The 144,179-nt window shown below is 36.6% G+C and overlaps 2 protein-coding genes across 3 annotated transcripts; one reads left to right on the top strand and one right to left on the bottom strand.

The window, feature by feature from the left end:
• Window positions 1–41,326: 41,326 nt before the first annotated feature.
• LOC115994174 (eEF1A lysine and N-terminal methyltransferase) lies at window positions 41,327–65,342 on the top strand. 2 transcript variants are annotated; one of them, XR_004093137.1, is made up of 15 exons: window positions 41,327–41,843; window positions 41,928–42,096; window positions 42,276–42,463; window positions 42,732–42,992; window positions 44,037–44,120; window positions 44,241–44,288; window positions 44,450–44,514; window positions 45,193–45,241; window positions 52,263–52,509; window positions 54,849–54,970; window positions 56,983–57,063; window positions 57,165–57,239; window positions 63,378–63,583; window positions 63,744–63,868; window positions 64,924–65,012. XR_004093137.1 is itself a non-coding variant. In XM_031118234.1 (15 exons), the coding sequence occupies exons 1-15, from the start codon at window positions 41,478–41,480 to the stop codon at window positions 65,119–65,121; spliced, it is 2,310 nt and encodes a 769-aa protein (XP_030974094.1). In that variant the 5' UTR covers window positions 41,328–41,477; the 3' UTR covers window positions 65,122–65,342. The 2 variants fall into 2 exon arrangements, 1 of the variants encoding a protein (XP_030974094.1); XM_031118234.1 differs by having other exon boundaries at window positions 41,328–41,843; window positions 63,718–63,868; window positions 64,924–65,342.
• Window positions 65,343–68,288: 2,946 nt separating this feature from the next.
• LOC115995046 (beta-galactosidase 9) lies at window positions 68,289–129,662 on the bottom strand. The gene is made up of 19 exons (XM_031119456.1): window positions 129,321–129,662; window positions 128,756–128,851; window positions 128,501–128,613; window positions 121,280–121,346; window positions 116,505–116,597; window positions 115,235–115,378; window positions 114,971–115,059; window positions 101,072–101,177; window positions 100,468–100,555; window positions 100,179–100,300; window positions 98,870–99,073; window positions 97,138–97,370; window positions 90,352–90,467; window positions 89,498–89,595; window positions 88,501–88,611; window positions 87,531–87,641; window positions 85,064–85,272; window positions 70,444–70,789; window positions 68,289–68,715 (listed from the first exon to the last, which is right to left on the bottom strand). Exons 1-19 carry the CDS (start codon window positions 129,519–129,521, stop codon window positions 68,572–68,574), a joined length of 2,691 nt encoding a protein of 896 aa, XP_030975316.1. The 5' UTR covers window positions 129,522–129,662; the 3' UTR covers window positions 68,289–68,571.
• Between the last annotated feature and the right edge of the window lie 14,517 nt (window positions 129,663–144,179).

The raw sequence follows: 144,179 nt of genomic DNA, 5'->3' as shown, positions 1-144,179 counted from the left end.
CCACCCCTGTTTTGTAAAAACCTGACGTTTCACATTCCTCTCCACTCCAGTATAAATACCCCTATTACCCACAATTGAAAGAGAGCTTCCAGAGAGAATTTTGAGAGAGAAACCCTAGAGAAAAACTAGATTGATTCACACACAATCTATACCTTAGAGACTCTTCAAATTCCTCAACTCTCTTCCTCTCCATTTTCAAATCCTTGAGAGGCATTATACCAAACCAGGTTCTCACCGTCATCATCATTGTGAGACTGCTGTTTGGATTTCTGGGGAGCAGTTAGGAAGGAACCAATCTTCATTGGTTGATGCTACGGTCTAGTAGCGGAATCCGGGAAGCTAGAAAAGAAAAAGGTTCGGCGCAACCTCGTTGGAGCAAGAAGCTTGGAGGGCTTAGGTGCACTGGGTAGATTAGGCTTGGAGGGTCTATTGCTGTCCTTGTATCCCAACTATATTTTCTAGTGGATTGATTACCGCTTGGATGGCGGCGGAGAGGTTTTTCGCCGAGGGCTTCGGTTTCCTCTTTGATAACACATTGCGTGTTGTCTTTGTGTTTGCATCTTCCTTCCTCTCTATCTTTGCCTTTTTATTTATCTGCTGTGGATATTAATCTGTTATGGCTTAGATAGTATTTAATCAATTTCGTGTGATAGCATATGTTAAGTTTCCGCACACTAGTTGTTTGACATATTGCTTGAATTGATTAAGTTGTAATTTGGGGGTCTAAACGTTCAAAGGTGTTTTTGTACACGTTTTTGAACTTTCAATTGGTATCAGAGCGAACTCTGTTTGTCAAAAATGATGAAGATTATCTCCTTGTGGCACAAGTCTATGTTGATGACATAGTGTTTGGGGCAACCATCGAAGATCGTGCTACTGAATTTTCTGAAGAGATGAAGAAGGAGTTTGAGATGAGTATGGTGGGGGAGCTCACATTTTTCTTGGGTCTTCAAGTCAAACAACAGAAGGAGGGTATTTTTGTATCTCAAGAAAAGTATGCCAGAAACATTGTCAAGAAGTTTGGACTAGACTCCAAAAAACACGCCTCCACCCCCATGAGCTCTTCCACTAAACTGAATGTGGATTCGTCGGGAGTTGAAGTAAGTCCTACATTGTATAGGAGCATCATAGGAAGTTTGCTCTACCTTACAGCCAGTAGACCGGACATTGCTTTCAGTGTGGGCGTATGTGCCAGGTACCAAGCTAATCTGAAAGAATCTCATCTGACTGCTGCTAAGAGAATCATTCGATATGTGAATGGTACTGCAAACTATGGTCTGTGGTATTCAAAAGACTCAAATGATTGTTTTGCTGGGTATTCAGATGCTGATTGGGCTGGCAGTGTAGACGATCGGAAAAGCACTTCAGGCGGCTGTTTTTATCTTGGTAACAACCTTGTCTCGTGGATGAGCAAGAAGCAGAATTCAGTGTCTCTATCTACTGCAGAAGCAGAATACATCGCTGCTGGAAGTTGCTGCACTCAGCTTCTTTGGATGAAGAAATTACTTCATGACTATGGAATTCCTCAAGAAACGATGTATGTCTTCTGTGACAACACCAGTGCCATCAATCTTTCCAAGAATCCTGTCCAGCATTCAAAGTCTAAACACATAGAGATACGCTATCATTTCATTCGGGATTTGGTAGAGGAAAGAGTTGTGTGTCTTGAGTTCATACACACCGACAATCAAAAGGCGGACATCTTCACCAAGCCTCTCGATGGTCCACGGTTTGAATCACTCCGTAAGACCATTGGTGTCGGTACAATTCCTTGATCCTCTTGTGTGTTGTGTGCTTCACATATTTATAATTTGATATGTTTGCTTGTGATGTGGCACACACTTCTTTGTTAACCCTTTGTGCAACATGTTTATTGTTTGTTTGTCCTTCTGATTAATTCTGTTGATTCTTTCTTTGATTGTTAAATCATTTTTCTTATTTTATGTCAAAAATCCAAAAATCACATAAAAATAGAAAATCAAAAAGCTTGATTGACTTTGTTGAGCTTTTGTCTCAAAAACTTGTTTTGCCTTGTACCTTTGTGCTAATGGCTTTGTGCATTTTCGAGCATTGCTTGTTTTCATGCACTTATATCACTGTGGGAAAAATCTTGAAATCTTTGTGATTGTTGTAAATAGATCTTCAAACTTGTCATGAATGATTAGTGAATGGTTTTGTTGATCTTGAGACTTGCATAGACTTGTGTCTATATATCTTCCCACTCTTTATTTTTGTTTTGCTAAAAAGAGCTCACCAAATGTAAATCTCCAAATGAAAAGAGATATTGAGCTGCAAAAGCCTGTCGCACATTCTAGTATTTGACTAGGAAAAAGGGTAAGCGACCTTATATTGAAATGAATGTTCATTCAAAAAGCCAAAGGCTTATTCATTAAAGTGAAATATCATATATCACTCTCACAATGAGAGGTGATTGACTCAAAAGATCAAAAAAATCAATTGTTATGTTTGAAAGTGGAGTCAAATGTAAAGCTCCAAATCATGTTATCAAGTTTTGTGGGAGGTCATATATTCATACTTCTATAATTGAGATGGGTCACATGATCTAGTGCTAATTGTGTATGCCTTGGTTGAATTGATCATTGAAGCTTCACATTAGATGAAGGACTATCTCATTGTTGATATCCACACACAACACACAAGTTTATGTTCAATAAATGTCATATTCATTTGTGTGATTGTACTTGATAAAATGTGTTTTCACATGCTCAATCTTTGTTAATTCAAGCACAAAAAGATTTTTGAGTGTTTTAGGTGATTTTGGAAAGTATTTTGTTTGAAAAATCTGAAAATTTCAAAAATCTAGTTTTGCCCTGTTTTGGCGGCTCAATCGCGGGTATGTCAAGTCGCGAGCCTCAGTCGCATCTTCGCTGGTCATTTTTGGCGACTTGTTCGCGAGAGGAAGGTCCAGTCGCGAGGTTCACTCAGAGATTTTCGCGGCTCAGCTCGCGACTTACTCGCGGGTAGACCTTCCAGTCGCGAAAAACACTTAGAAAAATTTTCAAATTTTCGTCCTAGGGTGTTTTGGCGGCTTGATCTGGCGGCTTTTTGGCGACTCGTCTCAGTCGCGAAAATCGCGTGTTTTAGACATACAGGGGCAGTTTTTAAACTTTTTGTTTTTCCCTCGATCTTTTTGTGACTGTTCATTGTCTTTCTCATTTGCTCTTACCCTTTCTCACCGTGCCTCCATTTTCGATCTCCATTGTTTGCCTCTTGTCAGCTCAAAATCGTCGACTAACAGGTATGTTTGTTCTGTCTTGAACTCTATTTTACTTGGTGATATAGTTTTCCCTCTGGATTTTTCACATTTGATTGTGATTTTGTGATGGGTTTTAGCTCAACTATTACTCTTTGTCCATGTTTAGCCTTTGGTAGCTTGTGTTTCTGTTTTTGAGCTAGTTTATTTTGGGTGATTTGTTCTTCATCATGTGCTTAGCTAGGGTTAGCTAATTTTTTGTCTGATCTGCTGTTGATGACGTGTTTCACTATGATCTTGTGTGGTATCCTGTTGATGTGTTGTTGAATGTGGGTCCTTTTTCAGCTGATTATGTGGTTCTCTTTGGACTCCTTCTTCTGTGTAGTTCAATTTGAGCCATTTGTGTCCCTCATTACTATTTTCTGTCCATTTTCATCCAGCTATTAGGGTTTCTACATTGTCCCTATATTTCCACTAACCCACTGCTAATAAAGTTTGTTGGATTATGTTCTGTCGTTTCCCCTGTTCATAATGTAGACTGGTCATGTCACCATTCAAAAAGGCTGCTGTAAAAGGAGGTAGTTCCAAAGGGAAGGAACCAGTAATAGATGTTGATGATTTCTCACCTCAACCAAAAGGGACTCACTCTTCATCAAAGAGATTCGATCCCGACAGGTTCAGATCATATGCAGCCTATCAGACTTATGAGAATTTCTTTCTTCATGCCAAACCACTACTAGAAAGAGCTTTGGATCAGCCATCACTTCATGACACTGACATTCCGAAATGGTTTGCTCACAAGGATTGGAATTACCTTCTCTCTGATCCGGATGACGCGTATGAAGAGTTGGTAAAAGAATTTTATGCCAACGCCATTGTGGAAGGAGATGAACTTAAGTGCTGGGTTCGGAAAAAGAGCTTTTCTGTCTCTCCTGCATATCTGGCAGAAATTCTTCACATCAACAGACCCATTTTCCGACATTCGCCGGTTTACGATGATCTCTGTCCTGATGAGGAGCTTCTTAAAGAAAGTCTTGGTCAAGACTTGGAGTTCTCGCCAAATGGCAAATCCATCAGTGTTTCCTCTCTCTCTCCAAAGCTGAGAGTGCTTACAATTATAATGTTTCACAATTTGTACCCTTTGTCAAGCACTGGGTATATGAACCTTGGACGGGCTTTATTTCTTCATGATCTAATCTCTGATGTGGAAATAGACATCTGTGCTCATATCTTTCATGTTCTACGCAAAACGGTTCTTCGAACTGAGTCTCGGATATGCGTTCCTTTCTGCAGTCTCATTTCCCGGATCTTGAAGCTCAAGGGAATTTATCCAATGGCTGATGAATCCCCTATGCCCAAACCAAGTCCAATCAACATGCGTACATTCAATGCCAGCATTGGACATAGTCGGAAGAGAGCCAAACCAGAAACTTCTGCATCTCACAATGACTCTCAGTTTGGCACTCTCTCCCTGGATGAGAAACTTGATCGCGTTGTCTCCTCTGTCCACGAGTTGAATACAAAGATGTCTGGACTCACTGCTTCTCTTCACCATCAACACACTCGGTGGGATATGAAGTTTACTTCTCTTCAAACTCAACTGGATCAAATTCAAAGAAAGCTGGAAGAGGATGACTAGCCTATTCCATGACAAAAAGGGGGAGAGATAGGCATGATCAAAGGGGGAGTGTCTTTATCTAAGGGGGAGTGTCTTTACATTCTTCTTCTCTTTAAGTTGATGTTTTGTGTTTTGTACCCGTAAACTGTTATTCAGGATGTTTGTGTTTTGTACCCATGTGCTTGTGTAAGCTTTTAGGGTTTATGTTTTATGCATAGTTTGTAGGCATTATGGTATGTACCTTGCCTAGTGCAGCCTTTATGCTATGTTGAAATCAGTACTTCAATCTAAATGGTATACATTTTGGTTTATGTACTGTCACTCTTGTGCCCTTGTAGGATTGTTCCTAGATGCATATGCCTTGTGTGATATGCATTGGTTGAGTGTTGAGCATACAAGTGTCTTGCCTTGTGCTTGTTAACTTGTATGTCCTTGTGTTCATTCCAAGTGTGAATGAGCACTGTGATCACTACCTTGTGGTGTTCACTTGGTTGATCAAGCCATGATTTGTTTCATAACTCCATCTTTGCTTGATCACATATTGCCTGTTTCATATGCATTTTATAATTTTCTGCTTACAATGATCATGGTGTATTGTTGTGTTTCAGGAGTATTATGTTCATATGATTCAAGTGCTTCACAGCTTCTAGAGTTAGGTGTGAGTGAGTTTTGTTCAACTGTTCCCAACTCACATGTTAAGTCTAGAGTCTGTTTTAGGGTTTTGTCACGGAACAGCCAAAGGGGGAGATTGTAAGGTTGAATTTATTCAACCATCTAATTGGCTTTATTCCGTGCCAAATTTGCTTGTAATTCAGCATTTAGTAACCCTGTATTTAGGTGAGTTTGATGTAAGGGTAGTGAGTGAGATAGAGTGAAGTTTGCTCAAGAGTGTGCAAGAAAACAGAGTGTCGCGGCTGGGACTCGCAGGTGACTCGCGGCTGCAAGCCGCCAGAAGCAGCACACGTGCCAAGCATGCTGGAAGATGAACAGTCATGCTAGCTAGAGCACTACAGGACAAAATAGGACAACTGGCCATACGGTTATCTCGCGACTGGATCTCGCGACTTAGTCAAGCCGCGAGGTCAAGCCGCGAGCCACCCTTGTTTTGTAAAAACCTGACGTTTCACATTCCTCTCCACTCCAGTATAAATACCCCTATTACCCACGATTGAAAGAGAGCTTTCAGAGAGAATTTTGAGAGAGAAACCCTAGAGAAAAACTAGATTGATTCACACACAATCTATACCTTAGAGACTCTTCAAATTCCTCAACTCTCTTCCTCTCCATTGTCAAATCCTTGAGAGGCATTATACCAAACCAGGTTCTCACCGTCATCATCATTGTGAGACTGCTGTTTGGATTTCTGGGAAGCAGTTAGGAAGGAACCAATCTTCATTGGTTGATGCTACGGTTTAGTAGCGGAATCCGGGAAGTTAGAAAAGAAAAAGGTTCGGCGCAACCTCGTTGGAGCAAGAAGCTTGGAGGGCTTAGGTGCTCTGGGTAGATTAGGCTTGGAGGGTCTATTGCTGTCCTTGTATCCCAACTATATTTTCTAGTGGATTGATTACCGCTTGGAGGGCGACGGAGAGGTTTTTCGCCGAGGGCTTCGGTTTCCTCTTCGATAACACATCGCGTGTTGTCTTTGTGTTTGCATCTTCCTTCCTCTCTATCTTTGCCTTTTTATTTATCTGCTGTGGATATTAATCTGTTATGGCTTAGATAGTATTTAATCAATTTCGTGTGATAGCATATGTTAAGTTTCCGCACACTAGTTGTTTGACATATTGCTTGAATTGATTAAGTTGTAATTTGGGGGTCTAAACGTTCAAAGGTGTTTTTGTACACGTTTTTGAACTTTCAGTAAGGAAGGGTGAGGGGATCGGTGAGGGTGAGGGTGAGGAAGGGTGAGGAAATGTGATTTGAAGAAGAAAGAGAGAGAGAACACGGGTTGGAGAGACAAATCTATGAGAAGAGAGAGAAAAAGTTGAATAAAATATTGAGAGGAGAGAGAAAAAGTTGAATAAAAAAAAATTTAGCACATTTGTCCGTACCATTCCAAAGATGGAACGGTACTGTTCACGTGTTTCAAAATTTATAGGATTTAGAACACCTCATGAGAAGGGTTTTTTGGTGTTTGGTGTGTCAAATGCCAAATATTTGGTATTTGGCACACCTATTGGTAATGCTCTAAGGCCATGTGCCTAACTTGTACTTGGTGTTATCATCATCTCAAAAGATGATAAGTGGCAGGTGGCATGAGATTTTGAGATGACAATGGTGGCAGGTGGTTAAAAAAAAAAAAAAAAAAAAAAAAAAAAAAAAAACGTGTACCTGAAAATGAGTCCACCTGTTGCTCTTCTTTTACAAGTGACTTTTACTCTTTATGCATTCTATATGCCACTTATTAGTGGCATATGGTGAATAAGTGTATTTTTGCTTTGAGATAATAGTGGAAAATTATGAGATATTTTTAATAGTCTCTCTTCTGGCCAAGTATCGTTATAAGTTTTTTTAAAAAAATTATTTGATTATTGAGTAAATGGTGCTTTTAAATTGTTTAGGTTATATCTAAAGATTTTAGAGAAAGTATTAGGGAGAAGTTCTTTTGTGGTGAGCTAGCTGAGGTAAGTAACTTTATCCTATTTAGTTTTCTTTTGCTTATAATACTATATTTAACTACAGAAATTTGTTTATAATTGTTACAATTTTATTTAATTGTTTTAGCTTCATTGATTTAGAGTAAAGAATAAAGATTTATCACAAATATATTTGATTACTAAATATATGATTTTATATATGTATTGGAATGAAATATATTTTTGTTTGAACTATAATTTGATATATATGATTTTATATAATCTAACTATGTTTTGACTCTGATACCCAGCCAATGGGGATCATTCACTGGTACTAAAACTAGTTCTATCTGGACCAAGCTAATGAGGGATATACATTAGCACGGAACTAGTTTCATCGGAATCTGATGCCCAGACATGGGGATATAGCGTGATCATAGTCGTAAAGATTGTTAAGAATATAAATTATGTTTAAATATTTGTTTTAAGTTCTTGAAACTGCTTGTGTTTTTAGAACCTATTGTAAATTACAACTTTTGATATATGGAAAACTGATTATTTTCTAATCCACCTATGATATATTTGTAAAATTTAAAATATTTGATCTCTATACAATTTATTATTTTCCAGATCTATTTGCTTGATAGAACTTATTAGGACTTTGGTTACTTATTGAGTTGTCAACTCACCCCCCCTTCCTTTCTCCTTTCTGATTCTGATCAGGAAGAGTAGCATGTTTTTGGGCTTCCGCTGAGATGTGCGTATGAGTGAAGTTTAGGAATCATTGGAATAAGATTTGGACTTTTAGGTTTAATATTGTCTTTTGTTCAAACTTTAGTCTCAAAGATTTAGTTTATTTCCTTTATGATGCTGGAAGATTATTATTTTGGAGATCCTTTGAGAATTGCACTATTGAAGATATTTTTGGATTTATTGATGAAATTTTCTTTGAGGATAATTCTTTAGTTGTTAAGAAGGCCTTTCACACTTGTAAGGTGTAAACTTTATAAGTGTATGGCTATTGTCACATTCCTAGCTCTTACTTGGGTTTGGGGCGTGACAAGGATCCTCTTTCCGATGGCTACCTCGAGATCAATTTCGATGGGGCAACTTTCAAAGACATTAGGAAGGCAGGTTTAGGGTTAGTAATACACAAAAGTTATGGTCAAGCCATTGCATCCCTCTCGGAACAAGCCCCACTACCTTATTCATTTGATATTGTAGAGGCAATGGCAGCAGCAAAAGCCATTTCCTTTGCTCATGAACTCAGCTTCACATCTTACATCATAGAAGGTGACTCAGAAACTAGGATCAAAGCTCTCCAAGCTGATGACATTTCTCTTTCTCCCTTTGGTCATATCCTAGCTTTCGCCAAATCCACAATAGATGCCAATGATAATATTTCTTACTCTCATGTTCGTAGACTTGGTAATTCTGTTACTCACAACCTAGCTAAACATGCTAGACATGTTAGGGGTTTCTAGATGTGGATGAAGGATGTTTCTCCACACTTGTTTTCTATTCTTTTCGCCAATCATAGCTGATTTTCTTGATGAAATTCAAATTCTTGTTTCTCAAAAAAAAAAAAAAAGTTTGATAAGTTGCAAAATGCGAAGACAGAAGCTTAGTGTAATTGTCTGCTCTGCTTTATGGGGAGAATTAAGGTTCGTTTAATTGAGAAAATGGAAAAGTAAGAGGATAGAAAATGGGGAGGAGATAGAAAAGTGAAGAGATGGAAAAGATTTTAGTTTTCCTCATTTGTGATTGGTTGGAGGGTGGAAAAGTGGAGGGATAGATTCTGTTAGCCAAACTAGGCTGAGACAGGCCAAAAAAGAGAAAATAAAATCGTTTTAGGTACTGTTTCTGCCTAACCCGGGCTAAAGCATTCCTAAAAAAATTCAAAAAAATAGTAAAGAAATTCAAAAAATAAAAATAAATAAAAATAAAAATAAAAAAACGTCATTTTCGCTTCATTTCTAGCCAAATTGGGTTGGGACATGACGAAAAAGAGAATAAAAATTTTTTCCAAGTACCTTTTTTTCCCAACCCGGGCTAGAACATTCCCAAAAAATTCCAAATAAAATAGTAAAAAATTTATAAAAAAAAATGACATTTTGGCTTTAATTATAGCTAAACCATACCGAGATAGTCGCAAAAAAAAAAAAAATGTTCCGGGTACCATTTCTGCCCAACCAGGGCTGGAGCATTCCCAAAAAAAAAGTAAAAAAAATAAAAAGCGTCTATTTGGCAGTTCTGGCAAAACCAAGCCGGAACAAACCGAAAAAGAGAAAGAAAAAAAGAATTTGTTTCGGGTACTTTTTTTGCCTAACCTGGGTTAGAGCATTTTCAAAAAAATTTAACACAAATAGTAAAAAATTAAATAAATAAAAAGTCATTTTGGCTTCATTTCAGGCCAAACCAGGCCGAAAATAATAATAATAATAATAATAATAATTTCGTTTCGAGTACCGTTTCTGCCCAACCCAAGCTGGAGCATTCCCAAAAAAATTAAAGAAAAACTGTAAAAAATCCAAAATTTTTTTTTTTTAAAAGACAAACCGAGTCGGGACAATTTCATTCTGGGTATCGTTTCTACTCGACCCGGAATAGATTATTCCCAAAAAAATTAAAAAAAATTAAAATACATCATTCTAACTTCATCTCTAACCAAACCGGGTCGGGACAAGCTAAAAAAAAATTCATTATGGGTATCGTTTCTGCCCAACCCAGGATGGAGCATCCCCAAAAAAATAGTAAAAAAATTCAAAAACGTCATTCTGGCTTCATTTCTAGCCAAACTGTGCCAGGACAAGCTAAAAAAACAAAAAAAATCGTTACAGATACCATTTCTACCCAACCCAGGTTGGAGCATTCCCAAAAAAGAAAATACAAAAATAGTAAAAAAATTCACAAATTTTTTTTAAAAAAAACATCATTCTGGCTTCATTTCAAGCCAAACTGGGCTAGGATGGCCATTAAAGAGAAAAAAAAGATTTCGTTCCAGGTGTCATTTCTGCCCAACCCAAACTAGAGCATTCCATAAAAAATTCAAAAAAATAGTAAACAAATTCAAAATTTTGAAAATACATCATTCTAGCTTCATTTCTATCCAAACCGGGCCAGGACAGGGCAAAAAAGAAAAAAAAAATTTCATTCCGGGTATCGTTTCTACCCGACCTGAGCTAGAGATTTCCCAAAAAAATTCAAAAAATTAAAAAACGTCATTCTAGCTTCATTTATTGCCAAACTAGACCGGGATAGGCTATAAAAGAGAAAAAAACAATTTCTTTCCGGGCTAACCCAGGCTGGAGCATTCCCAAAAAAATTCATAAAAAATAGTAAAAAAAAAAAAAAACATCATTCTGACTTCATTTCTAGCCAAATCGGGCTACAACAGGCTGAAAAAGAGAAAAAAAAAAAAAAAAATTCATTTCAAGTACCATTTCTGCTCGAACTTGGCTAGAGCATTTCCAAAACAAATTCAAAAAAAAAAATAGTACAAAAATTTTAAAAAATTAAAAAACGTCATTATAGCTTCATTTCTAGTGAAACCAGGTTGGGATAGGTTAAACAAGAGAAGAAAAAAAATTGTTCTGGGTACCATTTCTACCCAACTTGGGCTAGAGCATTCCCAAAAAATTAAAAAAAAAATAGTAAAAAAAAAAAAAAAGTCATTTCGGCTTCGTTTCTAGCCAAACTAGGCCAGGAGAAATTCAAAAAGAGAAAAAGAAAAAATTCATTCCGGGTACCTTTTTGACTAACCCAAGCTGGAGCAATCTCAAAATAATTCAAAAAAAATTGTAAAAAATTCAAAAAATTTTTTTTTTTTTAAAAGTCATTCTGACTTAATTTCTATCCAAACCGGACTGGGATAGGCTGAAAAAGAGGGATTTTTTTTTTTTTTCAATTTGGGTACCGTTTCTACTTGACCCAGGGTGGAGCATTCCCAAAAAAAAAAAATTTAAAAATAAAAAAATTAAAAAAACATCATTTTGGCTTCATTTCTAGCCAAATTGGGCCGGGACAAGCTGAAAAGAAAAATAATAAAAAAATTTTGTTCCGAGTACCATTTTTGCTTGACCTAAGCTGGAGAATTTCTAAAAAATTCAAAAATAATAGTAAAAAAAAATGCCAATCTAGTTCATTTCTAGCCAAACTAGGCAGAGACAAGTTGTAAAAAAGAAAAAAAAAATTGTCCTGGTTCATTTCACAAGCATATTGTGAACAAGAGACATATGCCTTAGTTCATCTTTCTATTCAAGAAGCTGCTGAGTTTGTACACCATAGGGTTTTGTAACTAAGGAACTTCGTGATCTTCATCGAGTTGATGAACTGAAGAATTTTACGGCCAACATCTTTCACAAGTTGGAGAGTAAGCCGCGTACTGAGATCTGCGCATCGAATTGGTTAGTCACGTACTGGGAGTCATGCATTAAAAGGAGAGATTGTTACTACAAAACAAATCCAATTGAGTATTTGGGTAAGGGTTTAACTGTAAGTTGATATATGGTACTGGAAGCTTCATGATCTTCATCAAGTTGATGAAATGAAGAATTTTGCAGTCAACATCTTTCACAAGTTGGAGAGTAAGCCGCGTACTGGGATCCGCGCATCGAATTGGTTTGTCACATATTGGGAGCCATACATTAAAAGGAGAGATTGTCACTACAGAACAAGTCTAATTGGGTATTTGGGTAAGGGTTTAACTGTAAGTTGATATACGGTACTGGGAGCTTCGTGATCTTCATCGAGTTGATGAATTGAAGAATTTTGCAGCCAACATCTTTCACAAGTTGGAGAGTAAGCCGTGTACTAGAATCTGTGCATCGAATTGGTTAGTCACATACTGGGAGCCATGCATTAAAAGGAGAGATTGTCACTACAGAACAAGTCCAATTGGGTATTTGGGTAAGGGTTTAACTGTAAGTTGATATACGGTACTGGGATTCCTTTACTTGTAACCGCTTATTATGATAATAGTGAATTCTCGGGAGTAGTGACCTTAAAATCACCCAATGAGGTTTTTGCCATATAGGTTTTCCCTATTCGTAAACAAATCATCGTGTCAATTTTTTTTTCATTGCACTTTAACTTAGTTGGTGATTTGTTTATCCTACCACACGTATTGCATGTAAATTGAATTAATTAATTAACTTAGCTAATTAATTGGTTAATTCATCACAAGAGGTTAATACATTCTTGGCCTATCAAATATAATTCTAACTTCATTTCTAGCCAAACCAGGCCGGGACAGGCAGAAAAAGAGAAGAAAAATATATATATTTCGGGTACCGTTTCTGTTCGACCCGGGCTGGAGCATTCTCAAACAAATTGTTAAAAAAATAAAAGAAACTAAAAAAAATGTCATTTTGGCTTCATTTCCAAAATGTTTCGAGTACCGTTTCTGCCCAAACTAGGCTAGAGCGTTCCCAAAAAATTCAAAAAAAAAGTCAAAAAATTAAAAAACGTTATTCTAGCTTCATTTCAAGCCAAACCAAGTTGGGAGCATTCTCAAAAAAAGTCAAAAAAAATTCAAAAAAAAAAATTTCACTCTAGCTTAATTTCTATCCAAACCGGGCCAGGACAGGCTGAAAAAGAGAAAAAAAAAATCGTTTCGGGTACCTTTTTGCCTGACCCGGGTTTGAGCATTCCCAAAAAAATTCAAAAAACTAAAAACGTCATTCTGGCCTCCTTTCTAGCTAAACTGAGCCAGGATAGGCTATAATAGAGAAAAATAAAATTCGTTATGGGTACCGTCTCTGCCTGAAATGAGCTGGAGCATTCCCAAAAAAAGTACAAAAATTCAAAAAACTAAAAAAAACGTCATTTTGGCTGCATTTCTAGCTAAATCGGGCTGCGACAGGTTGAAAAAAAAAAATTATTCTAGGTACCGTTTCTGCTCGACCTTAGCTAAAGCATTCCCAAAAAAATAGTACAAAAATTCAAAAAATTCAAAAAAGGTCATGCTGGCTTCATTTCGAGTAAAACCGGAATGGGACAGGTTGAAAAAGAGAAAAAAAAAAAAATCGTTTCGGGTACCATTTCGGCCCGACTCGGGCTAGAGCATTCCCAAAAAATTCAAAAAATAATATTCAAAAAATTAAAAAAACGTCATTCTAGCTTCATTTCTAGCTAAACCGAGCCAAGACAAGCCAAAAAAGAAGACAAAAAAATTCATTCCAAGCATCGTTTCAGCTTGACCCGAGCTAGTGCATTCCCAAAAAAATTTTAAAAAAAATAGTAACAAAATTCAAAAATTCAAAAACGTCATTCTGGTTTCATTTCTAGCCAAACCGGGCTAGGACAAGCCAAAAAAGGAAAAATAAATTTGTTCAAGGTATCGTTTCTACCAGACATGAGCTGGAGCATTCCAAATAAAATTGAAAAAAAATAGTAAAAAAATTCAAACAATTGAAAAGCATCATTCTAGCTTCATTTCTAGCCAAACTAGACCGGGTTAGGTTGAAAAAAAGAAATAAAAAATTCGGTCCGGGCACTGTTCCTGCCCCACTGGGCCGGGAGCATTCCCAAAAAATTTCAAAAAACAATAGTAAAAAAATTCAAAAAATTGAAAAACTTCATTCTAGCTTTATTTCTAACCAAACCAAGCCGGGACAAGCTGGAAAAAAAAAAAAAAAAAAAAAAAAATTCATTCCGAGCACCGTTTCTGCCCCACCCGGGTTATAGCATTTCCAAAAAAAAAAAAAAAAATTCAAAAGTAAAAAATTCAAAAACATCATTCTGGCTTCATTTCTATCCAAACTGGGCCGGGACAGACCCAAAAAGAGAAAAAATGAATTGTTCCTCATATCGTTCCTGCCTACCCAAGCTAGCCCATTTCTAAAAAAATTCAAAAAACTAGAAAACGTCATTTTGGCATCATTTCTAGCCAAACCAAGCTGTGATAGGCTGAAAAAGACAAAAATAAAAAAATTTGTTCCGGGTAGCATTTCTGCCCAACCTTGGTTGCAGCGTTCCTAAATAAATTAAAAAAAAAGTAAAAAAATTATATATAAAAAAATAAAAAAAACAAAAAAAAAAACATCATTCTGGTTTCTTTTTTAGCCAAACCAAGCTAAGATAGGCTAAAAAAAGAATAAACAATTTTCATTCCAGGTATTGTTTCTACCCAACCTAGGTTGGAGCATTCCATAAAAATTCAAAAAAAAAAATAGTAAAAAAATTCAAAAATTAAAAAACGTCATTTTGGATTCATTTCTAGTCAAACTGGGTCGCGATAGGCCGTAAAGGAGAAGAAAAAAAATTCGTTCTGGGTACCGTTTCTGCTAGACTCGGCTAGAGAAATCTCAAAAAAATACAACAAAATAGTGAAAAAATTCAAAAACATCATTCCAACATCATTTCTATCTAAACTGGGTCAGGGTAGGCTGAAAAAGAGAACAAAAAAAATTCGTTCCAAGTATCATTTTTTACCAACCCGAGCTGGAGCATTGCCCAAAAAATTCATAAAAATAGTAAAAAAAAAAAAAAAAATTGTTCCGGGTAACGTTTCTACCTACCCAAGTTGGAGCATTCCCAAAAAAGTTTTTAAAAAATTGTCAAAAAATTCGTAAAACTAAAACACGTCATTCTTGCTTTATTTCTAGCCAAACCAGGCTACGACAAGCTGAAAAAGAGAAAAATAAAATTTTTGTTCCGGGTACCATTTCTGCCCGACCATGGTTGGAGCATTCCTAAAAATATTGAAAAAAAAAATAGTGAAAAAATTCAACAAACTAAAAAACATCATTTTGCCTTCATTTCTAGCCAAACTGGGCTGAAAATAGGCTAAAAAAAAGAATAACAAAATTTTCATTCCGAATACCGTTTCTACCCATTCGGGGCTGGTGAATTCCTTAAAAAATTCAAAAAACTAAAAAACAACATTCTGGCTTTATTTCTTGCCAAACCGACCACGATAGGTTGTAAAAGACCCAAAAAAAAATTTCGTTCCGGGTACCATTTCTGCCCAACCTTGGCTGGAGCATTCCCAAAAAAATAGTACAACAATTCAAAAAATTAAAAAATATCATTCAGGCTTCATTTCTAGTCAAACCGGGCTAGGAGAGGCCGAAAAAGAAAAATATATATTTTGAACCGGGTACCATTTTTGCCCAACCCTGGTCTGAGCATTTGCAGAAAATTCAAAAAACAAATTGGAAGAAAATTCAAAAAATTAAAAAAAAAAAAAAAAAAAACGTCATTCTGGCATCATTTCTAGCCAAACCAGGCCAGGACAAGTGAAAAAAGGGAAAATAAAATTTTTGTTCCCAGTGCTATTTCTACTAAACCCAGGCTAGAGCATTCTAAAAAATTCAAAAAAAAAAAGTAAAAAAATTCAAAGAACTAAAAAAACGTCATTTTGGCTTTATTTCTAGCCAAACCTAGCCAGGACAGGCCGAAAAAGAGAAAAAAATAAAATAAAATTTCATTACCGATTTTGTTTCTGCCTGACCCAAGATGGAGCATTCCTAAAAAAAAAATAGTAAAAATAATTCAAAAAACTAAAAGGAATAAAAATATTTTCAGTCCGGGTACCGTTTCTAACCAACCGGGGCTGATGCATTCCAAAAAAACTTCAAAAAAAAAATAGTAAAAAATTCAAAAAAACTATATTAAATGTCATTTTGACTTCTGTTCAAGTCAAACCAAGCCAGGACAGGCCGTAAAAGAAAAAAAAAATCATTTTGGGTACCATTTTTGCCCGACCCAAGCTAAAGCAATCTCAAAAAAATTAAAAAACGTCATTCTGGCTGCATTTCTAACCAAACCAAGCCAAGGTAAGCCAAAAAAAGAGGAAAGAAAATTATTTTCTGGGGACCGTTTCTGCTCGACCCAGGCCGTAGCATTCCTAAAAAAATTCAAAAAAATTCAAAAAATTGAAAAACCTCATTCTGGTTACATATCTAGCCAAAACTGCGTTGGGACAGGCTGAAAATAAAAATAAAAATAATAATAATTTCAATCCAAGTACTGTTTCTGCCCAACTGAGGCTGGACCATACCCAAAAAAATTAAAAACAAATAGTGAAAAAAATAAAAATAAAAAACTAAAAAATCTCATTCTAACTTCACTTCTAGCCAAACTGTTCCAAGAGAGCTAGAAAAAGGAAAAAAAAATCCTTTCGACTACCATTTCTGCTCGACCAAGGTTGGAGCATTCCCAAAAAAATTCAAACAAAAATAGTAAAAAAATTCATAAAACTAAAAGAAAAAACATAATTCTGGCTTTATTTCTAGCCAACCCGAGCCAGGACAAGTTGAAAAAGAAAAAAAATTCGTTCCAAGTACCATTTCTACCTAACCCAGGCTAGAGCATTCCCAACTAATTCAAAACAAATAGTAAAAAAAATTAAAATTAAAAAACGTCATTCTAGCTTCATTTCTAACAAACTCAGGCTAGGACAAGCCAATAAAGAAAAAAAAAATTCGTTCCGGGTACCGTTTCTACCTAATCCAGGCTGGAAAATTCCCAAAACAATTCAAAAAAATTTTAAAATTCAAAAAACTAAAAATCATCATTTTGGCTTCATTTCAAGCCAATTCAGGCTAGGACAGGCCATAAAAGAGAAAAAAAAAAAATCATTCCGGGTACCGTTTCTACCCAACCACAATGGGAGCATTCTAAAAAAAATAGTAAAACAAAATCCAATAAATTATTAAAAAAAAAAGAAAAAGAAAAGAAAAGTCATTATGCCTTCATTTCTAGCTAAACCTGGCCAAGACAAACCGAAAACCAAAAGAAAAAAAACTTTTGTCATTCCAGGTGCCGTTTCTGCCTAATCCGGGCTAGAGCATTCCTAAAAACATTTTAAAAACAAATAGTAAAAAAATTCAAAAATTAAAAAACGTCATTCTGGCTTCATTTCTAGCCAAACCTGGCTAGGACAAGCCGAAAAAGAGAAATAAAATAAAATAAAATTTCGTTACCAGTACCGTTTCTGCCCAACCCGGGTTGGAGCATTCCAAAAAAATTCAAAAAAAAATAGTAAAAAAATTCAAAAAACTAAAAAAACATCATTCTGGCTTTATTTCTAGCCAAACCGGGCTGAGATAGGTTGAATAAAAGAAAAAAAATAACTTCATTCTGAGTGCCATTTCTACCCAACAGGGTCAAGATAGGCTGTAAAAGAAAAAAAAAATTGTTCCAGTACTGTTTCCAGTCGACCCGGGTTGGAGCAATCTCAAAAAAATAGTAAAAAAATTCAAAAACATCATTTTGGCTGCATTTCTAACCAAACCGGGCCAGGATAGGTCGAAAAAGAGAAAAGAAAATTTTCATTCCAAGTACCGTTTATGCCCGACCCGGGCCGAAGCATTCCCAAAAAAATTCAAAAAATTGAAAAACCTTATTCTAGGTTCATTTCTAGCCAAACTAGGGTGGGATAAGCTGAAAAAAGAAAAATAATAATTGGATTCGAATACTGTTTTTGCCTGACCGAGGCTGGAGCATCCCCAAAAAAATTCAAAAAAAAAAGTAAAAAATTCAAAAAACTAAAAAACACTATTTTGACTTCATTTCTAGCCAAATTGTTCTAGGATAGGCTAGAAAAGACAAAAAAAAAAAAAAAAAAAAAAAAAAAAAAAAAAAAAAAATCATTTCGGGTACCATTTCTACCTGACTGAGGCTGGAGCATTCCCAAAAAAAATTTTAAAAAAAAGTAAAAAAATTCAAAAAATTCAAAAAATTAAAAGACGTCATTCTGATTCATTTTTGGCCAAGACAGGCCGAAAAAGGGAAAAACAAATTTCGTTCCGATACCATTTATGCCTGACTCGGACTGAAGCATTACCCAAAAAAGAGTAAAAAAACTCAAAAAAAAAAAAAAAAAATCATTTTGGGTTCATTTCTAGCCAAAACGGGCCGAGAAATGCCAAAAAAGAAAAAAATAAAATAAAATTTTGTTCCAGGTACCGTTTCTGCTCAATCGGGCTGAAGCATTCCGAAAAAAAATTCAAAAACAAATAGTAAAAAAATTCAAAGAATTAAAAAAGTCATTATGGTTTCATTTCTAGCAAACTAGGCTGAGACAAGCCAAAATAGAGAAAAAAAAAATTCATTCTGGGTACCGTTTCTGCTAGACCTTGGCTGGGACATTCCTAAAAAAATTCAAAATAATAGTAGAGAAATTCAAAAAATTAAGTAACATCATTCTGGATTCATTTCTAGCCAAACCAGTCGGGGATTGGCTAAAAAAAAGAAAAAGAATTTCGTTCCGGGTACCGTATCTACTAGAAATGGGCTGGAGCATTTCCAAAAAAATTCAAGAAAAAATAGTAAAAAGAAAGTTTGGTGTGGATACATCCCCAAAACCCTTTAGTACCATTTCTCATCTGAAAGAGACTCCTCATCCTTCTGAGACTCCTAGTCGTCCGACTTTGGTTGAGTGTCCAAGAGCACCTAGTCGAGGAAAGGGTCCTTTTACTCCCCCTAAACCTCCCTTGCTCGTGAATGATGCTACCTATGCTATGGAGCAAGTTATGTCCATTATCAAGGAGGAGGACATTGATGACTGTGACGAGTATGCTCCTACAGCTATTGGGGAGTCTAGGCTGCATGACCTTGCAAAGGTATTCCTACTTCATCCTTCCTTTTTTCTTTTCTTTTTTTTAACTTTAGCTGCTCGTCCCCTTCATACTCATTCCTTACTTATTCATCTCCTCACTCATCTTCTTCTTACTCATCTATTCGTCTGTTTTTCAAGCTACGGTGAGAATGAAGACTCTTGAGTTAAGGCGTGGGGACTACGAGGACCAAATGGTCAACATTCGGAAGCGTGTGAAAAGTAATAATGAAGTCATCAAAGAGCTGGAGGGGTCTGTTACCCCCTTGATGGAAAAAGTTGCTTTTTTGGAAGGTAAAGTGAAGGAGCTCAAGGAGTGATGCTCTTCTCAGGCTGACCTCTTCGTTACTGCCGAGGAGGAAAAGATACGTCTCTCTAAGGAGTTAGAAAAACTTCGAAGGGAGTTGAGCAACGCTGAATCAAATGACATTGCCAAGTATTCTTCCTCACAAGAGTACCTTAACGATTTGGGCATTCAGTATGTACTAGGGTTTGAACACTTCCGAGCTCAAGCTTCTGTAGCCTTCAAGGACTTAGATTTTTCCAAGATTGAAATCCATGCTGAAGAGGGTTCTACTGCTACTATGATGAGTGATGGTGTTGACCAAAAAGTTGATGGTGTTGTTGAAGAGGACAAAGGAGACAGCCAAGCTGGCTAGTAGACTTAATTTATTTTCTAGCATTTTCATTTTCATACCTTCATATTGGATACCTTTATTTGAGACAATGGGTCCTTAATTTTTGGACATGTTTAACTTTATTGAATGTATGAACTTTTGTTAATTTTTCAATTCGCTTCTTCTTGTCTTTGGTAGTCTTGGTATGACTAGCATAGTTGGTGTTACTCGTCAAGCCTTGTAGGGCTTAGGAGTAGACGACTTTCCTACTTATCCCCTTTTTACTTGTTAGATCTTAGGAGTAGGCAAGTTTTCATGCTCTTGCACTTTTGTTGCTTGTTAGGTTCCATTGGGGTTTTAGGATCAAGTCTTTTTATTCGTCAGCTTTTCTAGTCGTCACCTTTTAGTGGTGACTAGGAGTAAGTCTTTTTACTCTTCAGCTTTGCTGGTCGTCACCTTTTGGTGGTGACTAAGAGCAAGTCCTTTTATTCTTTAGCTTTGCTGGTTGTCACCTTTTGGTGGTAACTAAGAGCAAGTCTTTTTACTCTTCAACTTTGCTGGTCATCACCTTTTGGTGGTGACAAAGAGCAAGTTTTTTTACTCTTCATCTTTGATAGTCGTCACCTTTTGGTGGTGACTAAGAGCAAGTCCTTTTACTCTTCAGCTTTGCTGGTCGTCATCTTTTGGTAGTGACTAAGAGCAAGTCTTTTTACTCTTCAGCTTTGCTGGTCGTCACCTTTTAGTGGTGACTAAGAGCAAGTCTCTTTACTCTTTAGCTTTGCCGATCGTCTATCCACCCATAGGCAACTTTGTGTAGATCGTCCATCAATAGGCGACTTTGATCGTCTATCCACCTATAGGCGACTTATTGTAGATCGTCCACCCGTGGGCGACTTTGGTCGTCTGTCCACCCGTAGGCAACTTAATGTAGACCGTCCACCAGTAGACGACTTTGGTCATCTGTCCACCCGTAGGCGACTTAATGTAGACTGTCCACTTGTAGGCGACTTTGGTCATCTGTCCACCCGTAGACGACTTAATGTAGACCGTCCACCAATAGGTGACTTTGGTTGTCTATCCACCCGTAGCCGACTTAATGTTGACCATCCACTCGTAGGCGACTTTGGTCGTCTGTCCACCCGTAGCCGACTTAATGTAGACCGTCCACCAGTAGGCGTCTTTGTTCGTCCACTTTCATACGTCATAATGGGTGAAAAATAATTTAATAATATTTCCTTAGATGCCTGGCATTCCATGGGTGAGGTAGCTTCCGCCCGTCCAATGTCTCCAGGTGGTAAGTGCCTCTCCTGAAGTAGTCGACGACCTTATAAGGTCCTTCCTAATTTGGGCTCAACTTTCCTTGCGTTGGGTCTCTAGTGGCAAGGGTTACTTTTCTCAGGACTAGTTTTCCTTTATTGAAGTGTCTGGGCTTTACCCTCTTGTTGTAGTGCATGGCCATGAGGTTTTGATATCAAGCCAACCTCTACTTTGCAGCTGTCCTTACTTCATCCAGCAGGTCCAGGTTGATGTGCAGTTCTTTGTTATTGCTTTCCTTGTTGTAGTGATCCACTCTGAGGCTAGTAAGCCTTACCTCTACTGGTGTCACCACGTCAATGCCAAACGCAAGCTTGAATGGGGTCTCTCCAGTAGGAGTCCGTGTTGTTATACGGTATGCCCAGAGGACACTGGGGAGTTCATCCAGCCATATTCCTTTTGCTTGCTCAAGGTGACTCTTGATTAGTTTGAGTAGGGATCGGTTCGCCACTTCTACCTATCCATTAGCTTGAGGATGTGCTGGTGAAGAGTAATGATTCTTGATCGACAGCTACTGACAAAAGTCTCGGAATGCCTCATTGTCAAACTATTTTCCATTGTCGAAGACTAGCATTCTCAATATTCCAAAGCAAAAAACAATGTTTTTCCATATGAAACTCCTAATATTCCTTTCTATGATGGTGGCTAAAGGCTCAGCTTTCACCCATTTGTAAAGTAGTCGATGCCAACTACGAGGAACTTGAGTTGCCACGCTGCTGTTGGGAATAGACCCATTATGTCTAGTCTCCACTGCACAAAGGGCCATGGAGATGTCATAGGAGTGAGCTACTCTAGCGGTAGTCGAAGGAAGCTACTGAAGCTTTGGCATCTATCACATGCTCTGACATAGGACTAGGCGTCCTTCTACATAGTAGGCCAATAGTATCCGGCTCACATGAGCTTTTGAATAAAGGAGCGGGGCCCTGCATGATTACCACAAATAGCCTCATGTACTTCTTTTACATAATTTGCTTCGTCCCGGGCTAAGCACCTCAGGTTTGGAAGAGTGAAACTTCTCTTGTAGAGTATGTCTCCTATCAAGACAAAACGAGATACTCGAATCTTCAACTTTCTTGCATTGACATGGTCATCAGGAAGTCGACCCTCTTTTAGGTAAGAGATGATGGGGACCATCCAATCGTCCCCTAGTGGAATTTCTTGCACTTCTATCTGGTCCGTGGCAGATGCATACTATACGAATGAGAGCATTCCTCCATCTAGTATCATGCCCTCAGCTGAAGCGGCCTTGGCTAGACAGTCAGCATCTGCATTTTCTTCCTTTGGGACTTGCACGAATCATATGTTTGAGTTACGACTCACGTGCTACTTCACAAGGTTCAAGTATTTCCTTATGCGCTTTCCTCTTGCCTCATAGTCTCCATTGACTTGTCTAGTGACCATTTGGGTGTCACAACGAATGACCATTAAAGATGCTCTGACAGCTCTGGCCAAGTCGAGACCAGCAAGGAATGCCTTGTACTCAGCCTCATTATTCATCGTTTGAAACTCAAGCCTCACAGGCACTATATCACATCACCCTCCGGCGACTTCAGTATGACATCGGCTCCACCGACGTGCTTGTTAAATGAGCTTTCAATACTGATAACCCATGGTGCTGCCCCCCATTTCACTCCTTCTTCGTCCTTCGTAGGTGTGAACTCTGCCAAAGCTTGTGCTTTAATGGCTGTTCTTGGCTGATATTGCACATCAAACTCGCTTAGTTCGATGGCCCAAAGGACCATTCTTCCTGCTGCGTTAAGGCTATTCAAGGCTTTCTTTAGTGGTCTGTTTGTCAGGACGATTATGGTATGAGCTTGAAAGTACGGCTTGAGCTTGCAAGCATCCGTAATTAAGGCGAGAGCCATTTTCTCAATAGAGGGATATCTCTCTTCAGCTCCCCTCAATGATTTACTGGTGTAGTACACAGGCATCTGTACCCTTTCTTCTTCTCTAATCAAGGCTGAGCTAACGGTAGTAAATGATACTGCCAAATAGAGGAAAAGCTCCACATTTGGTTTTGACAAGCTGAGTAAGGGGGGAGATGACAAGTAAGCCTTCAGCTCCTCGAAAGCCCTTTGACAGTCGTCAGTCCATTCAAAGGCTTTCTTCAACGTCTTAAAAAATAGTAGGTGCTCTTGACACAAACTTGTTGAGGGTCACTACTTTTCCATTCAAGCTTTGTACTTCCTTGATGTTTGATGAGGAATATTTTGACCAACCCCATAGCAACCCTTCAGGAAGGTGCTACTCTTCCCAAATAAGGTTGTCTTCCAAAGAGCACCTACTCACCAAAAGTGGAAGACCAAGCGCAACCAACATGTATACATGGCATTGCTAAAAGCTGACGAGTACAACCAAACACCCAACTCATGTTGCAATGCCTACATTGCTTAAGACTCTCCCACATGCACACGGCTGTGGGTAATAGGTTAAAATTTATCTCCTACAAAACAGCTGAGGATAACTCCTCACTCCTTATGGATCATCTACAGGATAGTTCCCAACTCCTACACATTAACTAGGGGATAACCCCATATCCCTACAATTCAGCTAATGTGATTATCCAAAAGCTCCTATATAAACACTGAGACACTCCAATCCCAAGGTACACAAAAAAATACTTCTCAAAAACTCCTCTCCAAGAAAGTTCATTATCAGTTTCTGACTTGACCTTCGGAGGGTCTTAGGCCGGCACCATACCGGTGCTCTTCAAAGGTGTCTTTATTTTTTGCAAGTTCATTACTCTTCACCCCTCACAGAAGACAGTGAGTTTGGATAGAAATGAAGCCAGAATGATGTTTTTATAATTTTTTGAATTTCCTTACTATTTTTTTGAATTTTTTTGGGAGTGCTACATCTTGGGTTGGACAGAAATGGTACCCAGAACAAAAAAAAAATTTCCCCTTTTTCTGCCTGCCCTGTATCAATTTGGCTAGAAATGAAGCTAGAATGACGTTATTTTAATTTTTTGAATTTCTTTTTTGAATTTTTTTAGGAATGCTCCATCTTTGGTCAAGCTGAAACGGTACCTGGAATGAATTTTTTTTTTCTCTTTTTTGGCTTGTCCTGACTCGGTTTGGCTAGAAATAAAGCTAGAATGACATTTTTTTAAATTTCTTTACTTTTCTTTTGAATTTTTTTGGGAATGCTACATCCCGGTTCGGGCTGAAACAATACTCAGAACGAAATTTTTTTCCCTTTTTTATGCTGTCCCGGCTCGGTTTGGCTAGAAATGAAGCAAGAATGATATTTTTTTTTTTTTTAATTTACTATTTTTTTTGAATTTTTTTGGGAATGCTCCAACTTGGGTCAGGAAAAAACGGTACTCGGAACAAATTTTTTTTTCTTTTTTGTCCTGTCTCGGCCTAGTTTGGCTAGAAATTAAGCCAGAATAATGTTTTATAATTTTTTGAATTTCTTTACTAATTTTTTGAATTTTTTTGGGAGTGCTACATCTCAAGTCGGACAGAAACGATACCCCGAATGAAATTTTTTTTTCCCTTTTTTTGCCTGTCCTAGCTTGGGTTGGCTAGAAATGAGGCCAAAGTGACTTTTTTTTTTTTTTAAAAAAAAAATTAACTTTGTTTTGAATTTTTTTGGGAATGCCCCTGCCCAGGTCAGGTAGAAACGATACCCGGAACGAAATTTTTTTTCTCTTTTTCGATTTGTCCTGGGCTGGTTTGGCTAGAAATGAAGGTAGAATGACGTTTTTTATTTTTTATTTTTTTTTAATATTTAAAGGAATGCTCTAGCTTGGGTTGGGTAGAAATGGTACTTGGAACGAATTTTTTTTTCTATTTTTCAACCTGTCCCGGCCCGATTTGGATAGAAATGATGCCAGAATGACATTGTTTAATTTTTTGAATTTATTTACAATTTGTTTTGAATTTTGTTGGGAATGATCTAACCCGGGTTGGGTAGAAACGATATTGGGAACAAATTTTTTTTTCTCATTTTCGACTTGTTCCAACCCGGTTTAGCTAGAAAAGAAGCCAAAATGACCTTTTTTTTTTTTTTTTTTTGAGATTTTTTGAAATTTTTTTGGGAAGGCTTCAGGCCGTGTTGTTAAAAAACAGTACTTGGAACAATTTTCTTTTCTTTTTCTGCCTGTCCCGATACAGTTTGGCTAGCAATGAATCCAAACTGCTGTTTTTTATTTTTTGATTTTTTTTACTATTTTTTTTAATTTTTTTGGGAAAGCTCTGGCCTGGGTCAGGCAAAAACGGTACCCGGGAATGAAATTTGTTTTTTTTTTTTTTTGAATTTTTTTGGGAAAGCTCCAGGCCATCTTGGGCAGAAACCGTACCCAAATTTTTTTTTTTTTTCCCCTTTTCATCCTGTCCCAACCTGGTTATGCTAGAAATGAAGCCTAAATAAATTTTTTAATTTTTTTGAATTTTTTTACTATTTTTATTGAATTTTGTTGGGAATGCTTCATCCCGGGTCAAGCAGAAACGGTGCCTGGAACAATTTTTTTTTTTTTCTCGTTTTCGGCTTGTCCTGGCCCAGTTTCGCTAGAAAAGAAGCCAGAATGATGTTTTTAATTTTTTGAAAATTTTTAGAATTTTTTTGGGACTGCTCCAACTTGGGTCAGACAAAAACTATACATGGAACGAAAATTTGTTTTTCTTCTCTTTTTCAGCTAGTCTTGGCACAATTTGGCTAGTAATCAATCCAGAATGATGTTTTTATTTTTCTGAATTTTTTTTACTATTCTTTTTGAATTTTTTTGGGAATGCTCTAGCCCAGGTCAACAGAAATGGTACCCGTAACGATTTTTTTTCCACTTTTTCGTCCTTTCCCGCTTTGGTCTGGCTAGAAATGTATCCAAAATAACGTTTTTTAAGTTTTTAAACTTTTTTACTATTTTTTGGAATTTTTTTGTGGATGTTCCAATTGGGGTTGAGTATAAATGGTACGTGGAACGAAATTGTTTTTTCTCTTTTTCAGCAAGTCCCGACCTAGTTTGTTTCAAAATAAAGGTAGAATGGCATTTTTTTAGTTTTTTTTATTATTTATTATTATTATTTTTTGTATTTTTTTGGAAATGCTCCAGCCCGGGTCGGGTAGAAACGGCATCCAAAACGAATTTGTTTTTCTCTCTTTCATCCTATCCCGATCTGATTTGGCTAGAAATGAAGCTAGAATGACATTTTTTAATTTTTGAAATTTTTTACTATTTTTTTTGGATTTTTTTGGGAATGCTCCACCCCGGGTCAAGTAGAAACAGAATGACGTTTTTGAATTTTACGAGTTTTTTTATTATCTTTTTTGAATTTTTTTAGGAATGCTCTAGCCTGGGTCAAGCAGAAACGATACCAGAATGATTTTTTTTTTTTTTTCACTTTTTCTGCCTGTCTCGACCCGATCTGGTTAGAAATGGAGTCGGAATGACTTTTTTTAGTTTTTTTTTAATACATTTTTTGCTTTTTTTTTAAGATTTTTTTGGGAATGCTCCAGCCCAGGTCAGGCAAAAACTGTACGCATAACGATTTTTTTTTTTTTTTGGGTCTTTTTTGGCCTGTCCTGGCACAGTTTGGCTAGTAATGAAGCTAGAATGACATTTTATATTTTTTGAATTTTCTTACTGTTTTTTATAACTTTTTTGGGAATTCTCTAGCCCGGGTAGGACAGAAACAGTACTGGGAACAATTTTTATTTTCTCTTTTTGGTCCTTCCCGACACAGTTTGGCTTGAAATGTAGACAGAACAATGTTTTTTAATTTTTTGAATTTTTTTACTATTTTTGTTAGGAATGCTCCATACCAAGTCAGGAAGTAAAGGTACCCAAAACGAATTTTCTTTTCTTTTTGGCCTGTCCAGTCCTGATTTGGCTAGAAATGAAGCCAGAATGAAGTTTTTTTAATTTTAATTTTATTTTTTTACTACTTTTTAGATTGTTTTGGGAATGCTCCAACTCAAGTAACGCAAAAACAGTAATCGAAACGAAATTTTTTTTTCCCGTTTTTAGCTTGTCCTGGGCTATTTTGGCTAGAAATAGAGACAAAATGATGTTTTTGGATTTTTTAAATTTTTTATAAAATTTTTTTAGGAATGCTCCAACCCGGGTCAAGTAGAAACAGTACTTGGAAAAAAAATTCTCTCTTTTTCGGCCTATCCCAGCCCGGTTTGGATAGAAATGATGCCAGATAGATGTTTTTTAATTTTTTGAATTTTTTTACCTTTTTTTTTTTTGGGAAAACTCTAGTCCGTGTCAGGCAGAAACTCTAGAATTTTTTTTTCTTTTTTTCGACCTGTCCCGGCATAGTTTGGCGAGTAATAAATCCAGAATGATTTTTTTTTTTTTGAATTTTTTGCTTTATTTGTTGAATTTTTTTGGTAATGCTCTAGCCTGGGTCAGGTAGAAATGATACAAACAATTTTTTTTCCCTACATTTCGTCCTTTCACATCCCGGTATTACGAAAAATAGTTTTTTTTTTCTTTTTTTTTTTGGCCTGTCCTAGGCCAGTTTGGCTAAAAATGAATCCGAAATGACTTTTTAAATTTTTTGAATTTTTTTAAAATTTTTTTGAGAATGCCCTAGCCCGGGTCGCGTAGAAACGGTACCCGACTTGATTTGGCTAGAAATGAAGTTAGAATGATGCTGTTTAATTTTACGAATTATTTTTACTATTTTTTAAAATTTTTTTAGGAATGCTTCAGCCCTAGTTAGGCAAATATGGTACCCAGAACGAAATTTTTTTTCCTCTTTTTCAGCCTATCCCAGCCTAATTTCGCTAGAAATGAAGCCAAAGTGATGTTTATTAATTTTTACTATTTTTTTTTCCAAATTTGAGAATGCTCTAGCCCGGGTCGCGTAGAAATGGTACCCGACTTGATTTGGCTAGAAATGAAGTTAGAATGATGCTATTTAATTTTACGAATTATTTTTACTATTTTTTAAAATTTTTTTGGGAATGCTTCAGCCCGAGTTAGGCAAATATGGTACTTGGAACGAAATTTTTTTTCCTCTTTTTCGGCCTATCCCAGCCTAATTTCGCTAGAAATGAAGCCAAAGTGATGTTTATTAATTTTTACTATTTTTTTTCCAAATTTTTTTGGGAATACTCCATCCCGGGTTGTGCAGAAATGGTACCCGGTTCGAAATATTTTTTTCTTTTCAGCCTGGCCTGGGTCGGTTTGGTTAAAAATGAAGCTAGAATGATGTTTTTTAATTTTTCAAATTTTTTTAGTATTTTTTTGAACTTTTTTGGGAATGCTCCTACTCGGGTTGGGCAAAAACGGTACTCGGAATGATTTTTTTTTTTTTTTTTTGGCCTATCCCAGGCCAGTTTGGCTAGATATGAAGCCAGAATGACATTTTATAGTTTTTTGAATTTTTTTTCTTTTTTTTTTTGAATTATTTTGGTAATGCTCTAGCCCGGGTCGTGCAGAAATGGTACCTGGGATGAAATTTTTTTTTTTTCCTCTTTTTCAGACTTTCCCAACTTAATTTGGCTAGAAATGAAGCCAAAATAATTTTATTGATTTTTTGGAATTTCTTTACTATTTTTTTTGAATTTTTTTGGGAATGCTACATCCTGGGTCAGGCGAAATGATACCTAGAACGAAATAGTTTTTCCATTTTTTGTCTTGTCCCTGCCTGGTTTGGCTAGAAATGAAGCCAAAATGACTTCTTTTTTTTTTCTTTTTTTTGAATTTTTTAGTATTTTTTTGAATTATTTTGGGAATGCTCAGCCCAGGTTGGGTAGAATCAATACCATGAACGAAATTTTTTTTTTTTTTCTCTTTTTCTCAATCAAATCTAGGACCAAAACATTGGCAAGCTGTAAAGCATATCCTCAAGTATCTACGAAGAATGAGAAATTATATGCTTGTTGACCAATGTGAGGATTTGATACCTATTGGCTATACAAATTTAGATTTTCAATCAAATCTTGATTTCAGAAAGTCTACTTTAGGTTATGTATTCACCTTGGAGGTGGAGCCATAAGTTGGAGGAGTGTTAAGCAATCTTGTATTGCTGACTCCACCATGGAAGCTGAATATGTTGTTGTTTGTGAAGCGGCAAAGGATGCTGTTTGGCTCAATAAATTCCTTTCTGATCTTGGTATTGTGAGAATGGAGCAAGTTCCTATCACATTGTTTTGCGAAAATAGCGGAGCGGTTGCACAATCCAAAAATCCAAGGAATCAAAAGAAAGGAAAGTACATTGAGAGAAAGTACCACATCATTCGAGACATTGTTGCTTGAGGAGATGTAGTAGTAGCAAAGATAGATAGTGCAAATAATCTAGCAAATCCATTTACCAAAGCCTTGCCCCAAAGGACTTTTGAGTCACATTTGGAGGGAATGGGAGTTAGATTAGTGCACAATAGTCTTTAGGGCAAGTGTGAGATTGTTAGGATTAATACCCTTAAATCCCATTGTATGATACTATGTATGATATTATGTAAGACTTAATGTTGTAATTAATAAAGTTGTTTTATTATTATCTAAAATAATGGTAACATGAATATTTGGACATTAACATATAGCCCACAACATGCATGGTATGTGATTTATTTAATTTAGTCACAGAAGATATAAATCACAAGTTCTTTGTAAACTCAGAATTTTAGTTCGAAGTCGGTGATGAATTTGGGTATTTCATCTACGAAACCTATAACATATCAACTAAGATGATTTGTCTTGATCATGGAAGTAGAGACTTCTAGTTGATATGTTGATATGTTTTAAGAGTTAAGACATATTGAATTGGACCGCTGTAAGATTTATTATTCTCCTCACAACTGTCAAATGAATAGTAAATCTCACGACTTTTATTTACATCAACTCTTAATCCTGAGAGAATAATGAACATAATCATGAAGTTTAGGTTGCTTTGATATATCAGGAGTGAGATCTAAAGTCACAATCAAAATCTCAGTATGTTGAGCAGTCACATTTAGTGTTGATGGAACATATATTCTCAAGATGAAATTCATAATCTCTTAACGGAGATATAAAATATTCCCTTGAGATAAGTTTAATGGATTTGGATATTTAGAGTGTTAGACCTAACCACTCTAATAAGAAGTTACTAAAGTATATATTTATGAAATTGGATTTCATAAATGTATGATGAATAACTTAACGGATTAAATTGGGTACTTAAGGATTAAGATGTAGTAACCTTTAAAGTGGCAGTCTATATTCATGACTTTGTATTACTACAAATATCTTATGAAGGGGTTGCATGTATAATAAAGTCTTCGGATATAATTTATTAATAAAGCCTAGAGTGCAATTATATTTATATAGTGATATTAAATATAATTAATGGTAATTTTGGACTTGTCAAGAGTTGACAGCAAAGCCCAAAACCCATTGGAGCTAGTGTCTTATTTGTTCCCTTTTGGTCCCACTCCAAGCCACATACTAAAACCCAATTGGAATGGCCCAAAAAGCTAATCCAATTAGATAATTAGTTATAAGGAGAGAAACATACAGAATTTTGTAATAGACTGATATGGTTTGTATGTGAGTGTAAGACACTCTATTATTCACCCTTGAACACATACATATAAACTGATTGAGAGACAACACTTCTTAGGCACAAGTGGAATTAGAGTGAAAATTAAAAGTGTTCCCAAGAACTTCTAATATTTGGTTTTGAATTTCACTGCACCAAGGTACACTCTTTTGTTCTTATATTCTGAAATTTACATAGTACATGTTATCAATTTTTTGGAAATTCTCTAGCCCAGGTCAAGAAGAAACCGTACCAAGAACGAAAATTTTTTTTTCTCTTTTTCCTTTTGTCCCGTCTCAATTTGGCTAGAGACGAAGCCAGAATTGCGTTTTTTTTTTATTTTTTTTGAATTTTTTTGGGAATGCTCCAGCTTGGGTTGAGCATAAACATTATCCGAAACGAAATTTTTTCTCTCTTTTTCAGCCTGCTCTGGTCCGGTTTGGCTAGAAATGAAGCCAGAGTTACGTTGTTTTATTTTTTTGAATTTTTTTGGGAATGCTCTAGCTCGAGTTGCACATAAACGTTACCCGGAACTTTTTTTTTTTTTTCTCTTTTTCAACCTATCCCAACTTGATTTGGCTAGAAATGAAGCCAAAATTATGTTTTTTAATTTTTTGAATTTCTTTACTATTTTTTTGGGATCGCCAGTAGCTCTCCTACCTTCAAAAGATTGACTTTAGTTTTTCCAAAATCAATAGGATTGATAGTAGTTCTCCTACTCTCCCTAGGATCAACATTAGTTCTCCTACCTTTAATAAATTGACTTTAGTACTCCCAGACCTTTGAAAAAATCAACCTTAATTCTCCCGATCCCTTGATTGATAAATTCCAAATTTGAATAATCTGAGTTTTCAATCCTCATAATTCTAATATAAATTTTCTCATCTATGGTAGGAAAATTTCAGACTTCAAAACACAGATTTGGCGAATAGGGTTCTTAATCATTCTAAGTCAGAATGGGCAAATAGAGCTCTCAATCACTCCAGACATAGATTGAGATAGAGAAGTATCTCAATCATCTTAGACAAAGATCGAGGTAGAAAAGCCTCTCAATTGCCCCAGGTTCCAAGGTAGAGAAACCCCTTAGTTTCCTTCCATTCAGATCGAAGTAGAGAAGCCCCTTGGTTGTCACAATTCAAGATTGAGATAGAAAAGCCTTTCAATCGCGCCAAGTTCCAAGGTAGAGAAGCCCCTTGGTTACCTTTCATTCAGATCGACGTAGAGAAGCTCCTTGGTCATCACAATTCAAGATTGAGATAGAAAAGCCTCTCAATCGCCCCAAGTTCCAATGTAAAGAAGCCCCTTGGTTATCGTCCATTTAGATCAAGGTAGAGAAACCCCTTGGTCATCATAATTCAATATTGAGATAGAGAAGCCTCTCAATCACCCTAGTCTCCAAAATAGAGAAGCCCCTTGGTTACCCTCCATTCATATCGAGGTATTGAAGCCCCTTGGTCGCCACAATTTAAGATTGAGATAGAGGAGCCTCTCAATCACCCCAGGTTCCAAGGTGGAGAAGCCCCTTGATTACCCTCCATCCAAATCGAGGTAGAGAAGTCCCTTGGTCGCCACCATTCAAGATTGAGATAGAGAAACTTCTCAATCGCCCCAATTTCCAAGGTAAAGAAGCCCCTTGGTTACCCTTCATCTAGATCGAAGTAGAGAAGCCCCTTGGTTGTCACAATTCAAGATTTAGATAGAGAAGCCTTTCAATCACCCCAGGTTCCAAGGTAGAGAAGCCCCTTGGTTACCTTTCATTTAGATCGAGGTAGAGAAGCCCCTTGGTCATCACAATTCAAGACTGAGATATAGAAGCCTCTTAATCACCCCAGTTTCCAAGGTAGAGAAGCCCTATTGTTACCCTCTATTCAAATCAAGGTAGAGAAGCCCCTTGGTCATCACAATTCAAGATTAAGATAAAGAAGCCTCTTAATTTCCCCTGGTTCTAAGGTAGAGAAGCCCCTTAATTACCCTCCATCCAGATCGAGGTAGAGAAGCCCCTTGGTCGCCACAATTCAAGATTGAGATAGAGAAGCCTCTCAATCGCCCTAGGTCTCGAGGTAGAGAAGCCCCTTGGTTACCTTCCATTTAGATCGAGGTAGAGAAGCCCCTTGGTCGTCCTCCACATGCAGATTGAGATAGAGAAGCCTCTCAATCCACCACAAATTCAGATCGAGATAGAGAAGCCTCTCAATCACCCCAGATTTCAAGATTCACCTTAGGTTTATTAGTTGTCAAGTAGGTCAAGTATTCACAGTTTTCATTTTCAAAACAACAAAACACTAGTTCTATGTCCTAAGGTTTTAGGTTTTAGGGCTAGTTAATCTTTGAAAGATCAACCTTGATTAAATCATGGCTGCTAAAATCAGTGTCTCTGTTTTACATTGACATTCACTTTCCAAGCTCTGTCAATGAGGGGCATTCTATAGACACTTGATTTTGCACCCATAATTTAATCTCGGAAGATAGTAAAAGTGACCATTCATATACCCGAAAAATCATAGTTGTATTATATGCATTAATTCATTCATTACATGTCATAAAATGATCTTGAGATTCTAATGGTTGCGATGATATGTCTGATTCCCAAATCAGACTATCGGATTGAAAGATATCATGAGATCAAGTTTTCACGGTTTGCATGCATTGTATGGGGTGAAGCCGATCACGTGTGATTAATTGAAATTAATTTTGATTGGTTAATTATTAAAATTAATTTAATGAATTTATGTCATTGGTGGAGTATTTTTCTTAAAGTGAGATTTGTTGCATGGGATTAAAACAAATAAGCTGATAATATTTAAAGATTGTAGATAATTAGGCTTTTAGGATAATTAGGCATTCAGTCCATTAGCCAAGACTTTAGAAAAAACTCTATACAAAACGTTACTCAAGCTGATCGGTCTAAGCTATGACACAAATTATGGGGTTTTCACTTTAGGAATTAAAGTAACAAAAGAATGACCAAGGGCAGCAGGTAAAGAACCTAAATTTAAATAGTACAAAATAGATTGTGTACATCATTTCCAAGTAAAGACCAATAATTTTGATAGAATAAGGGAGGCATACCATTGGGTCCAAGAGCCTTTAACGGGGCCATTTTTTTCAAAGCTATCTCCACTTCCATAGTTGTAAAATCACAAGTGAGGTTTGCATTCATCTCAGCTATTACCACTTTAGGAATAATGTCAATTACTTCCTTAAAATTTTTGGTCTGCTAGTGGTGAACAGGTCTATATAAAAGTTCACAATGGTATTATTTATCTATTGTTGATGAGTACACCAGTTGCCGAAAGCATCATAAAGTCTAGTAATCTAGTTTCTTAGTCGTCTCTAAGAAGCATTACTGTGAAAAAACTTGGTGTTTTTATCTCCATCTTTTAACCACATAACTTTTGATCTTTACTACCACATAATAGCTTCCTTATCTAGCAGCAAGTTTATTTCACCTTCCAACCATTTCATGAGACTTGAATCCCCCCCATTGATTGCTATTTTTTCTGCTTGGATCTGTTGTTTTCTTTTGTTCTCAAGTTCACACTTCACATTACCAAAATCCTGCCTACTCCAATGTGTAAGCTCTCTACCGCAGTCATCAATCTTAGTAATGATTTTTGTATCCCAAGACTCATCCACATCTTTCCTCCAAATAGCTTCTACTTTGTCGCTACAGCCTTTATTTGTCATCCACATTTGCTCAAACCGAAAAGGTTTTTGAAAACTACACTTCATACCTTCGGGCACTATCCACAAAGCTTTATGATCTAATGTTGTGACATACAAGTGATGGATTTTGTTCCTGAAAAAATTGAAAACAAATCATTAGTAGCCACGGCTCTATCAAGTCTCTCCCACATGATATAACCTGCATAGGGCTCATTTGGTACTGTTGTTTAAACAACAGTTTTCAATGTTTAAACATCACAACATGTATTTCCACAATACTTTTTAACCCACATGTATTTCCACAACACTTAACAACATTACTAGAAATTTCTTACGGCTATAATGTTTTATAAAATAAAAATGACACGTGTAAAGCTAAAAATTGCAATGAGTAGAAGGAGAAATTTTTTTCCATTTAACTTTATTATTAGAAGAATTTTGTTAGTTGACAAGCTGTGAAAGAAAGTGGAAAACTAGCATCTCAAGTTTTTAAAACTTGAGTTCAACAACAAATTGAGTTTTAAAAACTCAAGTTCCAGACTTCTGACTCAATGACGTGGATAAAAATTCCACTTGGAACTCGAGTCTCTAAGACTTGAGTTCTAGTGGGTACTAACCGTGCAAGAAGAGGAAGAGATCCATGGAGAAGAAAAAGAAGAAGAAGAAGAAGAAGAAGAAGAAGAAGACCTAAACAAAACTATCTGTAACCTTTCAAATCTCATTCAATTTCATCTCTCTTCCATAGCTTTTTCTTTCAAATCATTCACATCTTTATGAGTTGTGTGTAATTTGTTCAAATCGTTTGCTCGGTGATGGAGATAGTGAACTGTATCGTAGATCGATATTCGGGATGTGCTTGATGGAGACTGGGTTTGTGTGTGCCGTGGGTCTTCTTTGCTGTGGTTCTTCTTCTTCTTGCTTTCTTTCTGCTAGGTTTCCTTCTTTCTTCTGGGTTTGTAGTTCTTTGTTTTTATGTATTTTGAAATCGAGTGTAAAAGACTCGAGATTTATGTGGCATAAACATGTCGAACTCGGTAAGTAGCAAGCGAGTTTTTAAAACTTGAGTTTTATATGGAACTCGAGTTTCTAAAACTCGAAATGAATTTTTTTTTTCTTCTAAATAACCAAATTCCTTAAATAATTTCATTAGTCAGCAAGGTTTTGAAACTATTTAGGAATCTAACAAATCGAGTCCAAGGAACTTGATTTTGCTCTTTGAAATCGAGCGAGCGGGAGTCGATTTTCAATGATTTTCAGTTGGAAGTCGAGTGTTCTACACTTGAGTTTCATACTTAAGAGTAAAACACTTAAGTTCCATAACCCACGACCCAAACCAAAATGAAACAAAAGACGACACCAGAAAGACAGCAGCAAGCAGCAACAAACCTTTAGAGAAAACGACGATGCAAGAAAAAGAACGAAATAAACCCAGGCAACGCAGCAATGGTCCGATCTTAACCACTCTCTAAACAAACCTAGGCAGCGGTGGTGAAGCAGTGGCACAGGCTCCAACAATGGTAGTGGTCTGATCTCAACCTTTTCTCTCTAAACTTCCATGGCAAAGGTTTGGGTATGATTTGGTCTGGAGAAGGAAAAAAGAAGGAAGAAAGGGACCAGCTGGAACTCGAGTCTAAAAAAGTCAAGTTCCACAAAGATTTTATTCCAAAATCGAGTATTAGAGAATCGATTTGTTATAGTAAACTCGAGTTTATAATTATAAAAGCTAGACGAGAGTTATGTTCTGTACAAAAAACCGTGCTCTCTCTAGAGAAGAGGAAGAGGAGCTTGAACACAGCAATAAGAAGGTTAAGAATGTACGACATGCCGATTTCACGGTAGCCATGAGAGCCGCTCTCACTCTCAGGGGTGCAGCGAGGCTCCATACATCAGAGAGAGCTCGTCATTTAAAGATAAACTACTGGGTGAAATACCAGAGGCCTACAACCAAGCTTTTACTTTTGATGAAAAAGGGAAGCTGATATTGATTCTGATGAGGAGGTGGAAGAGCGAAGGGAAGGGTTTGCAGCGGTGAAACTCTCTAAAGATGTGAAACATCGTATTAGAGCGGTTTAGGCATCATCTCTCATTGTCAAAGTGTATGGGAGGTTCGTGGGGTTCAACTATATCCAAGCCAAACTCAATGCTCTTTGGAAGCCTACGGGTAGGTTGGATGTTATTGATCTAGGGAAGGAGTTTTTCCTAACACGCTTTTGCTGCAAAGAAGACCACAATAAGGTGCTCAGGAATGGACTGTGGTTCATAGGGGAGCATTTTCTATCTTATAGCCATAGGAGCCAAATTTTAAGCCCTCCACGACGAATGTCTCTTCCATCGCGGTATGGATTAGATTAAATGAGATGCCCATTGAATATTATGAAGTGGAAGCTTTAAAACAAATAGGGAATACCATAGGTAAGATCCTCAGGATTGATACTCACACCACGATTGAAGCAAGGGGTCGGTTTGCTAGGCTCTGCGTATAGGTGGATATTGACAAACCTTTGGTGACTAACATACTTATTGGGGGTCTCCATCAGCTTGTCAATTACGAAGGATTTCATAGGCTCTGTTTTTCATGTGGCCGGATTGGCCATCGGAGGAATGCTTGCCCCTACGTTCTTCGGAGTCCGGCCAAGGCAGACAAGGATGCTGAGGTGAGGGAGGACGTCCAGGTTAGCAACTCACACGCTGAGTGTGATGTGGTGGACCCCAAGCAAGGGGATGCAACTCGGTCAACTGAGCAAGAGGACAACTATGGTCTGTGGTTGGTGGTCACTAGAAAAAAAATAAGGTAACAGAGGTGCCAAATATAAGACAGAAGGTAGTGGAACGAGATATCTCAGAGTAAGTGGTGGGAATGCTTACCTACATGTGGGGCTAAGAAGCAATGACATGAGAGCAGAAAAAAGGAAGCCTGATGAGGCCCATCCAAGAAACCAAGTCCAATCCCATGAGGCTTTGTCTGCGAACCGTGGAGAGCATCACTTGGGCTTTGCTATAGGGCCTGATTTCATGGAAGCTAACCAAATGGGCTCATTTAACGTTGGAATTGCCACAGCTCAAGCCCAAAGTGTGTTGGTCAAAAGCAAGAAAGATCTTACACGTAACAGAGCACTTATTACTTTAGATAGGACTGCAGAAGGTCCCAGAAGCTCCTCAAAGCTTTCACCTTTTGTCTCTACCACCAAGCTCAGCAATGGGATCAGCACACCAAGTGATCCAAACTTCTCATTCATGGCTTCAGCTAGCAATGAATTAGGCTATGATCTTGACAAGGCCGATTCCAAGCAAAGTGCTCCAAGTGGAGAGTCTAGCGGAGAGGAGGCTAATGGAGATGGAGCTATCAGCTACAGGTGTTAGAAGCAACAGGCAGATGGTCCAGGTCTCGATGGAGATCATCCTTCTCTGTTTGAGCACCAAGGTGGTGTTGGGAATACCTGTGGTCTGGTGATTTTTAATGCCAGGGAGAGGTCAGTTGATAGTAAGGTAGAGGCAGATAGAATTGAGTTTGAAGGGGGAGGCGATATGCGATATCTCTACTGATGTGTTGTTTCTTCTTGATCATTTTTGTGTAATGAAGATAATAATATGGAACAGTAGGGGCGCTCTAAAGCCCAATTTTCAAAAACAAGTAAAGGAGCTAGTGCGTGTACACGATCCAGCTGTTTTTGTGGTAATGGAAACTCGTTTGGGTTGGGAGAGAGCTAAGAATATTATGGATTAGCTGACTTTTGATGGAGTGATTCATGTGGATACGATTGGCTATGCTGGGGGTTTATAGCTAATGTGGAATGCTGATAAGGTGGAAGTTACACATCTGGCCAAGACTAAGCAAGAAATTCACGTCACTATTAAGGTACGTGCTTCTAATCTTGTCTGGCTATTTTCAACAATATATGCTAGTCCTAGACTTGCTGAGAGGACAATTCTTTGGAATAATCTGATGCACTCTGCAGAATTGCATAGTATGCCCTAGGTGATTGCAGGGGATTTTAATGAGCCTTTCAGTAGTGCTGATAAGTTGGGAGGTAGAGAGGTGAGCATTAGTAGATCTCTTTTATTGAAAGAGTGCCTAGATAAATGTAACATGGTTGATTTGGGTTATTCGGGTTCTCGATTCACGTGGACTAACTGGAAAGACGCTCATGTTCTCATCCAATAAAGAATTGACAGGTTTTTCGTCAACACTGACTGGTGTTTGCTTTATCCTGAAGCCAGAGTGACTCATTTGACTAGATGCCACTTTGATCACAATCCGGTTTTGTTGGAAACAAATCCTACTAGTTGGGCAAGGCAGAATAGGCTCTTCAAATTTCAAAGCTTCTGGCTATCAAACCCTTCTTTTCCCCAAGTGGTCCAAAAAGCTTAGGCAAGGGCTGCTTGCCTCTAGGAAGCCATTAGTAATTTCTCCAGAGATGCATCGGATTGGAAAAAGGGGCAGTTTGGGAATATCTTTGAGAAAAAAAGAAGAATTATGGCTAGATTGGGAGGGATTCAAAAGGCTCTAGCTGATTGGCCTTCAGTGTCTCTTGTGGATTTGGAAAGGAAGCTTCAGGCAAATCATTGTTGTGTTCTCAGCCAAGAGGAAGAGTTATGGGCACTTATGTCCAGAGTTAATTAGATGCTGCTTGGAGATAGAAATACTTCTTTCTACCATATTTCTACGCTGGTCAGAAGGAAGAGAAACTCCATGACAACTATTATGTTCAGCTCTGGGGAGTGGCTGCATTTTGAAAGGGAAGTAAAGGAGGCGATCCAGTCTGGGTTTTCTGAGCTTTACACTACATCCCATAGCTATACTGCTCTTAATGTCCTAGTTGGCTCTTCTTGGCAAGCTCGTCTCTCCGATGAGGAGCAAGATAGTATTGAGGGAGGGGTTTTAGATGATGAGATTAAGGCGGGGTTGTGGTCTTTCAAGGCCTTCAAAGCCCCAGGTCTTAATGGTCTTCATGCTGGGTTCTTCCAACAGTTTTGGCTTGTTGTGGGCAAATCAATGGTGGAAGAAGTTAGAAAGATCTTTGCTACTATGGAAATACCTGAGGAGTTAAATAGGACTCACATTTCTCTCATTCCAAAAATTCCTAGGCCGGAAACTCTTAATAATTACCGGCCTATCAGCTTGTGCAATACAGTGTATAAGATTGTCTCTAAGATCTTAGTTGCTTGGCTAAGGCCTTTGCTTGGTAAGCTCATTTCACCACTTTAATCTACATTTATTCCTGGTAGAAGGGGAACGGATAATGCCATCATTGTGCAGGAACTTATTAGTAGAAAGAAGGGAAGGCATGGCTTTATGACGGTTGAAATTGACCTGGAAAAAGCGTATGATAAGCTTGAATGGGGTTTTATTAGAGAAATGTTGATCAGAATAAACCTTCCTCATAACATCACAAAGTTGATAATGATTTGTGTGTCGACGGTGTCCACTTCTATTGTGGTGAATGGGGGAGCTTTAGATCAGATTCTGCCTTCAAGGAGCCTTAGACAAGGGGATCCACTTTCCCCATATATTTTCATCCTTTGTATGGACTTCCTTGGCCAACTCATCCAAGAGAAGTATAGTATTAACAAATGGAAACCGGTTAGAGCAAACAGGAGTGGTGTAGCTTTCTCTCATCTTTTCTTTGTGGATGATTTAGTTTTGTTTGCTAAAGTTGATTTGGAGAACTGTGTTGCCATAAAGGAGGTGTTAGATCTATTCTATAGCAAATCGAGTCAATCTGTTAATGGAGCGAAGTCTAGGGTCTATTTCTTTGAATGTTGACAAGGATAGTAAGGAGGATTTTTGTACTATTCTGGGTTTCCAATCCACTCCTAATCTTGGTAAATACCTTGGTATTCCCATCAAGCATCCGGGGTCCTCTTCACAAGATTTCAATTTTGTGCTAGAGCGAATTAAGCAAAAATTGGCTGGTTGGAAGGCCAATCTGTTGTCTTTGGCGGGCCGATTTGTCCTTATGAGGCATGTCTCTTCTACCATTCCAAACTACGTGATGCAATGTGCCCATCTACCTAATAAAATTACTGAAGGCATTGATCAAGTTAATAGGAACTTCCTATGGGGTTCAACAGATTCTGTGAAGAAAATGCATTGGGTTGGTTGGGAAAAAGCCACCAAGCCAAAGGATGAAGGGGTTTGGGAATCCAATTAGCTAAGGGCAGGAATTTGGCTCTCCTATCTAAGCTTAATTGGCGATTCCATACAAAAGGGGAGTCTTTATGGGCAAAAGTTCTAAAAGGAAAATACTGTAACACTCGAAGATTGAGCTCTAGAAACAAAGATAAGCTTCCGTGCTCGAGGGTTTGGACAGCAATGAAAAAGGGTTTTGAGATCTTTCAAAAAGGAGTGAGGTGGACTTGTGGTAGAGACAGTAACCTCAATTTTTGGCTTGATGATTGGTCAAATTTTGGAGCTCTAAGGCAAAGAATATATGGTCCCATGACCATGGAGATTGCGAATTTGAGGGTTAAAGATGTGGTGTCTGCTGCGGGGTGGAATTGGTCCACCACATCCTTTGAATTTCCTGAATTTGTCAAGCAGGAGCGTCAAGCTATGCCTTTTGCCTTGGCATCCCGTGGAGAGGATAAGTTAACTTGGAAGGAATCGGAGCATGGTATCTTTAACCTTGGATCAGCTTACAAGATAGCAACATCACAGGGTAACATAGATTATTTTAGGGGTAAATGGATTTGGAAGGTTAGGACTTTGCCTGGAATCCAATCCTTTGTGTGGCTTTGCTGTCACGAGAGCATTAGGGTGAAGGAGTGCCTCAATCAAAGGGGCATGTTAGCTGATAGTCAATGCCCTCTTTGCCATGCATCTAATGAATCCATTGCCAACCCGTATTACACTAATGTGTTTGTTTCTGCTCTCATGGAGGATTGCAAGCTCTTGGCGTCCCGGATCCCTCAAGTTCATTTTAGGCATTGTTATCGCGAAGCTAATAGGTGTGCTGATGCCCTTGCTCGTATGGGAGGAAGTCAAGCCACTGATTTTGTTTTTCTTGCTTGTCCGCCTATGGACTTAGTCAAGCTTTTAGATTTTAATTTTCTTGGGTTGTATCTGACTAGGCTTTGTCCTTAGTCTTTGCGCTCTTCTTAGTTTATTAAACTCGAATGGTTAGTTTCCTAAATAATTTAAAAACATTGTTAACTAACAAAATTGTTTGAGAATAGTTGTTATTTTGGAAAAAAAATCCACTTGAGATGCTAGTTTGCAAATTCCTTTCGTACCCGCGCTAACTTACTATATTTTATCCCCTCACTCTAGCCTGCAAATATCCCCATTAGAAGGATTTGAACAGACAGATCTTCGACAATTATTAAAGGAAAAAAATTAGTTGCTAAACACGTACTCACATAACAAATCGAAAGCCCTAGAGAGAAAACCCGGAAGAAGAAGTAGGTGAAGTTGGGAGAGTGAAAAGGCCAAGATGGAAAAAAAAAAGCAAGGGGAGGAGCTTTTGCAAACTCTAGGGGACTTCACGAGCAAGGAGAACTGGGACAGGTTCTTCAGTATCCGAGGCAGCGATGACTCCTTCGAGTGGTACGCGGAGTGGGCCGAGCTCAGAGGCCCACTATTGTCCCACCTCCAACAACAACAACATCAGCCGAATATACAGATACTGGTTCCTGCTTGTGGAAACTCTCGTCTCTCCGAGCACCTGTACGATGATGCCGCCTTTAAGGCCATCACCAACATCGACTTCTCCAAGGTTGTCATTTCCGACATGTTGCGCCGCAACGTCCGTCAACGCCCTGAAATGCGGTGGCGCGTTATGGACATCACGACAATGCAGGTCTGTCTAATAATAATAATAATAAGAATTTTGATCTAAAAATTGATGTTTTTTTTTTTTTTAATATAATTTACTTACTTACAGTTCATGGATGAGACTTTTGATGCTGTTGTTGATAAAGGTGGACTCGATGCTTTGATGGAGCCACAACTTGGCCCTAAGCTCGGGATTCAATATTTATCTGAGGTTATGAGAATTCTGAAATCTGGGGGAAAATTTATTTGCCTTACCTTGGCTGAGTCTCATGTTTTAGGTACTCTTTGCTTTCTCATTTTAGTTCACATCTATTCCATTTTCCAATGTATCTGTATTGACTATTGAGGGAATCAGTCATTAATTCGTACCAAAATTTTATCACTTGCTTCTTCCTTCCTACCTATTGCCTAAAATAATATTAGATGGTGCTTGCTTTACTTATTCCATTCTTTTCAGGTTTGCTCTTCTCTAAGTTGAGATTCGGGTGGAAAATGACTATTGAGGCCATACCTCAGACTCAGAAACCATCCAGTAAGCCTAGCCTTCAAACATTTATGGTAGTTGCTGAGAAAGAGATGTCTAGTACGTTGTACGAGATAACAGCATTGTTCAATAATGATTCTATTGATTGTAATGGAGTTCAGGTACAATAACTGGCTTGCATTCTTTTCTGGACGATAATAAAACTTTTTCATTACCAATGTATGACATATGCTCAAAATTATTTTACACAATGAAACATAACAGCAGTCCAACATGTTTAGGTTTGTGTTAAGACTTTTTTAAACATCAAGTTAGTAGGGAGTAGATATTTTTGAATAAATTTCCTCTTTTAGCGTAAACTTAGTTAATCAAAATTGGGAATTCTAATTTTTTTTAAGCTTTAATTGAATCTGATTGATTGTTTTTTAGGCTTGTGGAATCAATGAAGCTCTTGAAAATGAGAACCAAATTCGAAGAGGATACTTCAATGGTTCTCATATATTGTACTCACTTGAAGACCTGCAACTTGGAGCGAAAGGGGATCTCACAAAGCTTTGCCAAGGTCGTCGGTTCCAGCTTACTTTGGGTGGACAAGGGGGCTCTCTTTTCAGTTATAGAGCCATACTTCTTGATGCTCGGCAGCATTCTGGTTCATTCATGTACCATTGTGGGGTTTTTATCGTGCCTAAGGTCTGTGTTAGCATATCTATTAGATCCAAACACTTGTGGGATAGTACAACACATAATTTTATTTTATTACTATGTTTTTGCTTTTGTCGTGCTACAGAAATTGGATAGAATCTGTTTGTCCAATTATGGTTTGATTGGAAGCTTGCATCCTCATTTATCTAAGTAAAAAGAAGCATTTCTTATAAGTTATCAAGCTCAAGGAAATTGGCTGGGGTCATTCTTATGCCTGTTGTGCCACACCCCCCCCCCCCCCCCCCCAAAACCTCCCTCTCGTCCTATAAAACTCTATGTTATTCATGCATAGAGTAGACTTTCGTATATATATCATTCTTACTTATCAAAAAAAAAAGAATTACAGGTTATAAAAAATTTAATATTTGTTAGTTCCGTTTATGCATCATGTCATAAGATGGCACATCAGAATTGGTTATGTTCATTGTTAAGTTGAACCAAATTTGTTTTACCTAATATTTTTAGTAAAAAGTGACAATATTCAGTAGAACCTAATATGAGCTCTTATTTACCTGATTTTAACTACTGACAATTTGTGGAGGCATCTGATAGTTGTGCTTCACTGGTGTTGCATGTGTAAGAGGGATAGGGAGACTATTGATCGTCTGTTTTTACATTGCCCGTGTGAAATATAATATTTTCACTTTTTGGGGTTTAGTGGGTTATGCCAAGAAGTGTTGTGTACTTCCTATCTAGCTAGTTGGGTAAGTTAAGCAAAAACAGAAATTGTGGTTATTTGGAGCATGATATCCCACTGTCTCATGTGGTATTTGGTGGGAGAGGAATGCTTAGACTTTTTAAGGGAGTGAGAGATAGATTCATGAATTGAAGACTTCATTCCTCCATACTTTGTTTGAGTGGATAAATGCTTTGGGTTTTTTCTACTTATGCTTCTTTATTGGTTGTACTTACCATGCATCATTGTCTTGACCTTTTGATTTTAGTAGACTACCCGCGTACCCTCTTGGGTTTTTTTGCACTCATTATCATTTTGTTCTTCTGCTTGAAGTGTAACGGAATGTTAGATTTCAGACCCGGGCTCGTGAATGGCTATTCTCTTCAGAAGAAGGACAATGGATGGTAGTTGAAAGCTCAAAGGCTGCTCGTCTCATAATGGTACCTTCTGCTTAGCAATTGTATTTTGGAGATCCTTTTTTTTTTTTTTTAAAGAAAAAAATAATAATAAAGATCGTTATAATTACAATGCCTAAATGAAACTTTATGTGCGAAATGAAGGTTTTATTAGACACCTGCCACAATAATGCTAGCATGGATGATATTCAGGTAATATGTTCTTTCAATTTGTAAAAAAGATGTGATTGCAAAATGAAAATTAATGTGCTATTTTCATACTTATCGAAAAATCCAAAAAGGACATGGATTATATTTGCAACATCCACTGGCTGCATTTATTTTCTAAAATCTAAGTTTTGGCATCTCTCCAGAAGGATTTATCTCCACTGGTGGAACAATTGGCACCTGGAAAAGAAGATAATGGAGCTCAAATTCCGTAGGTTTCTTACATCATTTGGTTTTAATCTTTGCCATTATATCATCTTGACACTTGTTTAATCATAGTGATACTAATTGTTTAAAGTTGATTCTAAAACTTCTAATTGGTTTTGATGTGCCAATCAATGAAATAGCTTACAGACCATTTGTTGATGCAACTTACTCATGGTAGTACTGCAACTATAGTACTTCGAAGCTTGTTATGGAAGTTCTTTGGAATTCCAACTCCTTTTGTTATTTTTGTGATATATATGCTTGCTATGACCAAGAAAATTATGGTAATGATCTTCGTTAAATATGCTTTGTGCATTGGGTACAACCTATTTGGTAACAGTTAGACTTGTTCTGATATATAGATTGTGAGGGAGAGAGCTTGAAAAGGCTTTACGACATCAATGTTATCCAAAAAGAAGTTAATACCTTGGGATTGTGCAAATACCTAACCCTAGAATGATTCTCTTATCACATGACATCATGTATACTTTCACTGCACTGTTATGCATTACATTGCAATGCTGTAAGCAATCATCTGTTTTCTCCAAGGGCATTCATGGTTCTATTTCTGGTTTGGATATGATTTATTCAGTTGCTCCATTAACTTATATATAAAAAAAAGCAGTTGCTCTATTATTTGCAGCTTTTTTCATAGATGCTGTCATTGTCTTGTTTTCTACAGGTTCATGATGGCTAGTGATGGGATCAAGCAACGGAATATCATTCACCAGGTGAAAACTCTTCCTATGATGTTGTTTTATTTACTGTCTTCACTCTTCAGCAAGCTCTGAAGATAAAGTTGATGATGTTACTTTTATATATCCTCAAGAGTTGGTTGAAATATATAACAATTATTTCTAAGGCGTTGACTAATAGGTTGAGGATGATGCTTTGGAATTATTTCCAAGTCTCATAATTCTTTTGTGAAAGGTAGGCAGATTTTTGGATTTCATCTTAATTGCTAATGAATTGTTTAGATAGTAGAGTAAAGGTAGAAAAGCAGAAGCAAGAAAGAGAGAAAAACAAGGGAGTACATGGTTCAGCCAAATGGCCTACATCCATAAAATAAAGGCTTATCAGTTACATCTTTATTGTATACTCAAGACAGCAATTATAGTGAACCCTTAACAGGGTATATATGGAGCCTAGAAACTAGGGTTAGCCCAATAAGGGCTTACAACATAATTGGGCCTCTTAGGCCATTACATCAACATAAACCCAATTCTTTAACAAGCATTGGCTGTTGACATCCCAACATAGCCACCAATTCCCCTATGCTGCTCAAAACAACCACTAGTACCAACTTTGACTTACCTAAGTTAATCTTCAATACCAACACCACCGCATACACAACCTTATCCACCACCACCTTCACACTCTCCTCCATATACACAACCCCCACTACCTCCACCTATCCATTCCATTCCACCCCCTTTACCCTTTGGTCCCTCCCGCTTTCTACCCTACCCAACACAACCACCTTTCTTTCCACATAATGTATTTTTACCAAAGCCTTTTTACTTGCCTAATCATCTTGGTCAGGTTCTCCAACGATCCCATCCTACTCCGCTTTCAATACTGCTATCCCTTCCTCCACAAAGCAAGCCTCCCCCACACAAAGCTCCACCAAACATGTCTCCCCCACAAATTAACCTAATTCCCTCTCCTCCTTCCTCTCAACCCAAGCCTAACCCTCAAACTAGGGAGATAGAGAGGAACTCTATTTTCTTTTGTATCGATTCTAAGGTTTTTTCTTTAGTTTTTGTTGGTGGTAGAATAAATTCCTATGCTATTCATGAATGTCAAGGTGAGTACCATGGCTTTATTTGGTGGGAAGGTTAGGTTTGGATTGAATCATTGCTTGTTTAGCAGAATTATCTTGTTGGAATTTTAGCATTCAAAAGAATGTGTGAGAATTCAAAAATCTTGGAGATAACTAGTTGATTAAATTTGGGTGGTTTTTTGTGTGGAAATCTCTGAGTATCACAATGGTGCAAGATGTGGTTGTCTTCGGGCTCCATCGGGAGTCAAAGAAGGGTGGTTGGGCTTCACTTCAAATGAGACTACTTGAGTTCTTCTTGGGGAAAAAAGCTTCTAGGCCGGGGAAAGAGGTGGTGGCCGGTGGTGGTGGATTTGAAAAATCCGTTAGCAATCAAAATTCTCAAGTTTGGAAAGTTTTAAAAGATCATGAGAATTTAGGATTTGATTAGTTCCCTAAAATTTCTGGCCATGTTAATCAGCATGAGAGACCTAGGGATTTGATTAGTTTACTCAAATTTTATTACTCATTTAAAATTTGGTAGACCTTTACGTCAAACCAGTGTGAAATGGACCAAGGCCCACTTTAGGTTTAAAATTTCAACTTCTTTATCGGGTGAAGGCAAGCGGACTATCGCGTGGGCTAATATTAAACAACCCACTATATTTGTTCCTCCCTTAAATATCGTGATTGGGCTTCTTAAAGCCCTCTCAATATCCTTTGTGAGTTTGGGTCCTCGGAAACATAAAAGCCAAACATAGGAAACGGTGTGTCTCTTGCGTGAAGGGTGTGTGGGTTCGATGGCTCGGCCAAACTGTTGCACGAAGCTGAAGCGAGGTTGGAGGTAGTTCTTTCGAGCTTCGGCGATGGTGTAGGTCTTATTTTCAAGGCTATTTCTGTTGGTTTATGTGACTCGGGCATCCACGAAGCAGAGAAGCAGCAAAAGTGATTTTGAGACCCAATGCTAGCGTGGGTCTAACTTTTGAGGCTAATCTGCTTGCCGACGATGTCTCTAATGGTGGTTCTGTGGTCACTCCACTAGGCGTGGGTCTTTCATCATCTTTTCCAGTCTTGGAGTTATTTGAAATTCTCTAGAGGCAACTATTGGGTTCTAATTGCTTTTGTCCTCTATTTGAGTTGGGTTTTGACTCAAATGATGCTGTTGCCCCTAGGCAGTTTTGGGAAGATCCTTTGTTGATAGAGAAGAGGTCAGGTACTTGTTCTTTGGTTGTTGCACCTTTGGCTTTGTGGGATCCTAATGGAGGTTTAGATTTTGGTACTGAGGTGAGTGTTATTGATGGATTTTCTTCGGAGGATGATTTGAAGGCGCTTCAGAATGGATGAGAGCAATGATCAAAGGTTTTGGTTCATATGTGGGGGGTTTCCTATTGCTTGTTGTGAGAGTCAGTGCATTGCTTTCTTCCAAAAACTTGAGTGTGCTTGGGAAAAACAAGAAGTTGCTTGTTGTGAGGAATTTACTTAAGGGGTGGAAATGTGATGTTGTCTGTCTTCAAGAAACCAAACTTCACAATACTAGTTCTACCATTGTCAAAAGTCTTTGGGGCAGCCCTTATGTAGACTGGATAGTTTTGGATGCCATTCACATGACTGGGGAAATTGATGGAAGAAAAAAATTGGTGAAAAGGAAAGATGTTTTAGAAAGCTAAGTTGCCTAGAGAAAAGAAAGAATGAACTAGCTCTTGGAATAATACCTCATAGGTAGATTTCTTGGATTCAAATTCAACTAGTTACAATGAAGGTAGCCTTGCTTATTTATAGTTACATAAGCAAGCTGCTGAGTTAGTTACAAGAACCCACCATGTGGTTGCCATGTGATTTGGCCAAAGCCTAACTAACTTCTCTAACTAACTAATAGGCTATTGCACTTATCACTAATAACCTATCAGATAACTAACTTTTTGTTACAAGTTATAAAGGCTATTAAAAGTAAAACAAGAAATTACTTATTATACAACAAAAGCTAGTAACAGATAGATTTAAAATTGAACTACATCAGGATTGTCCCTTTTTGGAACACACTTGTCCTCAAGTGTGGCTTGTTGTAAGCTGATCTGGGTCATGATAGGGCAGCAAGTGATGTACATTGAAACTGTTAGAAATATGTAGATGATCAAGTAGCTTGACTTGGTAGGCATTGTCATTGATCTTATGTAGTATAAGACATGGACCAATCTTCTTTTGCTGCAACTTTGTATTAGGTCCAGCAGGGTTCCTCTCCTCGGTCAGGATCACCCATATTAGGTCACCTTCCTTAAAAATCACTTGCCTTTTCTTCTTGTTAGCTTGTGCCTTGTACTTAGCATTGCTGGCCTCTATCTTCTTCTTAATATCTACATGTAGCTGTTGTATGAAATCAGCTAACTCAGTGGCTTTTAGATGCTCCTTCTTGGGTAATGGTAAGCTTGACAAGTCAAGAACACTGGTTGGTTGCATCCCACAAACAATCTCAAAGGGAGAGTGTTGAGTTGTTCTATTGGTAGATGAGTTGTAGGCAAACTCTGCTTGTAACACCCCAAACCCATATCAAGGATTTAGATGCACGACCTGTCTTATAAATAATCAACATTTATTATAATGGAACAGAGCGTAATTAAATATCCACAAATAAGAATCAAACCATCAAGTCTTTCTTATAAAATCCATCAAACTAAAACTTTAACAATAGTCTCCAAATACAATCTGAAATAGTTTCAAGAATACTAAACTCACTATCCTAAGAAAATATAATAAAACAACCCCTCACTAACATAGCTCCAAAAGAAGTCTTCAAATCTATGTCTCCAATGATCTACCACCAAAAGATATTCCATTGCTCTAATCTGAAAGGATGGAAAAAGGGGGGTGAGCTAGAAGCCCAATAAGAGACTACATAACATGAGGATGTCTTTCAAAACAAAACAATAGTATCATTGACAAAATATAATCTTTATAAAACATTTACAAATAGTTTTAACAGTTTTATAATATATTCTATAAAACTATTAGAAAGAAAACATTTACTATAACACTGTAATTAGTAAATAAAATAGTAATTATTTTAGTTAGCCAAAATACACTAAATAGATAGAAATAATATATTATAGTAATAAACAATTTTTCTACTTACAAAGGTCAATAACAATAAAATAGTAGTTTGATATGGAAAACATTAAACATTAGCTAGACAAAAACATAAACTGCTAAAAACTCGGTGGGTGATTCCTATAGGGAACAATAACACTAACCTCAAAGAGGCAACACTAGCTCCAAAGAGCAAACAATAGCACTAGCCCCGAAGAGCAAATGATAACACTGCACCACACCACAATAACACTGCATCGATCGAAGACCAACACTTAACCTTATGTTGGCAAAAGTTGCAAACTGTCTAACTGACTGTTTGAAAACATTCTTACTTTATTACAATATTGTCAATACAAATCATATATCATATAATGAATACTTTCTCAAAAATATAGTTTTTGTGTCATTCTTAACATATACAATTTCAAAGTAACATACAAGAAATATTAAAATTCAGGTATGTATAAAGTATTGACAATGGTATAAGTTTTTGAAACTTCACTTTTGCAATTATGTATATATAAATATATTTTTACCAAAAATATATATAAATATACATGTCTTGAGAGACGTCATATTCTGAAGTCCACTTACCTTTAGTTGCTAAACCAAGCTTCACTTCAATTGTCTGAAACAATGTCAACTAGAACCTAATTAAGGATTAAATAACTCAGTAAGGGCAGGTTTCGAATAACCAAAAAGTCCTCTTATAAAACTTTTCCTTAGCCGCTAAGAAGGTTTCGCAATATAAAATTTAACATATCTTTCTAATATACATCATACCTATTCTAGATTTTATATAATTGTAATGCATTCCCTAAAACTAAAATCTGTTATACCTATATATAAGTACACGTAGACCATCTGAACACCACCCTAGGACATCTACAAGTGCTTAACCTATGTAGGATGTGATGCTACTCCACGTACATATACGAGGATCTGTTTCAAAATCAAATAAAATAATGCATGTCTATAATAACACTTCCATGATAACTTCTATTCTTATGCAACTGTTAGTATAATTCTAATATTTTCAAGCAGCCTAGAGACGAAGGTTCCATAATCAAATATGTGTTCAAAGATATCAATAAGGCATGCATATATGGATGTTTACCTCAATAAAATGAATTTGCTGGCTGCCTCTAGCAATGCCACGTTCTTCTATCCTTTCAATTTTGAGAAACCCTAATTCTCTACTCTTAATCTTTTATACACTAAACACTGATTTTTTTTTTTTTTTTTTCCAAATCTTGCAGTGTCTCCCTACCTTTCACGTAACTGACTTAAAAGAACCAATATATATACCTTTAAAATAACACTCCAATTCAGTCTAGGAAGATCAATCCCACTCCAGTTAGTACTCTGAAATAACACTCCTACTTGGGCTAGAGTTTAAGACCCACTAAAACTTAAATAAGCTTCCAAGACTTTAATTCCCAATTAAACTCAAATTAAGGTTGTTTAGATAGGCTAGAACTCTAAAGATCCACATGGAACTCGAGTTTTTTCATTTACTTTCCTGCCTTGTAGCTCCTTTGTTTCTTCTCAGAGTTTCCGAAGATATTCACTTCACAACCCAAATATGAATCGAATTTTCAAAAAAAAAAAAAAAGTGAACATACAGGTGCCTTTTAATGGGTGCGATGAGTGGATGGGAATTCTTTTGTGCCTTGCTTTTGTACCCTGCGAGTGTCATCGATACCCACCTGAAATTGAAGTTTATTCAACTGAAGTCGATGGACGGCAAGAGTATTCAGTGCCACTTAGGTCTAGGATTCGGGAAAGTTATTGTAAATTTGAATCACGGGCTGATCAGTACTTCTGCTTCTTCTTCCCTTGTTCTGCATCTTCTTCCCATTTCTGGTTCTTCATCTTCATCGCCATCTTCATTCGTTCTCTTCTTTGGAACTCGAGTCTTTGCGACTCGATTTTTCCACCGAACTCAAGCCTCTAAGGCTTGAGATGTTATTTTCCTCATTTATTTATGGTTCTTGCTAACTAACTATATTGTATGGCAAACTCCTGCTATTCTGAAAATTACCTCGGATTACTTGATACATGGTTTTGATTGGTGGCCCATGTATCTAGGGTTTATTCCCTAGGGATGGGTCCAAAGGGCCTTGCCTTGGTTGGTTTCCATATCATCAAATAAAAATTGAGAAAATTTTTTGAAGAGTGTAAGTTCCTAAAAAGGAAAAAAAAAAGGAAAAAGGAGTGGTAGAGATCCTAGAATGTATTTGATTGTTCATGTTTTCTATCATTCTTGGGTCTAATTTAGAAGATTTTAAGAGCAAAGTTTCTTTGGATGCTGGAATGCATCTTTAGTGTCAGATTTTTGTAAAAAGGCATTGTTATATTGCTGGTAGCCCTCATCATACACTGACTAGAATCTTAAGTCCTCCTATAAAAAATCTCATTGGAACTTATAAAAAATTTCTTGAAGGAAGTGTTGAAATTGGAATAAATAAAGGAAATATCATGTTTTGATGGAGTTGATGCCTCATTGCTCTAATTGAGATTTTTATTCTTAAATGTCACTATTTGATTGATTGAGGGTTATTGGCGGTTTTGCTTCTACTCTTTTTGAATTTTTAAATCTATCTATCTTTAAACCTAGGTTCTTTATTTTGCTCGACTTCTTTGTGTACCGGGCTTTGCCCTCTTCACCTTTTCAATAAAACTTTTTTAACTTATAAAAAAAAAAATTTGAAATGTTTGTTGTTGAAAAGAACTATAGGGGTTTCTTAGCCTCCTCTCAGCAATTTGGCTTCCTATTCTGTCAATTGTCCTTTTTACCATTATGAACTTTGACTGTTAAGTGAATCTCACTGGAGCTATTTATTGTCTACAAAATTTCAGAAAAAGAAAACAATTTTCACAGTATCCTTAATTATCTGTCCTTCTAGGTCACATCTCCATTGAGTGGACCAGTAATTGTTGAAGATGTGATTTATGAAAATGTTGATGTTGATGTTCGCCTTTTGCCATCTGGAGATTTGATATTTCGTCGCCTTATTTTTGAAAGAACTGGAAGTCTGGTGCAGTCAGAAGCTTTGCTAGCAAAGGAAGGATCTGAGAAAATTAATCAGATTGAGAGGAAGAAAACTAGCCCATCTTCCAAATCCAAGAGAAGGGGACCTAAAAAAATAATTGGTATTGATGCCCTTGATGTGATTCTTATTAATCTAGTCACTCTTTTGCAGCATGGTTTTGCTTGAATCGTACATCTTTCCATATATATATTATTTGTTTTTTACTTGACATTGTGTGGTACATGAATTTCTTTCAGATTTATTTTTCCATTTTCAAAATAATTTGAGAAATGTTACTCCTGTGTTAAGCTACTACAACTGGTGTGCATGGATGTATTTTTTTTTGGTTCTCTCTCCCTCTCTCTGTGTCTCTCACATGCATGCGCACACAAACACGGGGGGAATATGAGAGATAGGTTATTACATGTACAATGAATAGGGACTATGGATGGAGAAGAAAGAAAGTGAAGAAAATAAGAGAGAATGATAGCCTTCTTTGTAGGTGCCGATGCAGTACCAGTGATCATCCTTTCCCTTGGAAAATAATTTGGAGTTCAGAGGCTCCTCCGAGAGTAGCCTTCTTTGTATGGATTGCAGTTTTGGGTAAAATTCTTTCAATTGACAATTTAAGGAAGAGAAAGATAAGGATTACAGATTGGTGTTATATGTGCAAATGTAATGGTGAATTTGTTGATCACCTTTTGCTACATTGCCCTATTGCTTCAGACTTATGGTCCATGATATTGGGTTTTTTTGGAGTTTATTGGGTGATGCCAAAATATGTTGTTGAGCTTTTAGTTTGCTGGCAAGGTCGGTGTGGTCGTCATTGGAATGGTCACATTTGGATGGTTATCTCCCATTGCTTGATGTGGTGCATTTGGAGGGAAAGGAATAGCAAGAGTTTTGAAGATACCGAAAGTTCTATGTCTAATCTCAAGTAGCTCTTTTATAGAACTTTGTTGGATTGGCTGTCAGCCTTGGGGAACCTTTCCTTATTTTCTATTGTTGATTTATTAGATTTATGCAATTGTTGTAACTGATTGTTTGCCGCAATATACTTCCTGTATACTTGAATGACTCTTTTTTTTCTTTTTTTTTTTCTGATTTATATATTTTTATTACTTATCAAAAAAAAAAAAAAAAAAAGAGGGAAAGATATCATAGTATTTTTCATGATTTATTTGTAATTTTTTCCCATACTGAAACTCTTGATTTATCTATATAATAATGAAATTGTTCGTCTTTTTTTTTTTTTTACTCGCGATTCTGCCATAAGCTTCTGAAAAGCTCATATTTTCCCACATTAGCATGTAGTTTGTATATATATGGTTTTTTTAATTTTCAGTGTAATAACTTATACAGAGTGCTGAATTGTTATACTTTTATGAGTTGAAATCAATTGGAACTAATGGTTCTATTGGACTAAAGCAACCCAACACAAAAAATTATAATTTTATTATGTTTAATTTCTGTAAGCAAATCCTAATTAAAGTACTTCTGATATTTTCTATAGTTTTTTTTTTTTGTTTGTTTTATATATTTATTAAAAATTATTAATTAAGTCTTTTATGTTACTTATCCCAAAAAAAAAAAAAAAAAACTTGTTAATTAAATCTATCATATATAAATATTTTCATTGACCTGTCAGGGTGCAGCCTAATGGTTGGAGACTTGGGATGAGCTGTAGACCTAGACATCCTGGGTTCAATCCCTAGTAAGAGTTCCCCTAGATTACTTGATACACTGCTCTAGTGGACGGGGTCGTGTATTTGTGGTTTACTTCCCAGGGATGGGTCCAAAGGGCCTGCCTTGGTGAGGTTCCATGCCATTAAATAAATAAATACTTTCACTGAACTTTTCCATGTGTTGCACAAGTTAGCGGGTCGTGACTAGCATAAAATTATTATGGTTCTGTTAGAACCATTATGATTCCTGGCATAAGCCAGTTGTTACTGTTTGTGCCAAAACATTGCTAATTGACATTGACATAATTTCAATGTTATCAGGAATGGCTCTGGCTACATGATGGTCTTATTAACCATGTTATTTATGAGAAAAAAATAAAATTGAAAAGTGAATTTCTGAACATAACTAAATTTTAATATTTTCATGTTAATTTTGGTTTTCTACACTAATTTTTTTAAAAATTTTGAGTTTGTAGTTCAGTGTGTTCCAATGCATAGTTTTACAGCATTTCATCCTTACTAATAAAATTCAAGTTTTTTCTTTTTGCATTAGTTTTGTGAACAAGGATGTGGCAGCCACTAGTTGCACATTTTTGCAAGCAAAATGCACGGGTGGTGAGGCTGTATGACATTTGATGTGTCTTGTTGGATGCCATCTCAACTTGAGGAAAAAACTTGTTGTGGAAAGACTTGCAAGTGCCATTCTCAGAAAAGTGCATCCTATTTTGCTGCTTGTTTCCTGTTGTGTTAATTTAATATATTCTTAATCTGACAGAACTGAGCAACCAGCTGAAGGTCTATCATAGCTATTTGGCTAGTGCTTATCATACAGGAATTATTTCTGGGTTTGTGTTGATTTCTTCTTATATGGAAAGTGTGGTGTCAACAGGAGAAACTGTAAGCACTGCTCATTTTTTGATGTTAGCCATTTCCGAAATATGCTTTACTTATTAAGAAGTGAAAGAAAAACCAGCTTGTCATGTTTGTACTCTTGAAATTTGTTTCTTTTTTGGTTTTAATTCAATAAGGAAAACTGTTCTTCTGATTATTGTTTGACCTAGTAAAATTTGTAGGTCTACTACTATTTTACACACGAGGAAGACAGCTTTGCTTGGTAATTGGCAATGCTCCCGTGTATAAGATATGAACCCATTTAATGAGATTGAACACTCTGCAGGCTTAAATGTACTTAAGAATTCTGTATGATTGGGGCCCCTGACAGTGGTCCAATTTTTTCCTTTTCTTTTCTTGATTTTATTGACTACATTTTAAACTTTAATTCTTTAGTGACCCTTAGGTACACAGAATGTTTACTTGACCATTCCTTTTTTGAAGTAGAGTTTTTATTTACGTAAAAAAGGGACCCATTTAAGTCCACCTTGGAAATTTTTAAGTATAAACATCAATCCTACATATTGTCTGTATTGATCTATATGATTTAGAAATTAGTTTGACATTGTTTATATATATGTATAGAGTTGGGTTTAAGTTACAACTGATGTAAAAGTTCCTCCTTTTATAAGCCATAATAAATCTAATGGTAGAAACACTTTGATGGCCATGCTATCAACCTTCTATAAATAAGTGATCTAATTGCTTTAATTATCTCCAACTATGTTATTAAATGTTTTGTACCCTTGTAAAAAATTTATTACGGTTGAATTTTATTTTCTTTACTCTAAATTTTCACACCACAATATTTTCATTTTCCTATAATTCATTATGCACAAAAGAATCGTATATCTCCCACCTCACCCGATCTCCATAGCAATTGGTAAGGAATTGGTAAACACCAATATTAGTCAAAAACATATATACTGGTATAGCACTCCCAAATCCTAAGCTCTCTCCTTGGTTTGTATCTTTGAATGGCTTGGCGAGCTCCCACATAGAATCTAAATTCTTAAAAAACTCAGGACAGTGGTAAGATTTTTTTTTTTTTTTTTTTCCTGAGAATCAAACAGTGGCAGGATATTATCCATTACTATCAAGGATCTCTGACCTTGATATTACCCAATACTATCAACTATCAAGGATGTTATCCAATAACATCATAGTGGTGATTGGTCACCAATTTGGGACCTTTGGGTACAAACAGCATCAAAGATGCTCAATGCCAATCAACTGGGGAAATAATCCTCACTTCCACCTTCACCAGAATCATCACTATGATTTTATTTATTTCAATAAAAACAGAAATTCAAAACATAAAATGAAAATCGATTATAGGTTTTAAAAAGAAAGAGTAAGCCACTTGATTTGCTTCTCCTCTCTCTCTCTTTGTATCTATACAAACATGGATTTTTTTTTTTTTTTTTTTTAAACAAAGGTTAAACATGGAAAATTGATTATAGGTTTTACATTTTAGATGGTATTAGTTTGATCAAATGTTCTTAATGGTCTTATCTATGAAATATTTTTCCTTTCTCATCTTTAACTTAGGCATGTCTTGTCTTATGGTTTTCTATACAGTAAGAACAAGATTTTACGTTATTTTCTTTCCTTTTATTATCACTTGGTAATCAAATCAACTTATCAAAGCAATATTCATAGGAACGAAGCGTTTGGTTATCAAAAAGATTTCCTTATTGACCCATGCTTGTAGATTTTGCAGTTTTTTTATTCTCTGTAAATTCTAAATGTTAAGATTGTTGTGAATGTAATAAATAAGAGAGAAAAAAATGGTGTTATTAATTAGGTGAGTTGGAAAGTAATAAATATTTAATGATATATGGGTGGTAGTATTTTAAAACTGTTAGATCTTTTAGAAATCTACAGTGTAAAAAAGTTACACCAGGTGTAACTTAAACCCATCTCATATGTATATTGTTCTTTTTCTCTTTTTCCATTTTCTAGATATTGAGATTGCTTTGTTTTGTTTCTGTAATTTACAAAGTCATCTTTCTCAGGTTAAAACACTTATTATAGGTCTTGGAGCTGGCTTGCTTCCTATGTTCCTTCATGAATGTATACACTTTTTACATATTGAGGTAATTTTAGCTTGCAAATATCCTCCTCCTCCTCCAAAAATAGAAGGGATATGATTTAGTTGTCACTTAGTTGGACTAATTGAAGACTATCATATTTACAGATGGTGGAGTTAGATCCTGTGATTCTCAATCTTGCAAGGGACTACTTTGGTTTTACTGAAGATAAAGGTTTAAAGGTAGTTTATTATACTCTTGTTATCTTCTTTTCATCTTTTTTATTTTGTTTATTTTTTTAGATGCAAAATATTTCCTTCTGTTTTTATTGTTCATAAAAAAAGTCCTGATGTTTGTCCCTACATACATCACTTTTTATCAAAAAAGAAAAAGTAATACAATTTCAGCTTGATGGTTAAGAAACATGTCTAAGATGATGACTAACTGGAAGAAGTTCTTCCATCTTTCATTCTTTGATTGTATATCATGATTCACAAGTATATACATTCTCCTCTCAAGTTTTTTTTTTTCCCTTTATTTGCCATATTTGATACCTTTATTGCTTTCTTGGACTCTGAATCCTTTTAATCCTTGATATAATAATCCCCTCCTTCAAAGCAGAGGGTTCTTACCCAGTTTTCAGCCAGTAACCAATTTCTCATGTTTTCAATGGGAGGAATATAAACTCTTGTTAAAAGTTTGCAGTCTTGCTTCCAACTTATTACCTATCCCTGTTTCCTTTGCCAGTTGGTGTGGCAAATATTGTGGTACGAGTGAGGAGCAAGAATCCCATCTTGTAAATTGGAATGTGATCGTTAATCCTTTTTCTTCAGGAGGTTTGGGATTAGGAAGAAGTTGGTTTTCAATTGAGTACTACCTGGGAAGTGGTTGTGATGGTATATAGGGTGTCTTGGGGTGGATGGTGTTCTTTGGAGGAAGAGAAATGATTACAAATATAGGGTGTCTTGTGGTGGATGGTGTTCTGATATCTATAGATCACAGTATATTGAGTGAGTTTGTGGATGCATATCAGGAATGGGTGGACCAAGTTCTTGAGATTTACTCAATTCAAAATAGGGTATGGATCGAGAATTAGTCAAGTAAACATTCAGTGTACCTGAGTCATGTTGGGGTGGGATGTGAGAATTAGTCAAGTAAATATCCTTGTTATGTTTAGGATCGTTGGTGTGGGGACAACTTGCTTAAGGATGTGAATCCTGAATTCTACACCATAACAGGGGACAGAGATGCGAATTGTGAAGGTAGATTATTACAATGGGCTGACCACTTTCATTGGAACCCTATTCTAGTTGCGGAATTAGAGCTTTATGACTACATGCTTAGAGTACCTTTTTGCTGTGTGCATTGATCCCTTGAAAGATGACAAGATGATTTGGTTTTCATCAATAAGTCAGGGTTTCCAAGTTAAACTTATTATAAAGCTTTGAAATGGAGGCACCAAAGCACTTGGCAAAGCATTGGGAGGGTAAAAGTTCCAGCTAGGGTGGCTTTTTTTGCATAGAAGGGGTATAAAGATTGTGGACTGATGTAGTATGTGTAAGGTGGATGGGCAATCAATGGATCATTTACTTCTGCATTGTATCTTTGCTCATGAACTATAGAGCTTGGTGTTCTGTATGTTTGGGAATAGTTGGGTGCTGCTGCATACTGCAATCGGTCTCTTGGAGTGTTGGAAAGTAAGGTTCAGTAAACATTAGGGAATTGATATTAGGAAGGCGATTCCAGTGTTTTGTGTGGTATTTAGAGCTCCTAGTGTAAAACGTATGATTCTTGAGCAGACCAGTGTCTATTTATGGGTTTACCAGTGGCTTAGATACATAAGGAAGCAGTTGGTGTAATGTTAAGACCACAGTTAAATTTTTTTTTTTTTTTTTTTGGGGTAGAATTTCTCCTAGGAACCACCTGCATGGATATGGGTGTGGGTATGAGTTCGGATACGGTATGGCGACATGGCAATTTTTGAAAAATTAAGACACTAGTATGGCAAGGATACATATATTAATTAATTAAATAATTATATACATATATATTTTCAAAGCCTACAAAATTTGTTTTATAACAAAAATATTATTTATTTTTAAAAATTACTAATATTATTAGTACTATTATATAATTGTTTTAAAATAAATATCAAATAAAGTGAGTAGATGGTTATTAAAAAACAATCATTTATGTTTTATTTTAAAAATAAAACCAACCTTTTTGGGTAATTGTAAATAAGTAAATTTCCATGAAGTTTCCTTAACTACCTTCCCATTCCCCAAACCCACCCACGTGAGAGCAATTTAGTTCTCGTCTACTCATTGTATTTCATATCTAAATTTCTCATCTCACTTCTCTCCTAAACATTCATTATTCTTTCTCACCTATACTCGTTTTCTGTACTCTCCTTCTTCTGCCTTTTTTTCCCTCTCACATGGCCGTGTCCTTCATTTTTTTTTTTTTTTTTTTATATAAAAAAAAAAAATGGCTGGGACATGCATGCAGCTGTGTCCAACGCGTGTCTTGTGTCTCCGCCATGTCGGACACGGGCACAGCAGCCCAACTGCTGTGTCCATGCTTTCCAGAATTTCTCTCATGTTCTCTTGAATACATAATAGGGGATTATCATGCTTCAAAAGATACACTTTGTAATTCTTTGGGTTTCAAAAATGGCAGTTGCTGTAAATACCAACACTGTGTTTTATCAAGCTGAATGGTTTGGTGGGGGAAGCTCTCAATGTCAAGTAGTGTGAAGCTCAAGAGATTTTTAATGCCCAGTTATGTTGATATATTTTGTGTTGGGTCTATGGATCTGTACGTTGTGATATGAGTGTGTTATTTCTTATTGGCTCCTTTTCTTAAGGGGAAAACTTAGGTATAGTTCCTTAAGGTTCGTATTTGTTTTTGAATTTAATTGTTAATGGAAAAGATAATATTGTTTGTTCTTCATTGGTCAATATAATTGTGTTTGAATTTTATTGGGGAACCTAATATACTACACCCAAGAAACTATACCTAAGTTTTTCCTTTTCTTTCAAAGAAACTAGTTAGCATTACAATTTTCATTTGGACCTTAGGGACCATGTACCTTGTTTCTTGTTTGCATTATATAGTTAGATGCACCTTGTTTCTTGTTTGCATTATATAGTTACATCTACCTAGTGTTTTTTGGCTGAATAATGACCTTTTAAAGAAGACAAACAACAATAGTACACAAAAAGCTCCAATGACCTAACTATCTCAAACTTGCTGGGTGAAAATCCAAGCTGGAAGAGATGGAGATGGACCCTAGGGCTGAGTTACAAACTGCACAAGCAGCAAGATTATGGGTAAAGGAGTTTGCCAATCTAGGGGTAGGTGAGTAAACCAAAGACCATAGAGTAAAATGAGTCATCACAAAATTAGGGCCTGTTTGGTATGCGATTTCAAACAAAATTTTCCAAAATGATGCAAAAACTGTGGTTTAAATTTTAAAAAGTGTTGTGAAAACATGTGTTTTTAAAGTACTCATTATGCAAAGTTGTGTTTGGGTCCATGTTTCTAATAACATTTTTTCATAACTGAACAAGCATAGTTGTATATTTGGTATGAGTATGTGCTTCTTGTGGGGCTTTCTTTTTGGGGTGGGGAAACCTTTTCTGTCTGTTCTTCGTCTTTTATGGATTCTTTTCTCAATGATTGGAATCGTCTCTCTCACAGAAAAAGAGGTTCCTTACGTCAACCTCACCAAAGACAATAATAGGTCAAAGTTTGCCTTTGCAGCAAAATTCCTGACTAAACAAGTGCTCAACATCGAGGCCACTGGCCAAACTTTTAAGCCTTTATGGAAGACTCGTAGGAGTTTTCAAGCTCAAGATGTCGGGAACCATGTGATCATTTTTGTTTTTGAGACAAATAATGATGCAAAACGAGTTCTAATGGATGGACCATGGAGAATTGACAAGCACCTAGTTTTGTTTCAGAGGTATGAAAGTGGAAGAGCTATCAGTGGTCTGCAGTTTACTCATGTTCCTTTCTGGTTACAAATACATGACTTACCAGTGAACAAACTGAATGAAGAGACAGCTGAAAATCTTGGGAATATTGTGGGCACTGCTATACATTCCCAGTTTAAGGAGGATTTAATGGGCTATGATTTCATGAGGATTAGAGTCAACATTGATATATCAAGACAACTCTGCAGAAGTCGTTGAGTTCTTTTGGGAGAAGATAATGAGGGCTCAGTGTCCTTTTAAGTATGAGAAAATTCTAGACTTTTGTTATTGGTGTGGATTAATTTCTCATGATGATAAAGACTGGAAAATGGATTACTGGTAAAGGCACGCCGGCCATAGATACTCAAGAGTATGGAAGATGGCTTCATGCTCCATTGTTTAAACCAGTCAAGAAGACTGGTTTCAGTCTAGGGTTTTGAAGAGGAGGAAGAAGAATTTTTCACGGTGTCCGTGGCTAAAGAGTTTCCTCTATCAACCACCTCTGGAACCACCGTTTTTGGAGGAGTTACTACAGTTGATCAAGGAATTTCAAATAATTTGACGGTTAAGGAAATTTCAGATCTGGTGGAGCATATCTCTGTAAATCCCCCCGTTTCAAATAATTTTAATCCCAATATTATGGTAACCCCAGATTCTGAAATTTTAGCTTCCCATAATTCTCAGAAATCTTTTGAAAATGTACTTCAAGAGATAGAAGAAAGTTTGACTAAATTTGACAAGGAGGATATTTCCAATAAAGGTGGGTCAACCTTGAATTCTTCTATTTGCTCTCTTCCTGAAAATAATACCATTATTATAGGAGAGGATTACTCTAATATTCCAGCTATATCTAAAGCTGAAATCTCGGCTGAATCGGTGAAATCAAGCAATTTGGATAACCCGTCTAATCTAAGATCAAGGAAACGCTTAGGTTTCGTTTGGGAGTTCATAAGAGAATTGAATGGAATGATCATAAGGGAATAGAATGGAATGAAATGTATTTAAGCAAGGGAAAGGAATGGAAAAGAATGGAATGAAATGGAATTAAGTAACCTTGATTAGATGTTTTAAAATAAATAAATGGAAAAGAATAAAATGAATGGAATGTAAGTAATCTTGTTTGGGAGTAACATAGAGGGAATGGAATGAAATTATTTTATGACAATATTACTATTAGACTCCTGTTTTAAAATAAAGGATTAAGTATATAGGGGTATTTTGGAAATTTTAGTAAAAAATTCATTAAATCTAATTCCATTCTCTCTCTTTCCTTCCAATTTCAGAGGGAATGAAAATTTGAGGTTTTAAGAGAATATAGAGGAATGAGTGTTCCCTCCTACCCATTCTATTCATTTTCACTTAAACTCCCAATTAAGAGAATGAACTTTCCATTCCCTCCATTAAAACTCCCAAACAAGGGAAAAGAAGAATATTCTAAAATTATTTTTTTCATTCCTTTCCATTCCGTTCTATTCCCTCCCAAACAAGGGCTTAGTGAGGGGAAAACATGGGGAAGAATTAATCATGCAGGTTCATAGCTCGGGTAAAAGAAGCAGTAGGTCGAGGGAGGAAGAACACTTGGATTTACCTTGCAAGAAATTGCAGGTTTCAAAAGGTGACGAAGAGACATCCAACGCAATGGTGGAGGCTGTTAAACAGCCCCGCCATGATCAATGAGTTTTTTAGTTTGGAACTGTTGTGGGCTTGGGAACCTACAGGGAAGGATCTTGGTGATTTAGTCTGAGCAAAAAAATAACTCCATTGTGTTTATAGCCGAAACATGGGTAGATGAAGTAAGGCTAAAGGAAATAAAACGAAATCTTCTCTTTGATGGCATGTTCTTAGTTCCAAGAATTCACAGAGGAGGGGGTCTTGTGATGTATTGGAAAAATTCAGTCAACATATCGATTGAAACTTCCTCCAAAAATCAGAGACTCAATTATTGGGAAGGGGATTGAGAGTGCATGGAGATTCACTGGTTTTTATGGGGAGCCTAACGCGCAGAAAAGACACAAATCTTGGGATATTCTTTGCCAACTTAGAAGTCGTTTCAATCTGCCTTAGTTGTGTGCTGGTGACTTTAATGAAATTGCTAGAAGTACGAAGAAGAAAGGAGGTAGTAACAGAGATCATGCTCAAATGCAAATCTTTAGGGTTGCTATTGATACATGTGGATTCATGGACTTGGGCTATTTAGGTTCTCAATTTACGTGGCAAAATCATTTCAGGGATAGGCATTCGATTTGGGAGAGACTAGATAGAGGTCTAGCTAACTCATGTAGAGTTTTAATAAGTATGTAGTAAAAAGTGATTGTGTATCTCTACTTTTGGCATCCTTTCTATCTTATATTCTTTTGTGTTTATACTTTATTTGTCTCTTTAAATTTTTGTTTGACATTTCAGGTGCATATTGCTGATGGGATCCAGTATGTTAGAGAGATTGCAAATTCTGTAGAAGCTAATGAAGTATCTGCTTTTCATGGAAATGGGGATACTTCCTGCACTTCAAATTACGCTCCAAATGAAAATTTTATGGCATATCATGTAGAAGGCAGAGGGACTACGAAGGTTGACATAGTGATTATTGATGTGGACTCATCAGACTCTAGGTACATGTACTAAATACATGTTGTAACTGAACGTATCATTGTTGAGAAATTGCATTTTTTATTTTATTTTATGATGTGAGGTTTAGTAATTTAATTAATTAATTATATCTATTGATTATTGTTTGTTCGTACAGCTCTGGACTGACCTGCCCTGCTGCAGATTTTGTGGAAGAGTCTTTCCTTCAGATTGTGAAAGATTCCCTTTCTGAGCAAGGTCTCTTTGTCATTAATTTGGTCTCGCGTTCCTCAGCCGTTAAAGACATGGTTGTTTCAAGGATGAAAGCGGTGAGATTGGAGAATATGTCTTATTACTCATTTAAGAAAGACTTTCACTAGGGGTAGACCCAGGATTTCAGGGCTATGGATTAGGGCTGTAAACTAGACGAGTACTAAGGTGTTGAAACTTAGTTTTATTACTTGTTAACATGTTCAAGTTGATCTTGAGCTGTAGAATGAGTTTGATTTTTATGTTCAAGCCGGGCTCATTAATCTCCCATTGAGCTCAAGCTTGTTCATGAATTTTGTTGAGTCGGTCACATAAATTCACTTAATATATTTTTACTTAAGGAACTGATATTAATATCTCTTGTAAATGCATATTAGTTGCAAAACTGTTGTAAAAGTTACTAATTGATTCATTTAGAGTGGTATTTTTTATAAAATGTGAAACAAAAAAGCATTTTTTGACATTTATTTTTAAAGTTTCCATATATTAATCATAGAAAGTGTTATATTTGTGTTAATGAATATCTCAAGGCTGAGCTTGTTTGGTTCATTCAGTCAAACTTCATACTTGAGCTCAAGCATGGGTAATTTAGTAAATGAATGTGCCCAAATGAGCATTTTGATAAGCTGAAATTGAGCTGTTTATGAGCAGCTCGACTGGTTTTACAGCCCTACTTTGAGATATGATGGGATGGGGGGCTGTAGCATGAGATATATATTATATTGGGGCCCATGGTTGATAATCTTATGACTACAATGGGATCCTTGCTTTCATAACAATCAGTTTAGAATGGAATGTTTGCACAATGGCCTGTGGAATTTTTTGTGTAAGATAATGAAGGGTTATTTATAATGAATTTGCTCTTTTGAACTGTTGTCTTGATAACTATATTTCCATGTGTACATACATTCTGTATGTTCATGCTTGCTTGCTTGAACTTTTAAATTGGCTAGAATGCATTCTGGAATTTTTATGGCAAAGTTATTTATTAGACTTTGTCTATTGTTGCCGTATTAGATTATCCATGTTATATGATGCCTGGTGGTATTTGTGTAGACTGGCCTCTGAAATATGGCATTAATTCTAATTTGTAACTTGTAATGTTTATTGTTAGGTCTTTAGCCATCTCTTTTGCCTTCAGCTTGAGGAAGAAGTCAATGAAGTTCTTTTTGCTCTTCGTTCAGAGTCCTGTATTGGGGAAGGTTGCTTCCCTGAAGCTGCTTTAAAGCTTGGGAAACTGTTGAAGTTCAAACATCCAGAGATGAGCCAAAGAATTTTAGATGGTACAAAGAAGGTCAGATATCTCAAGTGAAAGCTTCTAGAGATTCTTTCTGAGTTGAAATATATGTAAAACGTCACTGGTCCAGAAGGAAAATTTTTTGGGAATTCAGTTATAAGTTTTGACCGGGATTTGCTGTGACCGATATTTTTGTGATTGGTATTAGATGGTTTACTGCTTAACTATTAGTTGTTTCATAGTAGACTTGTGCGATTGTGAATGGTCAATGAAACTTGGTGCGTCCATATAATCAATAGTGGGTTGAAAATGTTCACCACCTAGTCAAACAAGTTAGCAAGTTGTGAAATTGAATGTACAATTGGGTGTCCCTAGAATTATTTGAGAGAATGCACAATTTAACAAAAAAATATTGCTGACCTGTCAAGAGCTGATGGGGCTTTGAAAACACAATTTTATAGTCAACTTAAAATCGTTTTTGAAAACCATGATTGTAGTTTCAGTTATTTTACGCTAAAATTATGTTCTGGAAATATTATTTTGATATAAACATATTTGCTTTGAAATTGTGTTTTGGAAACACAATTTCAGTATAAAATAACTTCAAATTTGTGCAAAACTTTGCACCTTTAATGTGCACATCCTTCAAAACTCGTTTCTTTTCTTCATAATTTTGCTTAGAGATAATGTTTCCAATACACAATTTTAGTTTATTACAGTTTTGCATTGAGCTCGTGTTCCAAAAGACAATTTGTGTAAATTTTATAATTTTGGGATTTGTTCAAAATTTAACAAACTGTACGTCTGTACCTACTCTGACGTACACTTCCACCCAAATCAGTAACTCTTGAACTCTCTCAAAAGAGTCAAAACACAATATTTATTTTCATAGATCACATGTTCCCTAAAAATATTGTTTCAAAATATAATATCAAAGTAGAACACTTCTTTGGAAGTTTTTCAACTAGAGTAGTGTTTTTTTAAACCACATTTTTAATGTAAATTTTGCAATATGTCTAATATTTATTAAATTGCGCCTACCCCCACCAAAATCAATGACTCCTGCTAAACTCCTTCAAAACATAGTTTTTATGTTCAATGTAAATTTGAAAGTTTAAAATATGTGAAAATTTGTTAAATTGCACCTATCTCCCACTCAATGCAGAATCTCTTGCTAACCATTTCAAAACACAATTTCCTCTTCTCCATTTTTTCTGTGAACTCTTTCAACAATTACCGTTTTACTCATTTCCTCCTGTCAAGTGAGCTTAAAAAATCAACTCTCTCAACAATTACCGTTTTACTTATTTCCTCCTATCAAGTGAGCTTAAAAACCAAAGGTAAAGTCCATTTAACACTTTTTTTTTTTTAGCTTGGTAGTCCATTTAACTATTTATTGACATTTAATTGGTATCATTTATTTGTTGCTTGATTGAGTTTTTGTACTTCTGTCCAGTTGAAAAATTATTAGAACCTACGGGAAGACAGCTAACTTGGTGACACCTGTTAAAAAAAAGTGAGTCAGATTTCTACCAAGGCACTAACCACACTTGCAAAGAAACCTAACTCTACACTAATCGGCTAAATCAACACCTGCTTCCTAAATTTGAAATTCAAATAAAACCCATTATCTGCCTCTTTCTTTCAATCCCTCTAACTCAATTTCCACAAAACCAAAAATGGTATGTGTAATTCAAATACATTTTAATTCTAAATTCCAAATTCATTCTCCCGCTTCTCACCTAATTTTCAAAAACCTTTTTTTTTTTTTTTTTTTTTAATCAGCTTAGTTTCTCTTATCTTCCCTTCACGCAATACACACCAATGACACCATTCTCATCGCTCTTGCTTGCCAGACTTGCTGGAAATGTTTGTCTGTATACTATTGCTAAAGTGGTTGTTGGAATTCAAACACCACCATTGCAACTAATCATGACTGATCAAGGTATGTAAGAAAGACTTATTTCACTATTTAATGTATCTTTTTCTTGCTCTGTTTTGTCTCTATCTAGTATATATAGATATGATGCCTTCTACCTATTTGATAAAAGTCCAAGATAAGAAAGTAGGAAAAGAATGAAATTTTTATGGACTTTTTCTCTTTATCTAGTTTATAAATATGGAAGCAATGAGCCCTCTAGCTATTTGATAAAAGTCCAAAATCTGGTTCTTTCTAGGCTCTCTTGCTCTTCAGTTATGACTTGTTTAACACTAATGGCTTGCAGCCATTGTCACTCATAGCAAGTAAATTTTTGGTATTTATTAAAATTATTTCTTCATCAAGCCCATCTTCGTTCAAATTTATGATTATCTATATATTTACAATCCTTCAATCTTACATACATCAAACTATCTACGACTAGCTCCATATATAAATTACTGCTTCTCCATGCTAAGACTCTTGGCTGCATTAAAGAACATCCTACAAAACTGAGTACTTAAATTGCTTAAATGAGGGAGGCATGACTTGCTTATAAACAGTTCACGCTAAAAGGATTTCATGAGCTTTTGGAACATATAATACTGTACTTGTGAACATAATTCTAGTAAACTATATTATTTACTAATGAATTTTGAACGTATAGCTTGATTCCATTATATATAAACATAACATGTTCCTTGAACTATTCTGAAGAAAAGCGTACTAATTCTATTGCATAATATAGCAAAACTATATGGAACATATAACTGTATTTTATCTTTGAAAATTGGCATCTCGTGACCTAATGGGTGCCAATCTTAAAGGAACACAATCCTCTTGTGGCCTAGATTGCCAGTCAAGATTGGCAGATCCTCTCGTGGCCTAATGGTGACCAATCTTCAAAGACCCAAAGATCCTCTTATGGCCTAATGGTTGCCAATCTTTAGAGACCTGTCGATCCCCTCCCGTGCAACTTTACTTTAAATTGATGAATCATTGTGTTTAATAACTCTATTTTGAGTTAATACATTTTGGTGTTGTGCATTTAAATTCCCCATCAGAAGTCATCTCTATCTCTCTTATAGCTTTGGTTTGATTTTTGTTTGAGTTAATACTTAATTATTTTGAGAGAGAGAATTTGAATATTTATCAAAACACATTCTTGGTTATGCATTTGAATGTGCCTATCAATTATTTGATTAAAATGTAATTTGGTTATGAATTTTGATTATCATGATAATTTCTTTTAAGAGAATGAGGAATTTGAATAAATTATTTTAAACTAAATTTTTAGTTGTACGAAAAAGAAAAAAGAAAAAGAAAAGAAAAACATAGGGGCACTATATCATAATTTCAAAGAATATGGACCATCTCAAAAAGAAATAATATCAATTAAATACACCCAAAGAATAGAATTATATATTGGTAAAGATAGAAAGATAAAAAGAAATGCTTCTTATTTTCTGTACACACAAATCATTGGATAAGGCTTGTTCTCAACATATATAGGAGCCCCAAAACAAGAGTCAGATTAATGGACATGCATATGGTTATGCCTTTTGAGATTCTTAATAACTCATTCATTGTTGCCGCTTCTAGTTACTTCAAAGCTGCAAGGCACCAACATTGTTTGATGATGACATGCATCTTGCCTCAACAGCCAAAGTCTTAACGATGCCCCGGCATGGATCACTCCCAAATGCCGTGTTTGAAATTCCAATGTAACAGCTATTTCTTCCCAAGCAAGCCTATAAATAGAAGAAACTGTTAAACGGGAGCTTTTAAATGATAATAGTAACAATAATAATAACAGCAATAACAACCAAAAGGATCAAAAGGCGCAAGAACATTACATAGTTAACAAGTACACTAGTGCAACCCACAGCTAGGCTAGATACGTAGATCAATATGTTGGAGGACCAAGGCAGCAATTATTAAAGACATAAAAAAGGTGTTCCAAAACTAATTCTAATACATATTTTGTAATAATTCAATACTTACAACAATAGGGGAGGAGAGAGGAAGAATTCGAACCATGGTTCTAATAAAGGATGCTATACTATTAAGGTATAAAGCTCTTGACCCATGCATTCATTTGGTACATGTATAATACTATCTTCTAAAATGGAAGTGATATACACTTTCAAATGAATAATTCTAGGACCATAAAATATTTTACACACCTTGCGACAACTATCCTATGTGGCAGACTATGACTGGCTACCTATCATTTTCACATGGACTTATTATTTTTTCTTCACCACTCAACGAGTCACATAGAAGAGTGGCAAAGTGTGTGGAACAAGTTGTGGTCCTAAAATTCTTAATTTCAAATTGCATGTGGATAACAGGTGAGAACACAAAAAAGCTTGATCATGATTTTTATGAAAGATTCCATGCTTTTTAACTCATAGGTCATGTCCCTCTCAAGCTGAGGAGAGATGGCGGAGGGCCATGGCAGCAACAACCATTAAAGACATAAAAGGCATCCCAAAGCTACTTTTAATACCCAAGCATTAATTTGGCACATACTAAATATGCCAAGGGTCCTTAAATCTCCAACAACTTGATCCAGCTAGTCAAGGCCAGGGATTACTCATTGAGCCCAAGCTTTTCATTTCTTTTACCGATCTTAAAGAATAGTAAACTTATAGGACTATTATTGGCTGTGGTGTGTGATAGAACAACTATAGCTTTTATTTTTTCCCATCTGGGCAGCTGTTGTCAGATTATTCACACATGCATTTGGGGTTTAAGAAGTGACGCTTAGTCGTTCCAAATCCAACAAAGCTACTACTGGGTAAATCCCAGCAATCTAAATCCGTCTATTCACCCTTTGTGCTGTCCAACAGCAGACCACCTCTTCACCTAAGCTACAGTACATTGCAATCACTGCAATAGCTACTCATCACCAATCACAAGCCACATCAGAGCAAGGCGAACAGCCATTACTTTACCCAGCACATAGTGAAATGCCATTTAGGCAGCACAGTGATGTGGGCCATGATTAATCTTGGCAATCACAATGATTTTAGAATATAAATGCCAATAATCTCCAAGCCCAAAGATTCTTTCACAAGGGCCAATCGGCCTTTTCTTGACCAATCAATTCTAGCAACTAACAATATCAAAAAGGCTCCAAGAAAAAATTCTATGAACAATGGGTTAAGATCTATTACCAGCCTTTTTGTGTGCTTGTGAGCATGTTTGTTGATCACCAAATGAAAATAATAGACACATTGAATAAAGCTCTTTAAGCAAGCATGTATTTTACACTAGTCAATCACTTATTGAAAGTAAGAACAACTGTTCCCAAACTCCCATGCTTAAACATGAAACTAAAGGATTTCAGAGACTGATTTTAGTGAACTATCCCTCATAAGTGAGAATAGAGCAGGATAAATTCAAACTATAAGACATGCATTTCAACCGTAATAACCAAAGAACTCCTTGTCAAGCATAAAATTAAAAAATACCTCAGAGACTACAGAGAATGAACTGGAAGCATGGCAATTTCCTTTAGAAAACTTTTGGCAGCTACCTTGAGGAGTTCCATAGCTAGCAAATTTTATTGAGGCAATTACATGCTCATCATCACACCGCAAATGAAGTTCTGGTGTTGTATCATTAATTAGTATACTTGCATTAAAATCTGATTGGGACCACTTCCAGAGAGGTGGATAGTGAGACTCTGATACTTGACCACAAATGATGTGGGCAGATCGTAACTTGATTGATACATCAAATGGATTCCCTCCAGTTTCTTCAAAGATGACAAGCAAATTATCTGATGCCTGTAGCCATGACCGTGGTATATGGTACCTGGAGATTGGCAAAAAAATAGTTGTCAGGCTGTTATTTTAATCTTAGATTATACCATTTATGCAAAGTAGAGTCTTGTAGGGCTGAGGAGGAACCCACCCACCCACCCAACCGACCCAACCCAACCCGATGGGGTTTGGGAGGGTCTAGGAATATTCCGGTCGGATTTCGGGTCTGAAGATCGGATTGTTTTCAGTTTGGAGTCAGTGTCAGGTTGGGTTTGGGTTCATATAAATATACCTCTTTTGGACCCGAAACTTTTTTAGAAAAAAACCCTAAGCTCTCCCTTAGTCTCTCCACCTCTCTCAGCTCTCTAGCCTCGAATCACCATCACAATTTGGCGGTGCTCCTCCGCCTCTCTCACTGAGTTCTCTCTCTACGTGTGTAAGTCATCCTTCTCTTTGTTGGGTTTTTTTTTTTTTTTTTTTTTTTTTTTTTTCTTAATTACCTTCTCTTAGTCTTTGATTTTGGGTTTTTTTTTTCAACACAAACTTATCTCATTGGTTTATTTATCTCAGAGAAGAAAGCAATTTGGTTTCAACAAGATCTTTAACAGATTGGATTCTAAGGTATAATTGTTTTTACTCAAGGTTGCTACTGATTCTATCCTGGGTTTGATTTTTTTTTTTTTTTTTTTTTTTTTAATGTGAATATCTTGTTTGGGTTTTATTTTCTTGCATCTTGTGATTTGGCTTTGGTGTGAATCTTACTCAAATGGAGTTGCTTCTGATTCTGTTTTGGGTTTGATTTTTTATTTTATTTTTATGTGAATATCCTGTTTGGGTTTAATTTTCTTGCATTTTGTGATCTGGTTTGGCGTGAATCTTACTCAAATGGGGTTGCTTAATGTAACACTGGTTAAATGATCTACAAGGAAATTACAAAATATCCAGATGAATTTTTTAGGTATTTGTTGATCTAGGTTCGCGTTTAAGTTCTTATAGATATCATGTGTAAAGTATTTCAAATAAAAAGGTTACAAAGAAATGTGTAAAGTCTTTCAAATAAAAATGTTTTTCATTTGATAAGTCAATGAATAGGCTTAAGGGGCTAAACCAAAAAGGAGAGAATCTAGCTAAGTTCTCTAATGAAGTAAAAAACGACTTGATTTGCAAACAACATGATTATAATTCTTTGAGCAGGCTAATTATTTATGCATATAAATCAATAAATGTTATTTGTTACTCTTATTTTTGGTGAATTATGTGATTTGTTAATATATCATGACTAATGCTATCTCTTGAATATGAGATGGCTATGAAAGAGGTTGAAGTAGTTTGTTTATTTTTAGTTGGGCTTACAGTGAATGAGTCCTTACTGTAACTAGTGGCTGTTAGGTAACTAATAGTACTTTTTGAATTGTCAATGATGGACTAGTGGCTGTTAGGTAACTAGTAGTACTTTTTAAATTGTCAATTATGAAATTTTCTTTATTTGATTGGATTTTCATTAGTTCCTTGCCGGTGGTATGGCACTAGCAATGTTGCTGAACTGACTGTTGGTTTACAAATATTGCATTAATATCCTATTTAGGAAGAAATAAATCTTCATCTTCCTTTTGGGGTATTGTTGTTCTCTTGCCAGATACTATTCTACCTATAATGAATTGGGCGGGGGTTTGAGCATATTAATTCATTTTTGTTATAGTTATTAGTAATAAGCTTTTCGCAAGTCAGTTAAATGCACAAATTTGACTGCCTTTGCTTGTAGAATGCATGTCTAACAAACTGCCCTGGTCCATATGAAAATTTGGAATTGAGACCTTGTTTTTATGCTTGTGTAAAATTCAGAATGTTTTATAGGTCTCTTGTAACACCCACCTTACTTAAATTTAATTTAACTGCTTTTAGAGTGAAATTGATGAATTATTTAATTTATTTTGAAGGTATTATTTTATATTATGATATCTACAAAGAAAATAAATAAAAGAAGATGTAACGTGGAGAGTTATTTTGTGGATTATTCATATTTAACTTTTAGTCTCCTTATCACTTAAGAAAAAGGATAAGAGATTAAAATCTATTTGGATTAGGAGTTAAGTGTTATTGGAATCCTTTAGAGTTCTAGCCTATCTAAACATCCTTAATTTGAGTTTTAAGTCAGCCAAGTGAAAGGTAGAGAGAGACTGCAAGATTCCAAAAAAAAAAAAAAGAAGAGAAGATGTCACTGCTTAGCATGTAAAGGTTTAGGGGCAGAGAATTAGAGTTTCCCTACATTGTAGTACTAGAATAACGTGGTAGTACTAGAGCAGCCAACAAGTTCATATTGTACTGAGGTAAACATCTAACTATACATGCTCTATTGGAATCATTAAACACATCTTTGACTTAGGATTCATCATCTCAGTCACATGGAAGTCTTAGAAATTAGATTGATATATTCAAGGGAAAATAGGCTATCATGGAATTATCTATATAAACGTACATTAGTTTATTGATTTTGAAAGAGATCCTAATATATATGTGGAGTAGCATCACCATTCTTTATAAGTTAAGCCTATATAGACATCCATAGGTATAAAATACAGTATAGACATGATGTATTAGGGATTACACTACAATTATATAAAATATAGTATAGACATGATGTATATTAGAAAGCTATGTTAGATTTAATAGAACTCTTCACAGTGGCTAAGGAAAAGTTTTATAAGAGGACTTTTTGGTTATTCAAAACCTACCCTTATTGAGTTATTTGACCCTTAATTAGGTTCTAGTTGACATAGTTCTAGACAATTGATGTGAAGCTTGGTTTAGCAACTAGAGGTAAGTGGACTTTAGAACATGACGTCTCTCAAGACGTGTGTGTATATATATATATTTGCAAAAGTGAATTTTCAAAAACTTATACCATTATCAACGCTTTATACATACCTAAATTTATTTATTTCTTGTGGGTTATTTTGAAACTGTATATGTTAAGAATGACTCAAAACTAAATTTTGAGAAAGTATTCATTATATGATATATAATTGGTATTGACAATATTGTAATAAAGTAAGAATGTTTTCAATTGGTCAGCAAAGTATTCATTATATGATATATATGCATTGACAATATTGTAATAAAGTAAGAATGTTTTCAAATGGTCAGCTAGACAATTTGCAACATTTGCCAACACAGGGTTAAGTGTTGGTCTTCGGCCGATGTAGTGTTATTGTGGTGTGGTGCAGTGTTATCGTTTGCTCTTTGGAGCCAATGTTGCCTCTTTGAGGTTATTGTAATTGTTTACTATGGGAATCACCCACCGAGTGTTTAGCAGTTTATGTCTTTGTCTGACTAATATTTAATGTTTTCCATATCAAATTATTATTTTATTGTTATTGGCCTTCATAAATGGAAAAGTTGTTTATTACTATAATATATTGTTTCTACCTATTTAGTGTATTTTGGCTAATTAAAGTGATTACTATTTTATTTACTAATTACAATGTTATAGTTAAATGTTTTCTTTTTGACAATTTTATAGAATATATTATATTACTGTTAAAACTATTTGTAAATGTTTTGTAAAGATTATATTTTGTCAATGATACTATTGTTTTGTTATGTAGTCTCTTATTGAGCTTCTAACTCACCCCCCATTTCTCCACCCTTTCAGATTGGAGAAGTGGAATATTTTTTGGTGGCAGATCATTGGAGCCATAGATTGAAGACTTCTTTTGAAGCTATGTTAGTCGATTGACTGTTTTATTATATTTTCTTAGGATAGTGAGTTTAGTATTCTTGAAACTATTTGAGATTGTATTTGAAGACTTTATTGTTAACGTTTTAGTTTGATAGATTTTATAAGAAAGACTTGATAGTTTGATTCTTATTTGTGGATATTAAATTATGCTCTGTTCCATTATAGCAAATGTTAATTATTTATAAGACAGGTTGTACACCTAAATCCTAGGTATGGGTTTGGGGTGTTACATCTCTGCCATGGTTGTGGAGTGCTACAACTTAAAGTCTCCATAATCACAAAAATTAATTGGATTTTCTCAATCTTCATGTGACTGAAGTTTAAAAGAGTTGCATTATTATTGTTGTATTCCTCAAATGTTGCTATCAAAAGAAAAAACTCCTTCCTACTTACACATATTTAAGTTTCTCTTTGCTAGTGAAAAAAGGCTCTCCTTTTTCTCCTAGGTCGTAGAAGTCGCCGTCCCTTCTTTGAAGGTGTTTTTTCGTACCTCTGGTAACAACGTTACCTTAGGCTTTGTGGTTTTTATTTTTCTGGGGTTTGGGAAACAGAATTTTATTCCTTTCCAGACTCAATCTGCTCATCAAATGGACAACCTCAGCAAAGCGTGGAGTTGCCTAACTCTCTCAGATCGTGAGGGTTCTGATCTCCGTCTGGAGGAGGAAGAGGTGGCACTAGAATTCACTATTGCTGCAAAATTCTTCACAAAGCATGCACTTAATATTGATGCAATTGCACAAACCTTTAATCCGATATGGAGATCAAGAAATGGTTTTAAAGTCAAAAAGGAGGAAGATCATATCGTTTTGTTTACCTTTGATAACAAAATTGAGATGGGAAAAATCCTATCGACAGAGCCTTGGAGTTTTGATAAACACATTATGATTTTACAGCGATACGATAAGGATATTGATTTATGTGATATGGAATTTAACTTGGTTACTTTTTGGGTTCAGGTACATGAAATACCGGCAAGATTTAGAACTAGAAAGGTGGCTGGAAAAAATTGTACAGCCATTGGTACTGTGTGTGAAATACCAGTAGGCACAGACGTGGAAGGGCATGGTTTTATAAGAGTTCGCGTTACTGTGGACATCTCCCAACCTCTGTGTCAGGGTGTGTGATATCATTGTCAAACGGCAGGGAACTGTGGGTCTCTTTCAAATATGAACGTCTCCCAAATCTCTGCTATTGGTGTGGTTGCCTTACACATGCTGACAGAGATTGCGAGTTATGGTTAGAGAGCAGAGGGACATTGCAGACAAATTCACAATAGTTTGGCCCATGGATGAGAGCAGCACTTTTCATAACAGCAAGGAAAAATGTGGACGTAGTCCCTGGCTTTATTCAAAAAAATTTGGAGCTTCTTCTTCCTCGACAACTCCTCCAAAGCCAACGAAATGGCCGCTAGTGGTGGTGGTTCGCACAAGGGGTCCTTCCCCAAAGGATAATTCAGCTTGAAAAGGAAACAGAGAAATCATTACAACCTGCAATTATTATTCCAGATTTCCACGAGGAAAATATGGGACTTTCCAATCCAGGTATCACGGGTCAACCAATTCTCAATACTTTGAATTTTACTAACCCGATTCATGTGGAAGGAAAGATGTCAAACGAGCTGTTTGAAACAATAATCCAAGAGATAGACCGTGAATTTGTGCAAGTTTGAGTTGATTAGGGGAGTAGTTTTGGAATCAGCTAAGGCCACCAACAAAGAAAATATCTTGGAATCTGCCACAATTAATGAGAGACCTCCTTAAGCAAAAGTCTACACACGTGCTGTTCATTCGAAGTCACCAACCCGTGGGCCTTGGTCACCTCTATCTGACATATCAAATAGCACTGAGATGGGAACCGATACAATTATGGAAGAGGTGGGAGACAAGAGAGTTACTAGAGACGAGATGAGTCAACCTGAGTTACTAAAATTGAGAAGATTGGTTTCTTAGGTGGACAAAGCACAACAACTGATATTGGTGGAGGTTGGCTCCCAGCCCTGCTAGAACCAATGAGTTTTTTATGTTGGAGAATTCTTGTTGATGAAATGTTGCTCATTTGAAAGGAAAGATTTGGAGAACATAATAGCTTTGATGAAATCCTTGAACAAATCCCCACAACAGTAACAGAAGATATGAACAAAGAGTTGATAGAAAAATTTATGGCACAGGAAGTGGAAGATGCACTAAAACAAATGGCACCCCTAAAATCACCAGGCTTGGATGGTAACACAGGTTATATGGCATTGAAATTGGATATGAGCAAGACTTACGATAGGATGGAATGGGAATACATGAAAAAATTGATGAAAAAAATGGGATTTGCGGATTCCTGGACAAAATTAATGATGGAGTGTATTACCACAGCAACATATTTGGTGTTGATCAATAGGGAACCACATGGGCATATTACACCTACTAGGGGTCTTCGCCAAGGCGACCCTCTATCACCATATTTATTCCTTGTGTACAGAGGGTTTTCATGGGTTGTTGAAGAGAGCCGAGACCATGGGAGACATAAGGGGTGTATTCATTTGCAAGAATGGACCTCGACTGACACATCTACTCTTTGCAGATGACAGTCTTATTTTTTGCAGGCCAAAAGAAAATGAATGCCAAAAGATATTGGAGGTCTTAGCCAAATATGAGCGAGCATCAGGCCAACAAATCAATAGAGCAAAAACCACGCTCTTCTTTAGCAAGTCCACATCACAAGCTTTGCAAAATTCCATTAAAGTAGCTCTTGGGGTGCAGGTGGTCCAACAATATGAAAAATATTTAGGGCTACCATCTTTCATTGGTTGAAAAAATGAGAGCTTTGATAACATCAAATAAAGGGTGTGGAAAAAATTGCAAGACTGGGAGGGGAAACTATCATCCCAAGCAAGCTGCGAGCTTCTAATTAAGGCTGTGACACAAGCCTTACCGACCTATACAATGTCATGTTTCAAGCAACCTACTGGTTTATGCCATGATATAGAAGCTCTAATCAGAAAATTCTTTTGGGCACAAAGAGGGGAAGGCCGAAAGATACATTGGGTTAAGCGGGAAGAACTATGCAAGCCAAAGACTCAAGGTGGAATGGGGTTCAAGGATCTATCAAAATTCAATGATGCACTGTTGGCGAAACAAACTTGGTGGTTGCTGGATGATAAAATTTGCTCTTTTATCATGTGTTTAAAGCAAAGCATTTCCCAAATAGTTCAGTCATGGAGGCTACAAACCCGAGTTCAAAGTCTTATGCTTGGAAGAGTGTACTAAAGGGTAGAGAAGTAATAAAGCGAGGAGCAATCTGGCGGATTGGAGATGGAAAATTTGCATCAATTTGGGGGGGAGCATTGGCTTCCAAAAAAACATTCCCCAAAAATTCTATCACCTTGTGTAGAAGGTCTGGCCGATGCTAAGGTCAACTCATTTATTGATCAAGAACACAAGCTAGAAGGAAGAGGTTATTGATTCCACACTGCTGAGTTTCGAAGCTGATATGGTTAAAAAAATCACCCTCAGTCACATGGCCCAGCCTGACCAACTCACTTGGCCTTTCAATCCCACTGGCGAATATTCAGTGAAAGCTAGATATAAGTTTCTAGCAGCAAGAAGCCCAGAACCCGCAACCTGGACGGTCAAACGTTGAACAACTAAAACCTGTGGCAAGCAATTTGGAGTTTACCAGTTCCGAGTAAGGTAAGAAATTTGGTTTGGAGAGAGCAACAAGAAATTCTCTACCTACAAAGACGAACTTGGTCAAAAGGAAGATTATCACCAGCAAGGCAGCAACATTTGTGAGCTCTGCCAATAAAACCAGGAAGATGTATGCCATGCTCTCTACCACTGTCCGAAGCTAACGGAGCTGTGGAGAAAAGTCACCCTGTGGAATCATGATAACCTACGACAGGCAACATCCTTTATTGATCTAACTGGTTGTGTTTTTGCAGAAAATAGGGATCCGGCTCTTTTCTCCATGGTTATTTGGGCGTTATGGAACCGAAGAATCAATCATAGGCTCGGGAAAACTGTTGTCTCCCTTGACCAGTTGCTGCATCAAGCCAAGGAACGGTTGCGTGAATTTGCTCTCCACAATACATCGACCATCGTACCTGTGGGACGTCCACCCACATGCTGGCACCCTCCGAACAGACCTCTATATAAAGTGAATTTTGACGGCGCATTGTTTGACTTAGAAAAGTGTGTCTGGATTGGGCGTGGTTCTTTGAAACCATGAGGGACAAGTTATGGTCTCTCTCACCAAAAGAACTATGCTCCCTTTTTCAGCCATTGAGGTTGAAGCTATGACAGCTAGGAGAGCTTTAAGTTTGGCTTTGGAGACAGGTTTTGATCGGGTGATTCTCGAAGGGGATTCGTAGGTCCTCATCACAGCTCTCCAAAACAATTCTTACACTTAATCTCATTTTGGCCACATAGTCAGAGACATATAGTACCTTGCCTCTTGTTTTTCAGAAATACATTATTCCCATGTCCGTAAGCATTGTAACACTGTAGCTCATGATTTAGCAAAACGAGCAAGTTCTATTTCTCATAATCAGGTTTGGATGGAAGATGTACCACCAAATGTTATCTCTGTATTATAGGCTGATTTTCACAGCCTAGTTTAATGAAATGCACTGTCTTGTTTCTAAAAAAAAGGAAAAAAAGAAAAAACCCCTTTAAGTAGTCAATTGTATGGACACATTTGTGGAAGGAAGCATAAGATCATTAGGAAATGGTATTGCTATTAAGTAATAATTCAGTAGCATCAATTCTTAGTTTTAGGATGACTTGAGAAGTTGTAATGACCTGATCCTTTCTGCAGTTATGTTGTTGATGTTGCTGATCCTAACAACATGAAGATCTCAAGTAGTGAGCATTATGATTTGCTGAGCAAACCCTCTCTTAGTGGTATCCCATTGCTAGTGCCAGGGAACAAGATTGACAAACTAGGAGTTCTGTCTAAACAGGCTTTGATCAATGTGAACTAACAAATTCCCAGTTATGGTGAATGTTAAGATGATTTAAGTACCATCTATTTTTCATTTAAGTAATATGAATTCAGGTTGTTTTATTATTGTGTTCTTTCTTTTGAGATGCTATGTACTATATATTTCTTCCTATCTAATTGATGAATTCAGGTTGTTTTATTATTGATTTTTTGAAAATATTGGATGATTTGGGTTTTCTTTGAAGATGGGAATGATGGTTCTGTTTAATTTATTTGATTTAGATTTGTTGAAGTTTGAAGGATGTTGAGTGTGTGCTATTTTGGTACTCAACAGATTGGTCATGGTGACTTGGATGTCATAAAATTGTACTAGTCTAGGTATTGATGTGAGTCAAATTGATCGTAGAATGGAAAAAAGTTAATTGTTATCAAAATAGGTACGTGTATTATTACACCTTTGGCTCTGGTACTTGCTGCCTCAGAGTGAAGCTGATCAAGCCGGGCATGTAGCTGCTGTGTTTTTTTTTTTTTTTTTTAATATATAAATTTAAAAAAAAACTTGTCCGACCTGAGACCCGATAAACCGACCTGATAAAAGACCCAACTTTTCAGGCTGGGTCGGGTTTCAGCTGGGCAAACCCGATGTCTATCGGGTCAGGTTGCAGGTCACATTGAACTCGACCTGACCCGACCCAATATCACTCCTAGAGTCTTGTAGTTTATGTAAGATGAAAAAAAAAAAAAAAAAAAAAAAAAAAACTTTTCATAGGTTAACTTGTCTGTAATCAACCTCTAATCAGGAGCCAGTTTTTTGGGTAGTTAATAAACTCCAAAGTAGGATATTACTCTCAAACTAAACCCAAAGTTTCAATTGCATCAATATTGATTCATTTTAAAATTGATAATATTTGGTCTTAAAGTCATGGTCGGTGTTGAGAGTGTTTTTTTTTTTTTTTTTTTGGGGTGTGGTTTGTCAGCATCACACCCACAAGTTTTTCCACCAGCCCCTCCCCAGTTTTTTCTTATCTTTTCCCACTTTCTTTTTAGTGAATTAACCAATTTGGTCAGTACATACCACATCCTACACCAGCCCCACCCTCCCTAACCACTTTTGAAAAGAGCCCTAAACCCTCCTCTACATAGCTTCAGGAGCAAAATACTATCCTATCCTCTATTCCACAACTCAAGCTTCTTCCTAAATCAGGGGTGATAGAGGGGAACTCAGTTTCTTTTTGTATTAATTCAAAGGTATTCTCTTTGGCATTTAATGAACGGCAGGGTAATTTTCATGGGTCTATTCAGGTGGGAAGGTCGGGTTGGTGGGATTTTAGTAAGCAACATTTTTTCAAACGGCTTCACGAGAATTCTAAAATCTTGGAGTTTACCAGTAGATTGAATAAGGGTCATATGTTTGTGGAAATTTCTGTGTATCACAATGGGGAAAGATGTAGTTTCCTACGTGCTCAAGAGGTTGTTAATAAGGGTCGTTGGGCTCTTCTTGAAGTGAAATTACTTGAGTTTTTCTTGGGATAAATTGCTTCTAGGCCAGGGAAAGAGGTGTTGGTGGGTAGTAGTGGGTTTGAAAAATCCACCAACAATCAGAGGAATCAAGTTTGGCAATCTATTGATGGGCACATGAAATCAAGGAGAGATTTACATTTGAAGAAGAAATTTCTACAACTTTTTTTGTTGATAGATAATCAGAGTAATATCATTAATGAAAATAGTATGGAAAAAATACAAGTTGTTCATGATGATGAACAACAGGAAAAGGAAAAAACAAACAAAAAGAAAGAAATCAAGAAGCTAATCTAAGAGAAAACATAAACTTAGAATCAGTAAAACCCCAACACGAGACCAATCAAAAAGACTGCACTGGCAAAGAACAATTAACTCCTCCAACTTCCTCTCAGTGTCCTCAAAGGAGGGGCGATTTCGTTCCAACCATACAATCTACTTCAAACAACCTGGAATCAAATTCCATATATTCAAAGTATGATTCCCAAGCCATTGATGCTAGCAAAATAACAATCCCGCCACTGAGCCTGGCATGACCCAATGAATGCTGAAAGCCTAAAGCATAAAAATCCATAAAGTATGTGTAACAGGACAATAAAGAAGTAAGTGGTCCACCGACTCCCCATCACAACGACACATACAACACCGATTTGCCAAAGAGCGATCCCTAAGCAGGAGATTATCCAAAGTAAGAATCCAACCGTGAGCAGCTGTAAACAAAAAGAAAGCCACTTGCTTAGGAACCTTTGTTTTCCAAACACCCTTCCAATTTAAGAAAGAATTCTAAGCATCCTGAATCTCATGGTAGAAAGACCGGCTGTCAAACTTACCATTTCCTTTAAGACTCCAACAATGAATATCACTCCCTAATTTTAACAATAAGTCAAATTTCCCTACTCATTTAAATTTTGGCAGGCCCAATCTCTCCTTAAAAACCTTGGTTGTATTAGATGGTGAAGACAAGCGAAAAATTTGTTGGGCAAACAAAACCCAACCCAATTGCATGTTGCAAGTGACTAGCCCAAGCAACAACTTAGGTGTGACCTATGAGGATGGGCTTCTTGTAGCCAAACAAGCCCAACCCGAATGCTCAGTTACAAAAGTCAAAAGCCTTTTGCAAAATGGATTGATGGTGTGGGAAGGGTCGGGATCTCAAGCGTCTAAGGTGAAGCCTCTGAAGGAGAGTCAGAGCACCGGTAGCGAAGCGAGTACCGTCGCTACTCCTAGACCTGATTGGCTTTTCGATGCCATTACAGAGGTTGTTCCTCCAATTATGGGTTCTCCTACACCAATATCGAGGTTTGAGTTCTCTGAAATGCTTCGAAGACATCAACTTTTGGGCCCTTATTGTTTCTCTCCTCTTTCTGAGCCGGTTTCCAATCCAACTAAAGATGAGGTTCTAATGTTGAATTAAGATACTTTGACTTGTTTGGTAAGGGTGAGGAGCACTGTTAATCTTTGGATTGTGTACCTTTGGCACAGTGGGATCCTAATGGAGACCAGCTTTTTTTTACAAAGGAGGGTGCATTTGAGGATGTTATTTTGCTAAATTTGTGTGTTTTCCTATTGCATCTTGTGAGAGTTAGCGCATTGCTTCTTTCCAACAACTTGAGAGTTTGGGTAGAACAAGCTATTGTTGTAAGTGCTTGTCAGCTAAGCATTTCAAGCCAAGAAGGTATGTGGGAGTTAAGAAATTTGATTTCCAATGTTAATTATGATGAGCATTCTAGTAGAAGCACCAGAGGTAGTTTGAGATCCATTGGGATGGGCTTAAACCATTGCCCATGACTTTAAAACTTTTATCTTGGAATGTGAGGGGACCATACAATCCTCATAAGAGGAATAATATGAAGAATTTACTTAAGGAGTGTAAGTGTGATATTGTTTGTCTTCAAAAAACCAAACTGGATAATACTGACTCTACCATTGTGAAGAGTTTGTGGGGCAGCCCTTTTGTAGACTTAGTTTTTGATGCCATTCACACTGCTGGGGGAGTATTTTTGGCATGGAATAGAAGGGTGTTTGAGAAAGTTGATTGTGACGTAGGTAGATTTTCAATTTCTATTTTGTTGAAGGGAGCGATAAATGGTTTTGAATGGTTTTCATTTGCTGCTTCATTCTCCTTGCATGAAGTAGCCTTGTTTAATAAATATTTTTTTACTTATTAATAAAAAAAAGAATGGTTTTGTTTGGGGAAGTATGGTTCAACAGATGATAGTTTTAGGGATGCTATGTGGGCGAAGCTTGATAATGTGTGATTGTGATGTAGTTTGGCTTGGTGTTTGTTTAGCAATTTCTATATTATCAAATATCCAAAAGAGAGGCTTGGATGTACTTCCTTTAGTCCAACCATGTTTGAATTCTTGGATTTTATTGAGAAAAACTATTTGGTTGATCTTCCTTTGGTGGGGGGGAATAATACGTTGTTTCATGACTCTGACAATCCTTCGATGTCTAGAAACGATAAGAGTTCTGGTATTGGCAGATTGGGAGGACCATTTCTTGGATGAGAGCCAGAGGCCGCTTCCTTGTGTGGTGTCAGATCATCGTCCTTTTCTTGTGGAGGCTAGAGGTATGTTAAGGGGGAAAAGTGCTTTTAAGTTTGAAAATATGTGGCTCAAAGTGGAGGGTTTTGTGGATAGAGTTCGTCAATGGTGGAATGGGTACCACTATGTGGGGAATCCTAGTTATATTCTAGCTTGTAAGTTGAAGTCTCTTAAAGATGACTTGAAGCAATGTAACAAGGTTATGATTTGAGAATATATTGAATGCTTAATCTCCCCTATAACATGCCAATTGAATGATTTGTTCAATCACTCATATTCAATCTACTTTATTGTTTTATCTTCCGATTAGACGAGTTGGCTCTCTACCCTAATTGAGTTAAAAACAATCCAAATTCATATGATAAAATATTAGGTGGATACTTGAATCCCTAGTGTTTTCTCTCCATTAATTTCTCTTAGATTTATTTTTCTATTTTCAATTGTAGTTTCAATATTATCTTGCTCCATGTTTGGGTGGAAAAACAAACAAACAACTCTTTTTAATTACTACTTAATAATAGAGGTTTTTACATTAGTGTCAATCATTCCCTGTGGATCGACCTCGGACTCACCGAGATATTATTACTTGTGAAAAATCTGCACTTGGATTTGCATTATTTTAATCACAAGTTTTCTTTATGTGGGATGATATTGAAAATCTTGACAATCTCTTCTTTATTTTCACTTTCTCGAGAGAATTTGGAAGGCTCTTTGTGATAAACACATCTTCTGTGGTTGGTAACAGATGGCAAGAAACCGTTCGTTGAAGATTTCAAGCCATCCCAAGAAAATAGATGGCTTTAGAGATTAATCTCAGGATAATTTTTAATCTTGCTATTAAAGACAAGAATAAAATAATATAGAGAAGCGGAAGCAAGAAAAGAGAAGAATACAAGCGATTACGTGGTTCAACAAACGGCCTACATTTACGGGATAAAGCCCTAGCGGCTACATTTTTACTTTATTCTCAAGTGTTGATTAAAATGAACCCTAGTAGAGTATATATAAGAGCTAGGGTAAGCCCTACATGGGCTTTCGGACTCTTGGGCCCTTTTACACTAAAATAAATAACATAAACCCAATATATTCAACACTTGCCTAGAATTTTTTCTTCTTCTTCCTGTAGTTGGTGCTAAGACTCTAATCTTTGATTTAATCTCCCATACAACTTTAGAGCTTCTGCCGGTGTTATTTTTTGTTCCATGGGACATTGCCTTTGTGCCTAAGTATATTTTTCTTTCTTAACACACAATTACATGTCCCAAAAAAATGCTACAGTTTTGTAGGGTTTTTTTTTTTTTTTTTTTTTTTTTGGGGGGTACAAATATGCTACTTAGTTTTCACATGTAGGTCTCCAAGTGCACTTCACTTTAGGTTTCCTTACATTTAGTTAATGGAGCCTTGTTGAGGGACCACATTATATGTTTTTGAAACTACAGATGGATATTAATGGAACTAGAAATTTAGGGTTTAATGTGAAAGAGCCTTAAAATTTGAGAGAAATTTATGATGTGCTGAAGTTTTTGCAATTTGGAAAGACTAACTTTAGCCATGTCTTTATAATTTCATATATTGCGAGAGAGAAGTATACCAGCTTTGGGTAGGCTTCCCACAGTTTGTTGTACACTTATCCGAGTTGTATGGCCCACGATAATCACATATTCTTTGACATCCATCTTTTGGGGCAACCAGAGTCCAATATCTTCCTATATGGTGACCATTGACCCATGCTTGCCCCTTTCCCATGCTGCCCAAATCAAGAGCAACAGGCTCCGTGCCATCAGGGGAATTAAAGTAAGTCTGATTGAATTAAGGAAAAGGTATTTGTGAGAATAGAATCAAAGATCAATCTAAGCAATGAACAATAGATGATATAATTAGCTAAGTGCGATAAGAGAGCAGGCATTGGCGTCACTACAAAATTCAAAGATCATGTACTATAAATCTACAAGAATAAGTAGAACTGAGTTTCTAATCCCTGTCCTAAGTAGCACTTGCACTGGTGGTATTACCATCCTGAACTTCAACTTTAACCACCCCACTCAAAATTATTGTATTAAAATTATTGCCATTTTTAGTTGTAATGATCAACAATTATTCGGAATTTCTTCAGTTTTAGGACCATATACACAAGGTAATTTTATCAAGGGAAACTTGGTCTGCGTATTAGCTCCCATAAAATCCAATATATTTCTATAGGGAAAAAAATAAGTAAAAATAAAAACTAAATAAAAACCTAGAAGTAAGAAAACAAGACAAATAAAAAACAATAAAAAAAAATAATCATTAAGTGTTAAGAGAGGCATCTGGATTTTAAAAATATATTGAGTCAACTAATCTATATATATCTAAAAGTTGAAATGTAGAATTTAATGTTACTACTCTCTTGTTGTGCCACATCATCCACCTATTTTTAGCTCTTACTCTCTCATTTTTAACTCTTCTTCCCTTTATTAATTTCTTACTTTCTCCACCATTTCCTTCTAACTTTACCTGTTAATCTTCCCACTCCTCTCTACCCTACCGTTACTTTTTCTCTATCCATTCGTCTTCCTCTTATTTTGACTCTTCTTATCCCATCTTCTTTAGTATAAATAAACTATTATCTCTCATTCAATCCATATTTCCCACACCAGAATATGATAACTCTCTCTCTCTCTCATAGTTTTTTTTTTGTTTCCTTTTGGTGGGTCTCTTTCTTGCGTCTCCATTGTAGGGTAATGAATTTTACTCTCTCTCTCTCTCTCTCTCTCTCTCTCTCTCTCTTACTTATGTATCTATGTGCGTGTGTGTATATTCTTTTGGTGTATTTTGAATTCAATCTTACATCTCTACTTTAAGTTGATCTAATTTGGTTGTGTTTTTAAGCTATTATCTTTTTTTTTTCTTTGACTATTAGATGTGGTCCTATTTTATTATAAATATATTATATAATAATATTCTGTTATTCTATTACATAGCATGGTTTTGATAATTTGGTGTTTACAACTATATCTTTTATTTTGAATATTCTTCTCATTATCTTTTATTCTATATTTGTTATTCTCTCCCCAAAAAAATGTGATACTCTCTCTCTCTCTCTCTCTCTCTCTCTCTCTCTCTCTCTCTCTCTCTATATATATATATATATATATTTCTTTCTTGCAACTCTTGATATGTTTTGGTGTTGTGTTTTTTGAGTTCGCATCACAAGTCTTTTTACTCCCTCTTATAGTTTTGGGTTGATATTTATTTGAGTTAATCCTTAGTTAGTTTGGAAATGAGAATTTGAGTTTATATCAAAACACAATCTACATGACTATCATGAATTTAAATGTGCCTGTCAATTATTTGAATAATATCAATTGTAGTTGTGAGTACATGACTCGCACCAATCAGTAGTAGTGGTACACTCATGGTCGCTCCAGAAGCTTATAAACCATGAGTGGGAGGGTTCTCTAACCGATGTAGGACTTGCGGTTGGTACGCGAGGACAATGTCCTTGGCTGCCCCCTTCCTACACTCGGGGACGAGGACAAAACCGTGAGGGACTGGCTCTCCAAAGCGGACAAAAGCCTTCTAATGTCCCCACAGTAGTTATGTGATAATTTTTTATTATCATGATAATATCTTCGAGAGAATGAAAATTGCAAATTTAAAAATTTTAGTTTTACTAAAAGAAATTAAGAAATATATAATTCATAATAAAAATATTTAGAAGAAAATGGACCACTTCAATCAAAAGGATAATATCAAACAAAAACACCAAAAATGATAAATTTATATATTTGTAAAAATAGAGAGATAGCTAGAAATTATTTTTAGAAATTGTTTAATATTTCGGAAGAACAAATTATATACAATTAAGTTAAAGAGTAAATTATATATTAGACCACATCTTAAAATAATCATATATTTCCACGTATCGCGTGGGTCCGCGACTAGTAATGACATAATACTTGTGCTCAAAGATATATCTAATTAGCAATGCAAAACCCACAAAATGATCTCTACAAATTTTTATCTTCAAAGAAAAAATTGATCTTTTTAGTTTTTGATAAGTCAAATAATAAATTTACCTTGTACCAGGAAAATGCGGTCGGAATTGCATCAAGTGTCAGATCACTCCATCCTGCCTTTTCATTTTCCTCCATGGTGTATATATTCAAGAATTCACCCTTAAGCCCAACCTAGAATCAAAATAAAAGCAATTCATTATCGACCATGCAATTTTCTACCTTTAGGACAGGTCAGTACAAGGGTTAAATCTGATAAAATCAATACTTTAAAAGGAAAGAATCAATCTAACAAGTAAGAGCCCATGTGATACACCATATTATGTGGATTGGATTCAATAAATGTGTATTGTGTGGGTGTGAGTTAAGTCTCACATCAAGTGTTTACCAAGTTGGAATGGGTAATAAAAGTGATTATAAGTAGTCCCCATTGCAACTTAACTAGCCCTTTTGGGTTTAATCATAGATGTGGCTACTAGCACTTTCCTAGGGTCATGACAAATGGTATCAAAACCAACCTGGTAACCGTCATGTGGCTTGGGGGCACTGCAGCACGTCCCTTAATGAGGATGTCAGAAATTTTAGTGCGGAGATTGCCCCATATCATGTGGTTAGATTGGATAAGCGTGTGTTGTATGGGTGTGAGTTGAGTCCCATATCGGGTCTTTATTAGGTTGAATGGGCAAACTATGAGAAGCCCTAATTGTAAGTTGACTAATCCTTTTGGGGTATAAGCACATATGTGACTAGACCTTTACTCAGGTCATGACAGCCGAGGGTTAAACTCAGAATGATGGTTTCATTACCACGTAATATTAGTTAAGTGTACCATGTAATATGTATAAGTCTCAATTCATTCTGATATGAAAGGCCACGACAAAGAATTGATTGTAGTGTCAAATTCTAGCCAGCAGATGCATTTTCTGAAGTATCAAATAATTTGGTACCCATATTTTGCTGAAGCTGCATTTCAAATCTAAGTTACTACCAAATTTCAGCTGAGAATGCAGAGCTGAAATTTTTTAATAGATACCTGGTAGGTCCATGATGACTTTGAGAGGTCAATATCTCCATTCCTGAATCCAGTAAGCTTTATTTGGCCTCTAAACCCTGCCCCATCTTTCTCAAAGAAGGCGCCATAGTTCTGTATCATTATTTCAAATTTATTTCAGAATCTTACAGATAAATTGTAGAAGTGTCAAGAGATGTGTTCTATCAAATTTGGAAGAAAGATTAAAGAATGCAGGAAGAATTTATATCATCTATGTACAATCAGTAATCATAAAGGAAGGGTAGTCAACAAGACAACAATATCAAGCTAGACAAACAAAACAGGCCCAATGAGAGGCCTTTTTTTATAATTAAAAAAAAAAAAAAAACTAAAAAAAAAGGCTAGAATAGCACTATGGTAGACTTCCTGTCACAATACTAAGTATAAGATTATTAAGATTTCAGAATCTTAATGATTGGAAGGGTTGAGAGATGTATGCAATTTGAAAGAAAGAATGCAGGAAGAGAAATAGATGACTCAAAGTACGTTTTGCTTGAACTGAATATTACAGTCATACAGTGTATTAAAAAACTCTTAATTATCACAACAGTCATGCACTTATGCTTTAGAAACTCTACACAACTGTATTAACAGATTCGAGTTTCTTCTTAAGTTCTTAAACTAAGATATATGAAAGGGGTTCAAGGAAGGCCAAAAACTAACCAGTCCTTCAAAAATATTTTATAAAAATGGAATGTGTACACCAAAAAATAAAAATGGCAGGACAATCCAAAGAGACAGAGAGAGAATCAAACTGACCCAAGAAATAATAAAATATAAAGATGATAGAATCTTAAGATTTTTTTTTTTTTTTTTCAATCAGAAGCCCCCATGGTGAATATCTCTCACCTGTTTGGCCCCTCCCTTTTCCTCTGTTAACCATTATATCTAGAAGGCAGGGCAGAGAAGTATAACTCTGGAAATGAAAAGTTATAAGAAGTCTATCCAATCATTGGCTTGAAATAAACTAAAATTTTACCTGCAAACCCACTGTCTGAGATAACAACAACAAATCATTGTATCCTTTGATAAACTGAACAGGCTGGACCACCTTGACCCAATGACCAATCACACTGCCTTCACTTTCAAAAGACCAAATACTGTATAAGTTAGCAGAGCCTATTGAAGTGACACATACAAAACATATAAAGTCCAGAATCAGTTAATAGTAATTGATAAGATTTCTATTCAGACTGGAAATGAGTTAAACCAATGCTAGGACCACAAAACTTAAACAACTTCTGTCACAACTCGCCATGTGGCGATTTGTGAGTGATGGAGGTGTTGACCCACAAGGACCCACCACTTTTTTCTCACCACTCACAACTCGCCACATGGTGAGTTGAGGCAAAAGTTGTGTAAGTTTTTGTGGTGCTAGCATTTTTCAATAACTTAAGCCCAACCCTATTTTCTTGTCTATCTCCCTCCTACTACACACCTCGACTCAAATGACTGCCAGGTTTCTTTAACGGCTTCTAGGGTTGGATTGGAAGTCTTTGATACCAAGTTGGAGTTGAGTTGTAAAGTGTGGAAGATTAGAAATAGGTGACAAGTTAGAGAGAGAGAAAGAGTAGTTTTGATATATAACCTAAGCAGTTTGAGTCTTTTTTTCTTCTTGGGTACTAATTCTGCATTTGGCTAATTATGACATTGTCAGCATTCAACAAACATATTAATTTCATCATTTCTCAATACTCAATTAAGTCAGAGATATCTAAAAAAAAGTAGCACAAAAATATAATCCAATGTGCAAATGAATGGTGAGGAAGAATTCAACAGAGAAAAGGAGACTGAGATAATAGGAAGTAATATTGTGAGACAATGCCTAATTACCTATAAGCTTGCCATTAATGAAAACACGCAACACATCACGCATGCTATCAATTGTCAGTGTTGGTCTAACTTCCTTTTCCTCCCAGAATGCAATGTCATCATCAGAAACGTATATTCTACATTTAAGAATGAATGAATAAAAATTAGAAAATAACTAATCAAAATATCTAATTTCTCAGCAAAGAGTAAGTAATTTGATTGGTAAAAGTACATTTAATAATTAAACAAAGAAACAATTCATTGGGATGCTTGAAATTGAAGAAAAATATATAAAATAATGAAAGTCCACAATTTGATACTAATATATCCTCTTCTTCACTTTCAAACAGTGACTGGATCACAGGTAGACGCATATTATAACATAAACTCTCATTTTACAATTATTTTATAATATAAAAGATGAAAGACATGAGGCATTTAATTATTCATCATAAATTTGGTTTTTTTAATGTTGACCAGATTGAATTGAAAGAGATTGGATCAATACTTTCTTCTTTTTTTTTTTTTGGTGGTATCTCATACCATTTTTTTTTTTTTTTTTTTTTTGGATAGGTAGTGGTATCTCATACCTATTAACTCTAATAACTATGGCATGCATCATTTTATCTATGCTCTTCATTCTAATTTTGGTCACACTAATGGTATTCTTGTCCTAAATGTTGATCTATGTACTAAGTTTTATTTTTCTGGAATCGGTAAAGAGAAATGTTAAGGTCCTGTTTAACCTTAACGGTAATAGAAGAATAATGGTGTTGGAGAGAAATTTGGAAATGAAATGTAAGCTGGTTTCTTCGAGGGAACCTATCCTCCAAGTAGAAGGAGAGAGAAAGAGATAGGAGACGAGAAGGAATTAGAAGCTTAAGAAAATTCTTATAACTTGTATTCTTGCAAAACAAGAGTTAGCCTTGTTTAACTAGGCTGCTCAAATGTAACTTCCTAACTAACAATCAATTAGCTCAACAACAGTTTTCTCAAAAAAAAAAAAAAAAAAAAAAGTTAGCTCAACAGTTTTCTCGGTGGAAGATGCAAGTTGGCTAGATAGGCCTTTTGAGGAAGAAGAGGTGGTTGAGGTGATTAATGGTTTCAATGGTGACAAGGCACCTGGTCCAGATGGCTTTTCAATGGCATTCTTCCAGTCTTGTTGGGGCATTTTGAAAACAGAAATTATGGCTGTGTTCCACAACTTCCATACTCAGGCGGTGTTTGAGAAGAGTCTTAATGCCTCATTCCTTGCCCTTATTCCTAAGAAAGTGGATGCTGTGGAGGTCAAGGACTTTTGGCCCATTAGCTTAGTTGGCGGGATTTATAAGATTATCTCTAAGGTGTTAGCTAATCGTCTTCGTAGGGTGGCGCATGGGCTTATTTCGGATTCACAAAATGCTTTTGTGAAGGGTAGACAGATTTTGGATTCCGTCCTGATTGCTTCTGAATGTATTGATAGTAGATTGAAGTCAGGAGTTCCAGATGTGTTATGTAAATTGGATGTGGAAAAGGCATATGATCATGTGTGCTGGGATTTTTTAATGTATATGCTGCAGCGTTGTGGTTTCTCTGAGAAATGGAGAAAATGGATATGGTATTGCATTTCAACTGTAAAGTTTTCTATTCTGATCAATGGTAGCCCATCTGATTTCTTTGGTAGCTCTAGGGGGTTTCGGCAAGGGGATCCTTTATCTCCGTTGTTGTTTGATATTGTGATGGAGGCACTAAGCCGTATGTTGGATGTGGCTGCCTCCGCTGGGCAATTCTCAGGTTTTTTTGTGGGTAGTACGGCTGGTTCATCAGTGATGGTGTCTCACCTTTTATTTGCAGATGACACTCTGATTTTTTGTGATGCTGAACCTTCTCAGATTGCTAATTTGAGGGCGATACTTGCTAGATTTGAGGAGGTCTCAGGGCTTCATATTAATTTGGGGAAGTCTGAGCTGGTTCCTGTTGGTGGGGTACACAATTTGGCGGATTTGGTGGGTCTGTTAGGGTGTGGGCAATCTTCTTTGCCCTTGAAATATTTGGGTCTTCCTTTAGGTGCCAAATTTAAGGATTTATCTGTTTGGAATCCTATCCTAGAGAGAATGGAGAGGAGATTAGCAGATTGGAAGAGAATGTATTTATCTAAAGGGGGTAAGGTGACTCTCATTAAAAGCTCACTCTCGTTTTTACCTACATACTTTCTTTCCCTTCTTCCTTTACCAGGGAAGGTGGCAAAGCGTATGGAGAAATTACAGAGAGACTTTCTGTGGAATGGGATTGGTGGTGAACCTAAAATACATTTAGTTAATTGGGCCAAGGTTTGTAGGCCTTTGCAGGTGGGGGGGTTGGGTATACAACGGTTGGGGAACTTTAATTCTGCCTTGCTAGGTAAATGGTTGTGGAAGTATGGCATGGAGACTGATGCTTTATGGAGGAGGGTTGTAGAGGCAAAATATGGGAATATTTGGGGTGGTTGGTGTACGAAAAAGGTGACAAGTCCTTATGGAGTCAGCCTGTGGAGATACATTAGAAGTGGCTGGTTGAACTTCTCTAAATTCCTTGTTTATGATGTGGGGGATGGTACTAGAGTGAAATTTTGGAAGCATGTGTGGTGTGGGGATGGTACTCTCCAAGAGGTATTTCCAGAGCTTTATCGTCTTAGTAGGTCAAAGGATTCCTCGGTGGCTGAAGTTATGGGTTGGTCTGCTGGGAGGTTTCACTGGAATGTGCAATTTCGTCGTCCACCACAAGATTGGGAAGAAGAAGCCTTTGACCGGTTTATGGAATTGGTCTATTCTTCGACGGTGTGGGGGTTTGGTCCTGATAAGGTTTGTTGGAAACCTGCAAGGAATAGAGGTTTTGAGGTTAGAGGTTATTATAACTCATTCTACCCTCCTACTTTTGTTTCTTTTCCATGGAGAATGATATGGCAATCAAAGGTTCCCCCAAGGGTGGCGTTCTTTTCTTGGTCTGCTTCCTTGGGTAAGATCTTAACAACAGATAACCTTCATAAAAGACGAGTGATGGTGCTTGACTGGTGCTATATGTGTAAGAGGAGTGGGGAGTCGGTGGATCATCTTCTACTTCATTGCTCCATAGCTTGGGAGTTGTGGTCCATGGTTTTCTGCTTGTTTGGTATTCAATGGGTTATGCCTCATACTGTTCTTGAGTTGTTTGAGGCTTGGCAAGGAAAGTTTGTGCGACATCGCCATATTGATGTTTGGAGAATGGTGCCTCATTGCTTGATTTGGTGCATTTGGCGTGAAAGGAATGATAGAAGTTTTGAGGGTTGTGAACGCTCTTTACTGGAGCTTAAGTCTTTTTTCCTACACACTCTCTTTGAATGGAGTGTGGCTTTTTCACATTTTTCTTGTTCTTCCTTTTCTTTGTTTCTTGACCGTTGTTCTTTTGTTTCCTGACTTGTGCCCCCATAGTACATCCCCAATGTACTCGGTTTGGCAATCTTTTTATTATTAATAATATTCTTACGTTATTTATCAAAAAAAAAAAAATGAAAAGAAAATGATTTATTTTCCTTCTGAAAACTGCATGAGCTATATTTAAGAGCAGCATAAAGATTATTTATGAAAGATGTTTTCCTTTCTACATATTCATATGATGAAATGTTTTGGTTTACATGCATTCTTACTAAATTCTTGTATAACCTAACCCTTACTTTACTATGTACCTCACCCTTATTTCTTCATGTCAATAGATTATTTCATCTAGAGCAGCGGAAGCGAGAACCTTAATGAGTTTTTGATGCAGGGCATTTCAAGCAACTATATGCCTATATCCTAATCCACTTGTAACTAATTAGTTAGTTAGTTAGAAGATTTCTTAAGCATTAGCCTATAGGATTTAGACACTTGGCAGCCTCTAGGCCAATGCCAAACAACTAGTATAAGTAGGAGAATGTAAGCTCTTTGTAAATTAATTTTTCGTAATTGAATAAATTGTTAGCCTTTGTGTGCTATTTGGAACTAAGTGTTCTTGCAGAGGTACTTATCCACCTATCAATTTGCTCTAAGTAACTCAACCCTTTCATTGTTTCTAAACCATACAAAAATAGCCCGTCACATCCCCTGCATCAAATTGATATCAGAGCTTGAGATCCTTAGGATTCAAGTTCGTTTGCAATTTGTTTCTTAATTTTCTGTCCAAGAACCTATCAAGATTCAGTCTTGATTGCTTTTCCTAGCCTAAAATACCTCTCTTACCAAACCAAAGCCTTTATATGTGCTAGCAATTAGTTTGAGTAGCAAGAAGCCATGGTTTTTGAGAAGACAAGGAAGGATAAAGGCAAGAAGCAAGCTATTCTTGCAGTAGAGGAAGATGATATTGCAGCCAATGGACTAAGGTGTAGAAGGGTTCAAAATGGCTTAGAAGCTGAAGTGGAATTATTGAGGAGGCAACTAGAAGCCTTGACTGAACAATTGAGAACAGATAGGAAGATACAACAGCAATACTACCAGCATGATACTGCTAGAAGTGTAGCTTTATATGAGGATTATGAACAACCTTTTGTTCATATTCCTAGGAGGAGACAAGAGAGGTATGGCCACAATCCTGTGAGGGTTCAACCAAAGATGCCAAACCAGAATTGGGAATCAAGATTTGAGATTGAATTCCTTGAATTTAATAGCAGCTTGGATCATGAGGAGTTTGTGGATTGGCTTAGTCAAGTTGAAGAGATCTTTGCTTGTTATGATATTCCAGAATCCAAGAAAGTTAAATTGGTAGCAACTAATTTGAGAGGCAAGGCAAGATCTTGATGGGAGCAGTTAAAGATTCAAAAGATTGAGGAAAGGAAAAACCAAGATTCATACTTGGGAGAAGATGAAATAGAAGCTTAGAGAGCAATTCTTGGCTTACAACTACAGCCACACCCTTTACAGCAAAGTGCAAATCCAAGATGTCCATTTCCTCCAAAATGGCTGGACTGTTTCCTCCAATAGGGCAGTGCTGATTGAGAATCATCAAGTCAAGGGGGCACAATCAGTTCCTTTCAGCTCTAAAATCAGTGCTCGAAGCGGTGATGCAACATCCAACTTCACCATGAAGGTTGAAAATGGATCAAATGTTTCTAAATCAAGTAAGGCTTCTAAGGTACAAGCCAAGAACCAACTTGTTTCGTCAAAGGGTGAAACCTTGGTTGTTGAAGAGATAGAAGATCAAGACTTTCTAGTTAAAGAGTTAGAAGACCAAGACATTGGAAATCTTGTTTTTAATAGCTACATTGAAGAACAGATTAGTGAGGGAGGACAAGAATTGATTGAATGCATAATAAATATGGTAGAATTTGAGCATGGTTAGTATGTGGAAGAACGAGCAAATGCTGTTGTTAAGGAAGCAAATGACTCTCCATTAGCAATAAAGGTTATGCAAGTTCAAAAACAAGAAGTGGAGGATGATAGACAACATAAAAGTTATGTTCTTTGTGAGGAGGTAACCATGAATGGGTTCCATTTTACATAGATGTGAAAAATCATATGAAGCTATCGTGGGTAGAAGGTGTAACACACACAACATGTACAAGCTAGTGCATCCACACTCCTTACAACCAAAGAAAGAGAAGGCAAGCCCCAAGCCAATGGTCAAGGTGAAGAAGGTTGATTCACCAATGAAGAATAAAGCCTAGTAGTGTCAAAATATGCATGATTGATCATTAGTGAGGCAAAACACTTAATGTTCAATTTGGTGTACATGTTTTACAATTGAAAATTCAACCAAACTTGAGGACAAGTTTGCTTTCAAGAAAGGGAGTCCTCTTAATGTAGATGCATCTACATTGGTGTTTCATTTGTGTGGGACTTGGCTGTGCAAAAGCAGCAGCCTTTGGTGTGCTGCAACAGCAGCAAACTCATCATACAAGGCAACCGTATCGTCCTATAACTTCATACAAATCTTGTGGCAACCAAAAGCACTTGAGGTCAAGTGCTTCTTAAGAGGGAGAGTCCTAATGCAGGGCATTTCAAGCAACTATATGCCTATATCCTAATCCACTTGTAACTAATTAGTTAGTTAGTTAGTTAGAAGATTTCTAAAGCATTAGCCTATAGGATTTAGACAATTGTCAACCATCTAGAGGCTGCCAATGCCAAACAACTAGTATAAGTAGGAGAATGTAAGCCCTTTGTAAATCAATTTTTCGTAAATGAATAAATTGTTAGCCTTTGTGTGCTATTTGAAACTAAGTTTTCTTGCAGAGATACTCATCCACCTATCAATTTGTTCTAAGTAACTCAACCCTTTCATTGTTTCTAAACCATACACAAACAGCCCATCACATCCCCTGCATCAGTTTTTGAGGAACTTATTTTTAGTTGTTGCTTTCAATTTTCATACTTTTTTGCGATTTAACTTTGTAGTGATATCGTATTTAAGAATTTATTGTCAAGCGTTGTAATCTTTTATGTAATTGGAGAATTTGATGAATTTGTTATTCCTTTGGAGAAAAGGGTTAGATCTCTAAATTTCAAGTGTAAAATAGAAATTTTTTGTCTATAGAGTTAGTTGATTCGTGCTAATATCAGGTTTAGGCTTGGTATTAACATGTAGGTCATGGTTGAAATACAAATTTTGGGCTTGGGTTGTGTCATTATTTTTAATAAGTCAATTATAAAAAAAAGTGGGTAGAGTATTCAAACATTGGTTCCCTTCATAAAAAAGGTCAAGCAATGGCATTAAAGCTACAAGGATCTTGCCAAAATAATAGCATACAGGGTACAAGTTAAAACATAGTCATGCCACATAAATAGCTCTCCTACTCACTTTCTGACCCCACCATTGCCATCTTCAAGACTAGGTAATTACCTGGTTATATACCATAGATAATCAGAATGGTCCTTTGTCACATTCAAATGCTCCAATATACCTTGGACAGTAAAAATGTTCTCACTCCAAACACCAATCGGCTCTTTAACAGTCATCCAGGATTTTGAGATATAGGAGACTCCATTATGAATCATGGATTGTTTTTGTGCAGAAAAATGTGCGAAAAGAGGCAAATCAAAATCTACCGTTTTAACTGAAGTTTGTGCCCCTACCTGCATGAACATGTAATTGACCTCAGACATCCACTGTAAGACTAAATCTCATACATTTTCATGATATCCAACAAGCAGAAGAAAGAGCATCAGAAAGCAAGGCAATGGTAAAAAAAGCAGACTAATATATTTATTACAACCTAATTAGCAAAGGTAATGGTAAAAAACGTGACTCATATATGTACCACTAAGTGTATCACAATTCCATTATAATACATTATAATAAAATAAGAACTGATGCAAGGAGCACAACCAAAAGTATTTCCGACTTTTTTGATATATCAGATTTTATTTTTGAATTTTGAATTTGAATTTGAATTTTTTTATGATTGAGGATTCCTTCAAATGTAATTGTGTGTTTTAATGCATCCCTAAAGCCTATTAAAAAGAGGCTCCAGGAATTGTTTAAGTATTGCAATTTGAATAAAAAATTTCAGGTTAGAGATGGTTTTCTAAAATTGGCAGTGATTCCAAACACCATTAGGTGGTGAAGCCTAGTATTTCAGGCAAATTCTAGGTGGTGAAGCTTAGAATTTGTCTTGTTTTCTTTTCATTTCCCTTATTCCTATTTCCCCAACCACTTTGTCCTGCATAAACAACTTTACCACAGTTATCAGACATTGCAGCTCCCAGGAGGAGACAGAGAAAAAGGCTGTATAAAGTCATCCTTTATGTGTTTTATGCAAAGTTGTCAATAATCTACCATAGACTGTTTCATTTTAGCTAGGGGAATTAAATATTTGTTATTGGTTAATACTAGTTTATCGTTCTGGTACCGCTATATATATAACATAAAATCAACATATTTTATAAGCCCAAAGAACATGTTTTACTACCCCTTTTAATTGTTTCTCCTTTCCTTCCTTTTATCTTCTTGTAGCAGCCAAAATATCAATATTAGGTTAAACACCTGGAAAAAACCCCACTATTGCAGCATTTTATCCGGTACATTTCAAAGGATATTTGTACCATAGAGCCAATACAATAATACCAGCTGTATGGAACGTTATTGACAACTTTGCTTTTATAAAGCATGTTTCATAATGAGTGCATTATACAAGAGCATATGGAAGAACCTTGAAGGGTTATATCCTCATCTGAAGTCAAAAGACACTGACCACATAATTTTAAACAATTAATTATCTGTAGATGGATCATAAATAATCAGACAACAAATAAAGGATTACTTCCATAGCGTACTCCATGATCAAAGAGGAAAAAAGAAAGAGAGAAAAAATGTATGGTTTATGAGAGTCTAAAGGGTTGGGTCACAAGTTAGGAAGCACAGACACAAGTACAGGCATGGGTACAAAATGGTGACATGAGCAATTTTTAAAAAATTATAACATGATACGGTTTTTATGACACTGGTACGACACGGGTACAACACCCCAAATGAAGCATCCGTGCTTCTTAGGTCACAAGAAGATGAGTGTAAGGCCAACAAGTATTAATGCCTCAGCCACTGCTCGATACAATGTCCTACAATAAATCCAAACCTTGGCAGTATTGAACACTGTGTTCCTGCAGTCTGGTAATATACTGACTGACCACGGAGGTAAATAATATGTTTGACCAAGGAATGTTACAGCAGCTCCTTTACGTTCATCAATGTTTGCAAGAAATGCAGAGCACCTACTTTCACTTCTATACTGAGTTAAGTTCAGGCCTTCAATGTCAATATCTACATGGTACACATGTGCCTGAAAAAAGTTATACAAGCAATGTTAACTTCATAAGAGAACTAAAACAAAATGCTAGAATGTTCAGGAGAAAAACACTAATTTAGAGTGGAAGATAGTGTTACTGACAATAATCACATGCAAAAAAATTGTGTTACCTCTCCGAGTCTAGAGCAACAAACAATTGAGATAACTTTCAAATGTCACACTGATTTATATCTATCATACTTCAAGCATTAACAATGTTAATAAACTAAAGGACTATAAGATATCTCATTAAAAAAAATGACTGAATGGATTATATCTAACATAGTATTTGATATAGCTTCTTACATTTCAGTAATTTTAAAAAGTCAAATGATTTCCATGTTATTTGGTGAATGTGATAATATCCCCAGATTACATTACAAACCCCTCTCTTTTTCTTTTCTTTTTTTTACATATTTTGATAAACCTTTGTTTTTATTGCTAGCTTAAAACCATTAAATCGTTTAAATTCCATCACATCCATATTGGAGACTTAGATTATTGTACTTTTCTTAAAATTCAGTTATATGAGTCTAAATAAGAAATTTTGCTCCTACTCCTCACCCCCAAAAGAAAAGAAAGAAAATTAACAAAGTTATTATAAATGATAAACAATTGGAGTCCACCTCATAACTTATTAAGCAGGATGATAAAGTGCTTTAACAAGGTTTTGCTCCTTTTTTTTTTTTGGTTTCAAAAACAAGGTTTTGCTATGTTACAGATATAACTTATGGGGACTGAAGAATCAAAGTAAAAGGTCAAAAAATATATTTAAAAGAGAATTATATTCTGAATGGTTGCTACATGTTGCATAAATTTAGGAAAATTTGCTTTCCAAATTTTGGTAGGTGAAGATATAGTGAACCACCCCAAATTTAGTTCCTTTCTAGAACTTTCTATACTCAGGTCATGTCAAAATGAACTCAACCTTAAGCTACAACAGACACCATACGTTGCATACCAAAGTGGTCCATCCATTCACATGAATAAATCTCTTTAAATAAATTGGATCCAGGAAAACTACCCTTTGAAGGAACTATTTAACCAATATTTGAGCAATAATCTCAGGATAACTTTACAGTAGCGACTTATAACAAACCTCCTGCTTTGGTCCCAACTTCATATACTGAGGTAAATCAGCAGCAACTAAAGCAGGTTCGCAAAGCTTTATAGCAGCATGCAGATCCTTCAGATGCCCCCATTTAGGCTCGCTTAGCAGACCTAATGAAGTATAAAAAAAATAAATAAATTAAAAAAACCATGATGATATGGCTTCAGAGATTTTTATCTACAAAATTCCTGGATCTCCCCCTAGGGCTACATGTGCCTCAATCAAAAATAATTTTTAACAGAGTAACATATTCCTTCATTAGATTCATCTCACCTACCATATTCATCAATTGGAGCATCATAATCATAGCTAGTAATATCAAATGGGCCCCCAGAAGTCCGGTTGAAGTTTGTTCCACCAAAATACTGCAACATGCAGCAACCTTGTCAAGATATATTCGATCATCTGGAATCTAAATATGACTGAATCAGATATAACCTAAGTGGAAAATAACATACATCATAAATATTATCCACATAAAAGAGAACATGAGAGATCATCAGTTTTGATTTTACTTTAATGGCCAATTGTAGTATTCTCTATCCCATCCCTATAGATCTTTCATAATCATTCAACCATGGCACTAGCCCTCCTACATAGTTGCCCATTGAAGCTAAAAACTTAGACTTCTTTCACCAAAGCTCTAGGAAATATGAGAAGGTTTACTGAAACTTGATTAAAACGTGAACGAAAAAGGAAGTGAAACATTTCAATTGGAACAAAGGAAGCCAGCAGGAATTTGGAACCATTTTGTTGGACACCAGAAAAGAAGCATACAAAACCAATTAAGATTTCAATACTCTGAAACACTTTTTAATAGAAGTAAATTTTGTCACATCTTTTTTAATTAAAGCCAGCATCATTTAAATTATGCATCATACCATATAATAATTTTGAAAGCTTCCTCCACGTTGAAAAAAGCGTGCAACAGCAAAAGCAAGGTCTTCAGCAGGTCTATGAGGCAATCTCCCACCCCATGTTGTATACCTTCAAAATATCAACTTCAGAAAACTAAAGCCACTCCTCTGAAATTTGTAGCCATTTACATTCAAATACTTACTAGAAAATAAAAAATTATAAACAAACCTTTAAAGTGAAGACACCTAATACTACTAATCATTAAACCTAAAACATTCATTAATTGAACACACGTTCTTGATAAGTGAAAAGTGTTCTAGTAGTAAGCCTAACAATAAAAAGAAAAGAAAAAGGAAAGAACATTATTCTAGTAATCAGAATTTAAGGCATAAGCATACCCATGCTGCAAGACACAGAATAAAACTTCTTTGCTGAAATTATGATATATCAAAGAATACAAATGGAACTTGTCAAGCATCATGATTCGCACAAACTTAAAACTACAAAATATTCACAAGTGGAAACAAATTTTTATATATGAGATTCAACAACATTGATACATAGCTTTCCTAAGGAATTATATGAAGAAACTCTCTAAGAAAGCAAGGAAACTGTCAAAGATGTGACACTAGATAACTATTGTAATCATTTCATTTTTCATATTGTCAAATATTTGATAGTCATATATGATTAATTCATTTCTAAGGTACTTAAAACATATTGATTGTGAAAAATCAGATGGTTGTTGATTTCACATCTTTCAGATGAGAGCTATTGAGTCATAGGAACAATGAGAGAGAATTAGTTGGCTGATTCTTCCTCTTTTCTTTTTCTTTCTTTTATGTATGCAACAATTTCTATATTCTGATTTAACAGGGTCTTTCTTTATTGCTTTCTCTTTTCCTTTTTCCTTCAGTGGTTTTCAATGGTCAGTGAGATAGACATCAGAACAGCCCCAATAACCTTAGTCAATCATTTCCTACCACCTCAGACACTCTAGAATCCCCCCCCCCCCCACACAAAACCCAAAAAAAGGCAAAAAAATTGACACACAAGGCAGTCCTCGTGAAATATCAAGGCTGTTTTGCATTATAGAGACTAAACAGGGACACTTATTCTTAGAAATCTCAAACTTTAGGGCAATTCAGCAAGCTTTGTCATCTGACTACTTGCGGCTAGCTCAACAAATCCATTTTTAACCATTCATTAAACACATGACATAGCACAAATTGGGGGATTTTTTCTACATGTGGTCGTGAGGGGTTTAGAATTTTTAAAGAACATGTTATGGGGTTGTGTGAGAATTAAAAAGTGCTTTGATGAGTTATTTGATGAACATTTGATAGAAGATAATATGTGGAGTTTAAGGGTTTTGAGAGGTAAAAGAACACTTGATTTGGGGTTGTAAGGAAGAAGAAAAAAAGAGGTTTTTATAATGTTCAGGGGCTGTATGAACAGGTACCAAAAGAGAGAAGAAAAGGAAAAGATAGAAGAGAATGGGAAAAAAGAACATACAAAGGCCAACATGCCTCTATGCTCAAAACACTCAATAATTCTACTTCTAGTCCCCAAACCTGTGAGAGCTGAAGTCCTGGACACAGGACTTGGGCCCCCAATTTATTTATTGGCGGGTTTCCTAACAATCCTACAAGAAAATGGCTTCAAACACAAGCTGGATATTCCTATTTCTATTATCTCTGTGAGTTTTGGGAACAACACCCCCTTCCCCTTTGATTGTTCTTCTCCCTTACTCACCCTCTCTCTGTTTTTTCTCTTTCCTTCTTTTCCTAAGCATTTTTTTTTTAACCACCCCTAATCATCTGCCCTCACTCCCTTTATATAGTCTCTCTCCTTAGTGGGGTTTAAATCATTACTTTTTCACCAGTTTCCATGCAATCTCACTGTTACCTAGAATCCCAAGAAATAATCATGCTTTCTGAGGATTCTCTTGAAACTTGTTCCAGACATCAAATAGTGTTCAGCAACGAACTCCCCAAAGGCACTAACAACTCTCAGTAACCGACTCAAATCTAATTATTTCATAGTCACTTTCCCATCGCCTCACCAGTTGATAGTGGACCGAACACTGTCGTCTTCTCCCAAACGATAATTTCTTAGTCTCAACATATGTGTCATTAGGCTGGGCTCACTTCAATTGGGTTTGGGTGTATCTCCATCTTATGGGATGGATTTGGCTACTCAGGCCGATCTTGGGCCTTGGTTAAGTGGGCCAGTATTGACTATCTGGGCCCGAGCCCCCCACACTACTAATCAACTCTCTCTCTCTCTCTCTCTCTATATATATATATATATATATCAAAGGACTCTTTTTTATCCTAGTAGTGTTGGGACTCCTAGTTTGACTAGGAAACTAAAAACCTAATAAAAGACTAACTTGAACTCCAAGGAAATAAAACCAAAGATAATTAGGATCTCCTAAAAGATTCTAAACTCAACTGAATTAACAACATACCCTTAATTTACAGGAATTGCAAAAATTACAAATTTTCTCTTGAATATAAAATTGACCATAACTAATAAAATAAAATCTCAAATAAAAAACTGTTTTAATACCTAGACCTTTAAAAACACACGACTTACTTCAATTGGACTTCACATGTGAACCCCATAAAATAATTCTTGAATAGGTGAATTTTCAAAGTAATAGCAAATCAATCTTCCATGTCTATTATTATAATTATGACTATATAATTAAATTCATCATTTCCCAACAGCTTAAAACTTTAGGGACAACTAGTAATGTATTATGGTATCACAGCAGGTTGATTGGGCCTTGCTCATATGATTTATCTCTTGTCGATGTATTCCAATATTTACCATCTAAATAATCTTTTATGATCCACCCCTTTTCTTTCTATTTTCATAGGAGATATTGTCGCTTCTTCATGCATATTGGTCATTTTACCTATGCACTTCTTACTCCTAGTACCTTGCATCATAGCAAAGGATATCATCACATAACATTAACTTGGCATGTAGTTTAGAGCTTTAAATCATTGGTAATTAGGAATCCTAATTTGAACAGGAGGAGGTTCTTCGAGTGCTTAAGGAATCGGAAGGAGATAAAGCTCCAGGTCCTGATGGTTTTTCTTTGGCTTTCTATCACCATTGTTGGGGAGTTGTGGAAAGAGATGTTTTAGCTGTGTTTGATGAGTTTTACCAATACAGTAAGTTTGAAAAATCCCTTAATGCAACCTTCATAGCCTTAATCCTTAAGAAGAATGGTGCCTCCAATATTCGAGATTTTAGACCTATTAGTTTGGTGGGAAGTGTTTACAAGATTCTGGCTAAGGTGTTGGCTAATCACCTGAAAGAGGTTTTGGATCAACTGATATCCGAGTCTCAGAACAGTTTTGTGGATGGTAGACAGATACTTGATTCAGTCCTTATTGCTAATAAGTGTGTTGATAGCAAGGTGAAGAGTAAGAATCTGGGGGTTATTTGTAAATTAGATATTGAGAAAGCCTACGATCATGTGAACTGGGAGGCTCTCCTTGATTTGTTGAAGAGAATGGGCTTTGGGGTAAGGTGGTGTAGGTGGATCCACACTTGCATATCTACAGTACAATTCTCTGTCTTGTTTAATGGGTCTCCTACTAATTTTTTTGGGAGTTCGAGGGGCTAGAGACAAGGGGACCCGCTATCTCCCATGTTGTTTCTGGTTATGATGGAGGTCTTCAGTAAGACGATGAAAAGAGCTGAAGGGGCTGGTTTGCTTCAAGGGTTTAGGGCTACTGGTAGACAGGGTGGAGGGGTAGAGGTCTCGCATCTTTTGTTTGCAGATGATACGATTCTGTTTTGCGATGCAGATGAGGAGCAGATTCTCCATGTTCAGATGCTTCTTCTTTGTTTCCAGACAGTGACAGGTTTGAAGGTTAATGCTCTGAAGAGTGAGATGGTTCCCATTGGTGAGGTCCCTAATGTCTTTGCCTTAGCAGAGATATTGGGTTGCCGGGTTGGGTCTTTGCCTATGATCTATCTTGGTATGCCCTTGGGGGCATCCCATAAGTCTCCCACTGTTTGGAATCCTATATTGAAGAAATTTGAGCGTGAGTTGGCCAGTTGGAAGAAGATGTATTTGTCTAAAGGCGGAAGACTAACGTTGCTTAAAAGCACTCTATCTAGTCTTTCCACTTATTATTTATCTCTTTTTACCATCCCTACGCATGTGGCCAATAAAATTGAGAGGGTGCAAAGGGATTTCTTGTGGGGGGAATCCAAGACTCATTTGGTGGGTTGGGACAAGGTGCGTGCACCTTTGGAAAATGGTGGGTTAGGAGTAAGGAAATTAACTACCTTTAATAAAGCCTTATTAGGGAAGTGGCTATGGCGGTTTGGGACTGAGGAGACAAGGCTTTGGAGAAGGGTTGTAGCTCTAAAGTTTGGGGAGGAATGGGGGGGATGGTCATCCAAGCTAGGTAGAGGGGTTCATGGATGTGGCTTATGGAGAAGTATTCGCATGGGTTGGGAGGACTTTAGCAAAAATATTCACTTTGAGGTGGGGGTGGGAGATAGAGTTAAGCTTTGGACAGATCATTGATGTGGGGATTCTCCACTTCAATTGACTTTCCCGAGTGTGTACGGGATTGCATCCAATAAAGAGGCATCGGTGGCCTCTTCTCTTGAACAATTGGGGATAGAGGATCGGAGAAGTTGGGATGTTCATTTTATTCGGAGACCTAATGATTGGGAAATGGGTGGGGTGGACTCCGTACCTTGGACTCAAATCTTCCTCCCTCTGTGAATGGAGATCGTATGCGATGGAAGTTGGCAAAGAATGGGGATTTTGATATCCGATCTTTTTACAATAAGTTGAGAAGTCCAGTGCCCATTATTTTTCCTTGGAAAGGCGTTTGAAAGGTTAAGATTCCTCGGCGTGTTTTCTTTTTTGTGTGGACTGCTGTATGGGATAGGATCCTTACAGGTGACAATTTGAGGGGTAGAAGGATAGATTTTATTGACTGGTGCATCATGTGCCGGTGTCATGGGGAGACGGTGGATCATTTGTTACTTCACTGTGGTAAGGCTAATCAGTTGTGGAGTTTGGTGTTTAGATCTTTTGGGATCTCTTGGGTCTTGCCTAGATCGGTTGCAAGTACTCTTTTTGGTTGGTGGAATTGGCTTGGAAAACACTCGTCTAGCATTTGGAATTTAGCTCCTTTATGCTTAATGTGGTGTCTTTGGAGGGAGCGAAACAAGAGGATTTTTGAGGATTTGGATAGTTCAGATGACCAACTATTGGCTTCCTTTAGTGGCTCTCTGTTTGACTGGTCTAGGGCTTGGGGACTCACCTCTAGTGATTCTCTCCCTAGTTTTCTTAGTTCTCTCCTGTGTCACTAGTATCTCTCTTTTCTTTGTTCTTTCTTGTATTTTCTCTCTGCCTTATGTTTTTTGCATAAGGTAGTGTTCTTCAATATATATCATTATTACTTATCAAAAAAAAAAAAAAAAAAAGAAATTAGATCATAGGTTGGCTGGTTGGAAGAGGCTTTACTTGTCAAAAGGGAGGAGATTAATGTTATTGAAGAGTACGATATCAAGTTTGTCTACTTATTATTTATCTTTATTTACCATTCCTACTAGTGTGGCTAATCAAATTGAGAGGTTGCAGAGGAATTTCCTAGGGATGGGATGGATGAGTTAAAATATCATTTAGTTGGATGGGGCAAGGTGTGTGCTCTTATTGCTAGTGGTGGATTAGGGTGGCAATGTCATTTTGATGTGTGGTCTCACGTGGCAAGTATCCTTATAAACCAAGTATCCAAGCATTCCCTTGATTTTTTGAGTTACTTTATTCATTTCTACTAAATAACGTGCCCAATAAACTCAATACAATAGTTCCAATTATTCCTCTGATTGGATCATTGGCTAAAGCGAAATTTTGTAACACAGTAAGGCATCCAATTAGTAAGCTGACTCAAGCCGATTTATCGGATTTTGAGATTATCAATTGATTTAATATGGAAACTCACTACCTTCAATCAACCTCAATTGAATAAGTGGTTGTGGCATTTTGGGGTTGAGGTAACTCATTTATGGAGGAGGGTAGTAGCTATGCAGTCTGGGGTGGAGTGGGGTGGATGGTACATAAATCTGTACTAGGCACTCATGGTTGTGGTCTGTGGAAGGGTATTAGAATGAGGGGATGCTTTTTTAAAGTACACTCATTATGATGTTGGTTCTGACAATCGGATCCAATTTGGTATGACTATAGGTGTGGGGATCAATCATTGAGGATACTTTCCTTATCATGTTTGAAATTGCCAATGATAGGGATGCTTCAGTGGAGTCGTTAGTGAGACATGAGTAGGGGAGGGGAGGAGTAGGGATGTGAGGTCCTAACGGACAGATTTTTATGATTGGGAAATAGAGGAAGTGGCTTCATTTCTCCACCTGATGGACTCTCATATTCCTATAAGAGGGGGGAGATCAATTAAGATGGAAGTTGAAAGGAAGTGAGGATTTTGATGTGCAATCTTTTTATAATGTTCTAAGGGGTTCATATCCAGATTCTTTTCCACAATGGATCTCTTTTTCTGTTTGGACAGTGGCTTGGGGGAAGATACTCACTTGTGAGAATCTTATCAAAAGGGGATATTACATTGTGAGTTGTTATTTGTGTCGTTGTAGTGGGGAAATGCTAGACTATCTTTTGATTCACCATAGTGTGGCATTGGGGTTGTGGAGTTCATTTTTAGATCCTTTGAGATGTAGTGGGTTTTACCGAAGAAAGTCCTTGAGCATTTGTGTGCAAGAACTCCTATAGTGACATCTTTATAGGAGTTCTTGCAAGTTTTTCATCAAGGGGGTAGTTGCTAAGTTAATGGTGTTGTTATTTTCATGTGCTATTAAAGCATCTATATTGGTCATACCAAATTTCACTTTTGTTGATTAATTTTCTTGTACACAAAGAGAGAGAGAGAGAGAGAGAGAGCAACACTTTCGAAGACATATCAAGCTTTGGATGGTTTCAATTTCTGCAAGTTGTACATTTCATCAAAGATAAATGCACAACTTGAGGAGTGTTGGAAAGTATAATTCACTTTCCATAAATGTAAAGACCAAGTGAAGACATTGATTGCTAGAGAAAATCACGAGATTGGTTGGTTAACAAATCAAGGGATCGATTGCTAAAGAAAGTTACGGGATTGAAGCAATGAATATCCAATTCAAATTATCATCGACTTTTAGGTGTAATATCTGTTACAAATATGGATTCCTTTGAAATGTAGTATCAGGAAGAGTGTATGAGAAAATGTAGCCCTTTGGGCTATTGTATGTAGGTCACGCGGCCGAACCAAGTAAACTCTCATGTCTTCTCTCTTTCATTTTCTCCCTTACATCACAAACTTTTACATGGTATCAACAAGAGATCATGAGTTCAATCTATATCTCCACTCTACCTCCCATTCAAAAAATTTTAAATCCCATTTAAAATTTTTAAAAGTCCCACGTGTTGGGCCCTATTAAGTTTAGGCTCCACACACGACAAGGAGTGTTAGAATTATGGCTAAATGATAATATTCATAATTTCCTAACAGCAAGAGCTTTTGGGACAGCCCATAATCTATCAACTGCGTCAACTCTAGTTCTAGGAGGACCAAGACTTTTTTTTATATGGGTAATTGAAAATTTATTAGAAAAGAAGTACATTGTGTTCATGATGATGACCACTCTGAAGTTGAAGCAAATACAATAACTCAAGAAGAAAATCTAACAGATTTTAGAAAATTAGAAATAGCAATACATTGCATAAAACTCCAGATACAGGCTCGCTGATACAAAGTACCAAATAGAAGTCTTTAAGAGATCTAAAGGTATAGGTATTGCGTACCAAACTAACCATATTAAGCATGTTGGGACCATATTCCAAATATTTGACAGGTGTTTTGTGTTTCCCCAACCAATTCCTCCATGCAAGAAAAAAAGAAAAAGAAGAAAAAAGAGAGAAGCAATTCAGCATAGAAGACATCACCCACTGAATCCCAAAAGCTAGAAAAACTTCTCTCCATAAAGTATGAGCAAACTTACAATGAAGCAAAAGATGGTCCACAATTTCCCATCGCAATGATACATGCAACACCAATTAACTAGGGCAGTCCTCTCTTAACAACATTATCAATGGCAAGTATCTTATCCCAAGCTGCTGTCTATAAAAAGGAAGACACCCTTTTAGGCACCTTTACACACTAGAACTTCCAAAAAAGACAACAGTAAAAGGGGGACCAGACAACAAATTATAATAAGAGTGCACATCAAACAACACTAGTCCGAGTCAACTTTCAAGTCAGGTTATCATCCCCCTCACCCCTCCCCATATTCGAATAAAGATGTTCAAAAATAGAACATACACCCTCCAACTCCCTACCATGAAAAGCTATATGGAACTGTAAATTTCAGCTCCCAATTCCCCCTTTTAATGCAGAAATAACCAAGTTAGAAATCCTAGCTTCTTTAGACATAGAACAAGCAAATAGATCTAGAAAAAGATCTGAATGCAGTGACCTCCCCCACAGCAGTATGCTACCTATCCAAAGAAATTCTATGCACCTACCCTAATACTCTTCCATATTCCACACCCATGAGTCCCTCTTACACCTCTAGTGCACCAGCCCCCTCTAGTCACACCATATTTGGTTGACGCCATAACCTATTACTTTTCTTCTCGAAGCACCATAACCACTTTCCAAGCTAGGCTTGGTTAAACAACTCAATCTTTTGAATCCCCAAACCACCTACCTCCACTAGCAAACAAACCTTATTCCAAGAGACTAAAGGATATTTAAAAACTTCCTCAGGTCCCTCAAAGAAAATTCCTCTAAACCCTTTCTAGTCTAGCCGCCACAGCTTGAGGGATTGTGAACAAGGATAAAAAAAATAAAAATAAAAAAAGGTAGGAAGGCTCAAAAGAGTAGTTTTTAACGAATTAAGTCTGCCACCTATTGACAAATATAAACGTTTCAAACTAGAAAGTCTCCATTTTTTCTATAATACTACCAAGACTATTGAGGTTAAAATACACCATCACATTTAGTGCTAAGCAAGCTCACAAATTTCAAGATCTCAACATAGAAAGGTTAGACTAAGGGTCTGCTGGTGTCAACCTAGCACGAGAACCTTTGAAGTTGGGTCCACCCGCATAAGAGATCGTATTATAGAATAGATGTAACATTCACAACTCTTGCTATATAGATTTTTGGGAAAATTAAACCAAACTTCCTTGAAGTTTTATGAAATGACGCTTCACTCGTTTCAAGAATTAACAATCCCCTCAATGGCCACGAGAGTTAACTTACTCTTGAAAACCGACTTGCTAGGAGAGGGTGCCCAAGAGCTTATAAACACATGATTAAGCTTATACTTACACTTAATCCGTGTGGGACAGTACGATCATAACAATGTAACAAACAAGTCTGTGCCCTATTATATTATGACTTCCCTTAGATAATATTCCATTTGTAAAAATGAGTAGTGTTAAAGATATTGGGTTATTTAGTTAATTATGTGTAATGGCCCAAGCATTCAATTATGTAATAAGCCTATGTACAACTAAACCTAGTACATGTAGTCTCTAAATAAACCTTGTTAGGCTCGTTGTACAACATTGTGCTAATGTCAAAGATGTAGCCCTCACTTTATTCCATTAACAACTGTCTAGCCAAACCCTATAACCCTTGTGTTCTTTTTCTTTCGCTTCTACATCTTTCTCTACAATGTTTTCAATTAGTTTTAACATGGTATTAAAGCCACTTTCATGTGACCTTCAATTACTTCTATTCTTTCACAATTTTGTCCTTTTGTCCCACCAACAATAGGCCACTTCCATCTCGTCTAAGTGGCCTTGTCAAAGAGCATGGCGATGTGCTACTACAAATCTCAAACGATACAAGTTGCCTCCACCGCAACCGCGTGACCAACAAGCTCAAACAACACCTGTCACCGATGGTCCCACAACCATCTCAATCCTCCCCAGTGTCCTTAGCCACTAGATTTGCACTGAGCAAGCACCAAAAAGCCATCTTCCTCAAGCCCAAGCATGTTGCTCCACCTACAAGTGAAGGTCCTACACTTGTTTGACGAAACCACCACACCCCACACAAGCTCAGATTCAAACAAGGCTCTACCAACACCAACCACTTCATGAGTTGTCTAGATCTTGCAAACGTAGAGGAAATGCCCCACGTTTCATTAGAGCTAACATAGTTTCTAATGTGAGATGACAACATGGAAGGTTAACACTTTATTGCACAAGGTAAAAACACTCACGACTAATGAGATAAGTTCACACCTACAATAGGTCTAAGGGTATCTCAAGACACGTCAAGTGGTCTGGGCACTTCACCAAGTGGGCTATTCTCTAGACTTTGAGTTTTGTTTGATTTCAATATTATATATAATATAATATCATATAAAAAAATGCCCAAATCACCCCTTCACACTCTTCCAGTGTCATTTGAAGATCTTTTCAAGCGTCCATGTGCTTGCTCGATTTCCAGTGAAATCATCCATGCCACTACCACAGTATCCTCTTATGTCAACATAACATCATCATGCCATGTCATTTGCATGGCATCTGGTGCCACATTAGCAACCTTCGCCACATTTGCAACATCTCTTTGGACTTGAATTCAACTTGACTTGATCCGTTAACACGACCCGAATCCGACACTTCAACCCAAATCGAACTAGGTCATTTTTTGAACTACTTACCCAAACCGTTGACCAAATCTTCACAAACCAAACTAAGGTTTCATCAAACCTCTACATTGAGTTTAAGATGGAGTGTTAAAGATATTGGGGACCTGTTTGGTACATGTGTTTAAATACATGTTTTCAGTTTTTAAACAATATAACACGTATTTTCATACACTTTTTCACTCACATGTATTTCCAAAAAATACAAACAACATTACCAAACGGCCCCTGGGTTATTTAGTTAATGAAGTGTAAAGGCCTAAGAGGCCCAATTATGTAATAAGCCCATGTAAACCTAACCCTAATACATGTAGTTTCTAGATGTACCCTATTAGGGTTCATTGTCCAAAATAGTGCTAATATCAAAGATGTAGTTGTCAAGGGCTTTATTCAATATACATAGGATATCAAGCCAAACCACATAACCCTATTGTTCTCTCTTTCACTTTTTTAAAAATGGAATATTTTGTTAAAGAAGTAATGGTGTGAGAGGGCATGGGCTTATCTATAGCATTTATAAGAGCGTATAGGGCAATGTTAATTCTTGAAAAGTTTGGATAGAGTGTCATTTCATGAAACGTCAAAAGAGGTTAATTTAAGTTATCCTAATTTTTGTTCTTGGTAGTTTACAAGAGAAGTCGAGCCATGGTGTGATGGAAAGTGCCTTCCACCAAAAGTAAAAAATTGTGGGTTCAAGTCTAGGAATCGGCCTCTCCACACAACAACAACAACAACAACAACAAAAACAAAACAAAAAAAAAAAAAAAAAAAAAAAAACCAAAACAAAATAAAACAAAAAGCTGCCTATCTTCACCTCTCCCAAATCCCACAAAAGTAAAGAGTTTTGTATACTGGGTACGACCTTCTTTTTTTTTTTTTTTTTTTTAAGTTACACAAGCACTAAATGGGTTTTGAACCCAAGATATCACTCACCATTCCATTTGAACAGGGCTCATTGACAAACCCAGATATATAAATTTTTAAAAGGAAGAGTTAAAGGTGGCTGCCCAAGAAGTACAATTTTATAAAAACTTATATCAAAAGACAAAGGAGTGGAGCCCTTTTATGGAAAGTTTGGAGTTTGATCAAATTGGGGGGATGGAAAGGGTATGGCTTGAAAGGAAGTTTGAGAAGGAGATCCTTCAAGTTGTATGAGATATTGAAAGAGATAGAGCTCTAGGTCCGGATGGCTTCTCTATGGCCTTTTTTCACCATTGTTGGAGAGTTGTGGAAAAAATTTCTTAGCTGTCTTCGAGGAGCTTCATCAACATAGTAAGTTTGAAAATTCTCTTAATGCCACTTTTATTGCCTTAATCCCTAAAAAAAATAATGCCCTAATCTTAGAGATTTTTTCAACCGGTTAGTTTGGTGAGGAGTGTGTATAAAATCTTGGCTATGGTATTGGCAAACCGTTTGAGAGGGGTTTTAGATCGATTGATATCAAAGTCTCAAAATGGATTTGTGGGTGGAAGACAAATACTTGATTCTGTCCTTATTGCAAATGAAAGTGTAGATCATGGTTTTAAAAACCGGACCAGGGCAAAACTGGATTTTGCTCCGGTTCCCGGTTTTGGCCAATTTTGGGCATTTTTACCAGACCGGACTGGTACTGGTTCACGTTTGAACCAATCAGACCGGCCTTTTTTGAAATCATATGGTGTAGATAGTCTGGTCAAGAGTAAGATTCCGGGGATTATATGTAAGCTAGATATTGAGAAAGCTCATAATCATGTAAATTGGGACGCACTCCTAGATTTGTTGAAGAGAATGGGCTTTGGGGGGAAGTGTAAATGGATTTGTCCTTGTATATCCACAGTTCAATTCTTAGTTTTGGTAAATAGGTCTCTAACTGATTTTTTTGGAAGTTCGAGAGAATTGAAACAAGATCCTTTATCCTATGTTTTATTTATTTATTTATGATGGATGTTTTTAGTAGGATGTTGAAGAGAGTGGAGGGGGTAGGTTTAATTTGATGTTTCAAGGTTAATGGTAGGCGGGGGTGATGGGGTATTGATGCAGGGAGCAACAAATTTATTTAAGATATTGTTACTAGATTTGAAATTATTTTTGAAATTTAGTTTTTAATGTTTAGGGTTTGAAGGGATTTGATTAGGCATTTCCATATCGGTGTACTCCCTAAACCCTGTTAAAATAGTGGTCTTGTGATTGTTAAACGACAATTGAATTTGAATAAGAATTATTAATAATAATTCTTATTTATTATCATGAGTCGAGAAAATGTATCCTCCTTTCGTTCTCTTTGTTTGGTGGAGATGCCAAACGCCCTTAGGTAGTGAAGCTTAGGGTTTGCAAGCAAGTTCTAGGTGGTGGAGCCTAGGATTTGTTCTATTGTTTTTTTTGCTCCACTTTATTTCCTATTTTCCTATTTGTGTTCTACATCATAAATTTGTTGCTCCCTAAATCAAGTATGTGTTTCACACCTCTTGTTTGCAAACGATACAATTCTTTTTTGTGATGCAAATGTGGAGCAGATCCTTCGTATATGGATGTTGCTACTTTGTTTTCAAGCTGTAACAGGTTTGAAGGTTAACGTGTAAGAGTGAAAGTAAGAGTGAACGGTTCCAATTAGGCAGGTTGAAAATGCGCATGCTTTGGGAGATATTTTGGGGAGTAGGGTTGGGACTTTGCCTACTTCTTACCTTGGCATGCCTTTGGGGGCTTCTCATTTTGGAACCCTATTTTGGAAAAAATTGAGCAGAAATTGGAGAGGTGGAAGAATCTTTATTTGTCAAAAGGTGGTAGACTGACATTGCTTAAGAGTACTTTATCGAGACTTCCCACTTATTATTTATCACTTTTCACTATTTCTACTCATGTGGCTAACAAGATTTATCACTTTCACTATTCCTACTCGTGGCTAACAAGATTGAGAAGATGCAATGGGATTTTTTTAGGGGAGGTATGGGAGGTAAGTCCAAGTCACTCTTTTTTTCTTTTTTTTTTGATAAATAACAGAATTGTATTAAAAAAGAAACTAGGTACGCCAAGGGTGTACGTGAAAAACAATAAATCAAACTCTTAAATTACAAAGATCAATTTTATCTGAATTATATGGTTTTGAATGTATATGACTTCTTGTAACAAATTCTCACTTATTGAAATTTTAGATCATTTAAATTTCTAATAAGATCTAGAAAATTCTCTAGGCTCTAAAATCCCCAAGAAACAAAAAGGCATCACCATACCATCCATCCCAGTTCTCTGTCCAAAGTACCGGTTTGTTATAGGAATTTGGCTTGAAACCATCGCAATAGAATCCATTGCAGGCATTTATCTGTGAAGCAGAACAAAAGAACCTATAAATATCAACCATTATAAATTCCAGAGCACCATAACATTTTATATGAAATGCAAGTCATTCTAATAATGAAACCCAATCACCAATCTAATTTACAAAAACACTAGTTCCAAGAAAGCTAAGCACATAACACATAGGCTAAAAGCTTTACAATATTATCTGGAGCATCTGGTTGCTTGCACATGACCCACGGAACCCCAGTGCCAAGATCAAGAGCCATCTGAGAAGCCCATTTAACATATTCCTTCCCTCTCTGGCCATATGAGCTTTCTACATCTCCATATTCATTCTCAATCTGACAAAAATTCATTCCAGTTTTGGCATATCCAGTGAGAAAATACAGAGGGAAGAAAGCCTCATTAGAGAAAAGATAAAAGTATGGTAAGCCCATAATAACAAAATTAAAGGTGACCACTGTAAAGCTCATTTAATATAGACATACTATCTGCCTGTACACCACCAAGAAGATGAAACCATAAAACACATTTGAATGTCAGTAGAGGAATAGGGAACATAATTTGGAATCAAAATAGATAACCAGATGGGGTGGTTTTGCTTCCAAATGATGGATGCATGGACCTCCATGGGGTTGCAACAATGATTGCCACAAAATCACCAGAAACTGATATTTATTGGATACTGCTACAGTCCAACTGGTTGGAGAGCTTGGCCAAATCTCTTACTCATATGTAATTCAAACAGAAAAGTGAATGAAAGTACACACAGGAGAAATGAAATACCAACAATATGGAGAAATCCCAGTCTTCCTAAAATGAGATTACTTTTCCGAATAGCAAGTCCAAATTGCAGAATATCAACCAAAAAAAAAAAGTAACCCCCTTTGCAGGAGTTGCACAGATTGTTAATGTGATACCTGAAATCAACTCCCATTTTTCACAATCCAAATAAAATAAAATAATTAAGCTAATTATCTGATACCTGAAATCATCTTACATTTGAGGATGTGTATAGCACTGGGACTTAAATGTTAGCTAGGTTTACTAGTTCTTTATTTGATTGGACTCGCGTTTGGGGCTTTACTACTAGTACTCTTCCATTCCAGAGTTTATAGAGTCGTTTTCTCTCTATACATAATATTATTTTTCAGTAATTCTTTAGAATTCTTTATGTCAATTGTACATAGAGTACTCTTTTTGCAATAAAAAACTTTTTAATTATGAAAACAAGCTAATTGTGTTATCATTCCTCCTAAAATGAGATTACTTTTCTCAATAGAAAGTCCCAGTTGTAACCCACTAAAAATTAAAAAATAATAAATAAAAGGAAAAGAGTCCCTGTTGCAGGAATTGTGCAGATTGGTTATGTGATACCTGATATCAACTCTCAGTTCTCACAATCCAAATAGCTTAAGTCAATTAACCACTAATTATCTTACGATTAAATTAAACTTCAAAAACAACCTGCAACATAATGATTGGACCACCTTGCCAAGAAAATAGCATTTCCTCTCGCATCAATTCCACAATTTTTTTAACAAATCGTTGCATCTCCTCCTGGAAAAGATGAAATGTCACTATGATGTTAACAAATAAATATTGCAATAAAATTAAACCACAAATCTATAGCTAGTGATTAAGTCAATAATGAGAAGTTCCTTTGTTGAGATGAATAAATTTTTATTTTGTTTATGATGAGGAACGCCATCAAGGTATGGGCCAGTGGGACCACCCCTGAGGGGCAAACTCCGGATGCCTACACACCTCCACCGAGCAGGCATTAGGTAATCACAAAATACCTCATCTAGAAGGAGAGACTTCTGGATTTACAGTTAGTCTCGACACACTCCCTTACCGCTGAGACACCCCAGGTGGGGGCACTCGTTAAGATGAATTAATTATAGTACTAAACAAACCCCATCCAACATCTAAGGAAGAAGCAAGCAGCAATCACATTGATATAAAGCACTTCCAGAGGAACTAATGAAACAATCAAACAAGAATAACTTCTTGGGAGAGAAAGCAAAGAGAAAAAATGCAAAACTGATGATAAAAATTACTTTCAAGCTTAGGCAGGATGGGAATGGAAATATTTCTACAGGTGAACCAAGAAACTGAATTTGCTGCTTAACAAAATATGCTGGCTAGCATTTTATACAAATGCATATTCCTTTTGCACTTCTAGTCCACATAGATACCTGTTAGCTAAAAGAACCAAGAACAAATGATAAATGTTCCAAGGGAGAACCCCTAAAGATGGAACTTTACAAAGATGTAAAAACACTTCAAACACAGCCTGCACGTTTTCTTTTTCTTTGCATACTCAAAAAAAGATCTGATGGTAAATATAAAATCTATGGCTTCCACCATGCAATTAGCTCCGTCAAAACAAAGATGCACAAAAGTGTTTTAACATATTTCAAGACTACCATGCTTTCATGTAAATAATAAAAAATTAATAAATAAATTGAGGTATTACGGAAGTACTGTCACTTTCAACTTAGGAAAGAAATCACACAGTAAGTGAGTCAAAGTTAATTATAACGAATAAGCTAATATGTGTGCACATGACATGCCTCCTAACATAATCAATTATCATTTAGTAGCTTATTATATTGCACAAATAAGAGGTAAATATTTTTGATAAATAACATAACTTTATTAATGGAAAATAGTAACCCAAATATACAGGGAGTATACTATGGGTACACAATCAAGCTCCTAAGGTACAATGGTCAATCATATTTGAGAGAGAAGTAAAGGAAAAGGACCCCAAAGTTAGCAACCAATCAAATAAAGATTTAAGGAAAAATAACTTAAGATCTAGAATATTTTGTCCACAACCCTCAAACCTTGTAGCGTTCCACTCCCCCCAAATGCACCACATTAAACAATGAGGCACAAGTTTCCAAACTGCTAAGACCTTGCCAAGAAGCTAGCATATCCGAAACTCTTTGCGACCTAACCCAATGAACTCCAAATAAATACTTTCATCATTGCATTTCCAAACTTTTTGTCCCAGAAGATTTCCATTTTGACTAGAATATATATACCAACTAAACATAATGAAATTTCATTTCTTTGCCTTGGAATCATTTTCATACCCCTTAAGCCAAGGCTTGAGAGATAGAGAGGAAGATAGAGTGAGAACAGTGTCAGCCATTTAAAATGGTGTGCAAGGGGAGCCAAGACCTGTGTTATAAAATGACAAAGTTTAGCTATAAACTTGACCAACAATAGGAAGATGACATGTGCAATAGTTGAAGTGATTGTATACAATCATTTGTACTAAACCAAACTTAAATGATTGTATACAATCATTTGAAGTGAGTCATGTGCAATGCACATTGCACATGACAAGGACACGTTAACTTCCTATTGTTGGTTGTACCCTAGTTTGTAGCCAAAGCTTGTTCGTTATAAAAAAAAATATAGGAAAAGGATACAATAGTTGACAAAAGAGGGCTGTAGAATAAAAAGATAGCAACAGTTTGCATAATTGATTGCCATATAAGGCGATGTCTCAAGTGTGTTGACATTACACCGTTACTCCTATTTTATTGGTACAATTTGATCTTTGGTTCTAGCCTTTGAACATTGTTATCTAATGAAAATCCATTTAAGATATGGCAAAAATGAAAATAAATATATTCTAGAATTTTGAGAAAAAACTGATATAGGACAAGAGGGAACAAAGCAAAATCTGATTTAAAACTCCTGGGGCAGATCTGGTAGCACTTGGGCAACTTAGGTTTTTAGGAATTAGGATAAAGTTTCTGGGAAATAATAAGGATTATAGGGTTCCAATGGAGGGAAGGAATAGTGGGATTTGTGGAAGAAACAAAGGGAAAACCCCAAAATTTGGGTTGCTGTTCTAGGGCTGTGAGCAGTAACCCGTGAATAGTGATGGGGTTTAAGAACAGAAAATAAAAAGAGATAAATTTCCAGGCATCACACCTAGGGTTCCTTAGCATCACACAAACCTTAAAAAAACTTCAAAGCTTCTCTAAGAATCTGAAAACTTTATTATTCTTAAAATAGAAGACTAATACCTATTCCTAGTTGAAATAGCACTTTATTTAAACTCCTAATAAGATTTGGACTTGGACACTCAAATCTATATATAATATATAATAGCCAAACACGTTTGACTGTTAGTTGACCTTCTAATATTTTGTCAAATAGGTTTGGAAGTCTCACAATTTTACACATCACTTATTTATTTATTATGTCAAGAGGAGAGTTTTAAACTAACTATTACTTAGCAAACTGAAGATTTTTAGACCAACTACTACTCAACAACAGCATTTTAACCAAACCGAAGACATTTGGCTATTAATTGATCTTCTAATATTTTGTCACATAAGCTTTGGTAGTTCCACAATTTTACACATCATTTTTTTTATTTACTTATTTATTATGTTAAAAGGAGAGTTTTAAACTGACTACTACTTAGCAAACTGAAGAGTTTTAAACAAACTACTACTCAACAACATGAAGAGTTTTAAACCAAACCGACATACTACTATATATATATACACACACACACAAATCACCACACTCGGAGCTGTACTCTTCGCGAGACTTTTCCAGAACTCTATAACATTAATTGTAATAAGGAGTCTTCTATTGCAGATGTTATGCACTTTCCTAACCAGAAACTTCACTGGGATCTTCTTTTTTCTAGAGCTCCCCAAGATTGGGAAATGGAACATTTTTACATTTTTCTGGATCTTATCAATTCTATGCCCCTTAATAGTGAAGGTCAAGACAAACTATGTTGGAAACCAGCAGGGAATAAGAATTTTAAAGTGAGTGAGTACTATCTTTCCCTTTCCTCTACTCCTGACATTTCTTTCCCTTGGAAACCTGTGTGGCGTTCAAAGGTCTCTCCTAGGTTGCTTCTTTCTCTTGGACTGCCACATTAGGTAAGATTTTGACAATTGAGAATTTATGGTGTAAGGGTGTCGCAGTTGTAGATTGGTGCTATATGTGTAAAAAGAGTGAGGAATTGGTGATTCATCTTCTTCTTAATTGTCCTATTGCTTATGAATTATGGTTATAGTGTGGACTCTATTTGGTCTTCTATGGGTTATACTGCAAGGTGTCTCTGATTTATTTTCGAGTTGGCAAGGTTCCTTCGGTGGGCATCAGAGCATTGATTTATGGAGGGCTGTCCCACATTGTCCAATAGTGTATTTGGCGAGAACGAAACTCAAGATGTTTCGAAAGGAAGGAACAGTCTATTTCAGAATTTAAATCTCTTCTTCTTCACACCTTGCTGGAGTGGAGTTCTTCCTTTAATCTTTTTCCTTGTTCTAATTTTTTAGAAATGCTTGATCTTTGTGATTTATGTGTTTGATGTACTATTATCCATGTACACCCCCGGTGTAGTTGGACTTTTGATAAATACAATTATGTTATTTATCAAAAAAAAAAAATACATCACCACACCAAAACCCTCCATGTTGTTTACCCTCTCTTTGCCGTTTTTGCTCTTTTGTTTCTACAAACCTTTTGTCCTCAAGCCTCAAGGTATCTTTTACATAAATTTCTCTTTTATAACTACTTTTGTTTTTCATATTTTTTTCCTTTAATATTCTGTGTTTGTATATCTTTTTTTGCATTTTTACTTCCATTGCCCTTGTGTTTGTGTAATATTTTATTAAGAACCAAACTTCTAGGCACCATGTTTGTATCTAGAGTTTTTATAGATGGAGTAAATGCTAAAAGAAAACTAGAGGTAATGGATGCCACCAAAATGTATTGATTTTTTAATTTTCATATTTGACATCTTAGTTTTGTTGGATGAATATTTTGTGCTATAGAATGTTGTATTTTGTTGTTCCACATTTCATAAAAGTTTAAAAATAGTAGAAACATTAATAGTGTATCTTTGTTTCATCTTATAAAAAATACACAATATGGTTATTTTTTCAAAATATGCATATCTTAGTTTCGTATTATAAATATTGATTTTCATTCATTTTTAACTAATTGTAGCATTGAACGTAGTGAAGATATTTAACTATCCAGTGCATCACACAGGTTAGTGACTAGTAAAACTAAAATAGGACCCAATAGACAATTAGCACAGCCCATCCCAGAAATTATGAAATTACAAAATTGCCGTTACCACTTAAAAATAAATATAACAAAATAAAACTAGCATTGACCCACTACCTGCATCAACAACCAACAAAAATGTGCAAGAATAGAGGTTCAAAGGTGCATTGTACCTTGAAAGGTACATTTTCTGTACGAAATTCTATGCCGGGGACATCACGCAGCCACACTGGAAAGCCCCTATAAGATTATCAGCAAAAATCAGATGAAAATTGACAAACAAAATATTTCACAAGAATGTCCATAATAGTCTCATCAAAAGAGCATCAAAGGATCAAACTATAAGTTAGATTGAGAAAACTAAAGAATACATACTAATATTTCTTCTTAATATTCCACGACTAGCCTAAAATCTTCTAGGAAGAATATACCATTACGCATGAAAACATTGCTTCTTTTTCTCACTGCAATGTGCAGTCATGATGGAAATTCAAGCATTTACAAGCTACTTTCAAAATACCTAGCTACTAATGTATAATTGCGCTTAGAATAGACTTTTGTATAGTTTTCTTTCTTTAATATACCTACCAAAAGAAAAACTTTTTGAAGATGCTGATGACAGAACAAGAAATCAATATATAATTTTTCCAGGTGCATCTAGAAACCAACTCATTGAAAGAGCTTCTTCTACCTCATCCTCAATCCCACTATCTATTTAACTCAATTTTAATTTAGAATAGCTTTAGCATGAGAATTCCACTTATATGCTAACCTTATGCTACTAATTTTACTAAGGATAGAATTGAAGGCACATCAATATAACTGGAGTAAGTTTTGGGTTTTAACTTTTAATAGTTCCAATAAGATTTTTTTTTCAAAAATCTAACTTCATTGAGTAGTCTAAAATTTTCTTTCTTTTCTTTTTTATTTATTTCCAACTTGACAGTTTTCAATTGTAGTATATTTGACATGCCATTTGTGACTAGTTCAATTAGATAATGCTCCTTGATAGCAATCCATTTTAGTTTCATTTCTGTATGGGTGTCTCATTCTCTAAAATCATAAACAAGTTGTATGGGTGTCTCATTCTCTGTATGGGTGTCTGGATCACTTGATAGGATCCAAACTTGTTTTGGTGAACCAAGAGTACTTTGTCCTAGTTAAATAATGTTTACTCCCAGGAGGAATTTAGAATGAGAGGCCTGGCTACCTCGGATTAGTCACATATGAGGCCTGGCTACCTTGAATTAGCCATAGATTTTGTGCTTACTTCATAGTCTGGTTGCTACTGCTCTAGATTTCGTGCTTTCTTCATAGTCTGGTAGCTGCTGCTTTATTTCAATTCCCAATAGGTGGTTCCACATTTTTCTTCATTGAATCCAAAATGTTTGAGTTTTCCGTTGAGGCAGGGGGTTCTTATTTCTTATTACGGATCTTTGAGGCGCCATACCTCAATGCGCTCAGTTTTTATGGAGAAGGAGAGTGCAAACCAATTTTTGTTCCACTTGGAGGAAATAATTTCAAAGCAATCACGTGGCCATTATGCAAGAACGATTAGAGAGGGTGATATTGTTTTCATCCTTCAATTGGGGTCCAACGCCCATGGCACATTTTTAATGGTTTCTGAACTTCTTCATGGTCGACGGAAGGGTAACATAGTGATACCTAAGGGAAGGTTGGGTAGTGGCTAGCGCAGCTTTGGCCTAAACCTGAGGAAAATTTTAAAACCAACTTCTCTTACTAGTCAGGGATCATTTCATAGAATACAGAGTGCACCAAAGGCTGAGGTGGCGGTGGTGGTTGACAGACCTCATAATCACAGCAGTGCAAAAAATAAAGGCAAGGAGAAAGTTCCGGTCTTTCAAAATTTGAAATCTTCAATTCCCAATAACTCATACCGTGATCAAGGCAGGAGTTATTCTGGGAAAGATACGGGCATACGGCACAATTTGGGGCAAATATATTGTCTAATATTAACGTGATTGCCAAAAGAGATTTGCTAACTCTAGACATCTTTTTACGTGTGGAGCGTGGAAAAGAGGGGCAGTGGGCTGTAGTTTCTTCTTTTATTAAAGATGTGGGCTCCAATCAAATTAGCCATGGAATGAGGCCCAACACTTTCAAGGGCCATAACATGTATAACCAAAACTAGGCCCCCAAACCTAAGCCTAAAGCCCAACCCATCTCTCAACAACCCATTAGATCTAAGCCAAAAGTCACCCACTCTCATCAAATCACCGATACGATGCCGATGAAGCTCATCTCCCCCTCCATGCATCCTCCAACTATCATCACCATCAACGGCACTTTTAACCCACTGAGGAGCACCACTAGTAACAATACTGATATGCCTCTGACATCCACCATCATCAAGGGCAACACTTCCCATCCATTGTCCGACATCGTCATCTCCCCACCAGTGAAGAACAGTCCCACTCCTCCACTGACAACCACCATCATTAAGGGCACCACTTCCCAACTAACGACTGACATCGATATCTCCCCACCAGTGAAGAACAACCCCACCACCAACAGCAACAGCTCTTCTCCACCACGGGCTGATTCTTTAGAATTTGGGTCTGTGTCGGGCATCAATCCTCCACCGTTGACCAACGACATTTCTCAATCGAGCGCTTCTGCAGTGGCTAGTGCTACGCTCTCCGATTAGCTAGTAGCTTCAGTGCTAGTTACCACTAAGGCTTGTCATGTTGAGCCTCACCCCTCCATTAAGAATTTCGTTGAAGATTTGGAGCACACCTGGGGTAATTTAGAGAAATGGGTCTTAGAGCTTCATGGAGGGAGGCAAATAGCTATTCCTCTCTCACTATACCACTCACCTAGGAGCATGTCGGATTTTTCCGATCTCGAGGGAGCTGTGGGATAGGGTAACAACACTTTCAAGGAAGAAGGACATATTGTTAGTTGGGCAGATGAATGTAATGGTGCTCTGGATAATGTTTTTGTAGTATCAAGGTCAGATTGTGAGTTAGGGGACTCTGATGGGGGTCTTGTAAACTGGGAAAAGATTAAAGAACCACTGGTTGTGCAACCTTTGGCCATGGCTAACCCAGTTGCTCCACTTGTAGAGGTGGCAGATGCTTCCACTCAATTATCACCATGGGTTGAGAAACGAATTAAAGCTTTTAGAAAATCTGTGGGTACTTCCTTGGAAGGCTTCGAAGCGGAAATTACTGGGATTTTTTTAGCTTTGGAGGCTAAGAAGAAAGCTAAAATGCAGGGAGAATGCCCTCAGAAGAGAGAGCTTAAGACAAGTTCTAAAGGGCATCGGGAGTTGAAAAGTCTGCTAAATTCTTGGAATTTTGAGAATAATTCTGTTTTGTTAGGAAATGCTAGTGGGGAAGGGAATTCTGTGGTGCCTCAATGAATTCGAAAATTATCTCCTGGAATGTTAGGGGGCTGAATGATTGTGGAAAAAGCCTTCAAATTTGAAATATGATCAGAGGTTGGGGTGCAAAAATTATTTGTCTTCAGGAAACAAAAATGGAATTGATAACAAGGAGAGAGATCCGGAGCTTGTGGGGTTGTCAACATTTGGATTGGCTATATTTGGGCTCTATAGATGCTTCGGGGGGTGTTTTGGTGATGTGGGATAGAAGGATGGTGGAAAAAATTGACGAAGCAGTAGAAAGGTTTTCTGTCTCATGCAAATTTAAGAATGTGGAAGATCATTTTGTATGGGCTTTCACTGGTGTATATGGACCAAACTCTGATCGTGACAGACAACTGCTTTGGGAAGAGCTGGCTCGTATTCATAGTTGGTGGACTGTGCCTTGGTGCATTGGTGGTGATTTTAATGTAGTGCGATTTCCTTCAAAGCAACTTGGTGCAAACTCTTTCTCATCAGCCATGCTTGATTTTTCAGATTTCATTTTTGAACACAATCTTATTGATTTACCATTGGAAGGTGGTACTTTCACTTGGACTAATTCTAGAGCAGTGGCTTCGCGGTCTAGGCTTGACAGGTTTCTTCTCTCTTCTGATTTGGAAGAGCACTTTCCTAACATTCATCAAAAAATATTGCATAGATTACTTTCAGATCACTTTCCAGTTCTTTTAGAAGGGGGAAATTTTCACAGAGGCAGCTGCCCTTTTCGCTTTGAGAATATGTGGTTAAAGGTAGAGGGTTTTGTGGAGAAAGTGAAAACTTGGTGGGAGTCCTATCATTTTCAAGGTTCCCCTAGCTTTCGGTTTGCAAGCAAATTGAAAGCTTTGAAGCTAGATTTAAAGAAATGGAATGTAGAAGAATTTGGCAATGTGGAGGATAAGATGAAGAAGTTATGGAAGAACCTTGAAGTACTTGATTTGCTGGAAGATAGTCGTCCTCTATCATATGATGAGACTTTGGAAAAAGAACGGCTTCGCATTGATCTTGAAAAGGTAACTCTTATGGTTGAAATATGTTGGAGGCAGAAATCTAGGGCCCTTTGGATCCGAGAGGGGGATAGAAACACTAAGTTCTTTCATAGAACAGCAAACTCCCACTGAAGGTTTAATACTATAGACAATCTTTTGGTGGAAGGTGAATTAACATCGGATTCAAATTCAATATCAGCTTGCATCTCTCATTTCTACAAACAATTTTACTCTAAAAATGAGGGCCAAAGACCTGTGCTAGATGAAGTGGAATTCTCTATGATTTCTGAGGAGGAAGCTGCTTGGTTAGATAGACCATTTGAGGAAGAGGAGGAATATGGTGTCATCCAAGGTTGTAATGGCGATAAATCTCCAGGACTAGATGGTTTATCAATGGCTTTCTTTAAGGCTTGTTGGGACTTTTTAAAACTTGAAATTATGGAGGTTCTTGCAAACTTCCATTCACAAGTTGTCTTTGAGAAAAGCCTTAATGCAACTTTCATTGCTCTCATTCCAAAGAAAGTAGATGATGTTAATGTGAGAGACTTTAGACCCATTAGTCTAGTGGGCAGTATTTATAAAGTCATTTCCAAGTTGCTAGCTAATAGGCTAAGAAGGGTGATTACTGGGATTATCTCAGAGTCTCAAAATGCTTTTGTTCTAAATAGACAAATCCTAGATTCTGCCTTAATTGCTAATGAGTGTTTGGATAGTAGGATCAAGGCAAGGATACTTGAGGGTTTACGTAAGTTAGATGTGGAGAAAGCTTTTCATCATGTCAGTTGGGATTTTCTTATGTATATGTTGCAACGTTGTGGATTCTCTAAGAAATGGAGAAGGTGGATTTTGTTTTGAATCTCCACAGTGAGATTTTCAATTTTGATAAATGGCTCCCCTAAGGATTTCTTTGGGAGCTCTAGGGGGCTGTGCCAAGGAGATCCTCTCTCCCCGCTCTTATTTGCTATTGTTATGGAGGCATTAAGCCGCTTGTTGGATGATGCGGTTCTGGCTGGACACATCTCGGGTTTCACTGTTGGTACCAAGTCTAATAACCCCCTCATGGTGGCCGATCTACTCTTTGCGGATGACACTTTAATTTTCTATGATGCTTCAACAAGTCAGATTGAATATTTGCGGGAGATTTTATCCTCTTTGAGGCAATGTCAGGGTTGCACATTAACCTGGCTAAGTTAGAATTAGTTCCAATTGGAGAGGTGACTAATATGGGGGAGCTTGTGGCATTGCTGGGTTGTAGACAGTCATCTTTGCCAATGACTTACTTGGGACTGCCTTTAGGTGCTAAATTCAAGGATAGGGCGATTTGGAACTCTATTCTAGAAAGAATGGAGCGAAGATTAACGAGTTGGAAGCATTTATATTTATCAAAAGGTGGTAAGATTACCTTAATCAAAAGCACTCTCTCAAGTTTGCTAACTTATTTCCTATCTCTCTTCCCTAGTCTAGTGGATATTGTTATTCGTATTGAGAGGCTTTGAAGGTATTTTTTATGGGGTGGGATAGATGAGTCCCCCAAATTCCGTCTAGTAAAATGGGCCCAGGTTTGTTCTCCCTTGCAGTCCGATGGTTTGGGTATTAGAAATTTGAGAACCTTTGATCAAGATTTGTTGGGGAAATGGTTGTGGAGATATGGAAGAGAGACAACCTATCTCTAAAGGCAGGTTATTGAGACTAAATATGGGAATGATTGGGGAGGTTGGTGTACAAAAGAAGTCTCTAATCCTTATGGTGTTAGTCTTTGGAGAACCATAAGACAAGGCTGGCCAGCCTTTTCAAAATCCATTCAGTTCGAGGTTGGTGTTGGTGACAGAATTAAATTTTGCCATCATGTGTGGTGTGGGAGCTATACTCTCCGGGAGGCTTTTCCGAAACACTATAACATTAGTTGTAATAAGGAGTCTTCTATTGCAGATGTTATGCACTTTCCTAACCAGAGGCTTCACTGGGATCTTCTTTTTTCTAAAGCTCCCCAAGATTGGGAAACAGAACATTTTTACACTCTTCTGGATCTTATCAATTCTATGCGCCTTAATAGTGAAGGTTAAGACAAACTATGTTGGAAACTGGCAGGGAATAAGAATTTTAAAGTGAGTGAGTACTATCTCTTCCTTTCCTCTACTCATAACATTTCTTTCCCTTGGAAACCTGTGTGGCATTCAAAGGTCCCTCCTAGGGTTGCTTTCGTCTCTTGGACTGCCACTTTAGGTAAGATTTTGACTATTGAGAATTTATAGTATAAGGGTGTCGCAGTTGTAGATTGGTGCTATATGTGTAAAACGAGTGGGGAATCAGTGAATCATCTTCTTCTTCATTGTCCTATTGCTTATGAATTATGGTCTATGGTGTGGGCTCTATTTAGTCTTCAATGGGTTATGCCACATGGTGTCTCTGATTTATTTTCAAGTTGGTAAGGTTCCTTCGGTGGGCATTGGAGCATTGATTTATGGAGGGCTGTCCCACATTGTGTCCTATGGTGTATTTGGTGAGAACGGAAGTCAAGATGTTTCAAAGGGAAGGAACGGTCTATTTCAGAATTTAAATCTCTTCTTCTTCACACCTTGCTAGAGTGGAGTTCCTCCTTTAATCTTTTCCCTTGTTCTAATTTTTTAGAAATGCTTGATCTTTGTAATTTATGTATTTGATGTACTGTTTTCCATGTACACCCCCGGTGTACTTGGACTTTTGATTAATACAATTCCGTTATTTATCAAAAAAATATATTAGGGGGTGACAATTGACAAAATGGCGTTCTACGCCCAAATGCAACCATGCCTTTTAATTACATACACCAATAACACCACACAGGCACCTAGAAGATGCTGGAAAGAATTATTATGCATTTATTAGGAGCACATAGACAGTCAGCCCACTTATAAAAACTTTCTGGATCATGCAGCATTGAAGGGAATTTTATTTCATTAAATTGAATTGTAAGTGGAAAGGCAACTTTTTCATTAAGTAGAAAAAGGAACTAGTAAATATAAGGGGAGAGAAGATTAGACCCAAAATTCCACTCGGCGCATACATAAGGTCCTACGCGAAGATGGAGATAGAGTCCACTGGATCCCACCAGCTTCACGAACTTGACAATATCATATCTCCCTGCGAAGTTATACTGAACAAACAAACTATAAGAAAATTAAAATTTTGACAAACAAATATATGTGTGTGTGTGTGTGTGTCATGTTTAGGACAACTACACATCAAATCACAAAGCTACCCAACCCAGAGTAGCTGTGAAAAAAAATTTATTGCACCTGTCCTCTGACTGGCTCATGCCCATTCCAAAACACATAAGTTTGGATCACATCTGCTCCACCTTCCTTGCTCTTTGCAATCAGATCAGGCCACATCTGGCATCACATGAAAAGAGATATCATAAGACACTTAGAAAGAAAAGCAAGCAAGCAACGATACCCATGATAAGGGAAGGCTTAAGAAGCTGCCCATTTTTTTAAATAAATGAAAAAAAAAGTTTATACACGTTAAAAGATAGAATTTTAACCTATGTTGCCCTCTCCCTGATGATTACTCTTTAGGTTTGAACCTCAAATTTCTTATTCTATGACAAGATACTTTACTAGTTGAGCAAATTGGAACTCACTAGGTTTATACATGTTATAGAAGCATTATAATCAGAATAAAACATTCCTGGATTACAAATAAATAAATAAAATTGGAACAGATGAATTTAGAATTGAAAAGAAGGCAATTTTAGGGAATAATAATTGAAGATGAAATTAAGAGTAGAAGTAGGGATTAGGGGTGTAAATGTAATGATTCATTGATTCTCAATATTCATGCAAAATCGGATATGTGTACCTGAGGAGTGGCGCGGGGGTAGTGGATTCCGGCAGAGATGAGCATGCGGCGCTTGCCGTCGATGATGATAGCCCTGTGGTCGTAGCTTACGTTGAATGGCTTGAACATGTTGGCCGAGCTTGTCTGTGCTACCTCAATCGCCATCACCAACACAGATATTAATGCACACTCAACCAAACCTCTGCACCTGCTCCCACCCATTTTCGCAGCACACACAAGACCGTCGACTAGAAGAAAGACACTGCTAACATGAATGAGATTGGTTCAATGGATATCATAATTAAATTTTGGTGCACCTCCCGTAAGGTTTGGGACCCCAAACTGGATTTTTTTTTAAAATAACTAAATTCTTCCAACTATTTTATTAGTAAGACCACGTTTCAAATTATTTTTGTTTCTGGCAATTCAAGTCTGTTAGACTCCATTTTATCATTTGAAAATACACTTGAAAATCAAGTGTCTTACACTCGATTTTCAAACTCGAGTTTCTCACGCTCGATTTTTAAGTGCATTTTTAAATGGCAAAATCGAGTCTATTAGACTTAAATTGTTAGAAATGAAAATAGTTTAGAAAGTTACCCAACTAATAATATTGTTTCGAATTTATAGTTATTTTTAAAAAAATCCCCCCAAACTCGGGTGGAAAATGGCAAGTTGGGCGGGTTTTGGATTGGGTACATTACTAGCCATTATCAATTTAAAAAATTAAACCCAATTTAAATAAATATTATATAAACCATTATTTATCCAACCCATTTAATCACCCAACCCCAACCTCAACCTGCTCATTAATATTATTCCCTTTTTTTTATCGAATTAAACCTATTATTTGATTTATATTAATAATTACAAATACCATTACCAAGAACTTATCATAAAACTAGCCTATGAGTGCAAGTGTATGCCAAGAAGTTTTTCTATTTTTTTTATAAAAATTAATAATATGCATTTATTATAATTTAGAATTTTTTTTTCAAAAAAAAAATGATAAACTTTAGAGATAAATAGTAATTATAATTTATTTTTTAAACATGAAGGAAAAAAAATCATAAATTTTAGTTATTCTCTTTTTTTTAATTTAAAATGAAATTTGTTATTTGATATTTTTTACTCTATTTTTAAATGAATCTACCTTCATTAATAAGGGTATTTTTGAACCATATAAAAATCTAGTTGAAAATGGAGAATCCTCTTATATATAATATAGATTACCAAACTCATTCAGCAAAAAAAAAAAAATTACCACACTCAAAAGAAATTTACTTAAATACCAACTCTATGGATCAAATGCATCAAATTAAAATATAGCCTCAAAGAATTAATAAGAGGACTAAAAAGGAAATTAAAAAATATCCAATAAAATTCACATATTTTGTGTTTTGGTTGCCAAGAAAATTTGAAAATTGAATTTCGAAATACCCACTGTACTGATCAAAGACAAAATGAAAATCTAGCCTTAAAGAATTAGCAAAAAGATTGAAAAGGAAATTAAAAAAAAAAAAAAAATCCAATACATTTCACATATCTTGCATTTGGTTGCCAAGAAAAATTCGTAAATCAAATCTAGTTAATCATTATTAGATTTCTCAATCGAGAGAGAGTTTACTAGATTTCTCATCAATGCCATTTACTTTCTAAATTTTTGAGGAAACATAATTTGCTAGATTTTCTCAGCAACCAAACAGGCCATAAAGAGAATCTAGCCTCACCGAATAAACCAAACAAAGCGATACAAAATCAAACCTCTTTGATCTCTCAATTTCAATTCGAACTCAAAATTCTTACTTCACTGAATTTTATATCGTCAATGCGGTTTAATTTAGGGGAATTGATCTCAAAAGAGAAGTCACTATTTGGACTGATGGTTTTACGGTGAGTGTGGGTTTGATCTCAAGAGACAAGCCACTTGAGTGTGGCAATAGAGAGGGACTTTGGCAACTTCTTCGATCACGCCAGGCGTTGAGCTCTAGAATTTTAGAGCATAACAAAGACACTTGTTCTAAGAGAGAGATTATTAGAGGAACTAGATAATCTTTGTAGATGTTTGGTAACTTTGAGAATGAGAAAAAAACTCAAGAAAATCAATAAGAAATTTTCGAGTTACGGTTTAAATTTTTTCTTTGGAGAGGGTGACGGTTGTGTTGGGTTTATCCATTAGGTAACTAATGGGTTTACCATTAAGACTCATTAACTAAACTACCCAAATGGGTCTTTACCCATTTAACCCAAATGTTTAATTGGGTTGGGTTAAGAATTATCCAAATTAGGTGGGTTATGGGTGGGTTTATGGATATTGATAAAAATTGACACCCCTACCCCAAACTTAGGAAAAAACACTTTCCCCTTATATCCGATTGACCAAACTTTGTTATATTAATATTAAAAATGTTGTGTATTAACTTGCCTTTTGCTTAAGGGCAAGTTTCCAAAATTATCTTATTTCATAATTAAAATTCATTGTTTTTAATTTTTAATTAAAGTGTATTTTAAAATATTAAGTGTAAATTTGCTTCTTCTTTTTCTTTTTTTCAATGGGTTATAAAGAGATTTTTTATTGCAAGTGTTTTAGTGCTTGATAAATTTTTCATTTTTATTTTGAATTTATTAGTTATTTTTTTTAGTAACAATGGTTAATTTTTTGTAAAGAGGTTCTTATAAAAATTTAAAATATTTCATTATTAATATTAATAAAAAGGGGGGATTGTTAATTTATTCAAATCTTAAGGAGAAAGAGTGTTTTTTCCCTTCAGGTTTAGAGTGGAATGTCATTTTTACAAACCTCACTACCCCTTAAATTTTTAAACTTATATTGTAAAATGTGTACTATTCCTTACTAATCGCTCTTTTTCTCTTTTCTATCTATAATACTATTTAAAGGGTTTCTCTTATTTGAACTCCTATTTTTAGGTTTCTTTTTTTCAAATGAGCATGATTTTGCTAACAATTTCGTTATGTAGCAGGAAAAACAAACATTATAGTTATGTAGCATCTAGAGTTTCAAACACTTGATTTTGATACACATGGAACTCGAGTCTCTCTAAGACTTGAGTTCCGTATCTAGAGAAACAAAGGAGAAAGAAAAAGAAAAACAAAGAAGAAAGCAGAGTTATAGAGAAAGAAGAAGAACCAAAGTAAAGCACAAATTATATCAAAGAATGGGCTCACAAGTGGAGGTGAGCTTGGCAATGAATCGACTGATGTATTGTAATTGGCCTAAGAATCCCCTTACCTCATTCTCACTCTTGGGTGGAGGCATATCCAATATGGCTTTGATCTTTGATGGGTTAACTTTTATCCCTCTATCACTTACCAAAAAGCCTAACAATTTTCTAGTAGTTACTCCAAAGGTACATTTCTGTGGATTCAATCTCAATCTATACTCCCTGATCCTCTCGAAGAATTTCCTCAAATTGGCTATGTGACCTTCTCTATCTTGTGACTTCATGATCATGTCATCAACATACACCTCTACTTCGTCGTGCATCATGTCATGTAACAAAGTTGTAGCTATTCTTTGGTAAGTTGCACCCACATTCTTGATCCCAAATGGCATCACAGTGTGAAAATAAATTCCACATTCTATGGTGAAGGTAGTCTTAGTCATGTTTCTAGAGGCCATCTTGATTTGGTTATATCCTGAAAATCCAACCATGAAAGACATCAAGGCACTGTCGGCAGTACTATCCACTAATACATCTATATGAATGTCGATGCCTTGTGGTGGTCGACCACCCATCGTGGCGATGCTCGATGTGTGTCTGCGGAATCCATGGGCTTGGGAGCTTGAGTGCTATGGAGAAGGGTATACCTCTAGTGTGTGACTGGAAAATGAGTCAATTTTAAGAAAGTTTACCAAAGGTAAGTGAAGTTGCCACCAGTCATTGGATTTTTCTAAGGTGTGATTGGTCACCTAACTTTATTGCTTTTATTACTAATCCTAAGCTAATAAAAAGGTCGTTTTCTTCTAATCAAGTACGGATGGATAAAAAATCTTGATTCTTGAGTTTGAAAGTCTAGTTACGTGGGGGTAAGGTGTTAGGCACCCTACAATGCCTATTCGTAGATAGTCCTTTGTTTTGGTAGAATCTTAATTTTCGAACATTGGCGATAAAAACAAGCTATTGGCATTAGCTTTCAGGGCTTTAATAGAATTGGGATTTAAGGTTTGGTTTCAAAAAGGGTGTGGTCTTGATCAATGCTTCCCTAGTGTGTTTGGAATCGTTGCCAAATTTCCATGATGAAAATCTAGCAGCATTTCACCTTATTTTCATGGCGAAAATCCGACAACGCTTTGCCTTAAGTGTGTCATATCACACAAAACACTATTCTCACCAAGCTTTCGCTGTGAGAATATGGCAATGGAGGTGCCCTATTTTTACAGCAAAAATCTGATAGAGTTTCGCGTTTGGTGTGCTATGGCGCATCGGCACAGTTTCACACCTGTGTATACGATGCGTGCTAACATGCTCGTACTAAGACAAGCTGAAGCCCCTCAAAGCATCAAGCACGTTGATGTGTGTCGCATATATGGGGAAACCAATGTCACTTATGTGAAATGGATCAAGACAATCGTACTGCAATGATCATGTACAAAATATAGTGTGAATATGCAATTACAAAAAGTGTCTTGAGCGCATACTTACACTACAAGGTCAAGAGCACTCATGACTAGAGAGGATCGCTCACGTAGCCATAAGAGTCTATCATACAAAGTGCATGATCAACCACATACAAGCATATATAGATATACATACATCATGCACAAAACTATCGCACTGAGCGGGAAAGTAAAGCAAACATTGCCAACGTTCCAAGGGTATAGTCCAACAAGGTACAAGAAATGTAAAACAGACATATGTCATACCCAAGGAACGCAGCCCAAGCAAAGTGCAGGAAAGATAAAGGATACATAGAGAGGGAACCCTAATACATGATTCTAGGGAAAACGCTAAAAGAGAAGGTGAGAGAAAACCTCTCGATGAGGCTAGGCCTTCTAATCTACTGAACATTTCCATTTTTGGGCTTGCGACTTCTTACTTGCATCCTTGCCCTTTTTGCTTGCACCTAGGAAGTCGTGCCCTAGCTCCAAGCGTGTACATGCAACAAACAAACAAAGCATCCAACAGACAAGCAAAGGAGATAACAGACAAGTAAAGAGAGCACGCAAAGAGACACACTAGCAAAAAGAGCCAAATGGGGGAAAACAAACATGTTAAGCACACGAAGGGGCAAATAAACATCTTATCAAATAAATGGGGGTTTCCTAGGAGGACAAATGTAGGTTTGGATCGGGTGTCCATAGTTCCATTGGATTGGAGTATGGACGACACACATGCCATCAAGAAAAGTTTCTAAAAGAGACTCGGGGTCTTGTGTATCAAAGATGGGTGTGAACCTGCACGAGATAGTAGAAATTAGGCTTAATGACACAAGCAAGCAAGGACTTGTGCATGAACAAGTAGGCAAACGTGTAAAGATACGAAGAAGCAAAGAAAGTCAAACGAATGGCACCAAGCAAGCAAGGTAAGGATAATAATATCACAGAGAGCAAAGAGGGGTGTGTATCAAGCACACCAACATCACGGAGATGTGTCTCACAAGAAATTACATCCGAACAAGCCACAAGAGGGACGAATGCAACCATATAAGCAAGTGGCCCCAAAGACCGATAAGCACAAGCCTGTAAGGGGAACAAAGCATAGCAAAAACCTAGATCTAGGCAGGCAAACATAGATATAAAGTACAGAAGCAAGCAAGCATACACATGCATAAAGGAAATCATCCAAACCCTTTGATATAGGCCTAGGTGTATGCATATAGGCCTAGACCACAAGATCTAGATCTACACCCTACCCAAAGGGTCAAAACGCAAGAAAGAGATATATCAAGAGACATAAAGGCTATAGAAGCACATGGTATAGTATCCAACATGTAGATCTAGACACATGAACATGGCATGGAGCACATCAAGATATAGATTTAAGCATAAACATGGCAAGGAGCACATAAACAAGTAGATTTAAGCATAAACATGGCAAGGAGCATATAAACATGTAGATTTAAGCACAAACAAGGTATTTAGACATATCCTAACCTAAGAAGGCTATGCCAACATCATCAAACAATAAAACATGTTAGAAAGCAAGAAGACATGCTAGAAAAGCTACAAAACATGCTAGGAAGCAAGATAAAGCAAGAGATATACTATGGAAAGCAATAAAGCTTGTTATAAAGCAAGATAAAGCGAAGGGTGTAGATAATGGCTAAAAAGCTACATCTACACCCTTAAAACCTCAAATTAAAGTTCCTAAGACAAAGAAGAGTAAAAAAAGTGCAAGAACACTACCTCTTGATTGTTAAGAAAAGAGAGAAATCAAAGGTTTTTGGATGTGTTTGGTAGAGAAATTGGAGAGGAAAAGAGAGAGAGGATCTACCTAGAAAAGGGCTCCAAAATGCCCAAAATCCATTATTTCGAAATTTGGGGGTCTGGGGGGTTAAATAGACTTTCAGCATGCTTCCTAAGGCTCGGCGGCCACTTTTTGTGCACCGAGTCGGGTATGCTAACATCAACAATTTTGTCTTTTTCCCACCTGACTTCGATTGCATATTTGAAGGCCTTCTGGAATTTGGATTGAGATGATCTTGGTGTTCCTGGAAAGGTCTAGGTGTCTACTTTCCAGAACACTAAATAAATTGAAATTTCAATGATCGAATCAAAAGTTATGGCCCCAGGAAGCGTGATGATGCGCTCCACATGGTTTTCAAGATATCTTAACCGTTTTAACTCCGATTTCAACCCATGAATAGTAGATGGAGATGGAATTCAATAATCTTCGCAATAACGCTAGTCTCAACCCGTTCCGACGGCCGGATCAAAATTAGGATTTTCGGGGCCTTTAGGAGTCAATCTTAAGTAAAACTTAGTCAAAGTTGACAAATATGTCCAAGTGGCTCAGATTTGATATAGAAACATGAAAAATGTTGTCTTCGAATGATTTTGACCAACTTTGACTTTTGGTCAAATTAGGGTTAACCAGGGGTGTTTTGGTCATTTTGACCTGAAATGGCGCTTTAAGTGCTCCGATGCCCGAACGGGTTGTGCCACGTCAATCTAGATGTTTCCGTGGCCCCATGGAGAAAAGTTAATATTTTTGGAATTTTCGGTGCCTGGCACTACCTCTTCTTTATTGAACAAAATATAGTATCTACAGCTGCCCCTTCTTACCCTGATAAGGTTGAGCCTCTAAAGAGGATCTGATCATCTCTGGGTCCTTTCTTCTTAATTTGAAATTCTTTGGCACTAAGAAAACTCTCCTCCTTTTTTTTTTTACTTCTTGCAAATATGTTAGTGGCAATGCAACTAGGAAATAATGGTAGATCTTATTATTATTTGTAGCATTTATATATCTTTTTTTTTTTTTTGGGCAACAAAGACAAACATGCAGATGCTGGATGCTTAAAACAATAGAAAAACAACAAAAAACTAGGAGAAATGCTAGGTAGACATGAGAAACTAGGCAAGATAAAATAGAAGATCTTGGGAGATTTAAAACATGGTGATGATGCAACTTTGATTTGAAGGGGAAACCTTAAAGAAGGAGAGTAGTTTTGAAAATGTTGGACTAAACGAGCGCTATCAAATTGAATCCCAGGAGAGATAATTTGAAAAAACTTGACATTTTGAGACATGACATTTGAGATAAAAATCAAGACTAAACGATCGCTGTCGAATTGAATCTTGAGAGAAATATTTTGAAACATTTGACATTTTGAGATTAAAAAAAAAAAAAATCAGGACTAATCGATCGCTGTCGAATTGAATCCTGAAAGAGATATTTTGAAACATTGATATTTTGAGAAAGAGGTTCCTACACCGTGGAAGTGTGGAAAATGTCCTACAGCGTGGAAGTGAGGAGGGTTGTACTGAGCATGTTAGGGTGCATCAAGTACCATAAAAGATTCCTACACCGTGGAAGCATGGAGCAGTTCCTACACCATGGAAGTGTGGAAAAAGTTCCTGCACTGTGGAAATGAGGACGGTTGTATGGATCATGTTAGGGTGCATCGAGTACCATAAAAGATTCCTATGCATATGTATGTTTGCTTGCTTCTATTTTACTGGTCATGATATGCATGCAAAGTTCAATATCCTAACTGAATAAGAACATAACAGAGTTTATAATACAATAATTGGGTCTCCCATGACCATAAAAGTATTACAAACTTGAAATTAAATAATGTCTGTAAAAGTATTGATATTATCAAGAAAAAAATATGGATGGCTCAAATCGCCTAGCTCGCCTTCCAATTTCTCAATTTCTTTGTCCAAAGAACTCTATTCTGCTGAAACACCTTCTAGCCAAGTCTGAAGGGCAGAATTAGCTTCCAGCTTGGATGACAATTCCTTTTGAAGCTTGACAATGGACTCCTAGAACTGGGTTATTGAAGTTTTGTGCGCCCCTATGGCTGACCTTGTCTCCTTTGCTTTGCTGATACAAGAGATTCTGTTAGGTCTTAACTGGTGAAGCGAGGACAAAGAGGCATGAATAGAGGGCCATGCCTTCATTAGGTCTCCTAATGCGATGACACAACTCTTCAACCACTTGACATTGAAACCTATGCCCTCAACATCACCTAGTGTGGAAAGGAGTTCATCAAAGGAAAGAATCAAATTGTCCTTTTTACCTTTAGATTGTAGTTGGGATACGACAAGCCTAATTTGCCCCAACATAAAGCTCCTAAGAGACAGTGTCCACTTGTTAGTATCCCCTACTATCTCAGGATACTTTGAAAGTAGCTTAGAACACACTGCTTTCAAAGGGGGAGAAAGCAATGAGATTAGTGGATTGGAGTCTGCCTGAGTGGTTTCACTTTCTTGATCTTTGGAAGTGACTTTTGTGAAATCTTCTTGCTCTTAGGGATTGTTGATATACACCCGATTCAAATCCCCCCCTTTCAGCATCAAATTCTATTTCCTCCCCATAAACCACTTCTTGTATAGAGGCATCTTGTGCCATTAGAGTGGCTTTCACTTTGGTTTGGGTTTGAGTTTGAGGAACAGCTTCTTTAACTTGTCAAAGGTCAAAAGAGAGAAAGGAGAAAGGAAAGCCACATACGCCATTGATCAAGGAAAACATTACAAAATAAACAAAGTAAAAGAAAAAGGTACATACTCTTGGTTTCTTCATCGCAAAAACCTTGACATTCTTCCCTTTTCTCTTGATGGCTGAAGGTTTGACTTTGGCAGAGAGTTTCAAAGTCAAATCACCTTGGAAGATGGGTGACATATCCACGCGTTGAGACCCACTTTCCCCAAAGTTCATAACACATTCCCTAATGCCAAACTACCATGCTTTAAACCTGGGTGAAGGTAATCCAGTTTTGGAGGGAAAGGCAAAAGGAATTTCGAAACCAGACACCAACACCTTAATGAGATTGCCACTCTTAAAAACCAATGACACTACTATAGCATGAAGGGCTGGGGTAGGGAGATGTCCCAGAAAACCTTAGTCAAAACAAATTGGTTGTCAAATCTCTAAGAATTATAAGCTTAGGTGTCAAAATCATCTTAAAAGTGCGACTGAAGATGGGAAGTAAAGGCGTAAGCAATAAAATAAAGTTCCTCCTTAGACCAAGGAACATCTCTATAGCTTGAAACAGTTTCATTTGTCAAAGACTAGAATAAAGGAGGGAGTCCACCCTCCAAAGGGGAATAAGGTCTGGTTGTCCAGTCACTAGGATCATCCAGCACCTTACAAAGGAAGCTGTCAAAAGATACCATAGCCTTATTCCAATGCCATGATAGTGGTAATCGTTGGGGTGATGGTAGACCGGTTTTAAAGGAACTTAAAGCTTTGGAGACAGGAGCGTAGTTCCTAAAGTGCTCACACAGCCAAGTTTGTAAAAATGCCACAGATACGAATGTCTCTACTTGAAATATACCCCATAACGTTGTAGGTCAAGGGTGAAACGATCTAAATGAGAATATAAAGTTCCTAAGAAATAAGGGGCAAGGGAGAAGAATTCTTTGGCTAACTTGACATCCTTCAAATAAATGGCGAGATAGCAAGAGAGCAATAAATGCTTCAAGTTCATAAGGGCTGGAGTTACCTTCTCCTACAACGAAGTCTGTGCCTTCCTTTAAAGAATCTGAATTGGCTTCTCAATCCACGCCATCAGCATACTCTTTCCAAAAATATCTAATCCATCCCCAAAAGTTGGCCCTAAAACCTTTGTCATTGCCAATACTAGTGTCTTCTAGCACTTCTTCACTGGGGGTTTTTCATTTCCTTGTTGCCTTTAAGATTGACTTCTTCAAGGTTTTCTTTACTACATCTTCAAGGAACTTCATAGTTTTGGCTTCATCAAGAGATAAGGAAATGTTAGCCACCTCACCATCTCCAAATAGGGAAAGTCTCAATATCTCATAAACATCCTTAAGGGAGGGAGAAACTTCTTGACACCCTATAAAGAAGGTAAGTAGTGGAATTCCACCGATATAAGAGAGAAAGTAGGCTTTCATTATCCTTGCTGATATCCAGGCCAAAAAACACTAGCACAGTGTGCACAAGATGTACTTTTTGCAGGATATCCATGAAGGGAGGATGTGTCAACACCCTTCGACGCTAACTTCTCTAGCCTTTGGAAATAGAGGTATGAGATTTGAAGACGACATTAGCGGTGGAAGCAAAATCTCCTCTACAAGTGCCAAGCCGAGGAATGTGCTTCAAATCCAGATCCACAATCAGGAGATCATCAGGCTCTCCACATGCTGTGTAGGGGGGATTCGAAAAGTAGGGAACAGAGTCTCAATCGAAACTTTTATCAAATAGGTAATTTAACATGCATGGTTTTCGTGCTTGTAGAGAATTCTAATTTTTGGGTTCAAAGAGAAGAAGATAAGGAAAAATGAGAAAAACGGGGGAAGGAGACAATTCCTTTTCCTTTTATACTCTAGGCAATTACTCTTTTCCCTCTAAAAAGGGTTGTTCAAAAGTGAGACATCTTTTTAAAATGATTGACACGTGTCAACAGAGGGGAGAGCCAGAATCTCTGACAAAAGCAGATGGCAAAAAGAAGAAAAACAAGGGAAACCGCCTTTGCAAAAGGGGTGAAAAGGCATAACCCTCCATCAATAGGTTTAATCCTACTTTGTCTCACATTTTGTTTAACTGACATGTTTGCATGTTATGCCTTTGTACAGGGATATAGTAGGAACATAAAAATAAACATATAATACACAAAAATGTTTAGAGCAAACTATATTGTTTATATTAAATATAAATATGTTCCAAAAAGAAAAGGAGATTTACATTGTATGGCCTTTTGGCCTATCATTTGTTTTCTATATATTAACCAAAAAAAAAAACCCTGCAACCTAAGGCCAATAATATGGGCTACCTATAAATAAAAAATAAAAGAAGAAGAAGATTGCTGGTTGAAGGCGAGCAGCTTAAGGGGAGCGAAGCTTGTAGGTATTCGAGTCTCTCCCCGAATCAAAATCTTCTTGGGGGTAGTCCGGAGCCATGTCCTCCCCCTCTTCCTCCCCCTTGTCCTCCTCCTTTTCATCCTCCTCCTTACCTTCATCATCTCTAAAGTCAGAGTCATCAAAGGAATCTGACTCCTCTGAGTCAAAATCAAAATTGCTGGAGGCTATTATGCTTGAGTCAGAGTCTGCTTGAAAAGCTTCGCACCTTCTCCTGCATCTTGAAGTAGCCTCCATGAAGGCGTTGTAGGCTTCCTCCTTAACATCTTCTTCGGCCTTCAACCGAAGCTCTTATGAGTCCTCCTCCTCTTCTTTTTCACTCCATTTCCATGGTTGAACTTCTTAAGAAAGGAAGACTAGAGGGGGAAGGGGAAAGATTGAAAAAGGGAGGGGAGGGAAGGAGGAAGGGGAATGGATTCAGGGCTGGATAGTGGTGCATTGCTAATACTTGAAGAACCCGAGTCCTCACTAGAGGAACTTGAACTACCCCTAGGAGAGTTAGAACCTGCAGAAGAAAGGCTGGCCATTTCGTTAACAATGAGGGATTTTCTCTTTGAGAAGAAGAAGATGTGAAGATGCAAAAGGAATGAAGAATAAAGGAAGATCTTCCACTTTTTCATCACTAACCAGAGTCAAGTGAAGAGACATGACATTTAGGAAAAGTAATGTCTGTCTACCAAGTGTGGAAAATAAAGCGACGCTAAAACAACTAGAACCACCCGCAGAAACCACGTGTCCAGTTTCAAACATCGCAAGGTATAATTGCTTGAGCATTGAAGTCTGATACAATGTGACTGTCAAAGACTTTAGCCACCAAACACCATTGACAGTCAGAGAGCTAATGTACTATACACCAGCCAAGGCATCCAAGGCATGTGAGGGAACTGACATGGTTGGATCCGGACCCTACACGTGGAATGGTTGTGAGCAAAGGAAAGGAAACGTTGGCTGAAGTAAAGGATATTTGGTCCATGCCAACAGCGTGACCATTTTTAGGGAAGAGTGAGATTTGCACTTGACATGGACACCTAGCACTCACAAAAGGGAGATAGCGACCCCTTATAGTCATAGGTTATGAAATACCCTTTATTAGATAGGTTTGTGTTGGACCACTATTAAAGACATGTGCATCACTCTTAGTGCCCCTGATGTCCCTTTCCTTGTCCAAGGATTACTCCCACGTAGTAGCAGGGTCACTCTCCATGCCACTACCTAACTTTAGCGTGCTCACTCTCTCTCTTTCAGCCATTACATAGTATAGTAGCTGTATTAGGATTCAAATGGAGGAATCATGGTTTGACACCTGTCTTTTGTACCTGGCAACATTCCTCGGACTATAAAAGGTGATAGGCCAAGAATGTATTGACCCCTAGTGATGAATTAACAAATTAATTAGCCAAGTTAATTAATTAATTGAATTAGCATGCAATACGCATGGTAGCACAAAAAAATCACCAATTAACTAAATGCAGCGGAAATTAAATTGATACAATGATTTGTTTACGAATATGAAAAACCTAAACAGCAAAAACCCTACCGGATGATTTTAAGGTCACCACTCCCGAGAATTCACTATTATCATAACAAGTGGTTACAAGTAAAAAAATCATAGTACCTTATACCAACTTACAGTTGAACTCTTACTTCAATACCCAATTGGACTTGTTCTATAGTGACAATCTCTTATTTTCAATGCACGGCTCCTAGTATGTGACTAACCAATTCGATGCGTGGATCCCAGTACGCAACTTACTCACCAACTTGAGAAAAATGTTGGCTGCAAAGTTCTTCAGTTCATCACACGATGAAGATCACAAAGCTCCTTGGTCACAAAACCCTATAGTGTATAAACACAGCAGCTTCTTTTAGAGAAAGATGAATTAGGGCAAATTCTGTCTCTAGTCACAATTTACATGAACACAACTTTGCTTCATACTCACGCAACCTTTGACGGCCCTGAAAATAATCCTTATATATGTTTAGGGTAGTGAGAAAAAAAAGCCCAAACATATACACACGGATTGGATGAAAATCAGAGCTAAAAATTTGTTTTTCATAAACCTCAATAGATAACATATATGTCGAGCTAGCTGTCAAGCATCAGGCCTCAGCAGCTTTTAAACCTCGATAGATACTAGCTATTGAGCTTTAAAATCCAGCACTTATTCACTTGTTTCTTGGACAAATTTGCATGGCTTTAACACATGAATTTGAAACATTGTTCCTTGAAGCATTAAACACATCCTAGATCTACCCAATTACAAGTAAAGTGCGTTTTGTCAAAGGATTAACCAATTCTAATTTGACATATGTTCCAACATTAAATCACATATGTCCTAACAAAAGGAACATGTTGCTGGACCATTAGGGCAAGAACCAAGAGAAAACATTAGAAAGTTTGTAAGGAAGTAAGGTAGAGAAAAGACCTCTCTTTTGGGAAGAACACCATCATTATACAAGGAAAAACTTCCATTTTTCACATAATAGAGAGCTTGAAAGAGTAAGGGACATTCCCCCTTGCTCACCCATGGTTTTTCATCCCTTCCTAAGGGTTTTCCACGTACATTCTTTGCTTTCTTTACTTTCCTTACAATATTTCTTTTTATCTCGACTTTTTGATGTTAAAGCTTTCATTTTTATCACTTTCGAGCTTTTTCATTAAAATGTATTGTTAGATAGCTCATCCACTTTTCATATAAGTTCACAAATCTAACTTGCATGTACATACTTCAAGAGTGATTTTCTAATCTTTTTCTACTACCCGTTTTCCTTTGGTTTTCATACTCTATGGTTGGAAAGAAAATGTTGTGGGCTTAAACTTCCATGGTATAGCTATTCTTTGTATGTCATTTTCAACAAAGCTAATTTGATGATCTAGGTTTAGGTTTTGTTTTTGTTTTGTTTTTTTTTTTTTTTTTTTGTGTATTTTTTTTTATTAACTAATTTGAGCTTGGATTGATTAATGGTTGTGTTTTTTCTTAGAATTTGCTGAGAAGTTTGAGTGTGGGTGATTGGTGGATGGTCGAATTTGTGCCAACTTAGTGGTGACTTTGGTGGTTGGGTTTGTGGTGGTTGGTGGTGGCGTGTTTGTGGTGCATTTTCAAGTGTTGAGATCACACCAAAAACTCGAAAATTTTTACTTGAAAATATTTACATTTGTAAATATTTTACATCGAAACAAACAAAGCAACAATTCAATTTATTTTCACTGAGAACCAAAAGTAGAGTAACTAATCTTGAGACCACCTCTAAGGGATTCCTTCCTGTAATAATATAGTGTGCGCACATCCGTTTCTGTCTTTGTTGAATATGTAGCTAGTAAAGATTGAACATGCTTCCTTTTTTATTTTATTTTCTTTTTTAAATAGATTGAA

Source organism: Quercus lobata, chromosome 6 (genome assembly GCF_001633185.2).
Source record: "Quercus lobata isolate SW786 chromosome 6, ValleyOak3.0 Primary Assembly, whole genome shotgun sequence".
Classification (NCBI taxonomy): Eukaryota; Viridiplantae; Streptophyta; class Magnoliopsida; order Fagales; family Fagaceae; genus Quercus; species Quercus lobata.
Note: the sequence above shows the minus strand (reverse complement) of the source record. Positions and strands in the feature narration are given on the sequence as shown.

Excerpts from the sequence above, each read along its gene's own strand:
- LOC115994174 (XM_031118234.1), top strand. The coding sequence starts at position 41,478 with ATGGAAAAAAAAAAGCAAGGGGAGGAGCTTTTGCAAACTCTAGGGGAC. Across the intron at positions 44,289-44,449 it reads CTAGCATGGATGATATTCAG|AAGGATTTATCTCCACTGGT; the intron begins GTAATATGTTCT and ends GCATCTCTCCAG. Across the intron at positions 57,064-57,164 it reads TACACTTTTTACATATTGAG|ATGGTGGAGTTAGATCCTGT; the intron begins GTAATTTTAGCT and ends TCATATTTACAG.
- LOC115995046 (XM_031119456.1), bottom strand. The coding sequence starts at position 129,521 with ATGGGTGGGAGCAGGTGCAGAGGTTTGGTTGAGTGTGCATTAATATCT. Across the intron at positions 116,598-121,279 it reads CAGAAAATGTACCTTTCAAG|GAGGAGATGCAACGATTTGT; the intron begins GTACAATGCACC and ends CATCTTTTCCAG. Across the intron at positions 68,716-70,443 it reads CATTCTCTGTAGTCTCTGAG|GCTTGCTTGGGAAGAAATAG; the intron begins GTATTTTTTAAT and ends TTCTATTTATAG.